Below are 144179 nucleotides of genomic sequence, written 5' to 3'. Positions count from 1 at the left end.
TTTTGTTCTTAATTAGTGATTAAAAATCAAATGTTAAAATATCATTTTGAAATGTGTATCGAGGCTCTCATTGCTGAGATCAGCTCTACACAAGCAGCTATCTGTGTATCTGAAAGTCAGTCAGGAGCTCTTACTGATCTGACCGAGTGCTTAAACAAAGAAACTGTCTTAAACTGCTAAATTGTCGTCTAGTGTCCCCCTGACGATCATCTCCTCCTGCTGTGATTCTCTCTCTGACTCCCTTTCTGAGTCTCCATCTCAGTGTTTCTATCTCTCTCTCCTTTTCGTCCATCCTACAATCAAAATCTTTCTGTTTCTTTGTCATGACTTCCCACATTCTCTGCTGGAGTTCAGGCAGGATGATCTTCATGAGGTTCCTCTCGGCCTCCATTCTGGCTTCTCCTTCATACGTCTCCCTGATCTCCTCCATCTCCTGTCTGTGTCTCTCCTCCATCTCTCTCCTCTCCTTTTCAGTCTCTTCTTTCAGTCTCTCCAGCTCCAACTGAACCTCATTCCTTTGCTGATTCTCTCTCTCCACCTCTCTCTTCAGCTCTACCTTTCTCTTCTCATCTTTTTCCTCTTTTAACATTCCCTCTAGTTTAGTTATTCGCTCTTCATGCTGATTTATTTTTGTATGAAAGTCGGCAGTTGATTCTGTAAACTTTATGAACGTCTCCTGTACACATCTCTCCAGTTTCTCTATAGTTTCTCTTTCTTGTCTCTCTCTCATCTCCTCTCTTTCTCTCACAATTTTTTTCTCCATGTCTCTGATCTGAGATTCTGTCTCCAGGTAGATCTCACTACTGTAGAATTTCTCTCTGTTTCCTTCCACCATCTTCTCTATCTTCCCCAGCAGCTCTGAGATTTGAGAACCATCTCCACTCTCCTTAATGCTGAGACAGTGAAACCTGTTCTCACATTTCTCTACAAGTCTCTGGACCTCCTGGTTTCCTGACTGGATAAACTCATCAATGTTCTTCTCTTGGACTTCATCAGTAACAGTGAATAGGATGATGGTGTTCCTCCAACATCTCTCTCCAAAAATCTCCTCCATTTTCTCCAGCATGCCTCTCTCCTCTCCTGTAGACTGCTTCACTGGTATGACTAGGAGGAAGGCGTGAAGTCCTGGGGCAGACAGACGGACACAGAGTCCCACGTCCTGTCTCAGCTCCGCCAGAGAGAGTCCAGGACAGAACCAGTCAGGAGTGTCCACCACAGTCACCTGCCTCCCAGCCACCTCCCCCTGTCTGCTCTCACTCTGCTGCCTCACTGTAGACGCTCCAGCCTGGCTCCTCTCCTCTCTGCCCAGGATGGTGTTTCCTGCTTCTCTCTTCCCACATCCAGTCCTCCCAAACAGCACCAGCCTGAGCTCTGATACAGGAACTGACTCTAGAGAGGCTGAACTAGAGGATCCTCCACTGACTGTAAAGCAACAAAAATAAAGAAATGACGTCAATGTAAGTAAATATTTATATTTATATTTATAAAATAAATATATGAAAGTGTATTTATTTACTCTTTGGAGGAAGTAGTTCTCTACTGTTTCTTCTCCTTTGTGGTGCTGCTGAGTCTGGAGTCTTTGCACTGACTATGAAACAGAAGAATCAGAAATAATGGAGATTAGATATAGTTTGTAGATATACTTTGTATGTATTTATTTTCAAATTCCCATACAGGTTATACTGTTGCTGTTTAATGTTTTCATTAAATTACTATAAAACAAAACATCATGAAAAAATTATGACTTTTGTTGAAATTCACATTAAAACATCAATTTTCTAAAGTCGAATTATACGTTGTAATGTAACACCTCCAGTGTGTGTGGTTACTGTTTCAGAGTGATATATGTTGTAAATTTATACGGTTACTTACAGCTTGGAGGATCAAGCCTTTTGCTCTTTTTCCTCCTGGCTGGAGCTGCTGAGTCTGGATCTGTTCTCTCCTGCAGCTGCTTGTTTCTCTCCTCTAGAAGTCTGTCTTTCTCCTCAACCTGCTTGTCTCTTTCCATTAGCTGTGTGTTTCTCTCACTTAGAAGTCTCTCCTTCTCTTCAAGCTGTTTGTCTTTTTCACTCACTTCAGTTTTCTGTTGTTCCAGTAGGATCATCATCTCCTGTAGTTTGCTGCTCTCATCCTGCAGTTCCTTTCTCAGGGTCTCCAGTTGTGAGTCTTTATCTTTAAGCTGTATCTGAGTCTCTTTGGTCATTTGTTCTAATTTTTCTTGTTCTTCTCCCAGATGTTTTTCTTTCTCTTTCAGCATCTTGTTCTTCATCTGAAGTGTCTCTGTGTTTATTGTCATAAAGTTTTCTTTCTCTTGAATTTGTTTGTCTTTCTCCATCAGCTCTACATTTCTCTCCATTAACATTCTCTCTTTATCTTCATATTGCTTGGCCTCTTCTGAGGACTCTGTGAGAAATACATTCATTTAACTCTGAAGAACCAAACTGAGCAGCACATACATATATACATATATATATATATATATATATATATATATATATATATATATATATATATATATATATATATATATAAAATGTACACAATATATATATATATATATATATATATATATATATATATATATATATATATATATATATATGAGATCATATGTCCTTATTTCAGATTATCACTATAGTCAAAAAAGAAATTGGTCTGTTCATTGCAGATCACAAGGTCTAAACAGTGTGAAGTTTTGATTCATTCATATAAATATTTCATTATATATAAATATATTTTTGTTGAAGCTCATTGATTTTTGTGAAGCTGCTTCTGTATTTATAACACTCATATTTATCTTTAAAACATGTTCTGTTTTTTCTTTCTTGTCTAATTTCACTCTTTAACTTGATTTGCAACTTTGTTCTTTAAATAAACGTGTATAAATCTACTGGAAGTTAGTGTATAATTCTCATACTAAATCTAGTGGTACAAACATTTAGTGTGACAAAATCAGTTTACTAAACAGCATGATGGGATAAAAGAACAGAGCAGTCAGAGCAGCTGCTACACTGAAAAAACTCAGGATCCATTCAGAAAAGCTGCTGATATATGTTAGAAATCCTGCTACTGCAGAAACTCACACCAGCCTGCACACTCTCAGAACTGTCACTGGGGCAGAACCCCTCTTATCACTTGGGTGGGACCCTCAAGGGTCCATCTCAGTACCTTTAGTCAGGGAACAAAATTGTACCATAATCCTGAAAGGCTCAGACATTCACAAGCAAGGATGGGGCGAGGTTCACCACTTTGTGAACAACTGCATGAGCAAATAGTCCAACAGTTTAAGAACAATGTTTCTCAACCTGCAATCGCAAGGAATTTAGGGATTTCATCATCTACAGTCCATAATATCATCAAAAGATTCAGAGAATCTGGAGAAATCTCTGCAAGTAAGCAGCAAGGCAGAGGACCAACTTTGAATGCCTGTGACCTTCGATCCCTCAGGTGGCACTGCATTAAAAACCCACATCATTCTGTAACAGATATTCCCACATGGGCTCAGGAACACTTCAGAAAACCACTGTCAGTGAACACAGTTCGTCGCTCCATCTACAAGTGCAAGTTAAAACTCTGCCATGCAAAGCCAAAGCCACATATCAACAACACCCAGAAACGCCGCCGGCTTCTCTGGGCCCGAGCTCATCTGAGATGGACTGACGCAAAATGGAAAAGTGTCCTGTGGTCTGATGAGTCCACATTTCAGATTGTTTTTGGAAATCATGGATGTCGTGTCCTCTGGGCCAAAGAGTTAGTTAGGTGTTAGTGTCCATGGCATGGGTAACTTGCCCATCTGTGAAGGCACCATTAATGCTGAAAGGTACATACAGGTTTTGGAGCAACATATGCTGCCATCCAAGCAACGTCCTTTTCAGGGACGTCCTGCTTATTTCAGCAAGACGATGCCAAGCCACATTCTGCATGTGTTACAACAGCGTGGCTTCGTAGTAAACGAGTGCGGGTACTAGACTGGCCTGCCTACAGTCCAGACCTATCTCCCATTGAAAATGTGTGGCGCATTATGAAGCGCAAAAAAAAAAAAAAAAAAAGAGACCCCGGACTGTTGAGCAACAAGTTGTACATCAAGTAAGAATGGGAAAGAATTCCACCTACAAAGCTTCAACAATTAGTGTCCTAATATTTGGAAAAAAAAAAAAAGTTTATCTGTTTGAACATTAAATATCTTTGTAGTGTATTCAATTGAATATAGGTTGCAAAGGATTTCAAATCACCGTATTCTGTTTTTATCTATGTTTTAGACAATGTCCCAACTTCATTGGAATTTGGGTTGTAATTAGGTTATGAAAATATACAAAAAAATGTACTTTTCATCTTTTCACCAAAACGTATTTGAGGTCCATATTTGGACTTTAACTTTGAATGAGAAATGCACCTGCACAGTAACTTTATTTCTAACAGTGCACAGCTGCACTGATTTCTACTGAGACTTTAGTGATCTGAGCAAAGCTGACAGCAGTAGAATGTGTTTTAGTTAAAGTTGGTTATTCTACTCTCTGTTCCACTGTTCATCAAATACCTGCATTTAATGAGAAGATTCCTAAATACAGCTTCCTCCTTCAAACCTATCAAACACCGCCCTCACCACCTGACCCCATCTGCTCTCTTACAGCAGCTACACAGAGTCACACAGAGATCAGTTAAGATCACATCAAGGATAAAAATGCTGGAGATCAGAGTGAAGAACCAACAGAAGAAGCTGAATAACCAGAATTCTACAGTTTAATATCCAGTAGTAATCAGGTCTGTCAAATTTTTAAGAACTCAGACCGTCTTTAGTGGCTCTACAGTATCGGCCGCAGCTCTTTAACAAATATTTACAGTGTTTACAATTTTTAACCCTTTAAAACCCTGCTGTGAGCTCGACTGGCCTGCCTGCAGTCCAGATCTGTCTCTATTGAAAATGTATAATGCATCATTAAGAAGAGAATCAGACAACGGCTGCATGGCACGCATACTCCCACAAGACCGTGCGCGAACAAAAAGACGGCGGCCTACAGACACAGCTTATAGATTGCAAGTAATCTTTTCCAAAATATCTTCCTCTTATCGCATAAAAACCCTACTTTTCACCCTAATGACCTGGAAGCAATAGAGGAATTCATCAATCAGTACTACCATCAATTGATAATCATGACTCAGAACAAAGAAAACGGGGAAATAAAACCAAGATGTTTGGCATGTCATGAAGAAGAGAATCAGACACAGACAACCACAGTAAATTACAGCAAACAGGATCCTCAGTTCCTGAAAGATTAAGCAGTTTAAAGGAAAGGTGATGTAACACAGTGGTGAACAGGCCTCTGTCCCAATATTTTCAGAGATTCTTGTTTTTACTGCATTTTACAAAATGTCCCAACATTTCCTGAAATGGCCTAATAATATTCTTCATTAGTAAAAAAGGATGGTTACAACATTACAACACTGGAATCTAACAGGTTTTACTGTCACTGGGTTTTATTTTGTATAAAAACTTACCCATAAGCTGAAGAGATTCCTTCATTTTCTTTCTCTCCTCTTCTGTCCATTCTCTGTCACTCTGTAGAAGAGAATAAAACAGTGTGAAGGTGTGATGATGGCTGGTGTGTCAGGATGAAGCACTGAGAGCTGATATTACTAACAGTAGAGACTCTGCTGATTGTAGCTGATTGAAATATTTAAACTCTGGTGAAGAAGAGATTAAAGGAGAGAGTTAGAGCAGGATTTTCTAACAGGAGTAAAACTGAACATCTGACAACAAATCAGCAGCTGTTACAGTGATGATGAGGGAGTTAGGACAGTTATAAGAAACAACACTGATATCAATATGATGTAATACAGAATATAGAACATTAAGTACTTTATTATTATTTTATTACAAATAAAACTATTTTTTAATTGTATTTAAAAATCAGTGAACTCACCTGCATGATGAGGAAATCCTGGAGAGGAGAACCTGATTAGTGAATGAATTTGACCTCCAGAACTTTAATCAGATGAGATTTCTGTTTGTTTGAGTCTGATTATAATAAACTGAGCAGCAGTGAAAAACATTCATCACCTCAGAGCTCATTGTGTGTGTTTTATAATTACCAACTAAACATTAAACATTAAAGGACAGTAAATCTGTGCTGAGAGACTCTGCAGACTGAATAAGAGAAGCTGATCATTCTTAAATGAAGTGAATGGAAGTGAAGGAGATGAGAGGATCTCAGTAATCAAGTCTTTCAGAGCTGCTGACTCTTCATTATTAGCTGCTTGTTGTGAGTCACTGATATAGAGACTCATCAAACAGACAGATAGTGTGTGTGTGAGTGTCAGAAGCTCCTGCTGTGTGTGTTCTGGGCTGTTTTCAGTGATGGAGGAGAGGAAAACTACAGTAATGAGAGACGCTCTAATGATAATGATGTACTGATGATGGAACGACTCAAATATTCCATCATCATATCAGAACAGTGAAGTCACTCCCAGAGCCAGACACACAGGAGCACAGGAGCATTGTGGGAAGGAAGGAGGGAGATGAAGTCAAAAGCTTTCATTCTGAGATCAGAGACATTGTTCATCACGTGAAATTTACCTGAATCTCAATATTATGTAGCTGCTTGATGTCTGTATTGAATGTAGTTCATGTGATAAGAGTATAAAATCAGTCACTACCAGCAGAGAAAGAAGTAAACACAGTTATTTACTTACCCATCGTACTGTGGAACAAAAACAGAAGGAAACACAAAGTTAGTCAAATCTCCATGAGAAACACTTTACAGTTATAATATTTCAGTCTTTTTAACTCTTTATCTCCTGATCAGAATCTCCTTTTCTCATCTGTACTGTAGTTCTTCATCCTTCACTACTGAACTGTCACTCAGTGCTTTCAGTGCAGCTCCATGACTATTATTAACTAATAGAGAGTCAATCAGGAACAGATCATGAAGGAGCATGTGAAATAAATCATTAAGAAACGGTAAATAGAAGAAGAGAGTTTTGTGTTGTGGAGCTTCATGAATGAATGAGGATCATGAGCTGAAGGAAAATTAATGAATAAACTGAATGAAAGACTAAAAGATGAATCTCTATTGAAACAGTCAGGAGTCGGAGCTTCAGGACAGCCTAATACTCAAACACTATCAACCATCAGTTACTCATACAGAGCTTCTTTATTTGAGTTTTACCTGCAGCTCTGAAAGATAAATAAATAAGGGTTTAAATGTAAGATAACAATACTTATGATTACGCTAATACTGATAAAGAAAATAATAATGCATATCTGCTACTACAACAACTATTACTATTACTACTACTACTACTACTAATAAGTTTCTTCACCATCATCATCGTTAACCGCTTAGTCCAGATAGGGTCGCAATAGCAGTTGGGAGAGTAGAGAATCCCAGACCACCCTGTCCCCTGTAACTTCCTGTAGCTCATTCCCGGGGACCCCAATATAATATAATGCCTCCAGCATGTCCTAGAATGACACTAGTGTCTTGTCCCGGTAGGCTGTGCCTGGTACACCCCCACCAGTAGGCGTCCAGAGGGCATCTGGATCAGATGCCAGAACCACCTCAGCGGGCTCCTCTCAATGTGGAGGAGTAGCGGCTCTAATCCGAGCTCCTGCCAGATGACCAAGCTCTTCACCCTATCAAGTAAAGTGTAGCCCGCCACCCTGCGAAGAAAGCTCATTTCCTCTGCTTCGCGATCTCATTTGTTCGGGCATTACCCACAGCTCATGACCATAGGTGAAGGTCAGATGTAGACCAACCAGTAAACAGAGAGATTCACCTTATGCCTCAGCTCCCTCTTCACCACTATATTCTGGTACAGTGATCGCATTACTGCTGCCGCCTGTCCCAGCCTGCAGGTAGTCTCAGAATCCCTCTTCCCATTAGTTGTGAACATGACCCCAAAATACTTAAACTCCTTCACCTGGGGCAAGTCCTTTCCCCTTATCTGGAATGGGCATGCCATCCTTTTCCGGGCTAAGACCATGGACTTGGAGGTGCTGATCTGCATACCAACCACTTCATGCTCAGCTGCAAACCACTCCAGTGAGCGCTGGAGGCATCCATGTGATCCAGCCAAAAGAACAACATCGTCTGCATATAGCAGAGATTCCACCTTCCAGCCTTCACACATAATATCCTCCTGACCCCGGATATGCCTTGACACCCTGTTCATGAATAACACGAACAGGAGTGGAGACATGACACAACCCTGGCGGAGTCCAACACTGAAAGAGTCCAACTTCTTGGCGAGTATACGAACACAGCTCTCACTCCGAGAGTACAGAGAATGAATGGCTGAGAGTAGTAGCCCTGGCACCCCATACTCCCAGAGGACCTCTCACAAGATATCTTGGGGAACATGGTCATAAGCCGTCTCCAAGTCCACAAAACACATGCAGACTGGGTTGGCAAACTCCACAACAATCTGTGAGTGGGTAAAAAGCTGGTCCATTTTCCACAGCCAGGACGGAATCCGCATTGTTCCTCCTCAATCTGAGGTTCAGCTATCAGTCAAAGTCTGCTTTCCAGCACCTTGGCACAGACTTTCCCAGGGAGGCTGAGCAGTGTGATAACCCAAAAGTTGGCACACACCCTCCAGTCCCCTTTCTTAAAAATAGGGACCACCACCCCAGTTTGCCAGTCCAAGGGTACTGTTCCTGAGGTCCATGCAATATTCCAGAAGCGTGTCAGCCCCACAAAATCCAGAGTCTTAAGTATCTCTGGACGAAACTCTTCCACGACTGGTGTCTTGCCACTGAAGAGCTTGCCAACTACCTCAGTGACCTCCACCAGAGAAATGGAGCTTGACATGCCAGAAGCCTCTGGCCTTGACTCCCCTGAGGTAGGCATCTCTCCCGGATTAAGGAGTACCTTAAAACGCTCCTTCCACCGACTGACAATATCCTCATTTGAAGTCAGTGTTTCTCCACTCCTGCCGAAAACAGCTTGGGCAAAGCCACCCTGACCGTTCCTGAGTTGCGAGTTGTCCAGAACCTCTTTGAGGATGACTGAAAGTCTTTTTCCATGGCCTCACCAAACTCCTCCTATGCCCTGTTCAGGAGATGGCTCCTCAAAGTCCTGGTCAGTACTCTGTAATCTCTGTCATCCTCATCTGTAATGAGTCCCGTGATTGCTGAGTCATGTCAAAACATGTCAAACACACCCATGCCCTCTCATAATGTGGTCAGTTGGTGTGATAGTCCAGAATCCAGTCTGATAGGTAGTGATCCACCCCTGTGTTCTCCAGCTTGTCCCTCAGGGGCCTAGGCTGTATAGTGTTAAAAGCCCAGAAGAAATCACAGAACATGATTCTCACAATGCTCCCAGGCTTCTCCAGGTGAGAAAGAGCTCTGTGTAGCAGGTAGATGACCGTGCCATCCACGCCAATGCCAGGTTTATAGGGAAACTGGAGTGTGTCCATAGATGAGCTAATCAGAGGGTGGAGATATATAAGGACCAGCCTCCCTAGCATCTTCAGAGGGATGTGACATCAGGGCCACAGGCCTGTAGCTGCTGAGGTCCTTTGATTGCTGCGTAACATAAGGTATTTTCCACAGTTATGGTACCTTCCCGAGCTTCAGGCTCATGTTGAACATGTGTTCAACTATCCCACACAGTTGATCTACGCAGGACTTAAGGAGCCTGGCGCTGATACCATCCAGACCTGTAGCTTTCTTCACTTTGATATTTCTGAGCTTCTTTCTCACCTGGGCTGTTGCAAAGCACAGATTGAAGCAGTGGAGCTGTGCATTGGAGAGTGCAGGTAAGGAGGTTGAGCTGACAGTAGAAAGAACAGTGGTAGGTGGCTGTGAGGTGAGAGTTTTGAATAGGAGGCTAATTAAGGAAGAGGGGTCACGGCAGTGCCCTGAGGGTCCAGAAGAGGGGAGCTGCAACAGGGGAAAATGTGTAGCTGGCTTTTCTCTCCCTTATTTTCCTTCTCAGTTTCCTCTGCACAGCTTTCAGTTCCTCCTTGTCACCTGATCTAAAGGCCCTCTTTTTCTCCTTCCAGAGAGCTTTTATATCAGGGATAATCCTACGTTACTCTTAAAACTACTTCAGACAAACAAAACAATTCTTATAAATCAAATCTCAAAAACTGCCTGTTTGACTTTTACATTGTCTGTAGTTCATATTTCAGCTCAGTTCAGTGATTCTGAGAGAAGAGCTCAGTATTTAAGATGATTTAGAACTGAACTAAACTGATTTAGAGTCTAAACTAAAACTCTGCTTGAGTTCATTAAATAAATGAAGCTTTTTTCTTGAATGTTTGTTGATGGAAATTCATGATGTGTCCTGTCAGGCTGAAGGTGAGCTGGCTTGAAATGATTCAGCTGTAAAACTGCAGTATTGCTGTGATTTTACAGATGTAGAGAATCTTCACCATGATCACTAGATTTACAGGCTAGAGATCACATTCACTCATTATTTACCTTAAACTCTTTACAAGATCATAAGATTAAGATAAGATTTAATCTTCTATTTATACTTTGTTTTATATACCATGTTTTATCATGTTTGCATTCATTTATATGATATTTATATTACATTTGGTCTTGATTAGTTTGTATTTTACAGTCAAGGCATGAATTTCAGTTTGAAATACTGTGGTTTCATCAAATGTTCATTTGGTGGCGCTGGACATAATACAGCTCCTGGCAGCAGTGGACATTGCTAAAGAGAAATGAGCTTATGTTATTGGTTACTGGCATGCACAACAAATCTGAACAGCGTGCGAGTCCACAGAGACTGAAGTGTGAATAAAGATGCGCAGTGTTGGTTTTATCTCCTCACCACACGCAGCTCAACTCTGAACATGCCCCTTTTAGTGTCTTTACTTTGTGGCAGCTTTAATTAGGACTTTTTGTGAGAGTCAGCAGCCTGTAGTGATGTCACATATCACATGTAATATATAGTTTTTAACTTTTAATCAAAATTTTTTATTTTGTTCATATAAAAATTTTTTTAGTAAGCTGCAGTTGTAAGTTTTCCACTGTTCAGTCATGATGTGGAGGTTTAGAGTCAGAGTGAGAAACTGGTCACTGGTTTTTCCACTGAAATGCTCCATCTGTCCTTCACTCCACATTAACATCATTTATCCTCTGTGTGTTTTACCTCCTTTATCTGAACACAACACCATTCTGAATATCTGTGTTTCTCATTTCTGTCTTTTCAGCTTTCATTCTGAGACGCTGATGATGATGATGATGTGTTTATGTAGAGTGAGCTTCAGGAATACTTACCCCACATTCCTACTGTACACTCCTCTGTTGTGTCTCCATTGGTGACCTGACAAAAATAAACCCCTCTATCTGACCCTCTACATTCTCTGATCTGTAAGGAGACGTTTCCTCTCTGCAGCTCCTGAGTGAACAGACTCACTCTGCCCTCGTAGCCCCGCCCCTCTGTCACCTGCCTGTTCTTATAGAGACAAACACAGTCTGTCTCCTTAAACCACCTGATCTCCATGGCAACAGCACTGATTTCAGGAGACAGGTGACAGGAGAGAGTGACTGCAGAGGGAGACTGATACTCTTCATCACGGGGTCCAAAGAGTTTAAACTCATCTGTGTAGAAACACAAACACACACACACACACACACACACACACACACACACATACACACACACATTAATAGTTGTGTCTCGTGTGTCTCCACAATAAAAATCAACTCTGGTTGAATATTATTTAATGAAGTTCACAGTAAAACATTTTGTAGCTTCTGGAAGTTTAACTTACTGTTTCTTGCAGCCGCCATTTTTATCTCTTTACCTCCTCCTACAGATTCACACTAATACAATCCTACAGAGAGAGAGAGAGAGAGAGAGAGAGAGAGAGAGAGAGAGAGAGAGAGACAGAGAGAGGGAGAGAGAGAGAGAGAGAGAGAGAGAGAGAGAGAGAGAGAGAGAGAGAGAGAGAGACAGAGAGAGAGAGAGAGAGAGAGAGAGACAGAGAGAGAGAGAGAGAGAGAGAGAGAGAGAGAGAGAGAGAGAGAGAGAGAGAGACAGAGAGAGAGAGAGAGAGAGACAGAGAGAGAGAGAGAGAGAGAGAGAGAGAGAGAGAGAGAGAGAGAGAGAGAGAGAGAGAGAGAGAGAGAGAGTGTTTTTCAGTGGTCTTTCTCCTGATTATCCTGATTAGCATGATGCTAACTGCTCTCACCTCCGCTGGTCTTCATACAGTCATTTCGCTGCTGGAGGTGAAATATGTCCACATTTTAAATCAGTTCATATCAGGTTTTTATCAATAACAGCAGATCCATAATAATAAGACCGAGTTTAAACTCTCCACTAACCTCACACACGACTCTCCACTTTAGTGTCCAGAGAGGAAGAAGCAGCGACTGCTTTCACTTCCATCTTCATTCCGGTCATTGCACTTGATCCAGTCTTGGTTGCCAGATTGGTTTGAGAATTTTCAGCACAGCAACTTTTAAAAATCTGCTGTTATACACAAAAACCTATAAACATCTGGCAACTCTTTCTCAACTCAGTCCATCTGAACGAGGCCATTTATTGACTTTCTAAGCTGAATAACAGTAACAGGCAGAAATCTGTTCTCATATGAAGAAACTGAATGATCTGCTTCAGACGGCAGACGGTTTTTCTCACAAGCTAAAGCTCCATATGTGCTCGCTAGACAATCATCCATCATATTAATACTAATAAAAGGGAATGAAGTTCACTGATGGAGCCTCTTTTAGACTAAACTCAGTGTTACAGCAGGAACATTCAGAGAGAGAGACTCACATTTTCATCATCATCATGAAGGACATTGGACAAGTACCTCAAACCAACCCTGGCATGACACTGAGGAAAGATAATGTCCAGTTCTAGAATTAAACAGCATTCCATTCATAGACAGAAAGAAAAAAACTAAATTTTATAAATACAGTACAATAAGCACCACCCTAAATGCGTGGTGGAATTCAAACTAAATTCTTAACTATAGCCACTCTCCCTCCGGTCATACTCCTCTATGGAATAATCCCATGTTTTTAATAAATAACAAACCTTTTATATTCTCATCCGGGAAGCAGATAGGAATAACCAGCCTGGCACAGCTGTCCTCTGACAGCTTGCTCATGACCTTTGATGACATCAAAGAAAAATACAATTTACCAGCTAGCTGTCACTTTCAGTATATACAACTCAAAGATGTTCTAAGGAAAACAGTTAATAGCAGAAATTTCTGCAGTCACACTCCCTTAAACCTCAGAAAATGTTATCACAAATATATAAACTTTTAGCCTCAAAGGACAACACTGTCTCACTCCCAATTGAAAAATGGACCTCAGATATAAAAGAAACATGCAATGTCAACTGGCAAAATGTATGCAGTCTCATCTTCTCTAAGTCCAGCAATTCAAACCTCCAACTAATTCAATATAAAACCCTTCACAGAATATATATTACAGCCTCTAAACTACACCGTATGGGATTCAGTCACAGTGATAAATGCCAACATTGTCCAGTATTAAAAGACAACTGCTATCATGCCTTCTGGAATTGTCCCCTGACCCAGCAGTTTTGGTCAGAGGTCATGGACAGGCTATGAGTGATTTTTGACCTTGTCATCCTTTTATGTACCATTGCAGCACTACTTAATGACCTTTCCTCACTTTCATCACCCAATCACCTCAAATCCTTTATATTCATATCACTTACCATTGCTAAAAAAGCTATAGTGCTGAACTGGAAGGACAGAACCAAAATTTCTTTGAGAACAGATCACTGTAACCTGGAGAGACTTACAGCAAATTTAAAAAACACAAAATCGTTCAAGGAAACCTCACAATTTATACAATATATTCAGAGCTGACTTCTCTCTCCAAACTCATCAGGAAAGGGTTAAAACCCCTACATAAGATTTGATAACTACCCAGGTTATGATTACATATAAAAAAAGGGAAGGGGGCATTACTGCTTTTTATTGTTTTGTTAAGTGTTTGCATTTGTCTGTCCAGTTTGTCCATTGTTATCGTTCTTCTTATTATTATTACTATTATTGTTATTTCATAATTTCTCTTTACTTCTGTTTTGCCTCTATTATTTTTGTTTTTTGTTTTACTCAAAGCAGAGGGTGGATGGGGGGGGGGGGGGGGGGGGGGGTGTTTGGAGGGATGTTGGGTGGTTGTGGTGCCACATCACTTAATACCTTGATAAACGATGAGTTGTGACATTAAAAACGAAGTCATCATTAATAATAATAATAATAATGTCATCTGGAAAGGGGGGGGGGGTTGTGTGGCCAAGGAATATTGGCCCGGGGAAAAAAATCATCATGAAGGAGGTTCTTCATCAGGCAGCCGTGTTCTTCACACAGTGTTTTGGGGAGAAGAGCATTAATGAGTGTTAAACACGGCTCAGCTAACATCACTACTGTTATCACTCTGATCAACACTTTCAGGCTCACAATAAAGCTCTGAGATGTTTATTTGATGTTCAGCAAAGTGATAGAAGTAAATGTGGAATCAGAAGCAGAGCATCAGTGAACATCACACTGTAGTTACTGATAACATTATAAAAGCTCTTTCAGTGTCTTATCAGTGTTTGTTTCTAATGCAGAGACTCTGCTGACACTAATGCAGGAACATTTTATTCACTTTTCCAGTAACATCTACAGGCCTTCAGAGCACTGTGTATTTCTCATGATATAAAATCTTTACACTTCTATTAAACTGAGAGCTGTTCTACACTGAGATGTTAAAGACTGAAGAAAAAGCTCTTTATGAATGAGGTTTTGTATTAAACTACATCTGGAGACATTTGGAACATTTAAAATATTCAATCTGTTCTGTCACCACAAGAGGGCAGCAGCAACTACATGGTCTGAACCTGCTTTCATTTGTTTACTCCTCTTAAACTGAGAGCTTTTATGGCTTTAATGGCTGTTTCTCCTCCTTTTTCTTTTCTGTTTGTTCACCATAATCTATCAGCTCAGCAGTTTCCATGTTATTTATTCAGCTGTGGACAGGGGTTAGCATAAGTTCGCTCACCGTTCTGCGGCACCACAACTCCATATGCAGCAGGGTGTGATTCCTCCTGGAACCATCTTCAACAATTTCTGTGACTTGTGCCACAGTAGCCATTCTGTCAGTTTTGAGAATGACATCCTGTCGCTGGTTTGTGGTTAGGGTCTGAGCTAATACACTTGATGGACAAGACCCTGACCATAAAACAAATGTTTAGCTGAGCTGCAGTTCTGATCTAAAAACAATCAACCCAAGCCACCATAGAGGAAAGTCTAGAGGACATCAGGCGCAGCCATCAAATAAATACCCCATGCAATCGCAGCCAGCCTATCAGGTGCAAGCAATGTTATGAGACTCCAGCCAATCACACTCAGAAGTGATAGAGAGATAGAGAGAGAGAGAGAGAGAGAGAGAGAGAGAGAGAGAGAGAGAGAGAGAGAGAGATGCAAAACAAAACATCATAGGGACGAAACAGCATCCCAGACCTTGACATGAACCAACTGATTGGCTAATAATTTCTTCTGGTCTCTGCAAAATCAAGCACCAAATAACAGACACACATCTCTAAACATCTACAGTATATGTAGTTATATGGTTAATCCAGTAGGTAAACACTGCATGCTGGCATATAAACAACATCACATCAGTGCATGAGGAAAATGAGCCTTGGCGCCACCTGCAGGCTAATTCACTTTCTCTACTTTCACTCTGAACCACCAACTACAAGACAAAATCAACTGCTTAGCTGAGCTGAGGATGTTCAGACCTTTGACTTAATTCCACTGACAAGTCTAATTCAGTACCACTTTTCATATTAATTACCATAGAGATGTCAGAGGTTGTTCATGTCAGGACACTTCAGGGCAGGACGACCTTAAAGCTGCACTGTGTAAGACTGTTTGTGTGTGAGCTGCTATGAGTCGCCCTGTAAAGCCTAAATGAGTCATTTATAAGTCTGGGGTCTCAGGTCAGATTTTGCAGTTTTTTTCAGAGATTTTTAGACATGCAGCTTTTGATCACTGTTTCTGTAGTGTGTAAACCTTTGCTAGGATTACTAGCTTCAACAGTAATTTCATGGAAGAATCGATTTTCCATGTTTTTGGGGAAAAATAAATGAATAATTTAAAAACAATTTAAACAGTTTTAAAATGTAATGTCCACACTGCAGTTCATACAGTCCATATATGCAAACTCAGTTGTGTTTTCAGTGGTAAAAATAAGACCTTATGGGCCCCAGAGCAAAACAATTAATGGGCCCCCTCCACACAACATTACTTTGTATTAATAAAAAATCAGTGATCTGCATGTTATTCAACATTGTTATGTCTCAAATGTTTTGATGCTCTCAAAGCACACCACTCCACTCACTAGCATCTAATGTGCTAAAACAAATAAATACACATACAGTAAAAATAATGTGTTATTTGTCAGTGAAGTTTATTATGTAGGTTAGAACACAGGCTTGTTCCTGTCTTCTTGCTGCTCTCCAGCCATCACATAGATTTGTTCAATTCCATCAGCAGCACCTGATTTAATCAATGAAGGATTGGTTAGATAAACTAGATATTGACTGTAAATACTGGACTTCATCCAGGAGAGATTTTGGAAATGGGTCAGTTTACACATCAAATCACAATGGACTTTGTTTTATTTATTGTTTTTGTTCTGATGTTAGTGTTTCTGGATCAAATAAATGCTTACTGCCCAAATAAATAAATAACTTACAACTAACAGACAACCTAAATTAAAAAAACTTAAAGCTGTGTAAAATGTAAATAAATATAAATAAAAACAGAATACAATGATTTGCAAATCTCATAGACCCATATTTTATTCATAATAGAACTCAGAACATATATCAGATGTTGAAAGTGAGACATTTTACATTTAGTGGCTTTACATTTATGGCATTTGGCTGACGCTCTTATCCAGAGCGACTTACAATTTAATCATTTTACACAGGTAGGCCAAGGCAGTGTTAGGAGTCTTATAAGGCTGAATGATGAAGGCATATAAGGCAGAGGTGTTAACCACTACACTATACAACCACACATTACTATTTCATTTTTTTTCATTTTAAAATTAACTCATTTAGAACTATTGGCAGCATCGCATCTCAAAATAGTTGAGGCAGGGCCGTGTCTACCATTGTGTAGCATCCCCTCTTCTTTTAACACCAGTCTGTAAACATCTGAGAAGTGAGGAGACCAGTTGCTGGAGTTTTGGGAGAGGAATGTTGTCCCATTCTTGTCTGATGTAGGATTCTAGCTGCTCAACAATCCTGGGTTTTCTTTACCACATTTTAGTTTCATGATGTGCCAAATGTTTTCTATCAGTGAAAGGTCTGGATGGAAGGTCTATGCTGTTGTGATGGCTGTAGTATGTGGTTTAGGATTGTCTTGCTGAAATATGCAAGGCCTTCCCTGAAAGAGCTTCCTGTCCAGCATTGATTGTGTCTTTCCAAATATGTAAGCTACCCATGCCATGAGTACTAATGCAACCCCACACCATCAGAGATGCAGGCCTTTAAACTGTGTGCTCATAATAAGAACTATTATTTCCAATAATAGTTCAACTTCTTTGGAACGTGTCGCAGGCATCAAATTCAAAATGAGCAAATATTTGCAAAAAACAATAAAGTTTATCCGTTTGAACATTAAATATCTTGTCTTTGTAGTGTATTCAATTGAATATAAGTTGAAAAGGATTTGCAAATCATCGTATTCTGTTTTTATTTATGTTTTACACAATGTCCCAACTTCATTGGAATTGGGGTTGTACTTCATGAAGTATTTTTCTCTGTTAATAGTCAAAAGTCATATGAGCAACTCATATGTGTGATATATTCTAGTTCTGGAGGAAAAGTCAGTTACAGAAACACAAAGATACAAAAACCCCACAATCACTTGAGAGATGTGAAAGTGTGTGAATAAGCAGCTCTTGGGCTTCTATTGTGTAGAAATGCCTTCACCTGTATGAACTAAATGTGTGGGGTTTAGGTGAGTGTTTACAGATGCACACAGATGTTGGTCACAGTAGTTAAGTCTGCATCTGCATCTACATCAGCATCCATGCATCTATAATAGACTGTAGATGCAGAATGTTCATAAGAGCACAACTAAGGATAATTGCTCACATTTATCTTGTGGATACAGTTTGTCTCCATGTAGGCTTATTTAGTTTAGCCCAGAGTCGGCAGCCTATAGCATCACTTAATAAACATAGGATTTATGCAGATTGTGTACTGTAAGTGGTAAGTGAAGGACCTCTATTTTCAGTCTGTTTCTATCAACAGCACCATGGCACTGAGTTTCATTCTGGTTAATAAGACTTCACCGTTTTTACTCAGTAAACCAGCTGGAATCATGATTTCTGTCCTGATATTTAAACATCTCCTGTTTTACTACGGTATGTTCTACAGAAAGATGACCACAGAATTGTTTTCCTTCTTACTGGAAGCACTTGAACAGAGGAGTACGGTTGTACGTATTTCAAATACATAAAATATGTCTATATTTTTCTATATGGGGCAGCTAGTCTCTGAAGGCTAAAAGAGCCGTCTCCATGGAAACATGTAGATCATTTTAAGTACCTTTCAGAAAGCAGTCACCAAAAATGTTATTTTAGTAGATCTGATTAAGCGGCTGGTAACTCGAGAACGAGAGAGCAGTGTGTGCAGTGAAGGCTTTTTATTCAGACTCTTTCGTCTGTACTCATGCACTGAAATGTTAAGCTCCACTCCTACCATTTCTCTAAAATGTAGAGTACATCACATCACTTCTATGCACTTCTTTGGTGTTTAGATTTTTTGGGATGTATAACCTGTCCATCTTTTTAAAATCTACTCAACATGATTTGGTGTACAATATCTTTGTTGTTCTTAAAGAAGGTTCTGTATTCTTCAAGTACAGCTGATTTTCACTGCAGTGGAGGTTTAGTGTCAGAGTCACTGATGATGATGAGTTTATGTAGAGTGAACTTCTGGAACACTTACCTATCACTCTTACTGTACACTCCTCTGTCCTAAATCTGACTCTCTACAGTCTCTGATCTGTAAGGAGACGTTTCCTCTCTGCAGCTCCTGAGTGAACAGACTCACTCTGCCCTCGTAGCCCCGCCCCTCTGTCACCTGCCTGTTCTTATAGAGACAAACACAGTCCGTCTCCTTAAACCACCTGATCTCCATGGCAACAGCACTGATTTCAGGAGACAGGTGACTGCAGAGCCAGATTGATACTCATCAACACGAGGTCCGATGAGCTTGAACTCAGCTGTGCGTGAAAAAACACACATACAGTTCCTCATGTGTCCACTCGATAAACATTAAGTCTCTGATAGCACAAAGTAAAACTAACTGCAGCTTAAGATAGCAAACATAATGACATATGAAGCATGAAACAATAATTACAAATAAGATCAACCTACTCACTGTTGCTCACACTTGCCATTTTTATGTGTTTGTCTCGTCCTACAGATTCACACTAATACACTCCTAGAGAGAGAGAGAGAGAGAGAGAGAGAGAGAGAGAGAGAGAGAGAGAGAGAGAGAGAGAGAGAGAGACACAGAGAGAGAGAGAGAGAGAGAGACACAGAGAGAGAGAGAGAGAGAGAGAGAGAGAGAGAGAGAGAGACACACAGAGAGAGACACAGAGAGAGAGAGACACAGAGAGAGACACAGAGAGAGAGAGAGAGAGAGAGAGAGAGAGAGAGACACAGAGAGAGAGAGAGAGAGAGAGACACACAGAGAGAGAGAGAGAGAGAGACACACACAGAGAGAGAGAGAGAGAGAGAGAGAGAGAGAGAGAGAGAGAGAGAGAGAGAGAGAGAGAGAGAGAGAGAGAGAGAGAGAGAGAGAGAGAGATTCATACTTAGTTGGTCTTTTTAATATTCTCAAACAGATACGATGTTCACATTGAGCATTAGCATGACGCTAACTGCTCTCACCTCTGCTGGTCTTCATACAGTCATTTCGCTGCTGGAGGTGAAATATGTCCACATTTTAAATCAGTTCATATCAGGTTTTTATCAATAACATCAGATCCATAATAATAAGACCGAGTTTAAACTCTCCACTAACCTCACACATGACTCTCCACTTTAGCGTCCAGAGCGGAAGAAGCACCCAGCTGGCATTTTAACGGTGAATCAACGTTGAATCAACGTCAAATGTTATGGTTGAAATCAACGTTGGATTTGGTGTTGATTTTGAAAAGTGAATCAACGTTGATATGCCAACGTTGTTTCAACGTCATACATTCAACCTTGAATAAACCACAAAACTCACATTCATGATGCTCAAAATTGCATGGGAGAGAGGAAAAAAACAACTGTATGCCATAATGAAAAAAGAACTATTTCATTTTTTTTTATTCTCTCTGTAAATTTCTTCTCTGAGAACATCAGGACTACAAACAAAATGCCCAGCAATTACAGGGTATCGAAGAACTTGCATCAGGCTGAGTATAAAGAATGTCAAAGATAAATCTTCTTTCTTGCGGCCACCACCACCCAACCTCTCCGGTGCATACTTGAGGTATTTAGCCATCGTGTCCATTGCCTCCTGTTGTGTGATTTTGTGTGTGCTGAGAACAGTGTCTCAAGAGGAAAAGCAAACCGCAGGTTAGTTTATAGTCAAATACTGTACATCCTGTGTACAGTGCCAACAATTTTTTAAAAACTGTACATTGTTATTCCATTAGGATCTTTTTTTAGATCATAAGTTGCACGTCAAAAGTGTGTTTCTAAAACCAGAAAATTACTTTTGTTCTCTGCTCATATTTTAATATCACACTCGAGTCATATTCTGGCACCGGGTGCAACCTGTGCCTTTTACGTGACTTAAGAAGGGCTGGAGGATTAAAAGGAAGCCGGCAGCTATGAGGCTAACTTCATACCCCTGGCGCGCTGTCCATGGTGCGGAACGTATACATACATAAATGCACTCACAGCTTCAGTGTTTAAAAATATCTGTTTAATAAATAAATACATTCCTCATGATACAAATTAAAATTTAAGTGACTTGAAAGATAAAAATATAATTGTTCTGTGGAGCTTTAAGCTGCACGCTCCTCTCTGTTATGTGCGCAGTAAATAATAAATTATCTTCACAACACCTGGCCAGGATAGCTAACCAGCTAACGTTACTGGGCTAACGTGTAATTAATAAAATTATGCCCCTCAGGTAACTGACTTACCTTAACTTAAAATTAACTCTTCCGACGTACTCCACTCACTCCGTACAGTCGCGCGAGATTCTCACCGCCGGGTCTGGTGAAACAGAAAAAAATGCCTTGATATTAATAGATGATATACCGCACATATATGCAAGAAGAAAAATTAAAAAGGACATACATATACATTTATATTTCACGCACACACAAAAGAGCAGCACTTACCAGTTTAACTCATTTCAGTCAACAGAACAAATGTTATGCTATAAAATATTTGCATACACCTCAGAAAGTATGTAGCTGCACTCCTGTACATACACACACACACACACACACACACACACACACACATATACATATATATATATATATATATATATATATATATATATATATATATATTCCAGGGTAGTTAATTTTGCAATGTGGTGCAGCCTATTATAAAGGCTACAATAACCGACATTATTGTTCAGTCTTCTTGTGAAAGGTAATCCCACGCGATCTGCTTTCGACACTGCGCAGATTATAGTAACCATAAACTGCACAAAATACTGGCATTATTGCTCTCTCTGAGTTAGGTCTGGTGGAGCCTTCAGTGAGGAGACCCATCCAATAATGCAGTGCCACGCATTTAAAACACGGCGGCATCGGCTATAATACTACCATTATATGCTTTGTAATTCTACACACATGGACTACAAAAAAACATGAAAAAAAACAATTTAGTGGTCCACTTTGGCTTCCTATGAGAAACTACATTAGCAGCCAAACCTAAAATACAACGTTACTGACGTCAGCGCTACAGGTCTTTGGTCCAGGGAACGCATTAGCAGCTAAAGTTAGCTTAAACTAAATCTCATACATAAACTAGCCTCATAACACACTAGTAACGTTAAATGAGCAGCACACACTTAGGAAACCGCAGTAGCAACCGCAAAAAGGCAAACGAACATCTAAACTTTTTAAAATATTGAATTTTCATCCACTCGTTTCTAATTTTTGCTCATGCTAGCTACTCAGGCATCCTCACAACACCTAGCCAGGATAGCTAACCAGCTAGCGTTACTGGGGTCGCCTGTTTAATAACTCTGTGTGTAATTAATAATATTATGCTCTTGGGTTTTGACTAAACTTTGACTCTGCTTACCTTAGCTAAACTTTAAAAGATGCCAAGTGAGCAAAAAGCCGAACTTCTCCCAGCGACGTCACACCAACGGTTATAAAACGGCGCCAAGCAGCCCGGGCGTCACTGTATAAAGTCTCGCGAGATTATCTCGCCGCCGGGTCTGGTGGAACAGAAAAATGCCTTGATATTAATATATGATGCGCTATAATACCGCGAATATTATGTAGGAAGAAAAATAAAAAGGGACATACATAAACCTTTACATTTCACGCCCTCCGCCTGCATCACTGATGACTCCCAGAAGCCCTCGAGTGATCACGTGACACACGCCGTTGCTATGCCTGATTTCACTCCTGCTCTATTTAAACTTGATCATTTGTCAAACAGTTTTGTTTCTGCCTCAAAACATTCCGAGCTGTTTCATTGCCTGATGTTATCTTCCTGGTTAGTACCTGCCTGTTTTTGACGACGTTTTGGACGAATGAATGAATGAATAATAATAATAATAATAATAATAATAATAAAAATAAATACCTCTTTCAAATTCCAACGCCAAAGAGTTGTTTGTACATTTTTCATCCTTGCATCCAACCGTTTTTTATTGTGTTTTTTTAACTTGAAATGGCAATACAAAGGCAGGTTGAAGATATTATGTTGATTCAACGTTAATAGTTCAACGTTTGCACAATCATTTAACATTAAATGTTGTTTTAACATTGTTTCAACATTGAAACAATAACAGAGATTATTTCAACCACATTTTAACGTTGAAGGTCGGTTGTGTGCCAGCTGGGCAGCGGCTGATTTCACTTTAACTTTCCAGTTACAGTGTTTATGTGCCAAAGTTGCTGCCACATTGGTTTGAGGGTTTTCAGTCAAACAACATTTCCCCAAAAGACAGTAATCTGATACAAATCAAACACTAAACTCAAAAAATGTATCTGAGTGGGAAAGTTCTTGAACCATTTCACACAGATCATTCGGAATGACTTTGTTTATATCTGTCACGATTGGCTCCTCCCACTCCTCCACGTGCTTTTCTGTTTACTTTCTGATCGTCCTCATGCCCCTTTGTTTTGATTCTTTGTCCTGCCCCCTTGTTTCACTACTCTGCCCCTGATTGTTTCCACCTGTTTCCCACCTGTCCTTCGTCATCCCTATGACATACAAGCCCCGTGTTTGCCCCGGTCTTTCTTTGATGTTTGATGTGCTGATTATATTGGATGTATTGTTTGTGCTGTTTGGAATTCTGTGTTTCTGTTCACTATGTCTGTCCCTCCTGTTCTTCGTGTTGGCTATATGAACCTGGACTGTTTCAACCATGACCCTGGATTTGCCCAGAATAAATCTCACTTTACTCAGCACATGGGTCCACCTCATCGCTCCACATCACAATATCTCAGTGACTGAATTATTCTGAATCACAATATCTCAGTGACTGAATTATTCTGAAGTTTTGAAAAATTGGTGGAAAAATTTTAAAAGGCTGTTCATACACGGAGATACATGCTTCTGTGAATGTGCTCTGTTAGCGGAGATTTCTCCTCCAGCATTAGAAAAGAAGTAGTGCAGCAGACAGTATTTACTCTTTTATTCATTATTTATTGAATCATTCAGTCAACATTGATCAAGCTGTTCCACTGGACCAAAATATTTATTCTGTCTTCACAATTAATTGAATTAATTAAATCAATAAAACCATTTATAAAAAAGTTATAAATTCGATTACACATATTGTTATTGATTATAAGTAGATTACAACTGAAAGCTTGCAAACAACACATGCATGCTAATGATCAAGTCTCCTCAGTAGCTACATTACGTGACCTCTGCCTGTACAGCAATAAGCTAAACTAGGGGCCATTACAAATACAAGATCGTCATGAATATAATCCAATATACTAAACACAACAACAACTGGGAGGCTGGAAAACCTGATTTAATTCAGGAAATTTGTTTTTATATGCAGACTATTGCCTGGGTTTCCTATTACCTATCACTGACACAGCACATGCAGAAATGACAATTACATAATCGATAAAAAGAAATTGCAATGCTAACATATCATTAAAGGTTATGCTATAATTATGTGCCTTATGAGGATCATACAACTTAAAATACAAGGTAAAATATAAAAAGCTATCAAAATGATATAAAAGGCCACTTTAAATCTGATTTCTCTGATACGACTTCCAACTCAAACTAAAGAACGTGCTCAGCAACATTATTTATATTTGCTAACAACATAACCTAAACAGCCCAATTACCAATACATGTTAATTTGCTTAGTGTCAAGTGTAAAACATTTGAATATGTTGATATATAGGCAGTAATACAGATTTGGCAAAATATACACAAATTGGACTTCATATTGAGGTGGCTTAGTCACGATGCAGCAATGGTCTGTTTAAAAAAAAATCAGTAGAGCTCACAGCCTCCCTTGAAGTGGCCTGTGGGTGAAGAATCTTCTCAGTGTCCACTGGCCAGAATTTCCTTCCTACTTCTTTCTTTAAGATCCTTTAAAAACTCATGGCTGACTTAATAATGGAGTCTTCTTTAGAAGTCAGCTAAAGTGAGTTCTAAAAGTAAATTCAAAATGTCAGTCTCATTAATATTTACAATTACAACAAGCCCATGTGAGATTCAGCAAAATTACTCAACGCTCTATTTTTAGCCAATTTGTTATAGTGAGGAATGTAAATGACATTAATTAATATGATGCGTTTACATTTACTTAAGTAATATTACAATGCACATCTGTAATTATTATAATGAACTTATGTCAGTGTAGCAAAGGAGGTACTGCAACAATATTTACTATAATAGCAATAATGCAGCAAATAGAGATACACAGATAGGCCTATTTTGGTGTGTTATATTAAACATACATACCTCAGATTTGATCCAGTTTGAAACCTCTTTTAAAGCGTCATCATTCTTTCTGCACTGCAGCAGTCCTCTATCCTCATGGAACAGACAGTCCACTGTGAGTGTTTTCTTTCTGGACACAGTTCTGCTGCTGTCTGGTACAATGAGGTCTGGGTTGAATGTGTGATGGAGCACCACTAGAACTGCAGGTTTATCTGTGGAAAAAGATATTTGACATATATGGTCAAATATTTCTCGCATTAACAGGTGGTCGGTCTAATGAACGGTTTAATGAATATCTGGTAATGTCTTGAGCAAAATATTTTAATATGTACTTTAAAATAATGATCCACTGAAAAATAAAATGTACATACTAACCCCTTACCCCAAACATATTTAATCAGCCAAGACACGTTTGTGGTATGAAGTTACAGTAAAGTAAATGAGGTACAAGCAAAGTATAATATAAGCTTATTACTTCCAAAACTTATTATTTTCATTATTTCTATAAGTACCTGGGTGTGCACCTTAACTGTAAACTGGACTGGTCAGACAACACAGCTGCACTTTACAGGAAAGGACAGAGCAGACTCTACCTGCTCAGGAGACTGAGGTCATTTGGAGTGCAGGGCGCCACTCCTGAGGACCTTTTTCGACACAGTGGTGGCATCAGCCATCTTCTATGTAGTGGTCTGCTGGGGCGGCAGCATCTCCACTGCAGACAGGAAGAAACTGGACAAACTGATCAGGAGGGCCGGCTCGGTCCTGGGAACTCCTCTAGACCCAGTGCAGGCGGTGGGAGAAAGGAGGATGCTGAACAAGCTAGCATCCATGCTGGAGAACGACTCTCACCCCATGCATGAGACTCTGGCAGCACTGGGCAGTTCCTTCAGTGACCGGCTCCTTCACCCCAAGTGTGTGAAGGAGCGCTATCGCAGGGCCTTCCTTCCTGCTGCTGTGAGACTGTACAACCAGCACTGCTCCCAGTAGACCACACACAATATACACTTACATTCAGAATACAAACATTTTTCATTTTTCATTGTGCAATATGCTAAGTGCAATACAGATTCCTATGCAACTCTTATTTTATTTTATTTTATTATCATCCTTATTTTGTTGTAAATAGTTTAGAGATTTAGCTTTAATTTTTATTATTTATAATGTTGATAATGTTTACACTGTTTCCCATTTCTATTACTGCCTTACTCCTGTTACTCTGCTGCTACTGTAATACTGTGAATTTCCCTGCTGTGGGACTAATAAAGGATTATCTTATCTTATCTTATCTTATCTTATCTTATCTTATCTTAGTGTAAAACAAATAAAGAAAACTTCAGACATCAAACATGTTTTGGCCAATCAAATACATGGGTAAGGGGTAAGTTGTGCAAACTGCATTTTCTTATGAAATGTTGTAGTGATCAAGGTTTCTGCATAATTATATGGTTAAAATATGAACAAAGTCTTTCAGAGTGATTTGATATGAAATGCTCTGTTCTAGAGAAACTCAGAGAGTCAGAAGTGTTCAGAGTAGCGGTGATAGGAACCAGACATCTGAAGAGTTTAATGCTTCTAAAAGGTCCCTAACAGAGAGTTATTACATGAAATTTGAGAAGATTTTGGACTAAAGCGTTGTTGTTTTCATACAGTACATTCATGGCAAAATGGTACATGCAGGAGACTATAAGGCAAGCATTCGCTTCAAAAGACTGAATTGTGCAGAAATGTTGAAATAAAGCTGGATTTCCCCTTTAAGCAAGCATTCTTTTTTTTGAGGGTTTTAATGTATGAATTACCTGATAAACGATTAAGTTGAAGCAGTGCTGCTTCAATGTCAGTTCCAGGTTGTGAAACAATTGGACAGAAAACCAAAATTACATCACACTTCCCCACATCAGACACACTCCTTAGACGTCTTCTTTCATGGAGATTTTCCAGGAACTGCTCATGGGACTTCAGAGTATTTCCCACTACAATAGTAAAATATAGTGTACCCAAATCTGGAGAAAAAAATTAAAATGCTATTTAAGAGTAGGAAAAATAAATAAAATATCATTTTATGTCACACTAGACAACATTTACAGGTTTTGGTCTATAAAATGACGAAAAAAAGAAAGGAAATTGGCCACATGATATTATGCATTTATTATGATAAATAACAAAGAAAATCATAAATATGTATAATGGGCATAAACAAATGCAGTTAATAAGAGGAGATTTGTACAGGTGCCCTATAAACTCTTGTCTTTTTTTGTACCAAAATAAACATACAATCATTTTGTCATTTTATCTGTAAATAACCAGAGGAAAGAGAAATAAAGTACCTCTATTTCTGATGTTCTGCCCTGTCAGATTAAAAGAGAAAACAGTATATAAATGTACAGTTCTCAAAATGCTACAACATTAGCTAGAATGCAGCTAATGCAGTGAATAAGAGGAGATTTGTACAGGTGCCCTATAAACTCTTGTCTTTTTTTATACCAAAATAAAGATACAATGATTTTGTCACTTTATCTGTAAATAACCAGAGGAAAGAGAAATAAAGTACTTCTCTTTCTGATGTTCTGCCCTGTCAGATTAAAAGTGAAAACAGTATATAAATGTACAGTTCTCAAAATGCTACAGCATTAGCTAGAATGCAGCTGTAATACAGATGTTTGTACAGGTGTCCTCTAACACGATTCTTATGTTTCTACCTAAAAACAGCACAATACAGAAGTTTAATTTTATCACTTACTTGCGCTTTCTGATGAAGCCTGATGAAGGAAAAAATGCTTGAATTACTGACATGACAATCCAAGATTATTTGCTTACACACATGTATAGAGTTCAGAATTCAGATATTCAAAGTATTCAAATTACGTCATACAATTGCACTGCCACCATTTTGGTGGGTAACTTCAAATTTATTTGGCAGTGCAGTGGAAATTTTTATTACACAAAAAACTTATAATTCACTTAGTAAAGATATAATCAATTTAGCAAAGGCACAGCCAATCAAGCAAAGCCATAACTAATCCAGCAAAGACATAACTGACCCAACAAAAACAGGACCAATCCAGCAAAACAATAACTGATCCGTCCAAAGTATAACCAATCCAGCAAAACAATAACTGATCCATCAAAAGTATAACCAATCCATTGGCTGAACCAGCAAAGGTATAACTGGGAAACTAAATATTCAGTAAATAAACAACTGCATCATTAATTCCACTCATTAGTGTAGAAGGTGAAGTATAGAAGCGCAAAGTTTGGGACACAGAATTAGATCAGCCAACATCTTCAAGAAAAAGTTTAGTGGTAGGTTTTCTATAAAAGGTATTTCCAAATTAAAGGTGCATTTATTGAAATAAATTGTATAATTGTTCTTGCAAAATATTCCTTAGCCGTGTGTGTGTGTGTGTGTGTGTGTGTGTGTGTGTGTGTGTGTATATATATATATATAATTATGTGGCTGTCGGCTTCTTATTTAAAGTTTCCATAAGATGAAGCCTGAATGTACTGCTGCACCTTTCGAGACAGAATGGAAATTTGCAATTATTTATTTTGCTTGGACTTTGTCAGCCTGCAGGGTTGTGGCTGCAGGAACTGTGACGAGGCAATGGCAGAGTTGCAACTTGTCTCCCAAAGTTACAGTAACTTCTCAATGACATAATCGAATACTATGAATAAACAGAATTAGAACATGTAAAAGTAGTTCATTGTATTTAAGTAGGATATTTTTAACATATTCTGCAAAAAAAGAAAAACATACCACAGATTGGAGAAATTCGTCGACTTCCTTCCAGACCTTGCGCTTCTTATGGTATTCCTCTAATGTTTTAACCTCACTATTAAACACACAGTGCACTATGAACGTATTATCTCTGGTCTCAGATCTGCCGCTGTCTTTTACCACTGTGTCTGGTTCTGATGTTTCATGGAGCACCACCAGAACTGCAGGCTTGTTTTCTAGAAGTGAAGCACATTTAACTGGATGGTGAAAAGCTCATGATGTGTAGGTGTTTAGGAATTAGTACCTGCATTGGAGTTTCTTACCAGGAATGCTTGTCAGTGCTGCTTCAAGGTCACTTTCACCCTTAAAATTGCAGAACTTCATAACAGCCTTAATCTTCTCGTTACTTTCCTCTGCGGAAACTTTGTGCAGCTTTTGTTTGACTTTTTTTTTAAACTGTTTCCAAACTTTCTTGTGTATTTCATTCTCTTCCAGGATTAACAGAACTGTTTAGGTAGGGAAATGTCACACGTTAGACAGGGCAAAATCACGGCCTGTATTATAGATCACTTTATGTGCTGGTTCTGTCTTATAAGTAGATCAGCTACAGTTTAATGTGCACACTACTCATTTAAACTTTGTTTGTGAAGATGTGATTTCTCCTTCATCTCCTCTGCTGTTTAGCTCTGTTCAGGCCAGCTGCTGTTTGGTTTATAACAGAAGGAGCGGTAGAGGAAGGGCGAGTTCTGGACCAGACTCAGGTCAGTATGATTGGGTTCACTGTGGTTCTACAAAAGGGTTTTCCCTCTCTGGATAACAGGATTTTACACCTTGGTTTGGCCTGCATGTTTGATCAGTGGAGCATTTAGTGTCGTAAACTGTAAACATTACAAATCACTTACTTTTCATCTTCCTGTCCTGAGAAGAGAAACAACAATGGCGGTTAATGTCTTCATAAAAAGCTACAAGGAAAAATCCGTCATTCAGAGTTTAAACTTACCGATGTTAGTCAACCTGAACACGGAGTGAAGTTCAGAAGCAGATCTGCGAAGCAGTTTCTGGGAAATCTTTGATGAAACTGTGTTTTTAGCTGGTGAAAGATCGTCTAAAGCGACAGGAAGAGCGCGAGAGCGTGAAACCGAAAGCATGAAGGTTACTTTCACTTTGGCAGCGCGTGGAGCCGCAGACGTCACCAAACACAGAAATAAACCGATATAATAAATGAATTAGAGACAGAAAACATGAATAAGACCGGAAATCCACACGAAGCAAATGTATTACATCAACACAGTTACGGTTGATGAAAAAGAGAGAGAGAGAGAGAGAGAGAGAGAGGATGAGAGAGAGAGAGAGAGAGAGGGAGAGAGGGAGAGAGAGAGGATGAGAGAGAGAGAGAGAGAGAGAGAGAGGGAGAGAGAGCATGAGAGAGAGAGAGGGAGAGAGAGAGAGAGAGAGAGAGAGAGAGAGAGAGAGAGAGAGAGAGAGAGAGAGAGAGAGAAACGTTTTAAATACCATTTTTAATTGATCTTCTGGATCTAGGACTCGGTCTCACAATGCAGTATTTCTTCCCTACCCAGCTAACATTGGTGGTCGTGGTGATAGTGCTGCTTTTTCACCATTATAAATGCTTTACTTTCCACATATTTGGATAATAAGCGGCTCCTTCTCACGTTTCCAGCGATTCACTGTTTGATGTGAATGTCACAGAGGGTGATTAGTACAACTCAGCTTTCTTATTGGAGCGAATCCTCATCGAGGACATCTGATCCTATGTGACAGGTCAGACAAAGTGTGATCCATGATTACCCCTATGAAAATAAAAATAAAACAGGACTTGTGTACCCTGCCCGGATCAGGGTTACCGGGGCCCAAACCTAGAGCCAGCCCTGGGGAGGGGCTCGCCAGCGAGCATCTGGTGGCTGGGCATTTACTCATGCTGTCCGGCCGGGCCCAGCCCGAAGGAGTTACATGAGTGGCCTCTCCCATTGACCCATCACCAATGGGAGGGGCAGTAGTAGGGGTTCGGTGCTTTGTGGATCGGGCAGTGTCCGAAGGTGGGCCTTGGCGTTCTGATCCTTGGTTGCTGAAACTGGCTTTTGGAACTTGAAATGTTACCTCACTGGCGGGGAAGGAGCCTGAGTTGGTGCGCGAGGTTGAGAGATACCGGCTAGATATAGTCGGGCTCACCTCAACACACAGCTTGGGCTCTGGGTCCAATCTCCTTGAGAGGGGCTGGGCTTTATTCTTTTCTGGAGTTGGTGAGAGGCGGAGGGCAGGTGTGGGCTTTCTCGGGGTTTTCTCCGGTGGACGAGAGGGTAGCTTCCCTATGCCTTCGGGTTGGGGAACAGGTCCTGATTGTTGTCTGTGTTTATGCACCGAACAGCAGTTCAGAGTACCCAGCCTTCTTAGAGTCCTTGGGAAGGGTGCTTGAAAGTGCTCCTCCTGGAGACTCTATTGTCCTACTGGGGGACTTCAACGCTCACGTGGGCAATGACAGTGAGACCTGGAGGGGTGTGATTGGGAGGAATGGCCTCTCTGATCTGTTTAGGAGCTCTCTGATCTCTCATCGGTTTAGGAGCTGATCTGTTCAGTCTGATGTCGCATGCTGGTCGGTTCAGAAGCTGATCTGTTCAGACTGATGTCGCATGCTGGTCCCATGACTTTCTAAGCCGCAATCTCGTTCCCACGCCTTACTAAATCATGGCTACGACTTAATCATCTCATCCCAAGTCGTGGCCACACATTATTTTTATTTATACAGGATGTCACCAGCTGTGCTCCTTAGAAAGTAGAGTAAAATCTGCTATCATCATCTAAATCTGTTCTTCTCGAAAAGCAGTTGCCCATTTTAGAGAAAGTTGGCCGCCTCTCTCCAGTTGTGTGACCACAGACAGCGCTATTTTGCAGTTACTGTCCATACACACGAGCACTTTACGCAGATTACGTAAGCTACACCGACGTGCTTGCGTTTCTCGTCCTGCTGCATTCAGCAAGCCTAATGATGACAAATGCATGTTTACATTTTTATTGAGGAAAGCAAAACACCAGGCACAATAAAAACTGTAAAATGTAAATACACACACTACGCCTTTCTTTCATTTACATGTACTTTTGCCTCGACCCCACACACACCCAATTCACATTCTGATTGTTGTGGAATTCTGTCAACTGTGGAAAGCTGCTGTAGTCAGAATAAATAATCATGACCATCTCAAATAATCACAATTAGGTTATTACATAATAATTGTCACTCAGTTAACATCACTGTTATAAACTGTCAAAATAAATCTGAAATATTTTGTGATGTTGAGCAAAGTGGTAGAAGTAAATATGAAATCAGAAACAGAGCATCAGCAGATATCACAATATTGATAACATAAAAACTAGTAGTCTTATCAATGTTTCAAATGCAGAGACACTGATGTACGAAATGAAGAAATATTTGTTTATTCAACATTAAGCAACCATATACAACAGAATATGTAGCAACAAACAGTTATTGTGATATAAAATCTTTACACTTCTATTAAACTGAGAGCTGTTCTACACTGAGATGTTAAAGACTGAAGGAAAAGCTCTTTATGAATGAGGTTTTGTATTAAACTACATCTGGAGACATTTAGAACATTTAAAATATTCAGTCTGTTCTCTGACCACAAGAGGGCAGCAGCATCTAAATGGACTGAACCTGCTCTTATTCCTTTACTCCTCTTAAACTGAGAGCTTTTCTTTCTGTTTGTTCTTTTATGTGTGTGTGTGTGTGTGTGTGTGTTTGTGTGTGTGTATGAATATATATATATATATATATATATATATATATATATATATATATATATACACACACACACACACACACACACACACACACACACACACACACACACACACACACACACACACCTGATTCAATATAACAAAGTCCTGATCCAATAAACTGGATCATTACTACAAGTAATACTGGGCTTCCCTGAGGAGAGATTTGATAACACATTATCAAACATAAAATCAAAACTTACTGTATTAATGTTATTTGTATTTATTCTAACATTAGTATTTTTCTGAGCAAATAAACGTTTACTGCCCAGGTGAACAGCTTTTTAAATATAATTCTCACAGGTGCCTTACACAAAAATGCAGAACTAAACAGTACACACTGATATTGATTTATATAAAACATAATTGTGTTAATAAGCATTTGACAGTGAAATTAAAGTGCTGATTCAGTGAGTACCAGCAACAACAGACTGAGCTCTGAGTCTCCTGCATTTCTGCCGCAGGACTGTAGCAGTGACCGCCTTAAAGACTGCACTGAAGAGTCTCAGTTCAGACCTTCATCATCATCTGATGAAAGTGTAGACGCAAATTTTCAGCCATAATCTCATCACTTCTCATATGAATCAAAGGTATGCTTGTGCAATGCACTGTTACACCGATTGGTACCGTTGAATGTAAATATGATGATTGTTCCTTTTCTCTCCACACCAAGTGAACAGACTTTCTCCCAGAAGAAGCCATGCCAGCAGCAGAGTCACCAATTTCCAGTGAAACAAGCATAAGCAGCATGAGCCCCACCTCTGTTTATATCCACCATCCACTCAATTGCTATGAGTGATGGGAACTGGAGAATATGGCTCAATTTTATGTTTGCTAGCTTCTTGAATCTTGGTGTAATCTACAGCATCATTCAGTTGCCGCGGCTGTGTCCATGAGGCTGAAGCTGGCTTCCTGTTTACCAGCTTCTTATTTCCATTTCACCTTAAAGTGTGCAGCTGTGGTTACATTCATTTGTTTAAGGTGAAAAGGAACATTTGAATAAGAAGCTGACCAAAAAAGTTTTGAGCTTAATCTTTCTTGGATTATTTTTTCTGTACAACCCCCCATTGCTCCATATCTGCGATTTCCATCTCATTCACACATATGCTAGCATTTGTGCTGCAGAGCGGAGCAGTAAGACAGTTATACAGATGTATAGAAGGTCAATAGAAATGTTATTTAGAAAAGTGCATGGTATATTTGTTTATCCTCAGAAGCATTCTGACTTACGATTAGGCCAAAGTGTCAAGCCTAGTAGACCAAGCAGGAAATCTGTTTGCAAAGCAGAATGTTTAAGTAGTGTTTTGTCTTCAAGCAAATTAAATCGAAAAAATGTAATTGATTTCATGATATTTGATCATTAATTTCATGGTATTTCATCATTAATTTCATGGTATTTCATTGTTAATTTCATGGTATTTGGTCATTGATTTTCACTTATTTCTGTGTATTTTGCTGTGTGACGTGCACGGCACAGGGCAAAAATCGGTGCCTGGTCTATTTTATAAAATCTTGTGCTCTGGGATGCTCTGCCGCTTCGCTCGTGCAGCCTGTGTGTAAGCGTTGACCTGTTAACATGAGCAGAATGAAAATCAAGCTGTTCCACGTTGCTCACGCCACGTGGAGGTAGCATGTGGAACCAGTCCAACAACAATGACACATTAAAACTTCTTAAAGTGACAGTAGAGCATTACATAGAATATAAGCTTAACATTTAGCTGTTCTACTTCGTTTAAAACCCTAAGTTATATAAGCTGCATACATAGCTTACTGTATAGGGTAGCAGATCCAGTACTGTGCTGCCTAACTCCATAACGTCTACATGTGCTACATCTATTTACACATAAACAATAGTTTTGATACATTTTAAAGCACTGTAAATGTTTTTAAAATGCATTTATACTTAAGTAACAACAATAAAAAATATGATGTCAAGCCTGTAATAACAGAAGAACCCTTTGTGCTGCTATACAGAACCCTTTTCATCTACAGCAATCTGTTTTCCATCAATCTGAAGAGCACTTTCACAATGTAATGAATCCTGTAATCAAAGGGTTCTTTAAGTGTTCATGGTTCTATACAGAAGCATCTTCTTTACTAAAGTGATACTTTAATCCCACAAACGGGGAAATTCCACCTCTGCATTTAACCCATCCGTGAAGTGAAACACCACATACGCACTAGTGAATACACACACACTAGGGGGCAGTGAGCACACTTGCCTGGAGCGGTGGGCAGCCCTATCCACAGCGCCCGGGGAGCAGTTGGGGGTTAGGTGTCTTGCTCAAGGACACCTCAGTCATGGACTATCAGCACGGGGGATCGAACCGGCAACCTTCCGGTCACAGGGCCAGTGAGATTTTGTAAACAAAATGAAAACTGCTACATAAACACAATTATTATTATATGATGATCACATACCGTGACAGAGAAGGCAGCCAAGGGAAAAGTCATTAGTCATTCTGAGCTCACTTCTCAAATCAGTGCTTCTGCTATGACTGAAAGTCAGTCAGGAGCTCTCACTGATCTGACCGAGTGATTATAACTGGATCACTGAGTGTTCCCCAAAGGAGCCGCTGTGTTAACCTGCTAAACAGTCCTCTAGTGTCCTCCTGATGATCATCTCCTCCTGCTGTGATTCCCTCTCTGACTCCTTCTCTGAGCCTCCGTCTTAGTGTTTCTATCTCTCTCTCCTTTTCGTCCATCCTACAATCAAAATCTTTCAGTTTCTTTGTCATGACTTCCCACATTCTCTGCTGGAGTTCAGGCAGGATGATCTTCATGAGGTTCCTCTCTGCCTCCTTCTTGGCTTCTCCTTCATACATCTCCCTGATCTCCTCCATCTCCTGTATGTGTCTCTCCTCCATCTCCTTCCTCTCCTTTTCAGTCTCTTCTCTCAGTCTCTCCAGCTCCAACTGAACCTTATTCCTCTGCTGAATCTCTCTCTCCAGTTTTCTCTCTAGTTCTACCTTTCTCTTCTCATCTCTTTCTTCTTCTAGCAGTTTTTCAAGTTTAGCTATTCGTTCCTCATGCTGAGTAATTTGTGTTTGAAAGCCAGCAGTTGATTCTTGATACTTCATTGTAATCTCTTGTACATGCCTCTCCAGTTTCTCTCTAGTTTCTCTTTCTTGTCTTTCTCTCATCTCCTCTCTTTCCCTCACAATTCTTTTCTCCATCTCTCTGATCTGAGATTCTGTCTCCAGGTAGGTCTCACTGCTGTAGAATTTCTCTCTGTTTCCTTCCACCATCTTCTCTATCTTCTCCAGCAGCTCTGAGGTTTGAGAACCATCTCCACTCTCCTTAATGATGAGACAGTGAAACCTGTTCCCACATTTCTCTACAAGTCTCTGGACTTCCTGGGTTCCTGACTGGATAAACTCTTCAATGTTCTTCTCTTGGACTCCATCAGTAATGGTGAAAAGGATCATGGTGTTCCTCCAACATCTCTCTCCAAAAATCTCGTCTATTTTCTCCAGCATGCCTCTCTCCTCTCCTGTAGACTGCTTCACTGGTATGACTAGGAGGAAGGCGTGGGGTCCTGGGGCAGACAGACGGACACAGAGTCCCACGTCCTGTCTCAGCTCCTCCAGAGAGAGTCCAGGACAGAACCAGTCAAGAGTGTCCACCACAGTCACCTGCCTCCCAGTTACCTCCCCCTGTCTGCTCTCACTCTGCTGCCTCACTGTAGACGGTCCAGCCTGGCTCCTCTCCTCTCTGCCCAGGATGATGTTTCCTGCTGCTCTCTTCCCACATCCAGTCCTCCCCAGCAGCACCAGCCTGAGCTCTGATACAGGAACTGACTCTGGAGAGGCTGAACTAGAGGATTCTCCACTCACTGTGAATGAAAAAAATGATTTATTGGTAACAATAACGGGGCCTTATGACTACCAAATATAATAGTTATCTTGTTTACAACTACATAAATGTTAAATATAGATTTATTAATGCTTCTGTTTTAATTATTAACAATTTCATTAAGCAACATACAAATAATTAAGCATTCATTTAAATGATAGATAACTTATTATAAATAAAAGCTTGATAATAATTATTTATTTGATCATCATTATTCATATGTACTTAGTTACATACAACCATTTCATATTAGAACACCATCAGAACTGCCCAACTCTATGTCTATATGTGCAATGCAATGTAAAAAAAAAGTTTTTATATTTAAATAATAACAATAACAACAACATTAACAACAACAATAATAATAATAATTAACCAATTATATCATTATTTACATTATACACTAATAATAATTATATTTATATATTTATAACTATAGAAAATACACTATATACAATATATGTAATATATAACTATACATAAAAACTGAAAGTTTATCATTTTACTGTTTCACTTAATCTAATATCACACTCTATATCTAGATACACTTTATACATCTACGTAGTATAACTGACATTTTATTTCTGAAATGCACATCATTTATATTATGAAAAATCCATACAAATTCATAGAAAATACATGAAATACTTAGACTATAATTGAAAAGGCCTTTAGATAAACTGATATGAAAAATATTTACTTTGTGGATGAAAAATGTTGTTACTGTTTGTTCGTGTCAGCGGTGCTGCTGAAGTCTTTCCACTCACTGTGAAACAGCAAAGAGAACGGAGAACGTTAAACAGTCCAGGACAAGTTTACATTGTCACGTTTAGGTTTCCCTTGACCTTCCCTTGTTTTAATACAGGGGGGATAGTCGTGCTCAACTTTAATGCTGTTGAAAGTTGACAGTATTTGTAAGTTAGATCTTTAATACAAACTATGAAAGGACAGATCTTCTCCCCTATTTGTCTGATCAACAGTTTTTTGTTTGCCTATCGTAAGATACAGGACCCCCAACAGCCCCCCCCCCCCCCACCTGCCCTCAACAAATTTCTAGTGACCCATCTTTAACCTTTTAAGATACTTAATACTTACAGTCATAAGGATTCTCCTTACTGAATCTTCTCCTGACTGCTTCTAATGAGTCTGGTCTTTCTTGCAGCTGCTTGATTCTCCCACTTAGAAGTCTCTCCTTCTCTTCGAGCTGTTTGTCTTTTTCACTCACTTCAGTTTTCTGTTGTTCCAATAGGATCATCATCTCCTGTAGTTTGCTGCTCATATCCTGCAGTTCCTTTGCCAGAGTCTCCAGCTGCTTTTTACTGCTTTTAATTTGGTTGTTTTTCTCCTCTAAAGTCTTATTCCTCTCCTCTAATTCCTTTTCTCTTTGTTTATCCATCTCTGAGAGGCTTTTTTTCAGTATTTCTAACTCTTTGTTTTTTTCACTCATCTTACTATCAAACTCTTTCTGTTTGTTTGTTATAACAGCCTGAGTGACAAATTCAGGCAGGTTCCTGATGAAGTATCTGTCAGCTTTTACTGCATTCTTCTCTCTGATCTTCACCTCTAGTCTGTGACTCGTCACCATCATCCTCCTCTTCTCCTGCATCCTTTCTAGCTCTTGTTTAGCTTTCTTCACATGCTCATCTTGTCTCTTCACTTCTCTCTCCAGCTCTCTCCTCTTCCCCATGTGTTTTTCCTGTGTTAACTTTCGCTTACATTCATGTTTTTTGGTTTCATGCTGCTTTATAATTTCCTTCAGCGTTTCAGCTGGTTCTGCTGAGCTCCTCAAAGCATCCACAACAGCTCTCATCTTTCCTCCGATCTCCTGTTCCTCTCTTTGTCTCATCTCCACTCTTTCTCTCATTATTCTTTCCTGCATCTCTCTGATCTCCAGAATGACCTCTCTGATGCTCTCTCTCTCCTCTTGATGCTTTTCTAACTCTTTTAATTCTTCTTCACGGTCTGTTTGCTTGGCTGTGTTCTCCAATTCAGCCTCAGCTTCTTTCAGGTGTTCCCTCTCTGCCTTTTCTTCAATTAAGGCCATCAAATTCTTAAGTATAGGCCCAGGAAACCTCTCGTCTTTTAATTCTGAAATAATCAGTTAGTGTAGATTAAGATATAGTCTGTCTTTTTCAGCATAGAGAGAAAGAAAAAAGAAAAAACAAGAAATGTAGACAGGAAACTCTCACAGTGTTCAAGTTGCCCTCAATAACCACATCATTTACTGCAAAATTCACCTGCCACATGTTTCCAGTGAGACGGCATAAACAGCAGTGATAAACCCACACAGTCTTCATATCTGACATGACTGTATAGACCCAATTATACCTTGGAATACTTAAAATACATAAAATCTAAATTAGTACTGCAGGTTTTTTTAAATGTACTGACTGCAGTAAAGACTTTGGTGGCTTTCCTTACAGAGTCAGGTAAAGCCATAACTCTGCTTTGGAAAACATCTTTATTTTTAACAGGCAAGAAACCCACCCAGAACAAAGCTCCCTGCCCACCCACATCAACAACATGATCACACATCTTTTAAACTACTGAACAACAGAAATATGACCATCAATGTTCCTTTTGCTGGCTATCTGCATGGCCCAGCCTGAGAGGCAAGGAGCCCAGGGCAGATGCAACTTGGCCCCTGCCACCCTTCAATGGTCATCCACACATTCTAAACAAAGTCCTCGAACTATGTGGGAGTGTTAGGTTAAGTGATCCTTATTAGTCCGGCAATGGGGAAATTTCACCTCTACATTTTGGCCCATCTGTGCAGTGCAACACCACATACACACTACTGAACACTAGGGGGCAGTGAGCATTAAACAGCAGGAGCCCCTAAAGGTGCATTAAAGGTGCTCATGTAATTTGATGTCATTGTCAAGTGTTCAGTGAAAGTGTTCTCATTGGGAACACATCAAAATATGAATGGGCATTTATCTGTTAGAAGCAGATGCCGAACTGAACAGTGCCATCCTTGTTAAGTGTGCAATGATTTTCTTCTCACCAGTCTGCAGAGAAGATTCTTCCATTTTCATTCTCTCCTCTTCTGTCAGCTTTCTGTCACTCTGTAGAAGAGAATAAAACAGTCTCCATGTTGATGTTGTACTGTACGTTATATGCACAATAACACAAATGCAAAACACTCACTCCTTATAAAAAATAAATCGTTATTACGTTTTGGGCAGCATGAAATTCCTCAGAATTCAAGAGCAAATAAAAAGAAAGAGGAGGTCAAAGGTGCGTCTGATGACACCATTGTACATTCACATGTTTGGCTGATGCTCTAATTCAGATAACATATGATTTGTGAACATAGCATTAGGAGTCTTGCCCAAGGACTTCGGTTTTTCATGGTGCACTTGTCCAGGCAGGAGATTGAACCCCAAGCTAACATATGAGGGGCACCGAGGTTACCCTCTACACTATACCCCCCATTATGAAAAAGCATCATCATTATTTATGTTTATATAGCACTTTTCTCAGGTCCACTGGCATTTCTGTGTTTTTTCATGCATTTCATTTAATTGTGCAGTGACATATCATGCTCATTTACCACCCAGTGTTAGCAGCACATCAGCACTAGTAATAGCAAAACAACATCTAGCCTTTCTTCACAATAACCTGTACATTCCCTCAACTAGTGGAGCACTTTCTTTACAATATTGACAGATATTGGTCACTAACAAACATTAATCTGAACCATCAAAAAAGAAAGCTTAAACCTGAGTTCAAGATTAAGTATTTTATTACCAAAATTTTAACCATTAAAATCCTATAAAGTCTTTCGTCACTGAATTAATTTACATAAGTTTATTAACTGCCATACTCACCTGCTGGACAATGAAAACTCTTCTTCGCTGGAAAGGAGAAATCAGTTGAGAACAAATTTGACAACAGGAATCCTAAATATCAGTTAAATAAAGTTTCTATAGGGGTGATTATTAATTGGGGAACAGTGTAAATACAGTGCAAACTTTCATACTGTATGCTATTTTAATAAGAGTCAGCTGTACACTGCTTTGTATAGACAGTAAGCCCAAAAGTATGTAGTTCTGGGCATGAAGTGGGCACTTAAGTATTATCAATGCATCAAAAATCCAAGCTGTAATCTCTAGCAGCCAGTCTCCAGGTACCAGGTGGATGGTGGACTTATCAAAGCTTTTTAACAGATTAAGATATAATTTCTTTCTACAGTTGATTCCAGTTCTTTTGACTTTTTAATTGATAAAAAACGCATTTTAAATGAATACATTTATTTTTAAAAAACCTGTTTTAAAAATGTATTTAAAAATTATTGTGTATAATGGACCTCTGTGATCAACATATCATCTTAAATGAACTGTATGCCATAGTTACCGACATTTACTAATTACATGGCAAACGGCAGAATGGTCATTATTTATAACTAGAAAATCCTGAAGAAACTACAGAGTAATCACACAGCTGAAGCAGTTGCTAGGCAGTTGCTAGGTTGTTGCAAAAGTTACAATAGTTAGTAAATATGGTGTTTTAGGTGATTGCTATGGTATCCCAGGTGGTTCCTAGGGTGTTCCTGGGTGTTGCTGTGGTTTCACACAAGGTTCATAGAATGTTGCTAATGGACTTATATCAACATAGGCTGGGTGAACAAACCAGGTCAAAAATCATTTGACAGTAAATATATATGAAAACCATGCGTCCAGTCAAAAGTTGTACAAGAACACCACTCCTGATCAGACAGAACATTCTGGAGTTGGAACAGTGTTGATATCTCAAAAGCTGTGAGACGAGTTAGCAGACATAAAAAGAAAAAAAAAAGAAGAATATACCATCAGAGTCTAAAAAGAAGATGAGTAGCAAATTGACCTTTTGGCGATGGCTGTGACTGACACAGATATTATGACATATGCAAATGAGCAGATAGTGTGTGCAGTGTGTGTCTCAGAAGCTCCCTGCTGAGTGATTATGGACAAACATTTAATTTGAGATCAGATTTCATGTGACAGCTTGCGTTCGGGATTACAAGGTAATACATGAAATAAGTCTGGAAAAACGATACGTTGCCATCAGTGGGAGAAGAAATTATACTTACCAGCGGGGAAAGATCTGTATGAAAATATAGAAGGGAAAACATATAAGATACAGGTCCATGAGAAAATATTTTAAAAATTATTTATCATCACGCTTTTTTATCATCCGTACTTTATCATCTTCACTACTGCACGGTTGCTTAATATTTTCAATACAGTTCTAAATAGAATAATGTACACACAAAAGAACCTTTTGCATGCTTATATGGTTCTTTGCATGTTGCATGTTTGCATTGTTCTTCAAATTAATGGAGAATGTGTTGTATATATAGAACCTTTTTGAAAACGGTTGTATGTAGCATGAAAAAGGCTTCTGCTACTGTTAAAATGTCAAGCTTGTAACAACAGAAGAACCCTTTTTGGTGCTATACAGAACCATTTTCAAAAAGGTTCCATATACAACCACACACAGCTCATCGGCACAGTGATTGTGGAAAACGAGCTGCAGTCCTGGTTTGGTAGTGTCTGGAACACTCACCTCGCACTTTAACTGTAATCTCCTCTGTTGTGTCTCTATTTGTGACCTGACACAGGTACTGTCCTGCATCTGACTCTGTACAGTCTCTGATCTGTAAGGAGACGTTTCCTCTCTGCAGCTCCTGAGTGAACAGACTCACTCTGCCCTCGTAGCCCCGCCCCTCTGTCACCTGCCTGTTCTTATAGAGACAAACACAGTCCGTCCCCTTAAACCACCTGATCTCCATGGCAACAGCACTGATTTCAGGAGACAGGTGACAGGAGAGAGTGACTGCAGAGCCAGACTGATACTCATCAACACGAAGTCCGATGAGCTTGAACTCAGCTGTGCGTGAAAAAACACACATACAGTTTCTCATGTGTCCACTCGATAAACATTAAGTCTCTGATAGCACAAAGTAAAACCAACTGCAGCTTAAGATAGCAAACATAATGACATATGAAGCATGAAACAATAATTACAAATAAGATAAACCTACTCACTGTTGCTCACACTTGCCATTTTTATGTGTTTGTCTCGTCCTACAGATTCACACTAATACACTCCTACAGAGAGAGAGATTCTTACTCAGTTGGTCTTTTTAATTTTCTCAAACAGATACGATGGTTACATTGAGCATTAGCATGATGCTAACTGCTCTCACCTCCGCTGGTCTTCATACAGTCATTTCGCTGCTGGAGGTGAAATATGTCCACATTTTAAATCAGTTCATATCAGGTTTTTATCAATAACAGCAGATCCATAATAATAAGACCGAGTTTAAACTCTCCACTAACCTCACACACGACTCTCCACTTTAGCGCCCAGAGCGGAAGAAGCAGCGACTGATTTCACTTTAACTTTCCAGTTACAGTGTTTATGTGCCAAAGTTGCTGCCACACTGGTTTGACGGTTTTCAGTCAAACAACATTTCCACAAAAGACAGTAATCTGATACAAATCAAACACTAAAAACATGTATCGTACATCTGTGAAATACACACACGCACACGCACACACGCACATACACACACACACACACTAGTGAATGCTGTTGCCCTCTGCTCATCAGCTCAGCACACTACTATAAAACCTGTTTAATGCAATGAACAAAGAGCCTATTATTTCAACACAACCTCTGCATTTTGATCATACCACTGCAGTCTACATACATTATATGTGTGCTGGTAGTAAAAGAACAAAGTATCAAATTTCAAATGTATTCATTTCTGATTATAGACAGTTTCAAATTTGTTTGTAATAATAATTCAATATTCTGGCAATGGAAGTAAAGCATATTGCCACTGACGTCAATGTCATGTAAACAGTTGTTCAAGCTATTATTTGTCTGGTAAGGGCTTTATGAAATTTGAGAAAGTGATTAAATTCGGTAAAATAAACCTTTGCACAGCTAATAACAGCTATTATGATCATCACCTTTGAATTAGGTAAGTTATGTATACCATTGGTCTGTAGATATCTTTAACTGTTCTACACTTTATATTCTCTGTAACTGTTGTTGATGCTGTCCTCTGGAACAGACTGATAGCTTGGCAGATAACAGCTAACAGTTAACAGTTGGCAGATAACTTTGCTAACAGGAGCTGATTAGCCTGGCTAACTGGCTCCAACAATAATAAGACACAGGCTTTAAGTTCAAGTCTTAACTGAACTGGTAACTGTAAAACAACAGAGTGTAAAATAAAGTTTATTTGGCTGGTAAGAGCTTGAAATGTCCACACTAATGCTGCATCTACCATCATATTTAAGCATAAACCACTGGACTGGCGCTAACATAATTACAAACCTATAGAGACATTAACATCATTGCAATGTGGATACCAGGACTATTTATATGACAAATTACAAGGTTTTTACATGTAACATTCTGATGGGTTTGGGGGTCAGAGGGGGCCCTGGGACAACAAGCTTCTGTATTCTGTAAAGTTACTCCAGACATCCTCAAGCACAGTCATGTTTGAAAATGTACCCAAGGACTCTGATGGGAGACAAGAGGAGGAGCTTCAAGGTTGCCTGGTACAATGTCCACCCCTGACTTGAATATTCAAAAAAAAAAAAACTGTATGTTTTGCATGCAGACATTGTAGTCCTCCCAAAAGCTGACAGAATATAGTGAAAATGAAACTGAAAACTGCATAAATAAAATGTTGAATGATATGGAACACTTACTTTCGCCCTCTAATGCCTGCATTGCACAATGAGGTAAAAAGTAATTGGCCCCTCTAACACACCCACTGGCCCCAGCCTGGTCCCCACACTCCCCAGCAGGTGGCGTAGGTCAGTCCCTGATTGTTTCTGATGGATTTGAAATTTTCTTCAAATGATTGAATTTGAGATCACAGCCTTTTCTTTTATTATAAAATTAAAAACATTATAAAAAACAAAAAATTATAAAAACATTAGGAAGAAATCAGAGTCTCTGTGTATTTGCTAAGGACAGTCCGTCCAGTTAGACCTTCTTTTCAGCAAACTCTTTCACTTCTAAGAAAATCTCTTGCTAAATCGAGCCTGACAGCTCTGACTTTTGAATATTTTAGCATATTTATCTTCTGACTCATGAATTCCACTTATTTAATTTAAAAAACAGATACATAAGAAACAATGATGTAGTGAAAATGCACTCTCAGAAATAAAGGTAGTAAGCTGTCACTGGGGCAGTACCCCTCTCGTCACTGGGGTGGGACATTCAAGGGTACATCTCGGTGCCTTTAGTCAGGGAACATATCTGTACCATAATCCACATTCATTATATTTTCTAAGTTGTACTGACTCCACACACCCAGTCTCACTTCCAGGCTTTTTATTTTATTGTTCTGTTTTAAAACATTTGGTTATGAAAAGGTACAAATATGAACTTTCCACCTGGAAAAAACTCACAATCAGACCTTTAAACCACTGTTTTACCTTTAAGGGAAGATTTACATTGTTTGTACCTTGATGAACAAAAAATGCACCTGCACAGAACATTTATTTCTTATATTCCCTGTGGTGTCCCACAACCTCTTTACAGAAAAATAATTATTACAATAAAAAATGGATATTTTATTATTGGCAAACTGTTAAAAACAGAATGACTCTTGGTCTAATTAAAAATGGGCAAGGTAGAGGCCACAGATTTTTCAACGTAAAGTATGCATTTAAGGCTTAGTTTCTTTGAGATGTTCCTTCTGATTACAGATATTATTCCTTGACCTGTTTGTCAGTTGAAGTGAGACTCTCATACACTTTCATTAACAGTCAACAAGGGAACAATAGAAACCATACCGAGCCGACTACCACAGAATGTGATAAAAGCTGCTTTTCTACATTTTAGTGGAAGTAGCCATTGAAAACTGTGATTGTTTGATTACTGAACAATGAATGCAAGTGCATATTTTGCATTCCTGTTGCACAATGACAAACAAAAAAGATGAACACATTCAGTTCACCATAAGAAGACTGCCTCCGCTTCTATTTCTTTTTACATTAAACCCAGCAAATAAACAGAAAGTGTGCACTAAAAATTGCAGAAATCAGGTCTTCATTTTTTAGAGACAGGTTTTCTTCTCGTTTTTGGAGTACATACAAATGTGTGTTGTGCACAAATTTTACGCATTTCATTTATCAGCTCATCAGGGAAGAGAAGCACAAAGAAGGAAGTTCTGTTCTCTCCATGTTTATTTTCCACCCTCTCAAAAAAAAAAAGTCTCCCTCAAACTGTTGGTCTTTGGTTTTCCAGACATTCCTGCTTTTATCCTGTCCTGGACTTTCAGGTATCTCAAGAAAGAAATACAATAGTTTTGTTTTCAGGGATTTGCGTTTAGTTGTGCTTTAAATGAATTTATTTGTGCTTTTGTGTTTTTTTAAACAATTTAAGCAGATTTTGGTAGACATGCCCCATTTTACACTTAGATATATGATAAATATACTACTAAATGTACTCATACACCTCAGCGCTACTTATTGAGATACACTGCTGTTAAGATGCACTTCAATACATTTCAAATTATATATCACTATCACTAAATGAACTTGTGTACAATGTAACAAAGCATGCATGTAAGTGTACTTTGTAAAACATAATTAAGTTTACACTTTGATATTTTATTTTGGAAGAACTGTACTGAAGTGTGGAAATCCATATTTATGTTATATTTATATTTATGTCTACAAGTGCTTTTCTGTTCTAAACTGGAACAACTCATGTTGCAATGAAGTTAACCTAAGTATTTGTTAAGAACTAAATTCTGCTACAATCTTATTTATACCAATAAGCTTATTGTCGCTGTCCAATGAAAACCATGTATCTCCATTTTTGTTGATTTCTACATCTTTTCAACAAACCGGCTGTCCTTTACATTGCATAAAGAGTTAATGATGAAGACCAATAGAAATGCTCTAAAATCACTTGGAACATTTTTTTATATTGACTTACATTGAAATGTAAGGGTTTGCACCTTCTCCTGTAAAGTTAATATTTTGGAGATACTGTTTTTTCATTGGACAGCTATGATATGTTTGCTAGTTAGTTTGAGTTATACTGCAGAAGTATATGCACTTCTTATGGATTACACTTAAGTTCATGACAAATATGCTTTTGCTTAAGTTTGTTTCAATATGTTAAAAAATATATTTATTCAAGTGTATTTCCATACAGAATACTAAGTCAGATTTGTTCAGTGTGGTGCTGATAAGAACCAGACATCTAAAGTATTTATTTAAAAGCTACCTCACAGTAAGGTATTAGCCTAGTTTCTCCATCACTGTAAAGAAATCTGAGTGGGAAAGTTCTTGAACCATTTCACACAGATCATTCGGAATGACTTTGTTTATATCTGTCACGATTGGCTCCTCCCACTCCTCCATGTGCTTTTCTGTTTACTTTCTGGTCGTCCACGTGCCCCTTTGTTTTGATTCTTTGTCCTGCCCCCTTGTTTCACTACTCCACCCCTGATTGTTTCCACCTGTTTCCCACCTGTCCTTCGTCATCCCTGTGACATATAAACCCCATGTTTGCCCCGGTCTTTCTTTGATGTTTGATGTGCTGATTATATTGGATGTATTGTTTGTGCTGTTTGGAATTCTGTGTTTCTGTTCACTATGTCTGTCCCTCCTGTTCTTCGTGTTGGCTATATGAACCTGGACTGTTTCAACCCTGGATTTGACCAGAATAAATCTCACTTTACTCAGCACATGGGTCCGCCTCATCGCTCCACGTCACAAAATATCAGTGACTGAATTATTCTGAAGTTTTGAAAAATTGGTGGAAAAATTTTGAAAGGCTGTTCATACACAGAGATACATGCTTCTGTGAATGTGCTCTGTTAGCCGAGATTTCTCCTCCAGCATTAGAAAAGAAGTGGTGCAGCAGACAGTATTTACTTTTATTCGTTATTTATTGAATCATTCAATCAACATTGATCAAGCTGTTCCACTGAACCAAAATATTTATTCTGTCTTCACAATTAATTGAATTAATTAAATCAATAAAACAATTGCTAAAAAAGTTATAACTTCAATTACACATATTGTTATTGATTATAAGTAGATGCATGCTAATGATCAAGTCTCCTCAGTTGCTACATTTTGTGACATCTGCCTGTACAACAATAAGCTAATCTAGGGGCCATTACAAATACAAGCTCGTCATGAATATAATCCAAAATACTAAACACAACAACAACTGGGAGGATGGAAAACCTGATTTAATTCAGGAAATTTGTTTTTATATGCAGACTATTGCCTGGGTTTCCTATTACCTATCACTGACACAGCACATGCAGAAATGACCATTACATAATCGATAAAAAGAAATTGCAATGCTAACATATCATTAAAGGTTATACTATAATTATGTGCCTGATGAGGATCATACAACTGTTACAATATAAAAAAGCTATCAAAATGATATAAAAGGCCACTTTAAATCTGATTTCTCTGATACGACTTCCAACCCAAAACTAAAGAACATGCTCAGCATCATTATTTATATTTGCTAACAACATAACCTAAACAGCCCAATTACCAATACATGTTAATTTGGTTAATGTCAAGTGTAAAACATTTGAATATGTTGATATATAGGCAGTAATACAGATTTGGCTAAATATACACAAACTGGACTTCATATTGAGGTGGCTTAGTCACGATGCAGCAATGGTCTGTTTAAAAAAAAATCAGTAGAGCTCACAGCCTCCCTTGAAGTGGCCTGTGGGTGAAGAATCTTCTCAGTGTCCACTGGCCAGAATTTCCTTCCTACTTCTTTCTTTAAGATCCTTTAAAAACTCATGGCTGACTTAATAATGGAGTCTTCTTTAGAAGTCAGCTAAAGTGAGTTCTAAAAGTAAATTCAAAATGTCAGTCTCATTAATATTTACAATTACAACAAGCCCATGTGAGATTCAGCAAAATTACTCAACGCTCTATTTTTAGCCAATTTGTTATAGTGAGGATTGTAAATGACATTAATCAATATGATGCGTTTACATTTACTTAAGTAATATTACAATGCACATCTGTAATTATTATAATGAACTTATGTCAGTGTAGCAAAGGAGGTACTGCAACAACATTTACTATAATAGCAATAATGCAGCAAGTAGAGATACACAGATAGGCCTATTTTGGTGTGTTATATTAAACATACATACCGCAGATTTGATCCAGTTTGAAACGCCTTTTAAAGCGTCATCATTCTTCCTGCACTGCAGCAATCCTCTATCCTCATGGAACAGACAGTCCACTGTGAGTGTTTTCTTTCTGCTCACAGTTCTGCTGCTGTCTGGTAAAGTGCTTTCTGGATCAAACGTGTGATGGAGCACCACTAGAACAGCAGGTTTGTCTGTGGGAAAAGATATTTGATATAAATGGGCAGATTTTTCTTGCGCTAACAGGTGGTCGGTCTAATGAACGATTTAATGAATATCTGGTAATGTCTTGAGCAAAATATTTTAATATGTACTTTAAAATAATGATCCACTGAAAAATAAAATGTACATACTAACCCCTTACCCCAAACATATTTAATCAGCCAAGACATGTTTGGGGTATGAAGTTACAGTAAAGTAAATGAGGTACAAGCAAAGTATAATATAAGCTTATTACTTCCAAAACTTCATTAGTTCTAATGTAAAACAAATAAAGAAAACTTAAGACATCAAACGTGTTTTGGCCAATCAAATACATGGGTAAGTGGTAAGTTGTGCAAACTGCATTTTCTTATGAAATGTTGTAGTGATCAAGGTTTCTGCATAATTAAATGGTTAAAATATGAACAAAGTCTTTCAGAGTGATTTGATATGAAATGCTCTGTTCTAGAGAAACTCAGAGAGTCAGAAGTGTTCACAGTAGCGGTGATAGGAACCAGACATCTGAAGAGTTTAATGTTTCTAAAGGGTCCCTAACAGAGAGTTATTACATGAAATGTTTCTGAATATGTTCTCTGAAGTCTGAGACATTATTCTATGATAGTTTTGAGAAGATTTTGGACTAAAGCGTTGTTGTTTTCATACAGTACATTCATGGCAAAATGGTACATGCAGGACACTATAAGGCAAGCATTCGCTTCAAAAGACTGAACTGTGCAGAAATGTTGAAATAAAGCTGGATTTCCCCTTTAAGCAAGCATTCTTTTTTTTGAGGGTTTTAATGTATGAATTACCTGATAAACGATTAAGTTGGAGCAGTGCTGCTTCAATGTCAGTTCCAGCTCGTGAAACAATTGGACAGAAAACCAAAATTACATTACACTTCCCCACATCAGACACACTCCTTAGACGTCTTTTTTCATGGAGTTTTTCCAGGAACTGCTCATGGGACTTCAGAGTATTTCCCACTACAATAGTAAAATATGGTGTATCTGGAGAAAAAAATTTAAATGCTATTTAAGAGTAGGAAAAATAAATAAAATATCATTTTATGTCACAGTAGACAACATTTACAGGTTTTGGACTCTGAAATGATGAAAAAAAGAAAGGAAATTGCCCACATTATATTATGCATTTATTATGATAAATAACAAAGAAAATCATAAATATGTATAATGGGCATAAACAAATGCAGTTAATAAGAGGAGATTTGTACAGGTGCCCTATAAACTCTTGTCTTTTTTTGTACCAAAATAAACATACAATAATTGTGTCACTTTATCTGTAAATAACCAGAGGAAAGAGAAATAAAGTACTTCTATTTCTGATGTTCTGCCCTGTCAGATTAAAAGTGAAAACAGTATATAAATGTACAGTTCTCAAAATGCTACAGCATTAGCTAGAATGCAGCTGTAATACAGATGTTTGTACAGGTGTCCTCTAACACGATTCTTGTGTTTCTACCTAAAAACAGCACAATACAGTAGTTTAATTTTATCACTTACTCGTGCTTTCTGATGAAGCCTGATGAAGGAAAAAATGCTTGAATTACTGACATGACAATCCAAGATTATTTGCTTACACACCTGTATAGAGTTCAGAATTCAGATATTCAAAGTATTCAAATTACGTCATACAATTGCACTGCCACCATTTTGGTGGGTAACTTCAAATTTATTTGGCAGTGCAGTGGAAATTTTTATTAGATAAAAAACTTATAATTCACTTAGTAAAGATATAATCAATTTAGCAAAGGCACAGCCAATCAAGCAAAGCCATAACTGATTCAGCAAAGCCATAACTAATCCAACAAAAGCAGGACCAATCCAGCAAAACTACAACTGATCCAGCAAAACAATAACTGATCCAGCAAAACAATAACTGATCCATCAAAAGCATAACCAATCCACTGGCTGAGCCAGCAAAGGTATAACTGGGACACTAAATATTCAGTAAATAAACAACTGCATCATTATTCCACTCATTAGTGTAGAAGGTGAAGTACAGAAGCGCATAGTTTGGGACACAGAATTAGATCAGCCAACATCTTCAAGAAAAAGTTTAGTGGTAGATTTTCTATAAAAAGTATTTCCAAATTAAAGGTGCATTTATTGAAATAAATTGTATAATTGTTCTTGCAAAATATTCCTTAGCCATTCTATACATAAGATGCCTGAAAGCACTGCTGCACCTTTCGAGACAGAATGGAAATTTGCAATTATTTATTTTGCTTGGACTTTGTCAGCCTGCAGGGTTGTGGCTGCAGGAACTGTGACAAGGCAATGGCAGAGTTGCAACTTGTCTCCCAAAGTTACAGTAACTTCTCAATGACATAATCGAATACTATGAATAAACAGAATTAGAACATATAAAAGTAGTTCATTGTATTTAAGTAGGATATTTTTAACATATTCTGCAAAAAAAGAAAAACATACCACAGATTGGAGAAATTCGTCGACTTCCTTCCAGACCTTGCGCTTCTTATGGTATTCCTCTAATGTTTTAACCTCACTATTAAACACACAGTGCACTATGAACGTATTCTCTCTGGTCTCAGATCTGCCGCTGTCTTTTCCCACTGTGTCTGGTTCTGATGTTTCATGGAGCACCACCAGAACTGCAGGCTTGTTTTCTAGAAGTGAAGCACATTTAACTGGATGGTGAAAAGCTCATGATGTGTAGGTGTTTAGGAATTAGTACCTGCATTGGAGTTTCTTACCAGGAATGCTTGTCAGTGCTGCTTCAAGGTCACTTTCACCCTTAAAATTGCAGAACTTCATAACAGCCTTAATCTCCTTGTTACTTTCCTCTGCGGAAACTTTGTGCAGCTTTCGTTTGACTTTTTTTTTAAACTGTTTCCAAACTTTCTTGTGTTTTTCATTATCTTCCAGGATTAACAGAACTGTTTAGGTAGGGAAATGTCTCACGTTAGACAGGGCAAAATCACGGCCTGTATTATAGATCACTTTATGTGCTGGTTCTGTCTTATAAGTAGATCAGCTACAGTTTAATGTGCACACTACTCATTTAAACTTTGTTTGTGAAGATGTGATTTCTCCTTCATCTCCTCTGCTGTTTAGCTCTGTTCAGGCCAGCTGCTGTTTGGTTTATAACAGAAGGAGCGGTAGAGGAAGGGCGAGTTCTGGACCAGACTCAGGTCAGTATGATTGGGTTCACTGTGGTTCTACAAAAGGGTTTTCCCTCTCTGGATAACAGGATTTTACAACTTGGTTTGGCCTGCATGTTTGATCATTGGAGCATTTAGTGTCGTAAACTGTAAACATTACAAATCACTTACTTTTCATCTTCCTGTCCTGAGAAGAGAAACAACAATGGCGGTTAATGTCTTCATAAAAAGCTACAAGGAAAAATCCGTCATTCAGAGTTTAAACTTACCGATGTTAGTGAACACGGAGTGAAGTTCAGAAGCAGATCTGCGAAGCAGTTTCTGGGAAATCTTTGATGAAACTGTGTTTTTAGCTGGTGAAAGATCGTCTAAAGCGACAGGAAGAGCGCGAGAGCGTGAAACCGAAAGCATGAAGGTTACTTTCACTTTGGCAGCGCGTGGAGCCGCAGACGTCACCAAACACAGAAATAAACCGATATAATAAATGAATTAGAGACAGAAAACATGAATAAGACCGGAAATCCACACGAAGCAAAGGTATTACATCAACAAGAGAGAAACGTTTTAAATACCATTTTTAGGACTCGGTCTCACAATGCAGTATTCCTTCCCTACCCAGCTAACATTGGTGGTCGTGGTGATAGTGCTGCTTTTTCACCATTATAAATGCTTTACTTTCCACATATTTAGGTAATAAGCGGCTCCTTCTCACGTTTCCAGCGACTCACTGTTTGATGTGAATGTCGCTCTTTCACATTCATGCTCACAGTGTCTGTTGGTTCGGTTCAGTGAAGCAGTGCCAAATGAATTTGAAGACCCCACAACCCGCAGTTTATGTGCTTCACATAGTCCACACTTAAAACCATCTGGCAAGTGAAGGGTTAATCTTCCTGGGGGCTGGTTGCCAGTAGCAACCACTCCTGCTGGAGAGTTCGGCTTTATCCCGCCCAGCGGCTGCAGAGAGAAGGTGATTAGTACAACTCAGCCTTCTTATTGGAGCAAACGGCTGCAGCGAATCATCATCGAGGATTCAGCTGCCCCGCCTCCGCCGCCGAGCCCTTTGACTGAGACTCCCTCCCTCTCCTGTTCTCCTTTTCTCTCGTGCTGGAGGAGAGGTGAGGTGCAGCAGGAGCTTCTAGTGTAATCTATACACTAAGATCCGAATCAGAGCTTTCATCCTATAATATAGAATAAGCAGGTTTAAAATACTCACGCTGTGTAAAAGCTGCTGAAATTTCAACCAAAATTTTCAATCACAATAGCCAACATCTGCTTATGCTGTACAGTGTACATGTTACAACCTAACATTAGGTTATAATCGAGTTCATTAAACACGCATTTACATGCTTTAAGTGTTCTTTGCATGGTGAAATGGCAGTGTGAGGGTCTATACAGAACTAAATAGCACCAAAAAGGGTTCTTCTGTACTTATGGTGCCAAATGTAATAGCAGAACACATTTTCAAAAAGGTTCTATAGGACCATATACAACAATGATTTAAAACACTGGAGAAATTAACAATAAACTTCTCTAAACGTTTGTTCACTAAATCTGACCTGCAGCAGGACCCAGCGTTGAAACCCAAAGGTTAAGAAAAACATTTTGTTCTTTAGTCAGTTTATTTAGCTCATTTACAGCATGTAAGAATCACAAAGCACCTGCTCGAGGCTTACTCTTCTTCTTTGATGTTTCTGCCTCTTCACCATTGTCCTCATCATCACCTGCACACTGTTTAGTGAGTGTAAGATACCAGGGATGCAGTGGTACAATGGGGTCACGGTTTGATGTGTATCCCTGGTTTGGGCTACAGTAACAGTAAAGGTTCAGTATCTTTATATTTGAAAAAAAAATTACCCTTTAAACAATGAACTCCTACTTTTGTCTGTAGACAGTACCATGGTTCACATGTGAATATTGAACCATAGGGGGTGTACAAAACAGTTTGATTACAACCCCAATTCCAGTGAAGTTGTGAAGTTGTGTAGAACATAAATAAAAACAGAATACGATGATTTGCAAATCTTTTTCAACTTATATTCAATTGAATACACTACAAAGACAAGATATTTAATGTTCAAACAGATAAACTTTATTGTTTTTTGCAAATATTCACTCATTTTGAATTTGATGCCTGCACAACATTCCAAAGAAGTTGGGACAGGGGCAACAAAAGATTTTCACCACTTTGTGAACAACTGCATGAGCAAATAGTCCAACACCTCAGTCATGGGGACAAGGACATGTCAGCACTGGGGATTGAACCGGCAACCTTCCGGTCACAGGGCCAGATCCCTAACCTCCAGCCCACGATTGCCCCAAACTCCCGACTCTGGTGGGACTCGAACCCACAACCTTTGAATGGCCTCAAACCTATGTTTAGAAGTCCAATGCACTATCCATTGCGCCACAGAGCCCATAAAGCCATTAAAAACCGACATCATTCTGTAACGGATATTCCCACATGGGCTCAGGAACACTTCAGAAAACCACTGTCAGTGAACACAGTTCGTCGCTCCATCTACAAGTGCAAGTTAAAACTCTGCCATGCAAAGTGAAAGACACATATCAACAACACCCAGAAACGCCGCCGGCTTCTCTGGGCACAAGCTCATCTGAGATGGACTGACACACAGTGGAAAAGTGTCCTGTGGTCTGACGAGTCCACATTTCAAATTGTTTTTGGAAATCATGGACGTCGAGTCCTCCGGGCCAAAGAGGAAAAGGACTGTCCGGATTGTTATCAGCACAAAGTTCAAAAGCCAGCATCTCTGATGGTGTGGGGGTGTGTTAGAGCCCATGGCATGGGTAACTTGCACATCTGTGAAGGCACCATTAATGCTGAAAGGTACATACAGGTTTTGGAGCAACATCTGCTGCCATCCAAGCAACGTCTTTTTCAGGGACGTCCTGCTTATTTCAGCAAGACAATGCCAAGCCACATTCTACACGTGTTACAACAGCGTGGCTTCGTAGTAAAAGACTGCAGGTACTAGACTGGCCTGCCTGCAGTCCAGACCTGTCTCCCATGTGTGGCGCATTATAAGGCGCAAAATACGACAACGGAGACCCCGGACTGTTGAGTAACTGAAGTTGTACATCAAGCAAGAATGGGAAAGAATTCCACCTACAAAGCCTCAACGATTAGTGTCCTCAGTTCCCAAACGCTTATTGAGTGTTGCTAAAAGGAAAGGTGATGTAACACAGCAGTAAACATGCCCCTGTTCCAACTTCTTTGGAATGTGTTGCAGGCATCAAATTCAAAATGAGTGAATATTTGCAAAAAACAATAAAGTTTATCAGTTTGAATGTTAAATATCTTGTCTTTGTAGTGTATTCAATTGAATATAAGTTGAAAAAGATTTGTAAATCATCGTAATCTGTTTTTATTTATGTTCTACACAACTTCCCAACTTCATTGGAATTGGGGTTGTACATACCGTGTACCGCATCCCTACCTTTAACAAGTGCTAGCTAGATAGATCAGATTTCTAGGTCTTACTCCACTCTAAGAATTTGCAGTATGCTGCGTATTGACCTTTTGAAAAAATGCAGAAATCCAATTGAGCGCATGGAACCGCACTCAGTGTTGAGATTTCACTGATGGAAAATGACCTCAGTCTCAGTCCATGCTGAAACTCTTCTGAGAGCCTCATCATTCCTCCTACAGTGCAGCAGTCATTTATCCTCATAGAACAGACAGTCCACTGTGAGTGTTTTCTCTCTGTTTACTGATCTGCTGCTGTCTGGAACAATGAGCTCTGGGTCCACTGTGTGATAGAGCACCACAAGAACAGCAGGCTTAGAACCTGTAAAACAGACGTTTTAGTTGACTTACTGTAATATTTCAGTTTGAATAAAATATTTTGGAGTAAAGATTATGCTTTAAAAAATTGTAAAAAGTGTAGCACTTTTGCTATTTCTAACACAGACACCATAAGGAGTCTGACTACTGTAACAAAAAAAACAAAAAAAAAAGAAACAAAAATACTTTTGGACTCAAAAATGGCAGAGAAATATTTGTTTCTTACACTGCACAGTGATTTCAGAGCACTGCCACTACTAAATACATTTTTAATAACATTTAGGCTGCTATGCTTAATAACTAAGAAAAATTTGACACATTTGAGCCAGGCTGCTCCCACACTTAGAGCATCATCATTCTTCCTGCACTGCAGCAGTCTTCTATCCTCATGAAACAGACAGTCCACTGTGAGTGTATTTGGTCTGGCCACATCTCTGCTGCTGTCTGATACAGCATGCTCTGGATCAAATGTGTGATGGAGCACCACTAGAACAGCCGCTTTACCTGCAAGTCTAGCAAAAATGAACATCTGAAAAGTTTTGATTTCAAACATTTATAATGTTAATAAAATATATTAATTATAGAAATAAACCTGTGGCATCCGTGCCTTTATCTGTTTCTCTGAGTTTATCCAGTGCTGCAGCAACGTCCGTTTCAGCTCGTGAAACAACAGGACAGAAAACTAGAATGACTTTACACTTGTCCAGTGGAAACTCCTCAGGAAGCGTCTTCACTTCAGAAGTTCATTCTCAAACTGTTCCCAAGGTTGTCTGACATTTTCAGGTAAAATCTTGTAGCACTTCACTTTTTTAGGGAGACAAGATGTGATAGATTAGATAAAATACTGTACTCTTTGTATGTAGTGGTGGGCAATATGACAATATTTTATCATTATTGTGATGAATTATGTCACAGTATACTTTTCTGAGCATATCACGGATACTGTCAGCACTTCAAGAACTGACCAACTGCATGTTTCATTACAAAGGAAGCATAAAAGGTGTTGTTTAATTATATTTAATGCAGTGCAGTGTGTGAAATGTTTCATACAAACCATTGCATTTACTGTATAGTATTTTTGATAACATTATAGTTTTTATGTAGTATTATTGGTGCAGTTTGTCTATTGTTTAATGCATCACATAATCAAGTGTCACACATTGTGTGTTGTTATATATTCCTGCCATAAAGCCCACCCCTATTCTGTATCTCTTCTGTAATGACACTTAAACACACTCTGTCCTATATTGACACTTAAAAAGAGGGATCTAGATGCACAACACTGGAGTAGAAAATGCACAGTACATAGTTCATAACCCTTTACGACGCCATGTGAACTGTTAACAGCCATTGAAGTCTACATACAGTCTCACACTAGAGCAGGAGTCTTGTTGTAAGTGAGAAAGTCAGATGAAGCAGAGAAGGAGACTATACAGAACTGAACACTGACTCTTCTTTACAGAGTATTGGCAGAAAAAAATAATGGCCATAAAACTTACTGTTCAAGCCTTTACCAAGAAGTGAAAATGGTACTTTTATTTCTGCTATCCTTTTACTTTCTTGACCTATGACCTATTGATCACCTATATAAATATAAAATGACCTCAATAGAAGCACAATTGCCATTTGTGCAGTGGTTCTTTGTTAAGATCCAACAATCATCAGTTTTCTTTTGTATTCAGGATGCTTTCACATAATTCATGCAAATAAACCCTTTCCAGCATCATAGTCAGCAGCATAGTTTTCAAAGCTGATCTTCACACTCCCTGAATGCGCCGCATTTCTATAATTGTACTTATGCCCTGCATCTTTTCCTGATGTATTAGCTCCTCCCTTTGAGGACATGAGGACAAGTTGCAAGGATAAGATGTGAGGACGGAAGAGTCGACACAAAACTAATTTGCCAAATGTCTCTCTGGGAGATGTCTGTCTCAAACTGTAACGCCTAAATTTCCACTTGTGAAGATATTTACTTTTTTTGTTTTGTGTTTTCAAAAAGTTGAACTGAATTTTTAAATGAAAAAAAAAAACTTCATACAAAAACTTCTGTCCCACATTTTCATGTCGCTTCTGAAACACAGATTTTCATTCCATTGGCTGAGCCTTATTTTAGCCGCTCCCCTGCATTTTAGAGCAGGAAGCGAGACAGCATCCTTATCTCTCATGCTCACATGGTGAACAGTTAGACCCCATTGTTTTGAAGTAAATGTGTCATAAAATAATATTACACATTGCCATATTTTGTTATGTGTGCACAGCTGATGTGTTTGGTAGTCATGTATTGATGAATCTTTCGGAGTTATACTTAAAATAAGCTAAAAGTGTGACTACCAAACATTTCACTACCAAACATTTCACTACCAAACATTTCACTACAAAACATTTCGTGAAGTTCAGATGTGACATTAATCACATTAACTGAATTTTTTTTTATTGTGATGATCCACTGTAGATACTTTGTTGATGCTCAGTCTGTGTTTGAGTACATTTCAATGAAATATCTATTAAATCTAACTGAACTAGAAGTTGAGTGTGATAGCTTTTGTTAAACTGGGTTTACCTTCATCACAGTTCTATAGCAAATAGGCAAATTATGTACATTTAAAACTTACCGGCGGAATCAAATGAGTCAGATCTGCGATTATTAGCTCTAAATTTATAATATTCATAAATTTATCTCACAGTATTGCACTTTTTATGCAGAGGATCGCCGATAAAAACAGCTAAAATTGAAGAAACAACACAAAACCAAAAAGTACATTTTACTCTCTATCCACTGATCTGCGCGTCTCCACAAGCGTCCTTAAAACTTTCCTCGAGCAAAAGTCTCGGTACTTCAGTGAAATAAAGTTTGATGTATGTTATTTGCCAGATATTTGCCAACTTCGTTACACAAGCCTTTGGAGTTTGAATAAACTTCTCAGAATAAAATTAGGATTGACATCAGACAAGCAAATTCTTATTATGAACACCAGATCTCGCCATAGCATTCGTTTTAATCTAGTTTCGAGCGTTAGCACTGAGTAGTGTGAGCGGTAATAATCCTGCAAACCTGTTTTGAGTTCATACAGAGACATCAGCATTTATGAAGCTAGAATAGTGCATTTCCTGAGGAAAAAGCAGAGATCGTGCAGCTTAAGCTTATTGCTAGTAGGTGTATCTAGGTTGTTGCTATGACATGAGGTGTGTGCTCCCACTGGCTGTTAGAGGGTTGCCTAGTGGTTGCTAATCGTTGTTAAAAATGAATGGGAGTATATTTGAGGAATACATGCAGTTTGGTGACTGTCAGGCAAAGGGAATAATAGGGCTAGTGTTAGTGAACATGAATGAGAGAAACAAGGGATGGGGAAAAAAGACAAACAGATGAGTGCAGGTGAGAACAACACTGAATTCGTGTTTTGGAGGCTGCCCTGAAATAGTATGTGTAAAATTGTGTCTTTTGGCCAAGCAGAAGTGCAGCCAACTGTTGTGTACTTTTTCACCTCATTCATTCCTAGGGAAAAAAGTCATAATGTAACAATCAAACAAAAATCTGAAAAATAAGAAAAAAAGAGGAGGAGGAAGAAGAAGAAGAGCTAGAATAGTTCATTTCCTGAAGAAAATGCAGGGAGATGATATATGACAAATATGACTTACTTATCACGGTGATTTGCTGGAAAGAGAGACTGACGATGGCTGTTCTATATCACAGTTCTATAGCAAGTAGACACATCACACACATTTGAAACTTACAGGCGGAACCAAATGAACGAGATCTGTAATTAGTAGCCAGATAAAAATATCTTACAGTATTATTTTATTTAGGTCGTGGATCTGTGATAAAATGGCTGAAAATGAAAACCGACCACAAAAACAAACCAAAACTCAAGGATCACTTTGATCTCTCCACTACGGTGAGCGGCACCACAGGCGTCCAGACCTATAAAACCTTGAGTGGAAGTCTTGGTACTTCAGTGAAATAAAGTTAGCTTGATGTTCATTATTTGTCTGATATTTGCCCAACTTTGAACTTCAGTAGTTACTCAAAGGGTCAACCTGTTTGTTTGACTGCTTAATGGAATGCATAGGAACTAGATGAGCCTGTCTATTGTCCTCCTTCAAGAATTTAAAGAATGGGGAGGCTTTCCGGATAACCAGTGTTGCAAAACAGCTGCAGAAATTAATGAATTGCCATCCTCAAACCAAACCTAACGAGTTTGACTGAGTTCCAGAAACAAACAGCCTTTAGAGTGTTTATTAATGGTGGCTGTTACGAAGTTTTTTTGGAGCATCAACACAGCTGAACCAACTATATTTGAAAATGGTTCAGTGTTTTAAACACTGTTAAAAATAAAGGTACCTTGTAAGTACATAATTTCTTCATCAAGGCACAAACAGTGTAAGTGTTCCCGCAAAGATACAACAGTGGTTTTAAGGTCCAATTGTGTACCTTAAATAAGTTTTTCGCAGTGGAAAAGTACATTTTTATAAACTAATGTTTTTAAACAGAACCATTTAATAAAAAGCCTGGGGTGAGATGGGGTGTGTGGAGTCGATACAGCTTAGAAAATATAATTTACATGGATTATTATACGGTTATGTTCCCTGACTAAAGGTGTATTGCCCCAGTGACAGTGTCGTGCCTTTTATCCTGAGAGTGAAGCATCTGACACCTGGCTCAATGCTACCATCTACTGTCCAGTTCAGTTTCCTACAGATTGTCATATTTCCATTGAAGCTTATTGGCACAAATAAACCTTTATTGCAACACAAATGTGTGAATTTGATCATTTGAACATTTGGAAATACCACTGACATGTGATTTCCCATCTTATATAAACTATGGCCAAAGAAAATAATATTAAAAACAACTTTATTCAGCCATTACATTGGCTTCTTATCCTACATACATCATAAACCTCCCAAGTAACGAAGAGTCATATTGTAGTAGTTGTGGTATTATTATAATTATAATGCTGTCAGGATGCACTGAAGAGGTGTTATTGGAATATGATGGCGTTTGGTCCCATACAGCTCACTTTATTTTGGATGTCTAAATGAAAGTGATCCCATACTTGAGACCCTGGGTCTCTTTCCTGAGCCCTCCATGATAGATCAGTTCGATTAATGGAACAATCTCTGTGGTGATTGCTGTCCGGGTTCGTGTCATTCTTTCAGGGTTTCTCTGTCTCTCAGGATTTCCTTGAGAGAGAAAGTGGGCATAAATGGGTTCAGACACAAAAATAGGTTAAATATGGGTATGTCTTTTTCTGTATGGATCAGTGTTAAAACAAAGCACAAATAATGAATAAAATATCTAAAATACAATGACTGAATGGGCAGCACGGTGGCGCGGTGGTTCAATTCCCCAGCCGGGTGACCGCGGTGCTCTCTGTGTGGAGTTTGCATATTCTCTCCATGTCTGCGTGGGTTTCCTCCCACAGTCCAAAGACATGCAGTCAGGTCGATTGGACATGCTAAATTGCCCCTGAGTGTGAGTGTGTCTGTCTGTCTGCCCTGTGATGGACTGGTGGCCTGTCCAGGGTGTATCCTGGCTTCGGCCCGATGACCGTTGGGATAGGCTCCAGCATCCCCCACGACCCTGAGGGAGAAGCGGCTTAGAAAATGGATGGATGACTGAAAACAACAAATATTTTTTTGGAGTTCACCAGTTTGAACCCATAAAAGAAGCCCAGGGTAACTGTAACTTGTTCCAATGATATAACAAAGCTTAGTTGGCAGTTATCATGTGTCTCCAGCATTTAAAGCAAGGCACCAAATCATTCACAACATGAAGAGTTTACACTGATTGGATGCTCTGGTACTGAGCATAAAATCTTTAATGAAGAGAGTCCACTATTCCAGTCTATTGCTGGCAGCCAAGCAAGTTAGAAGTGGCGAAGCTTAGAGTGACGTGTTAGAACAACCTCTCCTTGTGTGAGGCAAGGCTGGAGCTAAATACTGCTGTAAAAAGAGTCAGACAATGTGGAAGAGATTCACTGATAGTAAGATCCCTGAGTCTCAATCCACTCTGAAACTCTGCTGAGAGCCTCATCATTCTCACTGCACTGCAGCAGTCCTTTATCCTCATGGAACAGACAGTCCACTGTCAGTGTTTCCTCTCTGTTTACTGATCTGCTGCTGTCTGGAACAATGAGCTCTGGGTCAAATGTGTTGGAGCACCGCCAGAACAACAGGCCTAGAACCTGTAAAACAAAGACGTTTTAGTTGAACTTTTAGTGTTTCAAAAACGTAGACATCACAGGGGAGTCTGAATAATTAAAAAAGAAACAAAAATACTTTTGGACTCAAACATGCCAGAGAAATATTTCAGAGCATGAGTTTCTTACACTACACAGTAACTTCAGAGCATCGCCACAATCATCAGCAAATCTGTTAGAGTAATGAGTATCAGTCTGTGCATTACTGGATACATCATTAAGTTGCTGCAGTGCGTTTTTAGTGTCAATACCAGCCGCTGATACAACAGGACAGAAAGCCAGAATGACATCACACTCCTCCACTGTAGGAACCTCCTGCAGTTCTGCTCTTCGTTTGCAGAGAAGTCTCACAAATTCCTTATGAGATCCCAGAGTTTTCCCAGTAACACGCGTGACAAAATTAAGCTTTGAAAGACGAAGTTTGACCTGTGGCAGATCTGGAAAAATATCATACATTGGTATGAACATTTAAAAAAATCAACAAAAAATATGACTGTATTCTACTCAGAGAAACATCAAAGATTTGACATGTATTACTGACATAGTAATCTGTCACACTGTGTTATGAAGAGATGCAGAGATCATTAAATATTTAATTCCTTGTCAAGCTACAAGAGAACTGCCAGTGTGGGAATATTCAGTGACTGCACTCTTATGTCTGATCTTTCTCAAACTTGACTTACATTCCCTGCATGTGCCACCCTTTCACTGCTGTTTGTGGTTATACTTTTAAATTGTCGCTCTTTTACTGTTCTTAACTTCCTAAACGCTGAGGTGTAGAGGTGGTCAAGACAGCTTGCTGAAGTGCAGACCGAGCATCAGAACGGGGAAGAAAGGGGATTTAAGTGGCTTTGAACGTGGCGTGGCTTTTGGTGCTAGACGGGCTGGTCTGAGTATTTCAGAAACTGCTGATCTACTGGAATTTTCACACATAATCACCTCTAGGGTTTACAGAGAACGGTCCGAAAAAGAGGAAATATCCAGTGAGCGGTCAGTTGTGTGGATGAAAATGCCTTGTTGATGTGAGAGGTCAGAGGAGAATGGGCAGACTGGTTCCAGATGATAGAAAGGCAACAGTAACTCATAACCAACCAAAATCTCTGAGGAACGTTTCCAACTCCTTGTTGAAAGTCTACCACGAAGAATTAAGACAGTTCTGAAGGCAAAAGGGGGTCCAGCCTTTTACTAGCCTTTTAAGTGGCCGGTGAGTGTATATTTATTGCAAAAAAGAGCACTGCATTGTTTAAAACTGGATGTGCATGATGATATTGGGATCACTGGCATCAGTATTGGTAATAGAGCTTGAGGTTTGACCTACATTTAAGAAAACTTTATTGTACTCTGCAACACTCTTAAAAGTGATTTATAATAACACTAAAAGTGATGTTACACATGTTCCATTTGTTTCTTCTATTTTTTACACCTTTTGTGTTAAACACTCCCTTAACAGCAGGTATCCTGAAGCCTGAATGTTCTCCATGTTTCCAGATAATGTTGTCGTAGTCAGAAACCGCATTATACCTCTATGATAAATGACTTAACACATCCATACAGATTAAGGCAAGCATGTTTTGATTTAGGCAGGCAGGCAAATGTCTTGGCTCATGAACTACAGTTATTTTAAGGGGAAAACTGTGTAAATTATTTTCACGAAATTACACCTTAAATAGAGTACAGCAATATTCAGCCAGTCTGCTAATGCACCTTCTGCTTAGTCCCTTCATTAATTACGATTATAATAACATTAAGATTACAACAATTCTCAAACTAACTGTACAGTCTGTCAAGCCATTGCAATGATGGTTCTTACCATACATTTGAGCCAGGCTGCAACTACACTTAGAGCATCATCATACGTCCTGCACTGCAGCAGTCCTCTATCCTCGTGGAACAGACAGTCCACTGTGAGTGTATTTGATCTGGTTACAGCTCTGCTGCTGTCTGATACGGCACGCTCTGGATCAAATGTGTGATGGAGCACCACTAGAACAGCCAGCTTACCTGCGACTTGATAGAAAATGATTTTTACGTTTTTTAGACATTTATTATATAAATAAAGGATATTAATTATAGAAATAAACTAGTAGAATCTGTGCCTGCATCTGTTTCGCTGAGGGTCTGCAGTGCTGCAGCAACGTCCATTCCAGCTTGTGAAACAGCAGGACAGACAACTGCAATGGGTTTACACTTGTCCAGTGGAGACTCCTTTAGGAAGCGTCTTGGCTTTTGTAGTTAATTCTCAAACTGTTTCCAAGGCTGTTTGACATTGTCAGGCACAATCTTGTAGCATTTAAGTTCGTTAGGGAGAAAAGATGTAATACATTAGATATTAGATAGCATACTGTACTCTGCAAACCATTATACACTGTTCCTTAATGACACTTCAGATGTAAGATAATGGGAGTAAAAGACACACAGTACATAGTCACCATCCTCTAGAATGGGGAAAATAAGAGAGCCCTATCATTGGCTGATAGGATGGACCAGGATGGACCGCAATAAATGAAGTGCCCTCTAGAGCAAGTAAATTCAATAACGTGTCTTAAAGAGTGCCCCTCTGGTGGAGAAAACATGATGCTGTGCCCTATAAGGTGCCCTTACAATGGCTTAAACCTGACATTCCCTGTTGTTGTTCTCTACGCTGTCCCAGTATGACTCCCAAATGATACAAACATGATACAGTGCCCAATTAGGTGCTCCTCTAATGGAGAAGTGCCTCTCCATTGGATGAAATGATGTGGTGATGTGATGCCACGTAGGTGCCCTCACAATAGCATGAAGTTGACATATTCCCTACAGATGCCTAGATAAAGTCTTCCCTACAGCCTGCCCTCCAGGACAGACTTTCATATAGTGGGTACTGTCAGGACAGTTAAGGGCCGCCGCCAAAGACTTTTCAAACTCTGCTTACACTCAAAACATATTGTCTGGCTGCCAACAAATCTTTTCTGCATTTGGTAGTAAAATACAAATTGTTGCCAACAATTACACAAAGTTTAAAATGATAATTCTTGTTGTTAAACTTCTATCTATTCCATCTGTTAACGTTTTGAGTTGTAGCCATACCCCCTCTAGAATGTTAAAATGTCAGAGGGGGCTTAAAACAGTCTGAGCTGTAACCCTGATGTCCTACTACAGTGTATGAGGGAGGCAATACAGCAAGCTTTACCCATGACGCATTAAGTCGCATTAAGATTCCGTGCTAACCTGTAGACTCAATCTGGAAATCAAGCAGAAGCGTAAAAGTCCGTCCCTAAGGGAATTATTTTAGGGTAATTTGCCCCAGAGGACTCATATCCATAAAGTGCCCATAGGACTTCAAAGTTGGCAAGAAGAAAGAAAACTAAACATGGAAAACCTGCATGAATGCTGTGAGAGGCTTCTCATTGATAGATATGGACTGGCTTGTCTTGCAGAGCCATAGATTGTATTATCAGAGTCTGGTGCAGGTGTATCAGTAACATGGTCAAGAATGCTCATGAAGTCTACTACAGTGTGCAGGTGTAAATATGACTTACTCATCATGGTGATTTCCAGAAAGAGAGATTGACGATGGTGATAAAAGGAGAAAACATGGTTTAGCCTCATTACAGTTCTGTAGCAAATAGACACATTATGTACATTTAAAACTTACTGGCGGAACCAAATGAGTCAGATCTGTGATTATTAGCTATTCATTTATAATATTCCTGAAAATATCTCACAGTATTACGCTTTTTAGTGGGTCACGGTTGAAAACACGGTTGAAAATGAAAACCGACCGCAAAAACAACGCAACACCAAAAACTTCATGTTACTTTCGCTTTCTCATGCAGCTGCTTCAGGTCACGTACTTACGAGTGTGTAGTTTTCATAAAATATCTTATGACAACATTGTTGTGAGGATTGGGTTGCATTCAGCCATAACAGCATTCGAAATGTTAGGTGCTCTTATGAGATGTAACTCATCCCAAAGGTAGGGCTCCATCACTCCAGAGAACACAGCTCCACTGCTACACAGCCTCCAATTGTGGAGGGCTTTATACCCACTAGCCGGTGCTTGGTACTGAGAATGGTGACTGTAGAAAGAATAAAGCTGTTGCAGAGTCTGGCAGTGGTGGCACGGATGCTCTGGTACCTTCTGCCAGACGGCAGCAGTGAAAAAAGTCAGTGTGAGGGATGGATGGGGTTGTCCACAATGCTAGTGGCTTTCCAGATACAACGTGTGGTGTAGATGTTCATGATGAAGGGAAGAGAGACCCCGATGATTTTCTCAGCTGTCCTCACTATATGCTGTAGGGTCTTGCGGTCTGAGGTGGTGCAATTCCCAAACCAAGCAATGATGTAGCTGCTCAGGATGCTCTCCACAGTCCCCCTGTAGAACATGGTGAGGATGGGAGGGGGGAGATGAGCCTTCTTCAGTCTCCGCAGGAAGTGGAGGGCTCTCTTGGCTATGGAGTTGGTGGTGATGGACCAGGTGAGGTTATCTGTGATGTGGACACAGCTCCTGATGATTTCCACAGCAGAGCCAGTGATGTACAGTGGGGGGTGGTCACCTTGCACTCTTCGGAAGTCAACAACCATCTCCTTAGTTTTGTCTACATTCAGAGACAGACTGTTGGCTCCGCACCAGTCTGTTAGCTGCTGCACCTCCTCTCTGTACAATGACTCGTCGATCTTGCTGATCAGACCCACCACAGTCGTGTCATCAGCAAACTTGATGATGTGGTTTGAACTGTACTTTGCACTACAGTTGTGAGTCAGCAGAGTAAACAGCAGTGGACTGAGCACACAGCCCTGAGGGGCATTGGTGCTCAGTGTGGTGGTTCTGGAGATGTTATTTCCTATCCTGACTAACTGAGGTCTCTCAGATAGGAAATCCAGGATCCAGTTACAGAGGGAAGTGTTCAGGCCCAGCAGGCTCGGTTTTCCAATCAGCTGCTGAGGAATGATGGTGTTGAACGCTGACCTGAAGACTAGCATTCTGACGTAGGTGTCTTTATTGTCTAGGTGAGAGAGAGCCAGGTGGAGTGTGGTGGAGATGGCGTCATCTGTTGAGCGGTTGGGGCGATATGCAAATCGCAGTGGGTCCAGTGAAGGAGGAAGCTGGTCTTTAATGTGCCTCATGACAAGCTTCTCGAAGCACTTCATGATGATGGGAATGAGTGCAACGGGACGGTAGTTATTGAGGCAGGACACTGGAGACTTCTTCGGCACAAGGATGATGATGGTGGACTTGAAGCACGTTTGAGTGACTGCAGTGCTCAGAGAGATGTTGAATATGTCCATGAGAACATCAGCCAGCTTTTTGGTGCATTCTCTGAGCACTCTACCTGGTATGCTGTCGGATCCTGGTGGCAATTTTCCAAGTAAATTATTTCAAATCTTGTATCCAAAATAATATTAATGCGTTGGGGGAAGTTTCAGGGGGTTTCCAAATGTTCAGAAACGGCCCTGACTTCAGGACCAGGACTGAGAACCACTGACTGATAGGGCACTGAACCAGAGCTAGAGATGGGCAGTTCTATGGTCAGAAGGGGTATTCTGCAGGGTTTATGCTCGTTTTGAACACCAGGTGGCGCCATAGCCTTAGTTTTATCCGATTTCTAGCGTCAGCACTGAGTGTGTGCAGCAATAATCGTGCATCACCTGCTTTGAATCATATTTAATATACACGGAGTTCATGCAGAGGCAGCAGTGCAGCTTTATTAAATGAGAATGAGCTTCATTTCGATCAACATCACCTCTGTTGTTGTTCTTCACTGCACATTGCTGTAGGATTTTAGTGACCAATGAAGCTCATGAAGGAAGTGAGGCTGGAAGAAAAAGGGAAGAAGGTACAGACAGAAATGATTCTGATCCCGGCACAACCACCTCACGACAGATATGGCTGAAATGCCTGCTTCCCGGGGGGACCACAGGCTGCCTGAGGAGCTCAATGGGTCTCTTTCCTTTGTGCCAGTGACAGCGTTCACACAGACGGTGTCTTCTAACTTCTCACTGGTTTCTCACCGGTTTTCTCTAAACCTTCTCTCAACAGCTTTTCACTATGTTCATGATCAAAAACCTCAGCTTATAGAACACCTGCAGTCAGGAGATTTTACATGACGATTCCTAATCCTCTTCGGAGGGATTTTACAGAAGGATTGCCTAGTAGTTAGATTTGTGCTAGATTCTGTACTAAAACTGACCTGGAGATTTACAGTAACAGTAAATTGTGTTTTCCTGATCAAACGATAAAATCTATAAAATCTGTAAAATCTAACGAGCGTCTTGACCACCAAAACATTTTGATGATAACATCATCCAAAGGATCGATTTTTGGCTTATGAGTATGCAAATTTATGCAAATATTAGTAGATGACGTGTCTTTACATGTCTGAATGCTGACTACAATTTCTCATTATACATTCATCTCTCTCTCTCTCTCTCTTTCTAAATATATATATATATATATATATATATATAGAGAGAGAGAGAGAGAGAGAGAGAGAGAGAGAGAGAGAGAGATTTAAGGTGCCATTTAAGGTGGAACGGAAATTTGGAGGCCGTGGGAAGTCGTGGCGTGGCTGGGAAGGCAAGTCTGCTTGTTTTCTTCACGTCTGAAAAATACCAATTAGGGTTTGCCTGTTTTTCCTCAGTCAAACCACACGGTGTCCTCAGGAGCAAAACCACACACACACACACACACACACACACACACACACACACACACACACACTGCGTGTAGAAGGTAATTGTGTGTGTGTACTGACAGTTTTGAAGAAAGAGTTACACACACACACACACTCACACACACACTCCGTCTGTCTATTACCGTCAGGACGCTCAGTAGGTGGCTTATCCCTGGACATCTAGAAGGGGGTCTCTGTCTAGACAGACAGACAGACAGACACACACACACACACACACACACACCTTCTTAAAGGGGAATTCCACTGATTTCCCAAAATGTCTGAGCAAATGAGTTGCTGAGGTGTAAAAAGGTCATCCAGGGTGGTTTGATGTGAAATGGTTCGTTGCGGAGAAACTCACCCATCGGATTGTCTCTACTGTGGGGGTGATAGGAACCAGAGGTTTCAGTGATCACAATGCAAATATAGTTTTTATATGAACAATTTTGAAATGACCTGTGAATCTACCCGTCTTTTTTCTAAGTGAAGTTGATAATGATGAATTTAGGGCTGAACGATTTGGGTAAAATATCTAGTTGTGATTTTTCTAACTGATTTTAACTCAAATTGAAATTGCCCTAAGTTTTGGTCCAAGCAGACCAGTATCTACATTGTTTGCTTCTGATTGATCTGGCTCATCTACAGACAATTCACCAGATCTGTCTTACATCTTCCCACTTAAAACTAATTAAGACAACCTTGTTTTTTACGTTGGGTATGATTAAAAATATAAATTGCAGTCTGTCAAATCTATAAGCTTTTCAACTAGTCTCAGCCATCTGGCACCATATAAGTAACCATTTCCTGTAGTAACATCCTGTGATTTAGCCTTTGAAGTCATTAAACGTTTGGGAAGTCTGGTTCCTACCATTTCCATTGTAAATAATTCTAGCTCTGCAGGTTTTCCAGAACGGTATTAAAAATCATTCAGCACGACTTTGTTTACATCATTGTTTACATCAATTTAATTACACAGAAATTTTGAAAAATCAGTGGGATTCCTGTTTAAGAAAAGAACTGTGGTGAAATAATACACGACACATATCCGTTTTTTTCCTTTCTTTTTCACCTTTTTTCCATAAAACAAAGTGACATTGTCTACATCACAGGCAATAATCATGAAGGAATTTCTGAATTGAACAGAAATTTCTACCATAGTCATTCCATACAAGCCCCATGCCCACCCAAATCCCAACCATTTCCCCCTTATACACAGAACTACACTTCCCAAACCCTTTAGTACTCTCTTTAGACTTCTTTATACATCATTGTCATTGAATTCTTCATATTACTACATATATATATATATATATATATATATATATATATATATATATATATATATATATATATATATATATATTAGTAGGATAAATCTCCATAAACAGTACCCTGATTGTACATATCAAACCCTTTTTCCAACAAATGGCAGGTGCTTTGAGAAAGCCAATGCTTTCTTTCTTTTCCTTTATTACTATTTTTTCATTTTCTTTGTTTTTCTGGAGTATACAGAGGCCTTAGCCATATTTCTACATCACTGCAGTTTTGCTCCACAGATCGAAGGCCAGAGACACGCAATTTTCTACACATAACCAGACTACGGAATCTTCAGACTCAAACTGTTCTAGAATGAAGACTCGGGCAGAATTCCAACCATTCCAACAGTTCTAGATTGACGAAGCAGGTAGAATTCCAACCATTCCAGAGTAAAAACTTCCAACTGCTCAAAAAATGAAGATCCAGATGAATTCCCAACTGTACAAACTGTTTCTTAAAAATTAAGGTTCTCAAATGGTTCTCGAATGTTTAGCATTATGAAAACCCGATTATAGGTGCAGAACTTCTTTTTATAAAAATATTTCTTTACATTACCATCAGTTGAAAGGTTCTTTAGGGCAACGGTTCTCAAACTACTCCTCAGAGCCTCCTAGACAGTCCCAATTCTTGCTCCTACCTGTCTGCATAGGGATACAGCAAAAAACGTGGGCCATTGTGGACCAGTTTGAGAGCCTCTGCTTTAGGGAACCAAAAGCGGTTCAGCATCCAAAGAACCCTTCTTGGCATCTTTATTTCTTAAGAAGGAGGAATCGCAACTGTTCCTGTTCAAATGTTCAATTCTGATCAAAATTCCGACCATTTGTAGAATAAGGACTCGGGTGGAATTCCAACTGCTCCAAACATTCCAGAATGAAGATTCAGCTGGAATCCCGACTGTTCCAACCAAAGGCTCAGGAGGAATTCCAAATGCTCTAGAATAAGGACTCTAACAGAATTCCGACTGTTCTAGAATGCAAAGCGTCATTTTTTACAGCTGCCGTGTATTACGTGAGAGCTAATACAGACAATAAGGCAATAAAAGAGAGATTAAAGTAATCAGACAGTGGCCACAACCTCACACACACACACACACACACACACACACATCGCAAGAGCACAGAGCACACACACTGAGGACCAGAGAGACAGACCGAGTCACTCACACCTCACACACACGTTCATTTAAGTTTGAGATGTTTTGGTGGCCAGCCCCCCTGATGGGTTTAAGAGGGCTTAAGTCTAGTTTTTGTAGTGAAGAAAAAGGCAATGGGGTTCTTTAAGTCCATCCCATGCAAAGCAGGACCACCTGGCTCTTCTTTTAATCCAGAACGGAAGGAAGAAGATGTTTGCCATCAGTAGAGACGCAAGATGACAAATGAAATGAATAAGCCGTGAGTGCAGAGTCTTCTTCAGGATTTGTAACCACTATAAGCTAGGACCATGTGCTTGTCCTAAGGCAGTCACAGTAAAGAGAAATTTCTGTATAAATGAATATTCAAGGTATAAACAAAATCATTCAGAGTGGTTGGATGTGAAGCACTTCACTGTAGATAAACCTGAAGTATCAGAATTCTTTACAGTGGTGGTGATAGGAACCAGAGGTCTAAAAATAGTATAATGCCTCTAAAAGCTCCCTCACAGAAAACTATTCCATTAAAAGGTTATCAATATCCTGCCTGATCTCATAGTAAAGAGTTACTTGCAGGGTGTTTTTAATGTATTTACCACTATTGTACCATTATCAACTTTACATATAAAAATGTGTGTAGGTTCGCTGGTCATTGTAGATGGTAAATAAAACGACTATACTTGTGTTGTAGACACTGTGACCCCTGGTTTCTATCACAACCCCTGTAAAGAAGTCCAAGTCAGTGAGTTTCTCTACATTAACCATTTCACATCAACCACTCTGAATGACTTTGTTTACATCTCAACATTTTAATTTTGCAGAAAGTTTTGCTCAATAAGTCAAAATCCCCTTCAAGTGTTTATAGCCGCTTATATCCTTCATGGCATCTGCTAGTTTGTTTCTAAGTCTAAGACATGAGCATTTGACCACTTACAGATAAAAAAATGCTTTTGAAAAATGACTGATCTTAGAAAGCGTTAATGCCTGGCTCTCTGAATCCAGTATGCACAAATTAGTGTTGATCTGTGAGTAAATACATAAAAAGGTATTGGCACTGAGATTGGCGCAACTTGTTCTTTGCAACTTATAACATGGGAGAACTGAAATACATCTGTTAGAAAAGTGCAAAGGCAGTCAAAAACCATTGAGTCGAAAGAAGCAGTTAAAAAAGCTAAGATCTAAGAAAAATATCCGTTAGGAAAAACGTACGGCCATGCTACAAAATGTCAGCAAAGTGGGGAAAGTGGAGCTAGAGGAGTTTCAGAGAGGCACCGCTGTCTCAGCTTCACAAAAAGACCCTGTTCCGATGTGAGCTCAACGTTTTAAAGCACTCCTTCGGACGCCCACAGGCTTAGCGTAAAAATTAGCATTCGAAAACAACGAGAGTAGCAGGATGAAGGAAACATGCACGTTAAAGAGGCCCGGTGTGTATAAACAAAGTGGAATATTGGTGTGTGCATGTATAGAGAGCTCTAAAGTCCAGAGACAGGACATAAAGCCATCAGTCAGTGGGACTGAAACAGATTTAACTTTAATCCCTCACTGTTTAGCATCTGTGGCCCAGCTGTGTGTGCATGGGGGGTGGGTGTGTAAGACCATCGTAAAGCTAGTGTATTTTTGTGCATGTAGAAAATATCTTATTCAGAACATCAGGCTATTTGATGTTCTGAAAAAAAATGTATGCTTCGAATCTGGTTTGGTTCTGAAAGTGTACATCAGTTTCACATGAATAATATATATGTAAATACAACCCTTGCCTTTAGGTCAGTTACAACTGTCCTATATTTTATTCGTATAGCTGTTTTTTCCGTGGATGTGCAGGACCACAGTCCGGCTGAGTGTGGGTGTGAGTGTGTAATTGTCAGTATTGGTCAGACTGGGGTGATTTGAACTGCAGCTGAGTAGAGGAGGCACTTGAACGTGTCACTGTCAGTTGAGAACTGCACGCCTGTCTGTAATGTGTTTATCTGAACACTGAAAGACGTGCGAGTGTGTGTGTGATATATAGAGTAAAACTGTAGAATATTACTCTATGTTGCGTATTAATACATTGTAGTTACCCTGGCTAATAAAAACTATGAGCTAATACACAGGCAGTCAAAAAACAATAGCTCTGATGTGCACCATAAAGACAAAAGATATAGAAAGTAGACAAGCACGGTTAGTGAATGGATTAGGTTTGTCAAATCAATGGCAGGTGAAGCTGCAGGTTTCCTTTCACGAAATTGGCCCATCTATGCTCCACCCACAAATGCGTTTTCTTGTAGTAACTGTAATCGTTGCTAGGTTGGACAAGATTTATAGATTGCTGTGAGAGATCCTGTTGAAATAAATGAGAAACAGGCCGAGACCACAATGGCTGAGTTTGACTGGGCCACAGGCCTAAGGATCGTACTGCGACAGTAGAATTTAACTGGGCCACGGGTCGAGATTTTGTATTGTGTCAGCACAGTTTGATTGCGACACTTCCTACTTGACTTGGCCACAGGTCGAGAACTTAATTTCACACTCCACATTGCCAAACCTTAACTGGGCCATGAGCAGAGATACTTCGTACCATAGCAGTAAAGTTTGACAGGACCATGGGCTGAAATAATTCACTCAACTTTGCCAAAGCTTGACTGGGTCACAGGTAGAGGGTCTTCACACTGTCACACTGTTGGCTGTCAGGAATGTAGTTTGGTTGTAGTTGTAAAGCGTCCTTTACTTTGAGAAAAGGCACTGTATAAATTCAATTAATTATTATTATTATTTTCACACTATTTATCAATTGGTAGAATGTGTTTTTGCTAATGTCCTGGAAAGCTTGTCCAACCTAGCAGTTGTTGCTATGAAAGAACACATTTGAATTATGGATAGGTCATCAGCTGGCTCACAAATGCTATTGCTTGACTGAAAGAAAAACCTGCCAGTCACTGGACCTTTACAGATAAGACTTTACCCCCTGGCTATTTAGTGCAACGTGCAACTGGGGCTGTCCAGCGTATTGTTTATTGATTTCAAAAGGTTTGCCTGTTGTGAAGATCTTGACTAATCCGTTCCAAATGTGCATTCCAACAAAATCCAATATAAGTAAATTATTTGGGTTAAAACAGCGCAGGACCGTGATTCAAGTCCTTTTTCAATAAATTGCAAGGTGTATCACAATACTCAGAAACATAATAGAAGTAGTAATATTTTGTCCCCACCATGCAGCCCTAATGTGATTCAATCTTTACACCAAGGTCTCATTGTTGATTCCAATGTATTTTAATATAGATTGCAATCTGTATTTCAGAATTGCGATATTTAGTAATATAACTGCAACATTAGTGTTTTATTCATATTGCACATCCCTATCTGAGCAATTCTTTTTGACTGCCCGTATATAAGTGGAGACTCACACACTCACATACGCACACATGCATGCATACACACACAAAATAATCTCTTATTCAGACTCTCAAGACATCTGAGTGCAGCCGGTCAGCTGATGCCGCCATGCTATTGAGGATAATGGTACTGTTCTCCAAGTGCTTATGAGTTAGAGTACTGCAATATAGGCAGACAGTTTGAGGTCTTGCTGTATGGTTGTTTTGTGTATGTGCGTATGTGTGTGTATGCGTGTGTGTGTCTGTCAGTGTCTGTTTGTGTATGATTTAAGGTTATTGAGTTTGAGTATAGAGGCACAGCATGGCTGAGGCTAAGATGATGCTCATCAAGCACACACACACACACACACACACAAACACACAATACTGTGCAAAAGGCAGAGACACCCTTTACTTTTTTAATTTCCAATCAAAACAGCCACTAAGTATAAATTGTTCATTTTTCAGGTGATATTTCTGAGAAGATTATATATAAGATAATCCACTTGCATGAAAATATGTAAAAAATCAATTTTCTGATCTGAAGTTCAAAAAAGTAATATGAAGAAGAAAATGGGATTCCTAGCAATCACCTGCAAGACCTGGCAAAGCATCAAAACTGTCCTCATCAGCACTTATAGCTTTCATCTTTGAGAGAGAGGAGAAAATCAAGCTCCACTCTTGACTGAGATCTCAAAAATTCCACAGGTGTTTCTGTGAGAGGGCAACACTATGAGTCTGAAAGGATGTGTAGCTGTCAAGAAGCATTCAAACCCCAGAAAGTGCAACCAACTTCTAAGACTGAACTTGAGGTGTGGAAAATTAATGCCTGCCGATTTCTTTGAAAAGCCTGAAAGCAAGACTCCTGAAAAGAATGGAAGCTGTGATAAATGCAAACAGTGCACACACTAAATACTGAAGTATCTGATATTATAATTAGTTGTTGAGGCTTCTGTGTAAATTTCTGTTAAATATATTTTTCCTGCTTTTTTACCTGAAGCAGAAACGTGAATAACGTGTGCTAAATGGCCATTTTGACTGGAAATTAAAGGAATGAAGCATGGTCTTTGACCTTTCTACAGTGCTATACACCTCATCAAACACAATAAGGCAATCAGATTATACAAACTAATACACTATTCGCGCTGAATTATCATTTCTACTCACTCTCTCTCTCTCTCTCTCTCTCTCTGCCTCTCTTCACTCTTTCTTTTCCACTCTCTCACTCTTTCTCAGGAACACAAAGTGACGGACAAAGCGAGACGGCAAACAGAAAGCTTTTTTTCCTCGAACAGAGCGCATCAGGACCTGTGTAAAAATGGCTACAATCAAAAATGAGGCACTTTTTAAAAAGTCATATATACTTCTCTCAGCAATATTATGTATACTATATATGTATCTCATCTATCATTAGACTATGTAACATCTGTATTACAATTTTTTTTTTCAATTTCATAATGAACGAAAGAAGAAAAAAGGAATATCATTGGCTCTTGGTTGGCAGTCAGAGTCGCTGTAGTCCTTCCTGATTGGCTGAAGGACTGTTCATCTCAGTGTTCACAGGGAGATATGACCACTAGTCTTTTGGCAAATTCTGTATCGATTGTAACCGATTGCGATGAAAATCTTACGGTGAGTCACATTGGGTAAGCCTCCATACCTGTGCGACTCACAGACACACACACACACATACGCACGCACGCACACTTACACACATACACACACACACACACAGATCAGTGGAGCAGACATGGACCAGCTTTTGGTTCTTCTCCAGCAAGAAGGGAGATCAACACTCTGTAAAGAGAAAGAGAAAACAAAAGGTCACCTTAAGAATAAAATGACAAGTGAAAACATCTAGAAACACAGTCCCATGCAAATGTTTGAGCAGCCCAGGTCAAATGGCTTGATTTTCTTAGTGAAAATAGGTCATCATACTCCTTGTCCACTTCATTAGAAATCCATCTTTTACTTATGCTCACTAGTCAGTTTATTAGAAACGCCAACCGTATAGCTTCACTATATTTGTGGACATTTACAGACTGTAACCCCCATTCGTCACTAAGCAGTTTCTGACTGCAGGACTGCTGTTGACCACATATGATTTGGGCAGCATAGAAGTGACATGGTATAAAGAACAAAGGAACCAAACTAAGTGTGAATATTAACAAGCTAGTAATATTCATGATATATGTGTACCACAAACATATAAACAGAAGCTGTGCCCAAAGGCAGTATCACAAGGCCTATCAGCATGTTCTAATGCTGTTAGGGGTAAATACAGCTCATGTTAGACTTAAACAGGTGATGCAGTCATGTTTGGGTATAAAAGTAGCATCTAGGAAAGGGAATCTGGAATAGCATCCAGGGAACCTGAAGACATCTCTATGTGAACAGCAAAAGGCCAAAAGCCACAAGTCAAAGCCTGTGACTCTTGGGCCCTCAGATGGCCCCACATTAAAAACCAACATGCCTTCGTGATGCCAAACACTGTCTGTCACTGCATCCACAAATGCAAATTAAGACTGTATTATGCACAGTGAAAGTCACTTCAACAATATCCAGAAACACTGCTGACTTCTCTGGGCTCAAGCTCATCTGAAATGAACTGACACCACAGTGGAAACGTGTATTATGGTCTGATGAATTGACATTTCAGATTGGTTATGGAAATAATGTACATTGTGTTCTCAGGGCCAAAGAAGTGAAGGACCATCCAGATTGTTACCAGTGTAAAGTTCAAAATCTGTCATGGTATTGGGGCAGTCTGTCATGGTATTGGGGCAGGGTGGGGGTATTACTGGGTAAATTGCACATCTGTAAATGCATCATTGATGCTAAACACATTTTGGAACAACATATGCTGCCTTCTGAACGTCCATGCTTACTTCAACATAACAATGCCAAGCCACACACGCACATTGCAACATGATGGCTGCACAATTAGAGTGAAGGTGCTTAACTGGCCTACCTGTCTCCTACTGAAAGCATGTGGCGCATTATGAAGTACGGTGTCTTCAGTCCTCAAACGATAATTAAGTGTTGTTAAAAGGAAAGGTGATATAACAGAGTGGTAAACTTTTTTGGAACGTGTTGCAGGCATCATACTTGGAATGAGTATGTATTTATGAAAAACAGTTCATAAGGTAACATCATTAAATGTTGCGTTTTTGTACTGTTTTCAATGTAATACAGGTCAATCAGAAATAACTAATCATTGCTTTCTGTTTTCATTAGCATTTAACTATCTCAACTACTGTGGCATTGGGTTTGTATAAATGTCATAGTATATTCACAATAGGGTCACAATTTACAAACCATTTTGTGAGTCAGGTGATTAAACAAAGCAATTTTCAGCATCCTTCTGCCCACAGTTTTGAAAGTGTACTCAAAAGTAGATTTTTGGCAGCACAGTCTCTGTTATGTCTATGTAAAAAAAAACAATGTATTCAATAGTAAGAAGTTCAGATCAAAGGTCAAGGACAGTGTTGGGTAAGTAGTATGCAGATGCTTTGCTACATCAGGAGCTGGCCAATCTGCCACTATTAGAGTAGAGTGATGCTGCTGTACATTATGCAGAAGCCCACCTAAGCAGCATCTAGCTTATGGTTCAAATCATACATATTCAAATGAACTAAAAACTGCTTTACTTTTAATCGCAATGTATTCAGACTTTTTTTCCAAGTTACTTTGGGCCATTTGGGTACATTCATCATGAAATTTACAACAAGCCCAAAACTGGAAAACAACAGAAATTGGCATTTTCCTGACATGGTTTTTCTGATATATACATATACGTATACATACATGTTAAACTAAAACCACATTAGAATGTGGTAACTTATTTTCCAAGGCACCTAAAGCTACACTTCTATGGGTTTGTGGGTTACAACATTGTTAAAACTGTTAATAAACAACTGTAATTAATTCAAGACTGTGACATTTTAACAACAGAAAAGGTAAGCGGGTGAATATGTCTGACTGCTGATTAGCTACTGATGTTTCCATGTCAAGCTAGTTGCTAAGATTCTAGGAATTGTGAAGATGTTAATGAGCTTATTATGTATTTAAGATGTCATTTTACTGTATAATTCAGTATCTGTATGGACAACATTAATAACGTGCTGTACGGTTGCTACCAATTTACACTATAGCATACATACCCACACCCACACCCTTGATGTTATGGCAAACCACATACCAGTGTGGATAAGACAACCTACATGACATCAACAGTTTTGTCCGCAAACACTGGAAAGCAGGAGAATACAAGGTAACATACTCACATTCTTAAAGCATCATGAAATCTCACATTTCACCAGTTTGATTCCATTATTTTGGTACACTGAATGAACAAATGAGTCTATATATATATATATATATATATATATATAGAGAGAGAGAGAGAGAGAGAGAGAGAGATAGATATGTATATATAACTAATTGATCAGAAACACGATTTTATTCACTCCCATGAACACCTTCACACAGATCATAGACAGTTTTGGGCTGACCCATAATAAGATGAGGAGCACAGTGCAGGTGGAGGAGGAAGTGACTGATCAGCTTTTGAGGAGTTTATTAATTTTTTCCTCCCTCCCTCTCTCTCTCTCCCTCTCTCTCTCTCTCTCAGTGCGTCTGTCTCTCAGTACACACAAACGTGTTTATTGAACAGCTCCCCTGGGATCTCCACAGGTCTGTCTGACACTCTGCGATTTCCTCCAGCAGGAGACTCTCTCTCTCTCTCTCTCTCTCTGTCTCTCTCTCTCACTCTCTCTCTCACTCCCTCTCTCCCTCTCTCTCTCTCTCTCTCTCTCTCTCTCTCTCTCGCTCTCTCTCTCACTCTCTCTCTCGCTCTCTCTCTCTCACTCTCTCTCTATCACTCTCTCTCTCTCTCGCGCTCTCTTTCTCATTCTTACTCTCTGTCTCCCTTTATCTATCTCTGTCTCTTTTGTCTCACTTTTTCTCTTTCTTACTCTCTTGCTTTCTTCTCTCATTGTCTTTACCTCCATCGTGCTCTTTTTCCGTCTTTATCTCTTACACGCTTTATCTCTCTACCCTTATCTCTGTCTTTATCTCTCTGTCTCTCTGTTTCTGTCTCTCTTTCTCTTTAACTCTCTCCTTGTCTTTCCCCTCTGTTACTCTCTCTTTCTCATCTGTTCTGTCTTTGTACCTCTGTCTGTCTCTTTCATTTACAGTCTCTCTCTCTCTCTCTCTCTCTCTCTCTCTCTCTCTGTCCTTCGTTTCTCCCTTTCTTTCTCCATTTCTGACATGTTTGTTAGGAAGCATCAAAGTATTCTATTTCTGTTCCTCCACCATCAATAATGCTGTGAACAAACCTGCGAGCACACACACACACACACACACACACACACACACACACACACACACACACACACACACGGTCCAGTCAGAGAGAGAGAAAAATGTACAGATGAGCCAAATACTCTGTCTGAAGACCTCACAGTGATTCTGTTCAATTCAAATGGATTCTGTACTGCAGATTTTACATGTTGGTGGTAGACAAACAGCAAACCCTATATTCTACTGTTTTCAGTGGCACAGTGACAAAACGTCTGCCATCAGCCGTATCAACAGCGTAAACCTGATGCTGATGATTGCAGAAAGGCACTGAACGTTCGTATTTAAAAGCCCTGCAAACCATTCATGAACACCAAAACCATTCATTTCAATGAAAAAAACTTTACTGGGCACAACTTTGGTGTATTCAAAACACTTTTAAGATAAAATAGCAGACAAGACATCATTATTAAAGCGATAAGAGGAGGATGCGGCTCAGTCCCACAACTGTATGTACATAATTTCTCTTGTATCCAGTTGTTGAGGTCAGACAGAATTCAGATGCTTGAAAGTGAAGTAACATTATTTACTTCCTTTTAACAAAAGGAGCATCCAAAATCAGGATCAACCAGTCCAAAGTAAAATGCCAGATTAGGAAAACAGTAACCATGAAGAAAGTCCAAAAAAGACATGGTCAAAAACAAACAAGCAATGGTCAAACACAGAAAAGCGAACTAGCAAACTGGAAGGCTCAATAAAGCTCTGTAAACAAAAGCAATACTGCACAAGGACCCTATGCTAAAGCCCGGGCTTATGTACTATGCTAAATCCACTCAGGTGTTGTACAGAACAGATGAGATGAATCAGTAATCAGGTGAAGCAGATCGATGGAGTCAGGTGGGGTGTTCTGGGAAATGGAGTCCGGAGGCTGGGATGTAGTGACAGTGGGACGTGAGTAATATAGAGAGCAAACATGAAAATAATAAAAAATTATATTTTTCAATTTTAGCATAGACCCCGCCACCCTGAGGGAGAAGCGACTTAGAAAATGTGTGCGTGTGTGTGTGTGTCTTAGCATAGACTGAAGTCTTAAGTATAGATAAAAATAATGCATGGCCACGACTTAGTAAGGCATGATGTCGTTCCGACGCTGTTTTAAGTCATTGCCACGACTTAATTATCTCATTCCCATGCCACAACTTAATTATCTCAAGTCGTGGCCATGCATTAGGATCTCATTCCCACACTCATAAAACTCAGTAAATAACAGTCGTTGTGTACCAAACTGGGCAGAAGTGTGTTCTGTAGTGGACGTTTCACTTTTTTTTTTAGCTAGAAAATCAGCAAGAAATGTTATTTGACTGGGGTGCCCAAACTTTTGCACACGACTGTTCTGATCATTTGTCAAGACAAAGTTCCGTTTAGATGAACATTAACTTTAAGCTGTGGTGGGCTAAATTAGCACTGGCTGTGCAGAAATATGAATTTTGACTAGTATTTGATTCAGTTGTTTTGGTGTGAATGCACAAATGTGACTGTAACTCAAACATAAACAATGAGAACAAAATATCAAGCTTTTTATTACATTATCATACAGTTATTTTCTGACTCTACACACTGCAGTCAATGCAGCTGAATCACCGACTTCCGATCACTGCACTTGTGCACCAGCAAACACAAACAACAGCTACTGACATCCATCCGTCAGAGTGTGAATATACATGCAGGCAGAACAGCAGAAAAACATCCACCCTCACGTCTCTCCCTCCCCCTCCATCCCTCGCTCTCTCCCTCCGTCACAGGAAGCTCTCACAAAAGAAAGGATGAATCAAGCTCAAGTCTGGAGTGGCTCTCCACCTCCACCCGTTCCCTCATCCTCCTCTCCATCTTTCCTTCTCTGTTTCTGTTCATTCTGCTCGAGCAGCCCTGACCTTGACTACCATACAGAGAGAGAGAGAGAGAGAGAGAGAGAGAGAGAGAGAGAGAGAGAGAGAGAGAGAGAGAGAGAGAGAGAGATGTAAAGAGGAGATGCATATATAGAGAGAGAGACAAGGAGAAAAACAGATTAAGAACTAAGAAAACAGACAATAAAGAGAGAGAGAGGGAGTGTGAGAGTAAGAAAGAGACCAAAAAAGAGAGCAAGAGAGAGAGAGAGAAGAGAGAGAAATAGAGGACAAATTTAGAGAGAGCGAGAGAAAGACAAGGGGAGAGAAAGAAAGTAAGACAAAGAAAGACAGAGAGAGAGAGAGAAAAGAAGAAAGAGAGAAGGGGGAGAGCAAGAAAGAGAGAAAATGTGAGAGACGAGGAGAGAGACGGAGTAAAAGACAGAAAGGAAAAGAGAGAGAGAGAGAAGGAAAGAGAGAGTGTGTGAGAGAGAGAGAGAGAGAGAGAGAGAAAGAGAAAAAGAGTGGCAGACAAAGAAAAAGAAATAGATAGAGAGAGAAAGAGGGAGAGAGAGGGAGAGAGGATGGATTGAGAGAGAGAGCAAAGTAAAGATGATGGAGAGTGATAGAGAGAGAAGGAGAGTGAGAAAAAGAGTGAGACAAAGACGAGAGAGACAGAGAGAGAGAGAGAGGGTAAAGGAGAAAGGGAGAGAGAAAGAGAAAATGTGAGAGAAGAGAGAAGGAGTGAAAGAGGGGACAGAGAGAAACAGAGGAGAGAGAAATGGGGAGAGAGAGAGAGAGAGAGAGGTAGTGTCTCAGACATGTGTGCTGAAGACTGAGTGTGTAAAGGTGCAACATGTAAAGGTGCAGCATGTAAAGGTGCAGTGTGTAAAGGTGTAGTGTGTAGAGGTGCAGTGTGTAAAGGTGTAGTGTGTAGAGGTGCAACATGTAAAGGTGTAGTGTGTAAAGGTGCAGTGTGTAAAGGTGTAGTGTGTAGAGGTACGATGTGTAAAGGTGCAGTGTGTTAAGGTGTAGTGTGTAAAGCTGCAGCGTGTAAAGGTGTAGTGTGTAAAGGTGCAGTGTGTAAAGCTGCAGCGTGTAAAGGTGTAGTGTGTAAAGGTGTAGTGTGTAAAGGTGCAGTGTGTAAAGGTGCAGTGTGTAAAGCTGCAGCGTGTAAAGGTGTAGTGTGTAAAGGTGCAGTGTGTAAAGCTGCAGCATGTAAAGGTGTAGTGTGTAAAGGTGCAGTGTGTAAAGCTGCAGCGTGTAAAGGTGTAGTGTGTAAAGGTGCAGTGTGTAAAGCTGCAGCGTGTAAAGGTGTAGTGTGTAAAGGTGCAGTGTGTAAAGGTGTAGTGTGTAAAGGTGCAGTGTGTAAAGGTGCAGTGTGTAAAGCTGCAGCGTGTAAAGGTGTAGTGTGTAAAGGTGCAGTGTGTAAAGCTGCAGCGTGTAAAGGTGTAGTGTGTAAAGGTGCAGTGTGTAAAGCTGCAGCGTGTAAAGGTGTAGTGTGTAAAGGTGCAGTGTGTAAAGCTGCAGCGTGTAAAGGTGTAGTGTGTAAAGGTGCAGTGTGTAAAGGTGTAGCGTGTAAAGGTGTAGCGTGGGAGTCTGACCGTCTGAAAGAGTCAACAGCTCTGTGTGAGAGAGAGACGGATCTGGACACACGCCAGGTTTACCTCACCGTACAAGGCGCCACACACATTCTTCAGAGCGCTGGAGTGTGTCCTCTCTGCTCCCAACCAACAACACACACAGTTTAACCATCTCAGCACTGAAAACGATCTCTTTCTCTACCTCCTCTATTACTTTACATTCATAGCTAAAGTGGTACTTCAGCTTCTCCTCCTCTATGTGTGTGTTTCAGGTCAGTTCCCCCTCAGGATGAACACTGTGTCATTGTGGGGACGTTTGGCTACTGTCCATGTGGAGGGATGCTTTCTTCCCTCAGAAACAGCCTCGTTTAACAGAAAAAGCAAAAGCTGTCAAAGCTGCTCTTTTTGTGGCAAAGGTTAAAGAGGAATCCCACCCAAATTTTTTAAATGTGTGCATGATTTAGCCACTGACATGTAAACAAGGTCACTCAGAATAGGTTCACGTAAAATGCTTCACTCTAGAAAAACGTACTAACCAGGGATGGTGATGACTGCAATGCAAATGTAGCCATTTAAATTTCGATCCCAAATGACCAGTGAACCTAAACGTGTCTCCTGAGGTTTTCTGTGTAACATTGATGAAGATAAAATAGAATTAAATAAGAAAAGATAAGTATGGTTCCTATCACTACCACTGTGTACAGTTCTCTGTAAGTTTCTCAAGGATGTAGCATTTCACATTAAACCACACTGAATGACTTTGTTTACATCTCAGTGATTGAACTTTATAGACATTTAAAAGAAACTGGTGGAATTCCCCTTTAATACAGACACTATTTTTGCACATAGAACAAACTGAATATATAAACATACTTTTGGCCAAAGAAATTAAACATTCCTTTGGCTGTACTAAACTGTACTTTCCTGAATCGATTCACTGTTTATCTCACAGTTTCTCATGAGTGTGGGCCTCATGGACATCAGAGCTGAGTAGATGTCTCCAGCGTGGCTGATTTAAAAATGATTTAAGGTACTGAAAGTAGTGAAGAATAAACTAAGAAGAGAAAATAAAAGCAAGGTAAACTCAGTTAAAGGGTCCATTTCATGGAAAATAGAATTTTCATGACCATTCTGAAATAAAAGCGTTTGATCTAGTATGACTGCAGTTAATGTATAACTGCTAATCCTTTCAACCCTGAGGACTGGAGTCACACAGCATCGCAGACAACGATCTCGCTAGCTAACAAAAAGGCAAAGAGGAAGATTTAAGACAGGCACTGATAATTTAGAGACAAATGGACTTGCATTTATAATCACTCCAGTTGGTCTCCTGATACATTCAATCTGCAGCAAGAACCTGCCAAACACAAAAAAGTTGCGAAGCCTCAGTCAACTTCTCATTCGAATTTTCCTGCTCCACCATAAATGGCATAGCAGTTACATTCTGGTGTTAAATTTAAGGTGGAATGTGAAAATTCAAACAAGAAGCCAATGAATGAAAAGCAGACTTTAGCCCCGTAAAACAGCTGAACGTCAAGAAACGCTAATTTTGCTAAAACGTTTCCTGCTGGAGATGCGAGAAAAGCAGCTATAGCTGATCTAAAGTTTAACGTAGAATAATGTATGCCTGTCTTTTCCTTGATTTTTGATTTTTTAGCCTATACTAAGACATTAGCACATACTGAGACATATTACAGCCAAGATGGTAAGATGGACGTAAAATGTTGCGGCTGCGGTTTGGTTTATATTGAAAGGACAAAATGGCTCTTCTTAACATTTATGTTACCAACTCCTGCACTTGTCCATATATGGAAACTCAGCTGAAAAAAACAACTCACTTTGAATTCATTTTAGTGATGTCACAAAAAACAACACATTTACATATATCTGTCTGTTCAGCCAACAGAAGCTTAGCCCCATTATTCACACTTAAGTCTTTCATTTCTGAATGCTTTTTCAATGAAGCACAATACAGGGCAGCCAATTAGAGCAGAACTCATTTACATATATCTGTCTCAAAGGTATAGTTACAAGGATGAAAAATGGTCACATAAAATTTAATTATGGCTTAAAAACGTACATTATAGGCCCTTTAAAATTGGGAGGCTGGCTGAGAGGACACACACACACACACACACACATTTACACAGCTTATTCTTCTGAGTCATAGGGGGTGCTGGAGCCTATCCCAGCGGTGGCTGCGAGGACCCGAATGCCAAATTAAAACCCGACGCAAATGAGAAATGACATCTGAACCGTCATAAGCAGTCGGGTCTGTCAGGTTCATAGAAACACGTCAAGCTCTACTGGAAATACTCCTGAAAGTGAGGAAAACAAGCGTGCATGTGTGTATGGCTCGTTACCAGCAGACAGATCAATTGGCTGTGCCCTCTGTCCACCCACTTAAGTTAACGATAATCTCTCTGCAGACAAGTCGAGCTTTTTCAGGACACCTACACACACATGCACAGTCACAGGCACATTCATATACAGTACAGTATATATATATATCACCCAGTGCTGAGGCTTTCATATAAAAAGCTTGGTAAAAAATATAGAAACTGGTATCAGAAGTAGTGAAAAAATAGGCACAGTAAGAAGACTCTAGGAAACAGACAGGGTGGGGGAGAGAAAGTGAGAGACAACCTCATTGGCATCACTAAGGAAACCAAACGGATGAAGCTTCCTTTGACGTACGACAAATCAAACGTTTAAAAAAAGTACACCTCAAGCCTTTTTTTCGAGCAGGCTGATGAAGAAAGCCATGAAGCTTCATCGCAAGAGGCTTTCAGCACAGACCTCACCGTGAGAATACAAGCTCATACACTTCAGACTGATACACTGCAAAGGTCAGGGCCGCATCTCAGTCTGACGGTACTGACGCAAAGACTCACAAGGAAACAATGTTCCAAAGCATATTTAGAAACGACCCAATCTATGCTACATAACTGAACTATTTAGCTGTATTGCTTTTCCATTTCTTTTATTGAAACAAGCCAGATCTTAAACTGTTGGCAGCCCAGCAGTCCTCATGGGTTGTGGGTTCAGTCATCCAATATCTTGCTGTCAATATAGCACATATTAAAAAGCCTTCATTAATGCTAAAGATATTTGACTTGATTTGACTAGTTTTCCTAAATTTCTACATAATTAAATGGTTAAGATGTAAATAAAACAATTTAGAGTGGTTTGGTGTGAAATGCTCTGTTCTATAAAAACGTGCTGAGTCAGAATAGTTAACAGTGGTGGTGATAGGAACCAAATGTCTGATATATATATATATATATAATGTACAACCTAATTTTTCTTGTATTTTTAATAGTTTAAAGCAGTACATAACATCGTCAAAATGTATGATTTACTGTCTATACAGTCCACATATGGAAATTAAGGTTCAAAAGCTACCTGCTTTAATTAAATCTTTGTGATGTCATTAAAACCATCACATATTCATGTATGTACCAAAACGGAAATTAAAAGTTGAGTTTTAAACTGCTCTTTGAACGAGGCACAATCAGGGCAGCCAATCCGAGAAGACTCCATTTGCATATATCAGCCTTAAAGGTACAGTACCAGAAACAAGTGGTTTCATTTGATAACCTGATTTAGCACTATTTCAGCAATATCAACATTACAATTAAAAATTCAGGACACGTGGAAGTTCAGTGGTCATTTTGGATCATTAATCAAATGGCTTTTTTTAGCTTCCACCATTGTAAACAAATCTAAGTAGGTATGTTTCTCTACAGCGCATCATTTTACATCAAACCACTCTGAATGGCTTTTTTACACCTCAGCATTTGAATTATACTAATATATATATATATTAAATATAGTCAAAAATAATTTAAAAACTTTAAAAAAAGAATCGTTTCAAAATGCAGTATTAAAGAGTAGCAATATCAATAAAATCTTAACTATACCAACTCAGGCTTCCACAGAGTAATTTAAGTCCACTACTGGCCCCAAACCCATAGTAATACCTGTTTCTGTGTATTGCTACTCAGCATCTGGTCGATCCAGCAGAGGCCCTTCAGCAATGCTGTGTGCATGTCTGTTTTTGCAACATGGTATTTCCTTATCCTGTAAATATGCCATTATCAGTTTCAGCAAGGTCTTTGGGTTACAGCTAGACGACCAAGTCCTTCTAATACGGCAAAGTATTCACATAATAACGCCGCCTGAGCGTTAAACCGGGAAACAAATTGACCCAAGACAAGTAGCTTACGAAGGGATAGCAAAGGTTCAACAATAAACAAAAACACAGGCCAGTAAACATGAAAACAAAGCTGAAATCTTACAGAATTAACACTTTCCTTGGGTTTCCCAATCCACATTATTTCACCTCACCTGCTAAGTACCCAAAAACCAAAACATTCTCATTTTATTTACTACTACACTTGGTATTATTGAGCTATTTCACTGTTCAGTTGAAAGTACAATATGTTTGCCCCTGATACAATAATTAAACATGCCAGACGTAAATATGACCGTGTTAAGTGCTGAAACCGTTTTCATTCATTTAATAAGCTTTTTTATTACTTTATTTATTTATTTATTTATTACAGTTTGTGGGAACAGTTAGCAAGCATTATGTCCCAGAGACATTGCTATAGTGATGACAACTAGCAACTAACTTATTTCATTATAGTGGAATTGTGAGAAAATTACTCATCCTTTACTGTAATCAGAGAGAAAAAAGAAAAATGAACACAACACATAATTGTTTACACTGAACTGTTGAATAGTAGCTGACAATGCGGCAACAATGCAATGTTCACATCGCTTTGTCACTGTTTTGAACTTTATTTGCTTCACAACGGTTAAGTACTATATATATATATATATATATATATATATATATATAGATAGATAGACAGATATAGATGCACTAAGGGCCACCTACTGCTGACACAGGAGTTCAGAGCATGCCTTGTATAATCAACATAAGAAGGCACTGTTAACTGAATGGGACATTTTAAAGCAGCCACACACAGGCTGAAAGTCACCATGCCCGTTGCCAAGCGTGGGCTAGAGGGGAATAAAGCCTCTCAGCTTTGGCCTGTAGAGCAGCGGAACTGCATATTGGAGTGATGAAGCACCATATAGTATCTTTGAGATGAGTTAGAATGATGTAGTATCATACAACATCAGTATCTGATCTCATTAATGCTCTTGAGTCTGAACACAATCAAATCCTCATTGCAATGTTCAAACATCTAGTGTTAAGCCTTCACAGAAGAGTAAAATCTGTTACCGCTGCAAAGGGTGAGCAGACTCCTTTTATTAATAATAATACATATTACATAGATCCACATAGATACTGACTTTCTCTCACTCTTTAACACAGAGTCACTTGCTAATATATACTGGTGTACACACACATGCTTGGGCTCAAATTCTCTCTCTCTCTCTCACACACACACACACACACCCACACACACCCACACGTCAATGATTGTGTGATATGAGGCATTACTGGTCCAATATAATGGAGAGCAGTGTTCTCTGAGCTACTGATGATCTGGCTTGATTATGGCTTCTCTGACCCAAAGCAACCTGGACGTCTAGACAGCTCTGGGCTGGTCCACCCTCCCCTTTCCTCTTCTCTCCTCCCTCCTACTCACCCTCACTTTATAGCAAACTATGGCTAGAGACTCTCCTACCTTTAAAACAGACGTTGCTGTTAATAGTGTGACAAGGAGACAGTGCCCTTCTTGAACACTGTTGTCCATAGAGGCAAAAAAATGACCACATATGCTTACTTGGTCAGTTGCAGATGTTTGTGCATTAATGCTATTTTAACTATTACCCATAGCTATATTACCTAACCTTGTAGGTTGCAATAAAATTTGCCCCGTCGTAAATATTAGCAGCAAAACTAAAGTGGAATTCCACCAATGTCTCAAAATGTTTGCTTAGTGAAACCATTAAAATGCAAAAACATTCAGAGTCATCTGATGTGAGACGCACCCGTCTAGAGTAATTTACACAGTCAGAATTGCCCACAGTGGTGATGATAAGGACCAGACACGTGAAGTGTTTATCGCCAGCTCAGAAAAGTATATCGCATCAAATAATGGCAAATCCAATGCCTGATGCCTGATACAGTATTTTAAGATATACTGCTGCTGTCGGAAATAAACCTTGTATCTCCAATGTGGTACTTTTACAGGAGAAGGAAAAAACTCTACTTTACTTTAAATGTAAGTCAATGGAACCAGAATTTAAATGTAAGTCAATGGAACCAGAATTTAAATGTAAGTCAATGGAACCAGAATTTTTCATTTTTGGACATTTCTTCTTTCATCATGAAATTTACAAAGTAAAGGGCGAGAGGTACTTTGAAATTATGCCAAAAACTGAAAAACGTCAAAATTGAGAATTCTTTTCTTCCGACAACAGAACCGACAAAAACTGTATTTATTGTAGTTACATTCATGAAGAAGCACATGCACAGTGTTATAAGGCAAATACTACCCAAAGGCCCAAAACGTACCTTTTCAGATTTTGCCATCATCCACACTACCTATAAAAACTCAGAAGTCGCTTGTGGGTAAATAATTTGCATTGTAGACATTGTGACCCCTGGTTCCTATCACTACCATTATAAAAAGTCAGGAAGCCTCTCTACAATGTACCATTTCACATTAAACCACTCTGAATGACTCAGACCATTAATCTCAACCATTCATTTTTTAATTAATTTAATTAAATTTAATTAATTAATTTTTAACCATTAATGCAGAAAGTTGGACATTTGGTGGAATTCCCCTACTGCATAACTACAGAAGCTGAGTTAGACACATGGCAAATCAAAAACGTTCCGTGTTTGAATTGAAGGTACATCATGAATTGGTGATTTATTTGTGTAGCTATCTAAGCGTTTTAGTTACACTGTGAGGTGCTAGTTAGGAAAGCATTGCTATCAGTCACCGTATACGTACCCTAGACTATATTACACCACTGGGGCACTGCATTTCTGGGCTCATTGGCTACGTCTCTCTCTGTCTATCTAGCGGTCTTCCTCCACTGAGCCACAGACTCCTCAGTAACCACATTCCTTTTCTCCACTTCGTACTCCTGTCTCCTGGCTGTTTTTCCTCTTCTATCACGCTCCTCAGTGTTTTTCGTCTCCATGCATTCCTTTCTCTTTTCTGTTTCAACATAACCATTATTCTCTCCTGAAATTGACTGATACCTCTACTGTACAGCCTGTACTATAGCAGCCCTGCTATTTCATAATGCAAGGCTTGTGTCAGCAATGTTATTGTATTGAAATTACATCATGAACCACTCAGAATTCATGGCGTTCTGTGCATAGTGTCAGGTGCATGCATAATGACAGATCAAAGCACTGCACTCTGCTCAGCTCAAGGCTAACCTTAACCTCTACCACAGACTAAAGTTGGGTCTATACTATAGCTTAGAAGGCTTTGTGAACAGTTCAACAAAGGACTGAACTTCAAACTGATGCTGATGTTCAAAGTCGGTGTACACTGTGTTAGCAATGAAAAGCTTCAGGACTCTCCAGGAGTCTTCACTTGCATGCATTAACAACATTCGCAGTTGAGACTCACGCATCTACCAAGTGATGTTAAGTTTACACACAGTCTCGTAACACAATGATAATCCAGTTAAGACAACAGTCTGTTCAGTAGTGTAAACTGCCGTAGGGAAGGAGTCTCAAAATTACTTGGGTCAGGCCACAAGTCTCAAAAGCATGTCATATTTTTTTGTAAAGCATGAAATGAAACGATCACTGATGTTTCTACACTCATTGTCCATTTTATCAGCTCCACTTAATATATAGGTGCACTTTGTAGTTCTACAATTACAGACTGTAGTCCATCTGTTTCTCTGATACTTTGTGAGCCCCCTTTTTACCCTGTTCTTCGGTGGCCAGGACCTCACAGAACAGGTACTATTTGGATGGTGGATGACTCTCAACACTGCAGTAACCCTGATGTGGTGGTCTGAGTGGATCAAGACACAGCAGTTTTTAAACACCTCAGTGTCACTGCTGGACTGAGAATAGTCCACCAACCAAAAATATCCAGCCAACAACGTCCTGTGACCACTGATGAAGGACTAGAGAATGACTAATACAAACTGTGCAGCAGCAGATGAGCTACTGTCTCTGACTTTACATCTACAATGTGCACTGACATGGTAGGAGTGTCTAAGATAGTGGACAGGGAGTATTTAAAAATGATCCACCACCCAAATAATACCTGCTCTGTGAGGGTCCATGGGGATCCTGACCACTGAAGAACAGGGTAAAAGAGGGCTAATAAAGCACAGAAACAAGAAGATGGTCATAATGTTATGCCTTATGCCTAAAACTTATACAAGCTGCTTTTACACACTGATAAGCAGCACAACCATAAACAAGACAAAAAGAAGATCACAGAAACGGTATCATAAGATAATTATGTTTCTAAAAAAATGCGATTATCACAGGAGTCAAAACAAACCCAGTGAGTCAGTGAGTCAGACACCAATCTTATTTAAATTAGTCTCAAGAGTTTCCGCCTCAGGTGAAACCAAAAACATGAGGAAATAAATCTGACTAGTTTTAAGCCTAGCAGACGTTTTCACAAACATCATAATTCCATTAGATTTAGATATTAGAGTTCCATTCAGCTTGGAATGCTTAGAACTCATGACCCAAGGCTGAGATTGTGTTTACATTGTTTGTGTTCAGTTGGCAAGACTAAGCGACTTCATGGTGCCATCAGAAAAAACTCCATATAGACACAGTTAGTGAAAGACTGACTGTTAGCAAGTACATCTATATACAGCTCTTCTTGGGGTGACCAAGCACTCAATTCACAGTCAAACACAGTAGAACAGTGGTTCTCAAACCTTTTACGGCCAGGGACCCCTACCTGTGAGAAAAATTCATTCTACAGAGCCCACAGATTTATTCTATTGATACAATCCAAAGATTCAAATGTTAAGCACATTAGGCAAATACATACTATCATATTTATTTGATGAAAGCAGGAACTCACAGGTGTTCTAACTATCTGGCCGTTTGAAATGCTTATCATGGTCCTGTAGAGTTAGAATGAGTTGCTAATTTAGCATTTAAGTTAAATGAAAAATGAGCGCAGTAATGTGGCATAAAGTAGGCTTCCACTGTTTTAAATGCACACTGTACGTAGTATTAACTGATATTATCGAATATCAGGGAAGACACAACCTATAGGGTAAGAGTTTCATTCGTAGGACTTTAGTAGTGAATCTGGATCACAATGATATTTATTATTTATCACATTGATTTTCTGCAAATTTACATTATTACTGTCTAAGGACATTTTGAGAGACGATAGTACTTGCAAAACCTGGAAAAAAACGACCCGCAGCCATGTTGTTGACTAGCATAATGTGTATAAGCAGCTGATGCTGGCTGTGGCTTCCAAATCAAAATATAGGTCAGTTTGTATCAAATCTGTATCAAATAAATGTTTGTCTGAGAACTGGTTATGATAACATATCGAGACATCTATATCACTGTTGTCGGAAGAAAACCTCGTATCTCCAAAATGGTAACGATACAGAAAACTTTACTTTTAATGTAAGTCAATAGAACCAGAATTTTTTATAAGTCATTTTGGGCCATTTCTTTTGGTCCGTTCATCGTGAAAATTACACACAATGTAAAGGTCAACAGGCATGTTCAAGTTATGATAAAAACTGAATAATGACAAAAATGGAGGGACGAGGTTTTCGTCTGAGAGCAGTGAGATGTATCTTGTAAATGCTCCATCGTACTACACATCACAGGAGCTAAAAGCTTACAACGCGCTAGAATTACGTAGGCCCAATCCCATTTCACCCCTTGCCCTACCACTTAGCCCTCACTTCTTCGTTTTGCGCATTCACAGCTAGTGGTAGCGAAGTGTTAGGACTACACGGGCCTCCAAATGGAGGTTTTCCAGAGGCACACTCCAAAAGGCGTGAAAAAAAGAAAAAACAGCAAGCTGGCTGCGTAAACGTCCAAAGAAACTCACAAATGTAAATATTTTCTCCATTAAAAATTCCCATATCCACTGTATTGTCTTTGTTTATGTATTGTGGTCCTTTTCTTCATAACAAGCAGGAAAAATCACGTATGGTATGCTGATGTCAGCTGAATTTCCTGTTCACCTTAAACAGTCCAGTGCCGACGGCTGAAACGCCAGAATGTAACTGCTTCTCCGTTTAAGGTGGAACAGGAAAATTCAAACAAGAAGCTGGCGAATAACTGAATTAACCTTTGCATCACCAAAATATTAGGGGTGGGTGATAATGAATAATGGATGCATCCCCCTCTTTAAAAGCATATGATGCCTTAAATTTATCTAAAGCCCAGCAGTGAGGTTGCTGAACTTAACCGTCCTCTGCTATCACTGCAGACTGGCAGGGTCGCCTACAGAGCAGCGCTAGTAGCCTGTTAATTAAGTCATTTTTATTTGAGGGAAGATTCCAAGGGGTTTGGATAAAAATAAGAAATGGGATTGGGCCATAATGATTTTGTCTGTGGAAGGGCCAGCAATGCTCTGTGTTTTGGACCATCAACTACACCACTAAACGTTGTAATAATAATAAAGTGAATAAGAACTGATGTCACGTATCTGTGTTTGGTGGGCATAATCAATGTGACCGTTACCTGAAGTTAAATAAACCCTGGAACATGTTGATGTTCTCTCAACTGCATTGTCTAGACAAAGCCAGAGAGATATAGACGTATCTGATTGATCAGTCAATGTCAGTTATCAACCAAGACCAACTCTCAACATGTAAATTCTTAAACTGATTAATGCCAAAACCGCAGAATTCATTCTTCACCAAACTGTCTACCTGTGACAGACTGCTGAGAGCAGGCTTTGGTATGGGAAGATGGCTGAAAGCTTTTCCTGCTTATTCCCGCTAGGCAAAGATTTCTCCTTCACTGGCTCAGCACTTCAGCCTCTCTCCCCTCAAGACGTCAGACGGCTGGGATGCTATAAAAGCTTACACTGTTTGTTTTGTTGCCGTTCTTACTACGACCATGTTACTACAACTGTATTTTATCTGTCAGGATGCTTTATTAATGGTGGCACTATAAGCACCATGGTCATCACTGCGCTGACCAGTAGTATGGTAGCAATAGGGAGGCACAACAAGTGTGACCTCAATCGAATGCTTTATCGTATCTTTATCAGAAGACGCATTAAACACAATTGTAACGTCCTTCATAATTGACGTATGAGAGGCACTGCATAATAAATATGAATAGCTGGGATGCCCTAAGTATGTTTTGGATGGAGATCATAATGAGGCTTTAAGGTCCATGGACAGCTTAGTCTGTGTTCCCACTGGCCTTTGCTTAAACCCTGAGCTCAGCTTCTGCATTTGAGCTCTGAAACACTGAGCTAAATACATTCCACAAATTCTAAGATTATAAATTTCAGGTTAAAAATTGCCTCGTTACCTAATCTGACCCCAGTGGTCGCATTGGTAATTTCAGCACTGTGTTATAGGAGATTTCTTGGGTTAATCCATGGGAACCTCGGCTAACCCAGGACCTGCTTAATGCAAATGCTAATCTGTAGTGAGCTCAGAACCAAAAAGTCTCCTTAACAAAGTCTGAAGTGAACAGAAGATGGACAGAAATAGAAAGCTACTAAGGTGAAAGAGATAAACAGTGAGAGACGAGAGGCAAGAGAAGAGGAAAGGAGACGGTAGAGAGAGAGAGAGAGAGAGAACACTAAAGCAATAATCAGACCCATTTTCAGCAGGATTGAGTCTAAATGGCCATAATTATCCACAATCACCATGTGTGTTAAATATATGCGTGCGGCTATAAGTCTGCACAGAGGAATCCCTTAGCAGCACATAAAACACTCAGCCCTAGCCTCATACACAGACGCACGGCGGCTTTGCGGCTTCAGCTGCCTTTACGCCCACTCGCAAGCATTATATTACACATGCATGCACACCCACACGCACGCTCTTACACTTGCTTAATTATCTATAATCACAGAGCGCGAGTTAAATAAGATAGTATACAGCCACACTAAGGAATCCCTTACAAACACACACCCATGTTCACTCCTTTCTCCTGCACACACGCCGTGGTTAACACTACTGTATGGGAGCTGTCAAGCCTGCGCTCCTCTTACACATCGTCTCTCTGAATTAATGGGAGCAGACACCAAGCAGTCCAGATACAGAACTAGGCCATTTTCCACGACTATACTATGAAGATCAAGAGAAAAACACTCCAATTCTCCACACTAAGCGCATCAACTGTAAACTATAATCAGGATTTCCGTGTCTATGTTACACACTGAAGTCCAAATTTGAATGTTATGTTAAACAGACATGCCAGCTCCATGAATTTACTTCTAAATTACATACGTGTCACTAAATATTCTATAAGATCAATATTACGCACAATACAATATTTTAGCTGTTGACTTGAAAATATATATTTATTATAAAAGAGAATGTGTCCCAGAAGCAAAAATAAATAAAACAATTAAAAAATCCAATGTTTCAAATCCAATATGTTAAATAAACAGCAAACGCACACTAACATGTACATAAAATGTTGTATTTGTGTGTGTTCTCTGCAGAGGCTGTATTAACATCAAGGTCAGAACAACTTTTTTTGTCCTTTTACAGAACTTGAAAATGACACCAACCGTTTATGTTGTGTTAATATTTCATGATGAACATAGCAATAAAAATTATCCAAAGTATGTTTGTTCCTTTTTCTGTAAAATTACCATTTTGGAGACTTAATTTTGTCTCTTCAGAGCACACTTAGATATATAACATTTTTCAACAACATTTTGTGCACAATTTCTATTTATTTGTTGAGGTTCACATCTGGACGGTTAACTTTGGGGCCAGAACTTTTGTACAGGCCACATTTATTATGTATTTATTATGCATTTATTTTTTTCCAACATGTTAAATTCAGCACATCAAAAAGAATTGGGTATTAAAATATGAAGAAGTGTGTCAACAAAGCATTTTGACCAGGGGCGCCCAAACTTTTGCAAACAATGGGGTGTACCATAATACCATATATATAATATAAATATACATATATATTAAAAAATATATATATATATATGTGTGTGTGTGTGTGTGTGTGTGTGTGTGTGTGTGTGTGTATGTGTGTGTGTGGTAATTCCATAGCCATGTCATCGGACAACTGAAAACAACTGGAGAATGCAAACCGCCGAATCTGTTGTATGTAGTAACAGACCCCAATGCTTTTTTCTTCATCTCTCTATGTTCTCTTGGACAGCCACTAACTGAAAATAAATATTTGAAGGATATTTTGTTCACGTGACACTAAATTCATAATCCAGAGCATTTGCACAGTCGACTTGCCACAATCTGACAAAGTACTATCTATATTTTAATATGCACAGTGAGTAGTGATATCTACACATATATTGGTAAGCATGATATCAATCCTTATTTCACAGATGCAATTATAGTGCAACATGTCTATGTGATGTAACAGAGTTGAGCAGTAAAAACAGCTAAAGCATTGTTGACAGCACCAACTATGTCAGAAACAGTTTGTATGGTCATAGAATGTATAAGATCATCTGAAAAGCGTGTGCATTATTATCCATTAATTTCAAGTAAAACACCCCTTTAAGCAAACAAATTACAAACCTTTGCTGTCCTTCCTGCTGCTCTGGTGGACTCGTAGTTCCTCTGACTTGAAGAAGTCGATGCTGGCATAGGTGTTGATGTTGGAGTTGGTGTTTCCCCCCACTGCTGTTCCAGCCAAACCTACCGTTGACCCTCCTCCCAGGACAGAGAAGTGCGAGCCAGAAGATCCATCCAGGCTGATCTGAGGGCTCTCCTTACTGGCCAAGTCAAGATCAATGTAGTTCAGACTTTGTTCTAGAGACGAGGATGCTGCCTGGGCTGTAGGTACAGCTGCCACTCCAGGACCAGCACACTGTGAGGTGGTTGGCTGTGCAGTTGCCCAAAGGGAACTATCTAAGCCATGGCGTCGAGGTGGGTTGGCCTGAGGGGTTTCAGGAAAAATGGAGGAGGAGGTAGAGGGAGAAAGAGGGAGAGGTGGAGGTGCCTTGAAGGTGTCAGAACGGTGCCTTCGCCTTGCTGATGATTCTGCTCTGACCACTCGAGCACCTTGATCTGACTTGGGGAAAGCCTTGGGCGAGGGGAACTCCATGCTTTGTTCTCTCTCCATAGAGGACGGCTCAGTTGTTTGACTAGGTTTAGGGCAATGTGAAGCGCCTTCTGCTGCAACTAGTCCAAAGGCCATTTCTGTGTAGTCTGTAAAAGGAGCAGCAGTTATGTCTATAGATGCCAAAGTAATCTTATTACTCTTTCTGTGTCCCATTTCGGCTTCCTGTCCCACCTTAGGAGCTCTGGTGAGCTTCTCTCTGGCCTTTGGGGCTATTGCTGGAGCAGGGTTGAAAGAAGAAAGGGGTGTGCAAGACAGTGGAGAGTTGCCTAAATCCATGTTAACATACTCTGAGGATGTGGAGATGGTTGTGGAGAGGGGTGCTGAGAAACTGCGGGGGAGACTGGTACTGCCAACCTGGCATTGAGATGGTCCATATAAGGTCTTTGGATGCCTTTGCACCACAGAGCACCCCTGATCTACTGCTGTTACCCCTTTGTTGCAACTTCCTTGCTCACCCTGATAAACAATGCTAACATACTCACCAGAGCTCTGGGGTACTGTGGGTTGCAAGGTCTCCCTAACTCTAGGCAGGGTGTTAGCTTTGGACATGTCCACAAAGAGGCTGAAGGGTCTGCCTTTCCGTTGCTGTGGATGACCCTGTTTCAGGACCCCTGGCCCTCGTCTCTGCTGGTGATATTGGTGAGCTGAGTCTTTGGGGTGAGCACCCCCTACCCTGTGTCCTGTGCTCGACCTGGTGGTCTTCCCTACTATCCCAGCAGGCAAGGACAGTGGTTTGTCCTCCAAACTCTCCGTGCTTGCTGAACTAGATGAGAAAGATGAGGAGGACAAGGACAGGTGACCACCTCCATTTGGGCCTACAGAGGAGTCACCACTATTAGGGTAACCACTACGCCTAACTCTTCCCCCAGCACCACTGCCACTCCCACAAACTCCTTCTGGCCTCCTACCCTTACCCAAATCATCCTCAAAACGAGTGGAGAGGGTGGTGTGTTTGTAGGAGCGTGGCAGGGAGAAGTAAGAGTACACTGTCTTGGGCTGCAATGGGTGCTGTTCAGGATGTGAAGGGGGCGTGCTGCAGGCTGATCTGGCACTGATGGGCGACATGTTCATGTAGTCACTTCCTGTACGACTCTCCATGCTGCTCCTGCTCCCCCACAAGCAACCGCTCATACCATGCAGATCTGGTGAACAGCTACTGTTAGGGGACATGATCATGTAGCCCTCAGAAACAGGAACACGAATGTGCTGTGGTGGAGAAACGCTGCTGTTTGGGGTCATAGCCATATACTCATCACCTCCCTTAGATTCAGCTTCAGACACTGAAAGAGAAAGACTTGCAGGAGGAGCTGTAACTCCTGGCAACATGGACATGTAGCCACTCTCAATCGATGCATCCTCCGGAACCTCCCTGGTATTGACACCTTTATCTGCTGAATTTTCCAGCTGCCCACTTGAAGTTGTCACTGAGCTTCCTGAGCCCCGTCGAGAGGTGAATGACTCCCTGCTGGCACTGCGAGACATAACAGCATAGTCTTCATCCTCCTCTTCCTCCTCCTCCCTGCGACGAGGCACAAGGCGCTCCTGAGCAGAAGAAGGTGGAAGGGAGGCACGCTTGCTCAGTAACCTGCGTTCAGCTTCACACTCTCTGCTGGAGGAGCGACGAAGAACCCTGCGCCCATGTGCTCGCTTGTGAGAGCTGTTACGGTGTCCCACTAAAACACAGCCAGTAGAGGTGTCCACTAAGGGAGCAGGGAGTCCCGCAGCCAGAAGAGAGTGTTCACCAGGGCTGGAGCCATACTCATCAGATGAGCCGTAGTCACTGGGTGAGCCTGACATGGACACTCTCTGGGGAATCCGAGCATAGGTGCAGATGGGCACTGTTCCCATTGGAGCTCCACCCAAACCACATTCTGAGCCATGGCCAGAGCTAGAGGAGAGACTGGGGGCTGGCGAGGGTGCCGGGTTGGGAGTGTATCGTGCCAGACTGAGTGTAATTTTGGCAGGGGTGGGTGCTCGCGTGGGTTTGGGTCGCAAGGTAGGAGTGGTAGAGCAAGAAGAACCATTAAGGCTTGGACTAGTGCTGAGCGCCGTCATTCTGCCACTCCCGTCTTCTGTCCGAGCCCCAATACTGGCTGTCCGTGACCTGGAGAAACCGTGTCGTGGGGTGGGGGATGTGTTGGTGCTGTGAGGCACTCCAGGAGTCTCTGTTCTAGCTCGCCTGGAGAAACCAACCTGGGAAGGTGGCAGATTTGGGTGGTGGCGTCGGGATGGTACGCTAATAGGATTCGAAGCAGTGCCCCCTCCACAAGACGCACCCGCTGCTTGGGTCTTGCTTCGCTGTCGGAACTCCTCACTCAAGGCTTTCATGGCCTCTAACAGAGTCTCATGCATGTTCTGCGCTACTACAGAATCTTCTACCTGCATCCAAAACTCTCCAGGCCCTGTCATGGCAGAGCGACCCACCTCGATGAAGAAAAAGTTCTCCGAATGGCCACAACGCCGCACGTTCATCAGTTGGAGCACCACGGCAGCTACATCCGAGTTCAGCTTAACAAAATTGACAGTCTTATCAGTAAGGCAGAGCCGGTAGATGCCAATCAGGTTCCTTGCCTGGCCCAAGCCCTTGGGCCAAAGTTTCACCTGCCAAACCTCCTTAAAGGCAGGGCCAGGGGACAGCAACCCACACTCTCCTCCACTGCCGTAGTCATCAGGTGTCTTACCTACAGAGTGACGAAGAAACGGAGAGTGGTGATTGAATCTACAGAACGGCATGCTGCAAACAAAATCTTGAAATGACTGTATGTTATGGACACGTAGGCTTAACCGTGGTTTAGGAGTCTGCTTCACTCAACCGTGTTGGGGCAAAGAACATCATGAGCGTTTTAATTTGACATGACACACATACCACTGCATCAACATATTCCACTGTTTACTGTGTATAACGTTCACGCCCCGTGAACAGAATATGGCAGAATATTACATACTCAACACTGCCTAGAAAAGATTTGCAGTGATCTTAAATCAGATGTTCACCAGCAGCAAAAAACAGCTGAAAATGCACACGATAGATAAATAAATAAATAAATAAATAAATAAATAAATAAATAAATATTCTGACTGTGACTGAATAATGCAGAATGATTTTTCCACACACAGATCAAAACGCAACATTAATTATTCAAAGGAATTGTTTTTCCAGTGCATATTCGGTCGATTCCGGTTGTGGTTTATGGGTCTGATGATTTTGTGCTGCGGTTGAGAATTTGAAAAACACCGACTGCGCACAGTAGATGTGCACGTAAGGAGTAGCGGCGAGTCAGCAGTGTGATAAGGGCGTTCACGGACGAGCAGACAGTGCGAGGTCTTGAGCGGGCGATCGCGTACAAGGACACGGCTCTGGCTGTGCAGCGCGATCGCTTTATTAGGCTACACCGCGTCGATCTAACGTCCCTCGTTCAGCTCGGTGGTCGATACACACGGTGGTGGGGTGGGGGACCACGGCAACCAAAACACTGGGGATACGGGGCTGGAAGAATCCCCTTTCCCAATGAAAACACGCCGCCGCTGCGGACGCCCTCCCCGCCAGCAGTGCTCGAGCACAGAAATGTAGGTTACGCGCACAAGGCGCATCAATGTGTTGGGAGGGAAAAAAACAATAACAGACGGGCGTGCGCGCTGCCGCTGTTGCTGCCTGCCTGCTGCTGCTGCTGCAGCCTCCGCTGCACAATGCGCCACCCTCTCACTACACTACACACCGTAGTAATTCCCGTCTGCTGAGGACAGCGTCAAAACATTGCCCCGTGTTGACATTCGCACCCCGCTCGCACGCAAGCATTCGCACCAAAAAAGAGCCATGAATCACAATTTGAGCGCTGCTCGCGGACGCGCTGCGTCCATTTAGCGCACTTACGCGCACGCGGTCAGCAAAATGCATGTGCAGAGGCGTGAATGGAGGGCAAAGCTGGGCAGTGCACGAGCTGGCATTGTGGAGTGGGGCACATCTGCACATTTGGCCAAGAATGTGGATATGAGGGGGGGGGTCTTTTAGAGGGGGGGGGTTCAGAGAGACAGAGCTAGCAGAGATGCAGTGATGTTTATCTCGCGCTTACTTCTGCACTGGAGGTCCAGCATGGCCTGGTACCACTCGTTCTGAGCCTGCTCGGTGTCCGCGGCGATGGCGAAGCTCTCCCCGCGCGTGTACAGCACGATCATGTGCTTGTTCTTGGAATCCGCCCGCTTGTTGATGTTGAAGCACGAGTCCAGGTGCACCACCTTCTTGGGCACCGGCGACTTGCTGCGGAATTTCTTCTCGTTCTCGTAGTACTCGAGGCGCGCGGGGCCGTGCTCCGACGCGGCCCGGAGCACGAAGAAGCGCCGGTGCATGGACTTCTGCTTGCGGAGGTAGCCGCTCTTGCGCACGTCCTCGTAGCTCTGCGGCTCCGGCGCCGCCAGCGTCTCCATCGCGTGCCTCGTCCCTTTCTCTACGCGTCGTGTGTCGTTTTCCTTTCAGAAATCCGCGCTCACGCGGTGCATCGCCTCCCCGCTCCTCTTCTGTCTCCTCTCATCGTGAATTCGCGTGCAGTGCCGCCCCCCCCACTCCTTCCCAACCACTACCACTACCAAAGCCCACCGCCCCCCACTCCCCTCCCCTCCCCTCCCCTCCGTCCCCGAGGATGATAATATGTTGGGGTTTTTTTTGTTTCCACCGTCCCGTCCCAAGAACGACACGCACGCGGACGGCCGTGTGCACGTTCACTGCTCGGCTCTGCTCCGCCGACTGCACATCAGCCCTCCGTGCAAGTGCAAGGAGTCAGTCAGTTGCCATAGCGTGTGCGCGCGCGCGCGCGTGTATGTGTGCGCGTGAAGGGGGCTGATAATGGTGGGCACGAGGGCTTGCCGTTTGGTGAGCAAAGAAGCTGACGGCAAATATGCACGCGCGCGCATAAGGCTGAGACCACTGCGCGTTTCGTGCGACCCTCGCTCCAGATGTTTAAGAGCTGGTTGCTTTTTTTCTGCCACGAGATGAGCGCGCGCAGTTGTGCCAAAGCAGCAGATTTTTTTTTCTTCTTCTTCTTCTTTTTTTAATTATTAAATGCGGAATCCCCCCTTTTCCATGGTCACCGCCAGGTCTGTGTGTCTCTCGACCGCAGAGCCCGAACCAGAGCGGCTGCGGCGACACCTGCTGGTCGGCGTTTGGCTCAGATCGGCGCTGACTGACAGCGGGCCTGGGTTAGAGGGGCAGGTGCTGAGAGATACCCTCTCGAGCAGATTCGATTTGGAGTCGATTGCTGTGATTCTAATGATTGATTTCCATTCAGAACTGCAGCTCCAAGCTCTCAGCTCACCCCCTCCTACAGGCATAAAACCAGGGCTCGGCTGAGGGGGATGCAAAGAGGGGCTGCCATCTGCCAGCCCCCCTTTACATCCACTTTAGATCAACATAGATATTATAGTTGGCCGCTCCTTCCAGAGGAGGAACTCTGGGTCTTAGCCGGTTGTTAGATGAATAAATCACTGCTGTGATAATAAAAAGAGTTTTGCCGCGGCCCCCCCCCCCACCCACCACCCCACCCCCCCTCCCCCCAATGTACAATTTTCTTCCAAAATGTGACGGAATCTCTGAATTATGGGGATGTTACAGAGCAAATTCACTGAATTTTTCAATGAAAATAAATAAATAAATCCGCGCAATAATCATTTAGATGCAAACAAAGCCATTCTGAGCGGCGTGACGAGAAATACTCAATTCTAGAGAAAAGTAGAGGTGGTAGGAACGAGACGTCTTAATGCCCGTGAAAGCTCGCTCACTGGAAGCTGTTACATGGAAACAAATAGCTGTGCTTACACTGCGACCTCTGCCTCCTGTCACCACCACTGTAAATACATTTCAGCTGTCAGGTTTCCCTAGAGCGCCACGTTTACCACCAAAACACTTTGAATGACGCTTGTTTACATTTCAGCCTTTGAAATATTCCCCCTTCACGTATATGAATATCCCGCTGAAATATTAATGTTGCTACGTACTGCACACTACAAGCAAGCTGACACTCACGCCCATTAAACTGACACGAAAGTTCACTTCAGCTCAGCTCAGCCAGCACCAGCTCCTCAAATTGTAGTGCTTACTGCTGGAGCCACTTGCTTACCACACTGCAGAAATGTCTTGTAGTGGAATCTTGTAGTAAATTACTGTAGATACTGTAGATGCTAGATACACCACACATAGTACAGACAGTAGGGTGGGCAATTTATATTGGACAAAAATATTATATCACAGCTCTTCAAGACGATTTCATGATACACAGTATGCAGCAAACGTTTGGAACAGACAAAATAGAACCTGTGGTGCCACATATAAAACGCCATAGTGATGATAATATATGCTCATCTGCAATGATTTCAGTGTTTTACAGATTGTATTGCACTAAATCCATTAAACAGGACTGATGTAATGATACATGCAGTTAGTCAGTGTTCTTCAAGCACTGACCAGTGGATATCCAAGATATGCTCAGAACTTATCATGATAATGATATCGTGCCATTGCCCCCTATATAATGGTACAATATAAGTACAAAGTACTATAGAAGTGAAAATATAATTTATTACAGAAATATTACACAGCATATGGTTTCTTATTGTATTACTATGTTTTCCCCAAATTTTCCCAGAATTTTTCACTGAGATGTCAACAAAGTCATATAGAGTGGTTTGATGGGAAACGGTGCCTTTAGGATTTAGATTTCAAATTTGGAAACTTGGATTTCTTTAGAGTGGTGGTGATAGGACCCAGGTCAAAAACCAACAGGGAACCTGTGTCTTCTGTCTTCATTTCTCAGTCACTGAAATTTTGAGAAATTGGTGGAGTTCCACTTTAAGAAGTCAAAATACAAACATTTCTGCATACTGTGCAAGCAAGCTGACACTACGACGCATTGAACTGGCATGAAAGTAAGTCTACGATTAAACTAAAACTATTATCTACCAACACCAGCTCCTTTGCGTGGGGTGTTTTGGTGAGGCTGAAAAGTCTCATGATGTCAGTTCACTGTGCATTATAGCTTGTATATACTGACATTCATATTCTGAAATATCAGCATTTTTGTTTAGCGCAGGGAACCAGGGCCGTGACTTTTGATTACAAAATGACAGCACGTCCTCAGAGGCCTATAACATCGCTTAAGATGTACACACCAATATATTAATTTCATCCAAATGTAAGATTTCCATACCAAGACCCCTTTGATGTACAAAATGTATTTATGATTATTTTTCCGAGTTTTGTCACATAATGTTTTGTAACATACTGAATGTGTATTATCGACAGTGATAAACCAGTGAAATCGGAAAAATCTGTAAAATGGGCTCTATTTCGCCATGCCATGCCCTGCATGTACCGCTCCACCATGAATATAAGGTCAAAACTACTGTCAAACAAAGCGTGAGGTATCAGGTAGCATATTCATAACCACATTCATTTTGTGCATAAACTTTCTGTGAGGGAGCTTTCAAAAGATATTAAACTCATTTCTCTTGAACAGCGTATTTCATATCAACCGGTCTGAATGGCTTCACCTCCTGTTTGAAGTATGCAGAAATTGGAGAAATTGAAGAAAAGTTGGTGAAAATGTCCTTTAACAAAGCAAACCGTTAACCACTTAATGCACTAGAACAGCACTAGACTGGTAAAGTGTGCTTAGTGTGCCCAGCAAGACATTGTATTTCTTTAAAAGAGTGCTTCCAATTATTTTTTCATTTTGAGACTATTTAATGTCAAAAACGATCTCCTTATGGATGCACTGTATCTGTAAAGAAATGGTTATGTTCAAGGTTAAGAAATCAAAAACGGATGAAATAAAGCAACAAAACATTTGGATTTGGATTTGAGTGTCTGGATCGCTTCAGTCCTCCAGGGGTTAAAGCTGTACTTTAGCTGCAAACTGAACATAAAATGAACACAACAAAGAACATTTACATCACACTTCCATTAAATATGGTCTCTGAGGGTGTTTTCACATGTGAAATCCACAAATGGCCACAAATAAATAACAATAGATAGTGCTACACCTCAAAGTTATTAAATAATACAGGTAATGAATACATTGCCAGATGCTGGAGACATATTTTACAATAGTTTTAAGATCATTTCTTGGCCTAAAACTCTTTCAATACACTATATTGCCAAAAGTATTTGCTTGTCTGCCTTCACACACATATGAAACTGAGTGACATCCCATTCTTAATCAATAGGGTTTAATATGTATCAGCCCACCCTTTGCAGCTATAACAGCTTCAACTTTTCTGGGAAAGCTTTCAACAAGGTTTAGGAGTGTGTTTATGGGAATTCTTCCAGAAGCGCATTTGTGAGGTCAGACATTGATGTTGGACAAGAAGGCCTGGCTCACAGTCTCTGCTCTAATTCATCCCAAAGGTGTTCTATCAGGTTGAGGTCAAGACTCTGCACAGGACAATCAAGTTCTTCCTCACCAAACTAACTCATCCATGTCTTTATAGACCTTGCTTTGTGCACTGATGCGTGGTCATGTTGGAACAGGAAGAGGGCACAGAGAAGTGTGATTTGTCACTACAGAGAACACGTCTCCACTGCTCTGGACTCCAGTGGTCCACCACTGCATTTGATGCTTTGCATTGTGCTTGGTGATGTAAGGCTTAGATGCAGCTGCTCGACCATGGAAACCCATTCCATGCAGCTCTCTATGCTGTTTTTCAGCTAATCTGATGGCCAGATGTTTGGAGGTCTGTAGTGACTGACTGCAGAAAGTTGGTGACCTCTGCGCTCTGACTTTGCTGTCATTTTATGTGGCCGACCACTTCATGGCTGAACCGCTGTCATTCCCAATCACTTCCACTTTGTCATAATATCGCTACAGTTGACTGTGGAATATTTAGTAGTGAGGAAATTTCACGACTGAACTTGTTGCACAGGTGGCGTCCGATCATGGTACCACGCTGGAATTCACTGAGCTCCTGAGCGCGACCCATTCTTTCAGTAATGTCTGTAGAAGCAGTCTGCAGGCCGCAGTGCTTGGTTTTATACGCCTGTGGCCATGGAAGTGACTGGAACACCTGAATTCATTTGGATGAGTGAGTGAATACCTTTGGCACTATAGTGTACATGCAGGGTGTTTTTAAGATTTATTTGATTCCAGTGTTATACAAATAATAAACATAAACTACATAAAACTTTAAAAGCTTTTTCAACTCTAAAAAACCCAGTGCTAGACTTGCAACATCACTCCAGACTTTAATGTGAGACAAATAGGGGACAAACTAGGCTAAAATCAGCAGTGACTTAATTTGGTTCAATCAAAGCTGCAGGAGAGATATTATTATAGAGCTTAAGCATAAATAACACATGTGACATGGCGTTAGAAGCACTCGCACCTCTTTTTCATAAGTGACACCAGTTCAGAACAGGAAGTAAAAAAGAGTGATTGCTGAGACGCATACTAAGCACAACAGTCTACACCAAAGTTCACGTCTATGTTTAATTTGTATTGTGGAAAACTGTTGAATTCAACTCACACAGGATACAGGAATCATCTGGAGAAAAGCTCCTGCTGAACTTGCCAGCATCCATTGTAAAATCCACATCATTCACATTAGGCATTCCTTGGATTTATGAAAGCAGGAGGATAAGGCCTGAGGCTTGGGATAAGGCACAGGCCAGTCATCTCTGCCTGATGATGTAGGTGTAAAAGATTGAACAATATCTTCAGTATCCTGATCAATGCACTGTGTTGGAGGTCAGTTCCATCCAGGAGGATGAAAAGTTCCATCTTCATAGCATGATACTGTTGATTGTCCAAAAAAAGGTAAAGCTTGGTTTAAAAGTGTATGTGACTCAGTGTCCATAGTCATATTCATCCTCAGTGATTCATCAGGTTGTCCATTCAACCTGGTACACTGGAGGTGGTACACTTGACCATCACAGACAGGGTTTCTCTCATCTCAACCACCATTTCGACATCATCTATCCACTTGTCCAACAAGCCAGGAGCCTGGGTTACACTGTGCTTGGTTGAAATTCCTTTATTTCCCTCTGAACTGTAAGCATACTTCCCATTGGTGATGTTACATGTTATTTTTTGTGCATCGAAGTGCCAGTTCTGGCCACTTGTTTCCAGAGCAGGTATTAGATGATGGAAGCACTTGGATCTACGAACTTGTAACCTAATAAACATTGGAATGTCGCAATGCCTCCATCTGAGTAAGTCTGTTTGACTGATTCAGGAGTCAAAGCTCTGTTATCCCCTACGCTGGGTTCCTCACACTGAGCTCTGATGTTTACAGCATTCAGGAGACACATGAGAAGGATGATCACACTGCGGCAGTCAGCCTTCAATGTGATTTTGGAACTTTATATAACCAGCTTCTAAAACCCATTCTCTCCGCTGGGTCAGTGGTATTAATGTGTCACTTTTTCAGCTTCTCTCGTCTTTGTAGTTCTGCAGAAGCTGTGTTGTTAGCAAGGCCTTAAAGTCGGGGAGGCGTTCTACAAAGCGAGCTTATAAAAGCCACGCTCATTTGAATCAGCCGTGCTTAATTTAGCCAAACAGTTCACTCAAGGATCAGTGGGTTCTATCAAATTCCTTATAGGAAAGTCAGTTCACTCAGTGGCCGTCTTGGCAACATATAAGACCAGACTCCTATGACTTTGAAAGGGGAGAGGCCTAAATACTCAAAACTGAGGGCCAACTTGCTGATTTTAAAACATATTTGAAATCACTGACAAAATCGGACAAAAATGCACAAAAAACATGTTTCTTCAGGTTGTTCTAGTACCGCGCTTGTGCAGATCTCCACTACGAGGGGGGCTTTCCCCACTGGCAGCGTAACTAGCAAAGTGATTGGATATTTATACTGAAAGTTGGGACTTGTTGAGTGTTACAAGCTTTCACTTTCATACGTATTTCAAGCAGTCAAAAGTCTCCTCTTCTATAACATCTCTGGTTTCATTTGTTTTAGGCAAGCCAAAAACATTTAATACAAATAATACTTAATATTTGAACAGAAGACTTTAACCTTACAATATAAAGCACTATAACATACTGTAGATTAAAGTAACTGCATTCACTGTCTGTCCTAATACTCTCCCGTCTTGACTGAACTTCAGAAATAATGAAGAAATACCATATAATTGAGAACTGATGTATGATTAGATTAAATGCAGTATTTCATATAAACCTATTGTATTCATTGCTCCATTGAAACAATGACATTTAGAAGGAACATGTGTAACACACGCATGGCAGCAGGTGAAGGAGAAAAACCCCAAAATGGTGTAAATCTAGATGATCCTTTTGTGCAGAATATGAATCAATATGTATAGAAACCACATAAATATTACATTATTACATCTAACCACAAGGAAGGCTCCTGTTACTGCCTCTGATTGGGTGGGGGATCCTGTAATGGACCAGCAAAGGAGCAGCACTGGGTCAGAAATGGAGGAGGTGCCTCATCATTTTACAAACATCATACAGATCTTCAGAAATTATTCTCCCCTTTTTTCTGAAGAGTCTCTTGGTCCTCCTGGAGATACATACTGAGAGTAAATGCTGTAATTATCAAAAAAAAAGGATGATAGTGTCAACGTTCCCAGGATAACTTGCATGTCCAGCAGTACTGATTATCTTTTTTTAATGCAGGAGCATCCAGGACCAGTGAGAGGAAGCACATGTTTACAACAAAATATCTGCTCCAAGAAATTAAAGTATACCTGAACATTTGTAAAATAGCCACATGAATATTAGATAATACAAGATCGCTAATAAACGCTTATTTTTCCTCTTGTTGATAAAAATGCACTTTCATTTTCGGGAGTGAATCGATGTCTCTCACAGATCTTTCTACTCTCCAGCCTGCAGTATGAACATCCACACTTGGTACAAATGCACAGGCTGTGTCACCAGCTCTCTGCGGGGTGACTGAGATGCTGTATTTGGCTAAATCTGGACTTCAAGTGATTAAATACTGATTCTGAACGGGGATGCTGAAAAACATCTTCACAGTAGGCTACAAAATATGCAGTTTCACTTTCGTATTTTTATGCCAAGAACTAATAAGAATTAAACCAGACCTTTTCGTCTTATGATTTTTTTTTTAAATATGTAAATATATTCCTATGTCAAATCCTATTAGTCCCCTCGGTATATTCATAATTCAGTATTAAATATAATATGGTCAGTTTGCAGCCAGTATATTGGGGGCAGTTGTGGACTGGAGGTCAGGGACCTGGCCCTGTGACCGCAAGGTTCCTGGTTCGAGCCCCAGCGCTGACAGTGCATGACTGAGATGTCCTTGAGCAAGACACCTAACTCCCAACGGCTCCCTGTGCAGTGTGTGTGTGTGTGTGTGTGTGTGTGTGTGTGTGTGTGTGTGTGTGTGTGTCTTCACAGATGGGTTAAATGCGGAGGTGAAATTTCCCCACTGTGGGACTAATAAGTATCACTCATATTGGACAGTACTGAGGCACCGTTTCAACCCAGCGAGCCCTTGATGTCGCATGACTGGTCCAACAGAATTACACACAGAGTTACACCTGGCCTCAACTTCAGCCAAACCAAAGACACTCTGCTTGACTCTGAACTCAGAGTAACTCCGCTTGCATCTCAAGTACTGAATTTCTTTTAGAAATTTTAGAAATTTGGTGGAATTTCCCTTTACGTCCCAGCGCGATGCGCCTTTAATGGGCGGGGCTCCGGTTAGTCAACCGGAAGACGAGAAGGATGAAAGCTAAGTGGCTAACTGCATCTTAGCAAACAGAAGCTAACGGCTCTAAATGACTTTAATACCGAGGCTCGTAGGGAAAACACGACCTGCCTGTGGCTACTGGGCAAAAATGGGCTTCAGGCCAACTTAGTACATCTGCGCTTTTCTCTGTTCCGGTGAAACGCGCTGCGTTCCCGTCCGTTAACCGGCTGGCTGACCGAGTCCTGTGAGCGGAGTTAGCGCCGAGGAGGAAGAGGGGCAGAAACAAGTCACTGAGGCAGAAATCAGAGTCTCGGCGCCTCTAGAGGACGGAACGGTGACATATGTCGTCTTTGGGGGGAGACTGTGTGTAATTCGGCTCCAGGCGCGTCGTTTCGAGTTTTAAGAGGCAGCTCGGTGAACCGTTAGAAGGCCGTGATGTCCGGCGACCAAGCCTCGCCCGGCGGCAGCGGCGGCTCCGCTCTGGTGGCCGAGCTCTCGCTGTCGTTCCGGGAGGAGCTGACGGCGAGCATTCAGAGCGCGCTCGGCGTGGCCGTGGAAATCGCGGTGGTCGAGGTGTCCAAACTGGTCGGCCACGCGCTGAGGGACGTGCGCGACCAGATGCACGAGACCCTCCGGGACAATAAGGTGCTCGAGTCCCGTCTGCGCGCCGCCGAGACCGAGCTGCGCGCCGTGCGCGAGCGCCTGGCGGAGGCGCAGCGTCAAGCCCAGGTGATGATCGCCGTCGATGCGAGTCTCTCCGCCGGTAGTCGGCTTCAGCCGGTTCACGACCAGGCAAGTGCGCCTGCCGACGTGGATCTGAGTCCCGAGCGGATGGCCGAGTGCTTGGCAGACGTTAAACGAAAATATGAAGTGGGTGCGTCCCGTGAAGCGAACGGATATGAGGGGAGCTCTTTCTGCGAGATCCGAGAGGACGGACGCGTCTGCACGCAGGACCTGAAGCCAGATTTACTGACCAAGGAGGAGTCCAGCGCACATCTGGAGTCCAGCGCACACCAGGAGGCTAAAAGTGAGTTGGCAGGTGAGCCTTTTTACCTGAACCGGTGATATAATAACGGTCAGTAGGCTCGACACAGCCTGGATTACGACCCTGGGTGTTGGTAAAGAGCAGGTTCACAGTCCTGAGCCTGAGTCCTCCTCACACAAACCTCACACAAAACAGAGCAGCATAAACACTGATCTACAGAATCCAGACACACTGAGAGCCGTCGCTGATTTTCTGGATTTATCTTGACGAAACAAGAGAAGTAACTCACTATTTCCAGATAACAGTTGTGTTATCTCCAGACAACGAGATAAGTAACTTGTTTAGATTATGAGAACTTGTTATTTCAAGATAGTTATCTTGAGATAGCGAGAGAAGTTAACAAGAAGTTAATATTAACTTGTTATCTAAAGATAACAACTTTGTTATCTCGAGAGAACAAGATAATTACATTTACAGCATTTAGCAGACTTAAAAGAAGCGCTTTGTCTGTCTAGAGAAAGTATCTTTGCTAGTTACCAGTAGGTTAGAGAGAAAGCCAGTCCTGAGTTCAGATACTGCTAGAAACAAAAACTAATTAACTCGTTATCTCAAAATAACAAAAAATAGTCACATAATATAATAATAGTAGTAATAATAATAATGGTAATATCTCATGGCCTCTCTGGTCTTTCGTACTGATCCTCTGTTCTGCACAAAGAGTAGTGTAGAATAAAGGCTCCCAAGTCGTGTAGCCATCTAAACGTTGGGCCTGTTATTGACCTGGACAGGGTGAATTGGCGATGACCAGCCGGAACTGGTAAAGACTAAATTGGAGGAAAAAAGACTGAGTGGTTGGATTGGGGCGGGAGTCTTAAACTGCTGATCTGTTTCTGTCAGGAGTGTCATTGATTAACCACGAGTTCAGTCCCTCGTCAATCAGAACTTCAAGAGAACATTCTAGCCTTGCTCTCTCTGGATGTGTCAGATGGTCATGTGGCCATTCCTCTCCCGCCGCTCAGCGTGATGTTGGCCAGAGTGCGTGTCTGTTAGCTGGCATAACAGAACGGGCAGCGTTCTCCTCCAGGCGCCTTTAGCTGTCCAGTGAAGGATGTGGTGGCGCTTCCATTCGCCCAGCTTGGTGGCATCGTGATGCGGCAGACCTAACTGGCAGGTGTAATTAGCAAAGACTACACTGGGGAAAACTGTGTAGTAAGTAAGGTGCTCCAGGACCAGAGCGGGAAGTGCTGCTGTCGGGTTAAATGCAGAACGTGAACTTAAACAGCTCCCATTGTGTTTACACAGGCACAAAAGATGACCATCGCAGCATGCAAGAAAACTCCCATTTTGAGCAGACATGTGTGAGACTAGCCAGTGATCCTGCAGCATCAGCTCTGATGGAGGAGACTGCGATGCTCGACGCTGGCACTGCAGTGTCTGAGGTCCCGGTGAAGGTGGAGAAGACTGAGCAGTGCAATGGCCCCGACTCTGCTGAGCAAGAGAGCTTTGGCTCAGACTGCCTCTCACTGGCCCAGTCAAGATTACTTGACGACTGGAGGCCTGAGCAGCTGCAGCTTCAGGCGAACTCATTCACTTCCTCTGTCAGCAACACTCTGGGTAAGTGTGGCGCAACATGCGTCTTACCAAGAACATTTTCCTGTCTCAGGTTATGTTACACGAAACCATGTCTAATCCAAATGATGGGAAACTCGTGACTTGTCTGCTTGTTTAGGTGATAGTTTCAGTTCTATGGGTTATAGGACTGCAAACAAACTAATCTTTTGATATTCGGTTATTTGTGTGAATGAATCCTCTGATGATCAGTTATTAGGCATAAAGGTGGCCTGTAAATCTGACCAAGTGTAACAATAAAAGGTTTGACAGTCGAAGCTACTGCTTAATTTTGAGCTCCAGTAGTTTACAGTGACTTACTGTAGTACTTACATTTAGTAATAAGCAATTGCTAGAAAGCAGTGAGGTAGTAAATATGCAGATTAACATGTTTGCTCTCTAGGCTGCAGTTTCATTAACCCATGTTTAATGTTTTTGCTATTTTTGCTCATTTACTAGACAAATGATGTGTGAATGTTTTTAGAGAGAGCAGATCGTCTTTATTTTACTTGATAATTGTTTACAAAATGAGTCGTAGTTGAAGTTAACCAGTACATGGTGAGCTAGCCAGCGAATGTAATGCTGTGAGGGGACCTTCTGCCAAACATTCAATAGTTTTTGAAGTAGCTGCTAAATACTTGTTAGTATTGTAATTTTTGGATTTTATTTATTTATTTTTTCCCCCCTGATTTTTGTAACAGTAACTCTGGTTCGTGCTGGTGAATCCCTTACAGTATGAACTGCGCGTCCTCTGGGAGCAGGGAAAGCTACCATTTACTGACCATTCTGCTGATTTAGAAGCAACACCAGGATCTTTTTCTTTTTCAGTGGTTGAAAATATTGTTGAATCGATAAGATAAGCATAAGCTATTCTTTATTTATATTTATTTTTTATATTTATATTCTTCCTTTTTACATTTTTGCCATAATTATTATTTATCTTTCTCAATTGTCTCACGTTGGTACAGCACTATATCTGTATTGCTGCCCATTTCAGGTAAAGTCCTTAAATCAATCTAGGTTAGATGAAAATATGAACAATAAAATCAACAGCTTTTGGCAGTTGACAGTATTTCTTGATTGTTTTAATACCTAATAATTGTTTCAGGACCAGTGGGTTATATTCATGGCATTTTTTGTTTTGCCGTTGTGTGGTGTTTACCAAAACCTCAGATTCCTCGGCCTTTGCTCATTTTCCGTGAAGATCATATAAAATAACAGTGTATTCAGTGAATTCAGTGACCTCACACCGTACACCCCCCCCCTACACACACACACACACACATAGTGGGGGTGCGAACCCATGGGGAATAAAAGTGTGGAGGTGCTGTGTCCTTCACTCTGTTCTCCTACATGGCCTGCTGTGTGAGTGTGAGTGTGTGTGTGTGTGTGTCTGCATTGTACTAATAAGGACCAATAAGGATATATATATATGCGTGTGTGTGTGTGAGGGTGGAGAACATGGACGGGCTGCTGACTGACTACAGTTGCCAAAGGAAAACACTACACTGGCCACTTGGGACATTTTAAACATGGTATTTTTACATACATTTTTATGGCTGATTTAAAATGGTTGATATAGTTGATTTAAAAAACAATGTGGTGTGTCAGTGAGAAATGGTAATCATTCAGTAAATTTGTATGTGCTTAATGTGTCTCGTTCTCCATCAGCTGATCCCTCCATCTTCCCAGGAGAGATCCCAGATCTAGACTTCCTCACTTCTGCTGCTCCCAGCCAGTCAGACCCGTTCCCCGCCCCACCACATTCGCACAGAGACGCCTCTTCCCTCTCCAGTCAGGCTCCTCATCAGCTCTACCCTGCTCACGGCTCAGCCCCCTCGCATGTCTGTAAGGTCTGCGGTCAGTCTTTCAGTCGGCAGGAGGATCTGCGCCGGCACCGCGGCCTCATGCACCCGAAACAGACCGGCCATCACCACAGGGGGCCCAAGCGCAGCCTGTTCCCCCCGGGACGGAGCCCCTACCACTGCTCACAGTGCGGCAGAGACTTCAACCGCATGGAGCACCTGAAGATTCACCAGAGGATCCACACTGGCGAGCGGCCATATGTGTGCACCGTCTGCAGCGCCCGCTTCCGCCACTCATGGGCACTAAAGCGTCACTTCCGCATCCACACAGGGGAGATGCCGTACCAGTGTGGGCAGTGCGGGAAAACCTTCCGCAACTGTGGGGGGCTGAAGTTTCATCAGAGGTCACATGCCAGGGGACAGATGTGAATGTTTAGGGATTGTGTAAAGGCAGAAAAACACCAGTTACAGCCTCGCCTCTAATTTCTGAAACTATTTGTGTGTCAAAAGTTTGTATCAAGAAATACAGTCAGTTTTTCCTCAAATCTGCTGTAATAATCTTACATACAGTTGAAGATTTAGTTTAGTATTTTCCTTGTAAGACACATTACTGTCAGGAAGGCAGTCACATGGCTGGCCATTTGTGTATTATATAGCATATACAGTCATATGCAAAAGTTTGTGCACCCCTGGTCAGACATGTAGATTTTCTCAGTGAAAATAAGTAAGTATCCTCTACAGAGAACATGTCTGCACATTTTAATGCACAATTACTGTTTATTCACTGAATATAACATGGGGGGGGGGGGATAAGATGGAACATGTGCCCTGTGCAAAAGTAAAGGCACATTTCATATGTTATGCTTATCCAATATGTTAAAATCAGCAATTAAATAGAAATTGTGCACTAAAAATACCACATTAAAGCTGTTCCCTGTAGATGCGTTTGTGTGTTTTACTTATTTTCACTTGAAAATCGGCAAAATGTTAAAAACTTAACAGGCATACATTTGCATACAACTGTATATGAACAGGGCAAGACACAGTTTCATACTGAAAAGTATTCAAGCTTTCTTTTTACTTTATTTCTAGTTAAGTCATGTCTGGGGGAGGACTGCTGGACAAAAGGACCCTGACTTCTTTTCCCTCCCAGTGACGGCACTCTCAGGGCTCAGTGGTACTGTTGCTAATTCAGATGTATGCAAGTGCCTGGTAACAAGAATTTGACTCTGAACATGTTGACCTCCAGTGTTTATTAATGTCTTATACCAGATCTTAATACAAATGTTTGAACTGAACTGGCTCCAGTGTGTTGGTCTCAGCACATACCAAACATTGAGTTTCATTTGGAACGAATTCAAAAGGTGCTCCGGCTGCCCTCTAGTGGGATTGATCTCATACTGCAGTTTAAGGTTAGCTTGAGAAGTTTGTCAAGCCAGATGTGGATTTCTGCAGTTTTTTTTTTTCTTTTCTCAGATCAGGAAGATCTTTAATGCAGGGCTGCCCATATCTGGTCCTGGAGAGCTTTGGCCTGGATTAGAGCTGTAAATTAAGTAGCCTTCTCTAAGGATGATTACTAAGAAGTGTATTATGAGGAAGTGTCTTGTTAATTTGACTTTATACTAAGTGTAATTTGATTTTGGATTTTCTGAATGGAGTTAATCTGATGCCGTTATTGTTAATAGTAATTTTGAATCCTCGTGTCGATTTGTGCATTACAAGCTCATCTGCACTACTTATTTTGGAAATCCGGAGGATTTCGATTTTTCCTTTTACTATCTTTGTAAGTTTAAAGCACAACATGTCAAAATCATCTACACATCATGCAGCTTTTAAGTTTCCAGATGTTCAAAATTACATCATTTCTGCTCTACTTGATTTGTCAGTCTAAGGCTTTAGAGACCAATACATAGTTTGTGAATCACTTTACAGAGAAGAAACACATCGTGGGCGTTTATTGGAATATTTTGGAGTGAATTCAAAACCAGTTTGCAGTGATGTTTTTGGAATTCTTTCCAGCCAGACTCACTACAATCTGTAGTGTTGCCAAAGGGTCATCAGAGCTAAAATCACCTCAGAAATTTCCCTCATTTCAGATGTTCTTTCATGGTGAATTCAAAATTCCCATTAAAAGCGGTTGATTTGAAACTTTTTTGGGGGCAAACCGAAGGCCCTCGTGCTGAGAGGTGCAGCTCCTCATGTTTGGAATCTCTGCCTGGCTGCTCTTGGTTTGGAGCAGGTCAGTAACCAGTACTTGCCTACATCCTTTCTACACTCCTTTGTGCTCTCTAGGCAGATAAAACAGTATCTGTGCTGGCAGTTCACACAAGCAACATACTTGCACCCCCCCTCGTGCATCATCAGACTGTGACACTTGGGGCAGGCACGGAACAGCGGGCAGCCCATTACTCTGCTCGAGGGGTCTGTGACCTCAGCGCAGGTGAGCAACACCGAGACAAGCTGGCAGGAGCTGTTGGTGCAGGTGGGGGTGCTCTTGTCTGGGTTGTTCGAGCATGGGTACAGACATTGTTCACAGAGGGGCTGGCCCACTGGACACTGCAGACACTGCAGCAGTGGCATGCGAATTCCTGCTGTATCCAGTACAGGCTTCAATGGATATGCACAGTCTGGACACTGTAAAGGAGATGGACACTGGTTAGGGAGAAGGCTAAAATGTGCAGAACAGGGGAGCTCTAGAAAGAGAGTTTTGAACCAGTAATTTTTCATATGAATCTTTATATTCATCTCTATATTAAGGACATAACAATACACAAAATGTAAAATTTGATTCAGTGTGGTGTCTTGAGACAATATAATAAGGAGTGCATGAATATCTCAATGTTATTTTTAATATGGTAACGCTTACGCCATGTACGCTGCATACATGCTTGTGCACTAGGAGCGTAACAATGCACATATTTTCAGGTTCAATACTGTTTTCAGTGGTGAGGTGAAGATTCGATTAGATTTCAATATTTGATGTGTTAATGTCTTGACTCTATTCACTAGTAGGGGGTGGGAATCTCTTGGCACTTCGTGATTCGATTCGATTACGATTCACAGAGCCACGGTGCGATTATAAAACGATTATCGATGCGTCTTTTTTCTGTACAGGATTTCTTTTTTCTCACTGTGTGACGACTTGGCACTTTGTAGTATGTGTAATGATCCATCATGAATTTACTTCCAATATCTTTTATTAATAAACCCATTGGAAGTAGTGTGGTTAGTGAACTGGAAGACTCTCATGCTCATGTTTGGAGCTCATTAAACGCTTCTGCCACTCATCTGTGATAAAATGCACTGTTAGGGTGAAATAAGATCCTGTGATAATGGACGTCCTCGCAGCATGTTACAGCCGTCCTGCCCGTTTTCTTTAGTGATTTTATAACTCCGGATTTAGTCGTGATGGAGAGAGTCGGGGGTCACTGTGTCAGTAAAATATCTGTGAGACGGGACGCGAGCAGCACAGTGCGAAAGCCCCGTTTCTCAACGAGACTGCAGGTCACTTAGCAACACGGTCTCTCCTGGCTAGTAGAGAGAGATTTAGCTCAGACGAACATTTGGAGACTTATTTGCATTTATAAGCAGCGCATTTGGTTTCCTGGAATGTTAAATCTACAGTGAGAGACTGTCAAACACTAAAAGTTGTGAAGCTGAAGTCGCTTCTCTTTCGTATTTTCCCATTCCGCCTTAAATGGTGCTGCATTTAACGCTACATTTGGTGCCTCCAGCCTCGTAAAACAGCCAAACGATGAGAGACATTTTACAACAAGCTGCTCTACTTCTGAGGAAGTTTCCTGGCGGAGACGGGAGGAAAGCGGCTATAGCTGAGCTGAAGCAGAGCAAGGTAAGTCTGTGTTTCCGTTCATCATCTTTAGCTTATACTAGGACATTCGCACACACTGAGACATAGTGGGCATTAAATGATCTGGTTCCCAAGGTGGTTTGACTTTTGTTGAAAGGACAAAATGGCTTTTCTGAACATTGTGACTCCTGACCTAACCTGGCTTTTAATGCAGAGGTACCAGTCGGACAGACTGTCCGGGCGTTGCATTTACCCACTTCCAACTTCCTTTGCGTTCCGTCAATTTCCGTCGTTACGGTATAAATTAAAATTCTGAAAATCGATTTTTGACGTTTGTGAATCGATTCAGAATCGTCCGCATCGCGATGCATCTAAGAATCGATTTTTCCCGCACCCGCAACTCTAGGTTTAGCTCCAAATAAATAAAAGATAGGATTTTTCCAAAGCCTGCCGGGCCATCCTCCTCCAAAAATCACATCTTTTAGATTTAGAATTGATTTATTAAAAGTAATTTTGTGTGTGTACAAGCATAACCTCAGCCTTTACTAATGGGATGCACCTAGGGGCCTAGGTTTGATCCACTGACTGTGGTTTCCACAAAGGACAGTGAATAAAGAGATGCTTGGAAAATCAAAGGGTTGATACAGTTGCAGATATTTTTCAATGCCTATTGACACGGAGTGTGTTTACATGCACTTAATAATCTGATCATAATCAGATTATTCAAATGGTCATTAAACAGCATAATCCACTTTCTTAGATTTAAGTGAGTAATATTAAGAAATCCGATAAAGAGCTGGATTTTAGCTCAGTAATCAATTTCCCAGTGCATGTGTACTCTTACTTGGATTTCTTTCACATTTCTTAGATTTAAATATGCTTAATCTTTTAGATGATGTTTTTATTTTCAGGTAAAGTGGCGCAATATTTTTAAAGAGCCACTGCATGAAGAGTTTTTCTGCATGTTTGTCACATCATCTTTTGTGACTTTATTGGCCGGTTGGAATGCAAATATCCGATTACTGCCTTACTCATGTAGTCCTGGAGTTTCCCATTATCTGATTACTCAAGAGCACGTAAACGTGTTGACCGAATTACTGATAAAATCTGATTTTCTACAGTAATCACATTATGAAGTGCAGGTAAACGCACTCATTGTTACAGCCTTGGCTTACGTCTGACAGTAGGCTCCTGCTAAACAGGCACATGCATTTGCACATTGACTGTGAAAGCTGCAGTGATCAGTTCTCCAGAACAGGGAAGACTCACCTTTAGTAACGTGATAGTTTCCTGGATGGGAGGATAAGTCACAATAACTGATGATGATTTACCTGAAAGAAATGGAGGTGTTCAGATGTTACTATTACATATTAATAAATTATTAAGTATTATGCAGTCAGAATACGGTCACTGCTACATCAACATTTACATGGTATTTAAAGGACTGACTCCCTAGACTCTGATGTGACTGCTACAGCAGGACTTGAGAATCCTGGAGACCCATTTCACATTTTCCCTTCCTATGTAACACACCTGCTTTAACTTATATAGGCTTTGATAAAATATCATGAATCAGGTGCACTCTCAGAAAAAAGGTACTGAACCGTCACTGGGGTGGTACCCTAGGGGGTAGATCTTCAGTACCTTTAGTTAGGGAGAACAGCTGCACCATAATCTACTGCAGCTATATTTTTTAAGTTGTATTGACTCCACACACCCACGTTTGTCCCCAAGCCTTCGGTTTTATTGTTTTGGTTTAAGGAAATAGGTTATGACAAGGTGCAAATATGTATTTTTCTCCTGGATAAGACACAGTTACACAGTTGGAGCTCAAAACCATTGCTCTACTTCTGAGGGTACATTTACGTTGTTGGTACCTTGACGAATGAAAAATGTACCTCTACAGAACCTTTGTTCCAAACGGTGTGTGTTAGAACAGTGTAAACTCTGAGCTGTGAAGCCAAATAGTTTAAGTAGGAGTTCTTAAACTGCAGGGTTAGGCAATAAGTGGCGTATTAAACTGCAAGCGAAAGTGAAACCTGTTTTGATGAAGAACTATTTCAATAGAGATCAATTCTTTTCAAGAAGGTTTTTTGGATCCGTTTTAAGAACTATGTCTTAAACTATTTTATATTCTATATTCTTTCTTAATCTGTTCAGTTCATGAACTCATTTGGTAGCAACACGTTAGATCCGTAAGAAGGTTTACACGACTAACAGAAAGTACCTGTTCCCATTCCTGTTTCCTCTGTGTTGTTCTTTTTACCTCTTGATTTACCCACTCTGCTCTGGCAGGTCCTCTTTGCTCTGCCGCCGCCGTCCACAGCAGTGTTCTCAATACTGGCTGTCTTCTTCGTGGTAGCTCGCCGAGGCATCCGGGCACACAAGGAAGAGCTGTTTACGAGTGAATATCACAGCTGACCTGGCTGCAGGGAGCTACTGAACTGTAGGAATGTGACTGCACCACAGAGGTTTTAGTCTCTAAGGAAAAACCCTGGGCAGCTGGAAAGTCCCAAGCTTACGCTGACTGGTAAGTGTTCTAAAACTATCTGAAATGTACTAATAATTCAATTTAACATTCATTTCATTTCATTTCAGGATGCTGCGGTATGTTGACTTGTATATTTATATGTTTTTGATAAAGAAGTACATGCTCTGGCTTGCATAAAGTCCAGACCAGTCAAACAGGTTCATATGCAAATATTGAGAAAGAACAAAGACATGTGTCTGTGTGTGTCTGTGTGTGTGTGTCTGTGTGTGTGTGTGTGTGTGTGTGTGTGTGTGTGTGTGTGTGTGTGTGTGTGTGTCAGAAACAAACAGAACTTATCTCTGTACAAAAAAACCTTTAATGCACACAAACAAGAAAACATTTTGAAAACCGGTTTAATAAGTCTTAAGTTAAATCTATCAATTCTAAGCAACCATACATTAATCACTTTAAAAAAAGACATCAGAAATACAAAGATTAAAAAGATCAGGTAACAAACGACAAGCCTATGTTTGTTGCAGCATATGCAATAGCCACTTTTTGATAGGCACCCGAAGCTAGATAATCACCCCGAGATACTATACTTATAACCCCCAGTGTCCCCAGCACAAATGCCTCTGTGTCCTGTTCTGGGCCTGGCTTCCCAAATGTAGGATCATCTTAACTCACAGAGAGAAAGTCTTGTTTACACTAGGTTCCCAAATCCAGTTCTGGAATTCCCAAGACATCTGGACCAGGTAAGCAGGTGCTGCTGGCCTTGTGGGGTCCCATAGGATGGGCTGAGGACCTCTACTATTTTATGACGATTCTTGTGCCTGCGGCACTGTTGAGGCATCAGACTCTGAGTTTCATGAATGTTGGCTAGGTAATAAGGTATCTTTCACTGCAAAGCCCATAAATGGGAAACCCTGGCATCTTTGTCAGATCTTAAAGCTAGTTTCACCAGATATCCTCCCACCCCAGAGTTAATTTACACTACTTAAGCCCATAGGCCAACAGTGTTGCATCAACTGGTCATAAAGGACAGCAAATATTACCTTTGCCTGGGACATGTATGTATGCGTGTCTGTCCATTTTTTCACAACCAGTCATTGGGCCTGTTAACATCTCACGTTCAGTTAACCGCTGTTTGTACTTGCCCAAGGTTCTAAAGGTTGTTATATGTTTAATATGTCTTCAGTCTTTTGGTCTCCCCAATGCTAACACTGTAACAGACAGAATGACCATTCTTAGCAGAGAAGTCCTTGCCAGTCAGGAGCTTCCTGTAGATGTGGAATAAGCTGATAGGTCAAGGCCAGACTGTCACTGAACAGGTGACCAATGATATCTTCGATGAGTTTCTGAGTCATCAGTGTGGTCTCTGTAAATGTCAAACAGGACTGCATTAGATTAAATTTAATCAGTTCTTTCCCCAAAAAAGTGTCTGCAGCACGTCATACAGAGTAAACTGCAAACACCAGTGGTAACACGGTCACATACAGTATGTTGGAGATAAAGAACTTAACCAGATGTGTTCACCTTGTCTTTGTGGCTGCGCTGGTGAGTCCAGAGCTCCTCAGGATCTGTGAACATCTGCTGGCAGAAAGGACACACTGACTCTGGAACTGTTTTCTGCTCTATGTGTTCTACAGAATCCGGACATTTTTCCCGCTTTGACCATCCCTCTGGTTCTAGGTGACGTTTCTGGCGTTGTGTGCGCACCATACTAATAACCGATGGCCTGACATCCCTCTCGTTCCTTGTTGCCACTCTGTCCACTTCTAATCTGGAACCAGAGGGTTTCTGGGACAGGTCATCTGGATCTGTATGATGGTTCTTTCCTGACTCTGAAGATAGGTCTGGCAAAATGTGTCTTGGGTGCTGCAAGGCTGCTAGTTCTGGGTATGCTACTCTGGAACCGGGACCCTTGGACACCTGCTGCTTTGTTCCAGTCCCCCTCTCCTCTTGATGGTTCTCACTGCTGTGTCCAGGCATCTGAGAGGTGTTCTGCCCTGCCATGCCCCTCTCCGACTCTCCAGAGCCAGGCCTTGTCAAGCCCGAGCTCCAGATCTCCAATGGAGGTACGGACAGCTGCTGAATGCAATGGTAGAGTGAAGGGTAGTCAACATACTTAAACTTGGGCACCTTTTCCTTGGGGCTGCTGGGCTGGCAGGATGGTACTCTTCCCAGAGGGCATGAGGCCAGCCAGCCCTCCAGGGGTGGCACAGATAGTTGCTTGATGCACTGGTGCAGCGAGGGGAAGTCCACATATTTGAAGCGAGGCACCTTGCGCGGCACATCCGAGATATCTTCCTTACGGACATGCGTGGACGTCACCGGGTCACCTGGTTCCCTCCGTACCTGCCTGACCTCGTGGTCAGGTTTCAGTTGGATAGCCGAGGTTGGGAGTTTGGGCTCACCACCCCCACCTGGAGGGAGGCGCCCTCTGTCATCCATTTGTAGAACTGCAGAGTGATGCTTCTGTCTCCTATCAGCCACAAAAACAACAAAAGGACTGTAGATACACTTTGATCATCAACATTTCTTGGGTAACTTACATGTATTTCATTTCTCTCAGTTAATTTGAAATAATGAAACATGTTTCAAATGTACTGTGCGCTGCAAACATACAGTCCTACTTTATTTTCAGCAAAAGTTTTTTGTTTGTTGTTCTATTTAACAGGTAACTTTTACAGACACTTAAATTTTAAGATAAGTCAAAATAAACATCTCTAGTTGAAGCTACTGTAGTGTACCCTGTCACATATTTTACCAGAACAAAAAAAATGGTTTTGGAAAGTGGGTTGGGGCGAGAGAAAACCTGCTCACAGGCAGGATTTGGCCTGCAGGCTGCTATTTGATGATCCCTGCTCTACAACTATCAGAGCCGCTTGCTCCATTTAAGCCATACAGCTCTGCCTTCTTTTTTTCAAACTTGTGTGAACCAGCCTGCGCACAACAAGCCGACTGTCGTGCTGATGTCAAGACAAATGGGATCTGAGAAGAGAAAAGGGGGCTACAGAAACTTCCGGTGTCTGGGAAGGCGAGGGTAAAGAGGAGTATCGAATGACAATTCACTGTTCACTGCCCCCAAAACTCCTTTTACAGTGTATTTAGAGAGAGGGGGCCTCCGAGGGTTGGGCTTTGGGCTTTGAGAGCGTGGGTGGCTGGGTGGGTTCGGTCTCCCTAGGGCCAGACTGGCAGCATAATAACACCACTGAGGGAGGGAGAGAGTCTGTGTGTCTGTGTGTGTGTGTGTGTGTGTGTGTGTGTGTGTGTGTGTGTGTGTGTGTGTGTGTGTGTGTGCGTGCATGTGTGTCCTGGGTATAAATAGCTCTGCAGGTATGAAGTGAAGAAGAAAAGTAGGTCAGCCTCAGACTGATCGCCTTCGCCAGGGGGCCCAAAACAAAATATCTGTCACACACACACACAATCTCCTCTTCTGAGCACACTGGCTAAAGCCAGAACCAAGAACACCCGATACTCCTCCACAAAAGCCTGGGAGCGGCCTGGCGAGTACGCTGTGATCAAACGTGTCAGATACCTGCAAAACACGCTCCCCTTTCTTTGCGGGTACAGAAAGTAGCCAGAGTGAAGCTTTCCCAGCACTTAAAAATGATACGGTGCTTTTCTGTCCCAAGTTTTGATTTCAGCTCAACTAGACTTCTCCAAGTTTAACCACTAACTTGTAGTAATTAGGTCTAGAGTCCGTACAGCGGCCTCAAAAATATCTGAAGACTTCAACCACTGGTAAACTTCAATAAAGTTCTTTCGGTTACTTCACGAATAGGTTAAAAAGGCTCACTGCTCAAATGGAAAAAATGTACTGTTCAGCCTCAGCCCATTTTGAGTCAACATTCACACTTTCATAAGAGGTGTTTGTGGCTGAACTGCTTTTCAAACAAGGGCTGCCAATACAGTGTGGCTCATTTACATATATCCTTCTAAAAGGCAGTTAGAAAGCAGCCCGTTTCATCACAAGGAATAACGAGAGGGTCGGCAGGTCGTAAGTTGACCTCAAGGGGAAGAGAAGTCTCAGATATGGGCCTGTTAACAAAATGCTATTGCAGAGAAACTCTTTCAGCACAGCTGATGGTGGACTGTGGCCATTCTGCTCTAAGACTACTCAGGCTGTTTCGTTGGGGAGCTTGTGCTCCCTGAACGTACTGAAAGAAGCATTCAGATGGATTCCGACTGCAAACCTGTAGCAGTCTGTAAAGAAGCTGATCACACAGTATCGCCACGCGACCTCTGACTAAACACTATGCCAAAAAGAAAACTGGAGTCCTGTTTAAAATGTGACATTGGCATTTTCCCGACACACTGAGCTTAAGATCAATCTTAAGCATGAAGCAAACGTCCATTTAGTCTGAACAGATGGGGCCACTGACAGAGGGAAGGTGGCTGTTCTTACTCCGTAAACCAAGTGGAAGCTTTCCTAAAACCTAAGCACATGACGACCCCCCACCCAAACCCCCCTGAAGCTGATCAGAGCTCAGGTTCTGGGTTTGTGCAGTTGAGACGAGCGCCTGGTTTTGAGTGACACAAACGTGACGTGACTAGCAGTTTGAACCGTTTCCTGTTCGTAGTGGGCTGTGGTGCCGCTGAGGCGAAAAACGAGGTCACCTGACATCTTTTACTGGCACACTGTGGTTTGCCGGAGGAGGAGGAGTGAGATGGTGGGTGAGGGGGGCGCTGTGGTAGCCGCTCAAACTGTTGCTTGCTGTGCTGCTAACTTAACGGGCGCGTTAAATGGCAGCAAAAGCGCGAGGATGACGTCAGTTCGCCTGCTTCTTGTTCGAATGGTGGCGGCCGCGCCATTTAAGGTGGAACGGAAAATTCGCAGAAGACGCTAACTTGGTTCTGTTTTTCCCCCTTTACTCGCACAAACCCCGCCACATCGCTGTGGCGCACAGAGAGAAGAAAAAACACGAGAACTGGATCCGCGCCTGGGCGCGAGGAGGGGGGAGGGAGGAGGGAAGGGAGGGGGGGTGGAGGGAGGAGCGGGGGGGGGGGCGCTGTGCTCCACATTCACACTCGCTATGTGTGTGCGCGTGAGGAATTGGGTCACGCGCGGTGGCCTACATTTCGAGGGTTTGTTGTGTTCTTCTTCTACCCCCCCCCCCCCTTCACCACCCCCCCCCCTTCCCTGCGTTTATTATTTGGGCTGGCCCCGCCTTCGCTGCCAGACCCGTGCGCGTGAAGCTCGAGCCGCCCCGGTGAACGAGACACGAGCACCGGGGTTTGCTGTTGAAGCGCTCGCGTGACCGTGGAAGAGGCCCGGTAGCGTCATCACGTGAAAAGCGACAGGAGACGAGCGCAGTGGCGATTTACACATGAATGAGTGTCAGGAAGTTTTTTAGGAACGGTGCGCAAAAAAAACACACATGCACAAATAATAATAATAATAATGATAATAATAATAATAATGACAGCTGTAACGACATATGTGAGCATTATCAATCATCACCGACATTTCTGACACCTCCCTCGTTTTGATGTACACTATTCATCTGGAGTTTTTTACCTTCGGTTATCGTGATCCCGGGAAGTCCGAGCATATGTTCAGCCCTGTCTTGGCTTTAACCGAGAAGAGTCATATCTGCACATCAGCCGGACGCCCGACTGCAGGCAGCCGAATTCATCGCTCTGGCGCCTTCAGCTCCTTGAGTTTTCAGCCTGAGAGGTTCAGAGCGAGCAGCGCTGTTTGTTCTCTCGCTGACTCGGGCTGCGTTTTCCCACCATCACTTGCTTTAATGTGTTGACTGTGGTTTGGCTTGTTGAAGCCGCTACTCGCGCTCTGACAGATCAAAGCGAAGGCCAATCGCAGATTGCTCACGTTTTGGTCTCCCACCAATGAGAACCCGCCCCCGTCCAATCAGCGGGCTCGTTTAGGGCGAGGGGCGGGGCCATCCTGCCCTACTTCTAGGCAAATTACAATTCAGCTCAGACTCGGGTTTGGCCCACTAGCAGTTGCTCACGTGAGGCTGGAGTTATGAAGAAGAAGTTAGCTTGCGTTTAAAACCATGTACTGCAGACCCGTGTGAGCAGTTAGCGGGTCCTAGGAGTAGAAACAGAAGTAGAAACTCGTTTCTGTCTGATGTGGAGTCCTTACCTGACGCTGAATCCGAGAATTAGCTTGAATGGCTAATGAGAAAGTGAAATTTGACCCCTCTCTCTCTCTCTCTCTCTCTCTCTCTGTCTGTGTCTCTGTCTCTCTCTTTGTGTCTCTCTCTGTGTCGCTGTGTCTCTCTCTCTCTCTCTCTCTCTCTCTCTCTCTCTCTCTCTCTCTCTCATTGCTGTGCTTGCCTTTTAGGAGCCTTCTGCTGGTCCTCACTTAATCTTTGACACAGATACTGATTTAAAGTCTCTCAGCTTTGGCCTAGACCTCTTTTGTCCTGGCACAAGTGAAGTCACACATAAGCAGTAATACATAATAATAAGTGTATAATGCACCCACATACTGCTGTAAATATACTTAAGTGATATGTACCAGGACTTTTCCAGAGCGTGGACATTTGATATGGCCCCACCAGAACCCCCACCCACTCACCCCAAAGTTTTTGTACTACAATTATATGCAAACGTTTGAGTGCCCCAGGTAAATGACATGTTTTGTTGATTTGCTGAGTGAAGAGTTAACACACACACACACACACACACACACACATCTGCACATCTTTACAGAGCCCTGCTGGTGACATCCATACAAATTAAAATAATGCTAATGCGTGGCTACAACTCATTAAGACATATGGATGAGAAAAAGTCATGGCCACAACCTAGTAAGGTGTCAGAATGAGATCACGCCTTACTAAGTCGTGGCCACACATTATTTTTATTTATATAGGGTGTCACCAGCAGGGCTCCGTACTTCTTAGTGCACAATTATGATATGTTAGCTGAATTTAACATGCTGGATGAAATAAAACGGTGCAAAAGTTGTGACACATTTCATTTTTGTTTTAATAGATGAAACTGCAACAAAGTTGGCAAGAAAAAATGCACATTTAAGTTTGTTCCCTGCAGAAGATGTCTGAACTTTTTTTTTTTTCATTTCAAAATGAACAAGATGTATAATTTGACCTGGAGATTTCAATCTTTTCAACGACTTTTTTTGGTAGGTTTTGGTAGCCAAATATAACGTAATGTTATATTTACAAGCTTTATTTGAAACCTACCTATATTTTTTGTGTTTCTGGATCACTTTGTACCCCCAAGACAAAACGTTTAAGTACCCCTGCTGTTATACAGTGACATTAAATGGCAAATGTAACTCTTCTGAAAGTATCTTTGTTGTCACTCGACTCATCAGATGTCCACACAGTCCACACAGAGTGCAAACTGTGTATGTGTATTTCGGATCATTTCTGACTTTAAACCAGTGATATTTACAACACATCAAGCTTCCCATTAACATGTGAGGGACCGATTCACTATAATTCTCAGAAGACACATTCTATGCTTTAGAACATGTAGGAAGTCAAAGCAGTCTACTTCACTAAAACCCATTTTATTTACACAATTGCATCAGGTGTACAGTTTGAACAGCAGCTATATTCTACAGCAACATAGCTCAGTTTTTTGTAATACAAAACAATGCCTGCTCAAGGACCTGAAGGATTAGTGAGTGTACGTCACTGCACAGGAGCACAGACAGGTGGCAGGAGATGCTGCCTGTATAGTTTCACCAGCTCCTTTGAACCCATATTGTGCCTCATCATTGTAGAGGGGATGTACAATACAGTGGTTCTTTCCTCATGATAAGAAAAAGTGACTACGTCGCAGTTCGTTTACATACATTGTCTTAAAAAAACATGGTTAGTCAATAAAAACATCTTCGGTGAACCCATCAAACAACACTGGATTTTCTTCAGCAATACAACGAGACTGTAATTTTACTGGGCAAAATGACAAAGAGTCATTTTTGGATAGTGTGCTGCATGTCCCAGCACTAAAGCAGCATTTAGAGAGCTAAAAGAAGAACCTGAATCTTTCCTTGCTTGCTTGGTCTTCTGACAAATGTATGTTATCCAGAACATAGGTGACCAAACCTAGCTCCAGCCGGAGGACTTCAGCCAGACTGTGTAATGCTAAATCTCCATAAAGAACAAAACATTTAGAAAACGAGTACGAATGAGAGAAACTCCTACTATTTTTTTTTTATTCTAAGTGATTTAAAGAACCATTTAAATATGTTTTTCAGTAGCTGTAATATTTGTATTAAATCCTTTGGGAATCATAATTATACATAATGAGTTGTGGATGCCTAACAAATAAGCACCTTTTTATTATTTTCTGTTGGTTATCTGTATTTTTTTTGCTTGTCTTTATTATTATTATCATTTTTTTTACAAAAAGAGACTTTAAACATCTACAGAGCGAATAAACCTCCATGGCAAACTGCATGTTGTATTTTGCAAGTAAACAGGATCGAATCTTTCTGTTTCCTTCGTCCTCTTGACTCTGACTTTAAACACTGACTACAGCGTTAGGTAGGGTTTAAGAGTATTTGACAGGTGTTAAATATCATATTGGCTACGTTGCAGTATAATCTCTAGCCGGTGTGTAACGTCTGTGGTGGTCATCCATGGCAGACTGCGGCTGGTTCACACTGAGAGACTTGCTCAGACACTGAAGGAGGATCTTGATGACCTTGTGAGGTGAACCCTTAACTCCTTTTTGCACATTTTTGAGGAGGATGTTGAGGATAGTAGAGGTATTGGTAAAAATACCTCTAAGGCCACCCGTCTTACCTCTCAACACTCTCTAAATTGCCCTAAATCGTTCACTGACTGCTGACAGTCTGATAGAGGCCAGTGGGGGAATGTGGGCATCACCACCTGGAGGGCAACAAAGAAACATGGAGGCACATTAGAACGGAGGGGTCAAACTATTCGTGGAGGCAGCAGGCCTGCACAGATCAGTAGTTCCACTCCTGGAGGCTTTGATAATGAGCTGTTGAGCTGAAAGGGACATTCTAGTCTAAAACTGGAGCTTACTATGTTACGCAGTATTATCAGAGCAGTGTCTTGTAGCCTTTTTAAGAGCTCAATTTGATATCATATTTTCATTAATCAACGTTCTGCCACAATACCCAGTATGTATTATGCAAATACAGCCACTGGGAATCCCTGTGGTGTCAACCAATCCTGACTGCTATCCTGATTAATAGGCAAATCAATACAGCCAAGCTAGCACTAGAATGACTCCTACTTCAGCTTACATCAATAAAACAATGACATATTTATTTAGCACAAAACAGACAATAGAGAGGAAGTTTTTACCCAGTCCTCCAGAGAAAAGAAGGCGAATGGACATAAGGTATCTAGCTGTCAAGGTAGCTATGCATTGTAATGAGGATTTTAAGATGGTTACCATAGTATTAGTGTTACAGTAAGATGATCAGTTTGAAAGGCAGGTGTTGTCTTAATTTTTGAATGTAAACTTTTGAATGTAAAACCTTTGCATGAATTGATTTGGGGATAATTCTTTGGTGTATCAGTTTGCATGGCATTTCTGAAAAAAGAGCATTGGAATCTCTATGTCTCCCTAACGAATGTTACACTTTTTAAAAGGCAGTATTTTTACTTGTATTATCATAATGCTCTTTTGCCAGTTAGACATTGGTCAGACTGATTCTGATTTATGAACTGCTATAAAGTGGCTACGCAAAAGATTAATGAGTAATTAATTAAATATCAAATACCTAAAGTTTTACTTTTAACCCATCCTCTTTTGCCGGTCCAGGAACTTCTGCTTTCTGTCTTCGGGAATTTCCTCCAGGCTGATTCCGTGGTTACTTGCCCTGCACGACATCACAGTGAGTTATGAGCATGGTGATGCAGGAGGTTGTTTGGTAACATGTTGTCCTTTATTGATAAAGAGTGAACTGATGATAACAGAAGGGGGGGGGGGGGGGGTGCACTGGTCTCTTACCCTGCTGTAAGGTCTGGGGGGATAGGCAGAGGCTTATTAAATCCGTCTTTACCGACCAACCAGAATGTCTCCTCTACTCCCTTACCCTGGACATGAGAGAGATTGTGGTCATATTATTTGTATAACAGTCTTTCTGCTGATATACCTTTGAAAATGTGTAGATGAATGTTTTGCGTGGGTCTGTATTTATGTTTTACCTTAAGTTCCGTCTTGCCCCTTGAGTCTATTTTATATCCAAGCTTTAGATCTCGGAGAATCTGGACTGTGCTGATGTTGACATGTATTCTGTAAGCTGCAGGTGAAGCAAACAAAAAAAAACAAATACAAATTTACAAAGACTCCATCGGATTAGGAACTTAATGCTTTCATACAAGCATCATATTCTTAGCCCTCTATTGCATGCAAGTCTTAGATTCATGCATTATATGGACATGATGACCAAAATCAAAAACAAACTTTCAGAAGTAATACATGCAGGGGTCATTTTGGGGTACGCTGCTTTGAGGCAACCAATGGAAAGAAATTATATATATATATATATATATATATATATATATATATATATATTTATATATGATACAATTATATACAAAACTAAATAGGATTCTCTAACTGAATATTTGGAATGAAACTAACTACATAATGTGTTGATCTATAAAAGCTATGATAAAACTTTTTGGAGTAAAAATAAATAAATAAATAAAATCAAGTCATTTTTAACTATTAAGAATTTCCTTTCATTTCCTAAACAAATCTAATGATGCTTGTTAACATGGATGCTGACTGCTACAAGACGTCATTTACTGCATGTATAATATATATTTTATAAGCTAGATTTCCAAAATAAGGAAAAACATTAGAAAGCAAAATTATTCTGAAATGAAAAACTACACAGTAACTACAATGTTCTCTGAGACAGCTGCACAAGTAACACCTCACTTGCTACAAGCAATCCTCTCCACTGTCGCACAATGTTGCTTCAAGGCTACAAACCTATTTCAGAAATTTCTGATAATATAACAATGTATACCTCAATTTTACCATCATCTCCATTACATATAAAGGCTGACAAGATTTGTAGGTTCACTGGTTGTTTTAGATGGTAAATAAAATGGTTGTATTTGTGCTGTGGACACTATTTGTCCACTAGGAGGCATCACTGTCTTTATATGTACTGCCTACAGGATCCATTCTGGCTCAGACATGTTTAGCTGGCAGAACCAACAATGGACAGTCTGTAGTCTGCATAACTGCATAACCTGCCTTTACAAACAAATACGAACAAACCCACCCTGAACCAGTCCCAGTCTACACCTGCACATATCTGTAATCATAACCACCATTCCCTGAGGGAATCAGTAATCAGAACTGACCTCTTTTACCTTGATATTTACCTTGATTATATGTAATCATCATATCATATCATATCATGTATCATAGAATGTGCAACGGTTTTTATATCCCTGGTCAAATTTGATGATTATTAAGTTAAAATAAGTTAGTTTATCCTCTGTACTTAAATATGAACTCTTTCTTTTTGCATTTTTTTTCACGTTCTGTTGCAAATTTTCTGATAATTAACATATTGGAAAAAATAAAACATAAAATAAAAATGTGCCATATTTTTTTGTTCATTTATGTTTACTTTTACAACTGAGTAACCTATAAAACTGCAGTAGAACTTCTTAGTACATCCAGCATCTGTCGGTATAGGAACTGTCTGCAATTCACTGTTCTTCCTTTCGTCTAAAATAAGAAGTAATAAGGACTCAAATTTCAATTTTGACTTTTCCTCATCATTTGAACACAGGTGCCAGGTGTCCTTTACATTGTGTGGACATTTCATGATGAATGGGCCAATAAAAATGTTCCAAAATAGCTTGGAGTAAAACCTCTTTGCATTAACTTACATACAACTGAACATTTTTGTCCTCTCCTGTAAAGTTATAGTTTTTGGAGATACTTATTTTTCTTTGTACAGTGATGATGTATACATATACCTCTTTTAAAATAACCCTGTTTAGTAACTATTTTAAAATCAGCACAGTGTTTAGATTTACTCTAAAGAATAACTCAAGCACAGCTTCTTTACAAACACTGGAGTTTTGCTAAAGCCTGAGTAGACTGATAAATCACTATGATGAGTCAGTTATACTGAGCGTTAGTGACTGAACTGAACTGAACAGTCTCCTCAGTTCTGGACATGTTCACAAGTGTTAAGTTCATACTGAGCGTTATATTGAGTGAGTCAGTTATACTGAGTGTTAGTAAACTCTTTTGAGGGATGACTGAACTGAACAGTCTCCTCAGTTCTGGACATGTTCACAAGTGATAAGTTTATCTTTGGCATTGTTGATAAGTTTATCTTTGGCATTGTTGATAAGTTTATCTTTGGCATTGTTGATAAGTTTATTTTTGGCATTGTACTGGACTAGCACATATGTTCCCTGGCAAGTTACACGTTATTAAGTGAGAATCACACAGCTACACACTTTATCGTCAAATTAGCAAAAATGTGTTATTGAGATATGGCAAATTGTTGACTTAGGTCATGACAGGGCAGTGGGATTATGGGAGCAGCAGTGGACTGAACTTTTATCTCCATTTGAATGTAAGAATTTTTGACAAAACATAATAAGAGAATTATTACATGAAGAAAACTGCCAACCAGACATATCGAGGCACAGTGTGAATCCAATACATACAGAATTTCCTCTGTAGGTTTATAGGTTTTGTAATGGAATATGCTACTGAATACATTTAGGGCAATGTATTCTGTGCTCAGCCATCACTGACTCTTTCAGTATTTTGCCCAACCCTGTGTGTCTGTTACTATCATTGCAATCATACTAAAAAATAATAATGCTGCTGAATGAATATCATGTAAATAATACAATCACCAGTGATTAGTGCTTAATTCATGAACAAAACTGAAATTTCAAATGAAAATTTGTCATAGATTATAGCATAGCATAAATTAGCATAAATTAGACTGGTGTTTAATGTGAGGTGGTTGTATTGGACAATAAAGCTGAACAGTGTAATCCAAATACACTGACATGTCTGGTTTGGGATGCTGCTATAGTGATGTTTGTAGAGCACCTGAATTCTGTGAAACGAGCGTTTATTTTGACGATATAAGGTTTACATTCGCTGCCGTGACACTGCAACAAAGGCAAAAAAGTCCCGCAGGTAAACTTTTGAGACTTGACAGTTATGCTAAGCAAAAGTGATTTCATATAGTCAATCAGCTGATAATTTGCCAGAGACAGTGTACTGAACAGTTCAGGGCCAATATAGCAATTTGTCAGGGCAATAATAATAATTGTGTTTGAATATTTTAAACAAAGAAAGTATTTTAATGAACTGTAATTGTTAAGGTGGCTTGCTGAGGAGCTTTTTGAGTGTGTGTGTGTGTGTCTCTGTGACCCTGGGCCTGATTAAAGGTTAGAGAGAAACAGTTCTGGGAGGACACTACCATTAAAGCAGAATTTTCTTTCTAATTCGGCTGATAGTCTTAAGAGCTTACAGAATACTCTGGAACTTAAGCTCTCTGAGCCTGTCGTCGCCAGCATGAACCTGCACAGCACACCTACCTTCACCAACACTCACCAACACATTTACAATATGTGCATGAAAAAGTTTGAACACCCTCAGCTGTGTATATCTTTCACTGATTTTCTAAGTTAAAATAAGTTGTAATAATACTATTTATTTGTAGAGGTCAACATATTGGCAAAAACTAAAACATAAAATTTAAAATGTGCCACATTTTATATTGATTTTTTTCAATATGTTAAATTCAGCAATCACTTAGAAAATCACTTAGAAAATCATTTGACCCGAGGTGCTCAAACGTTTGCATACAACTACATATACGTTCATAAATCCATCCATCCATCCATTTTCTAAGCCGCTTCTCCGTCAGGGTCATAAATCTAATAAGTTATATATAACTGTACAACTTAAAATATATATATTACTCTAATAATTTATGTATAACTTATTTATTTATATATAACAAGCCACCAATACCAATATCAGACTTCTCTGAGTCATATGCTGATCTTCAGCACTCAGTTTAAATTAAAAAGCCCATATCTTACAATCATCGTTTCATTAGGTCCATTTTTGTGGGATTATGCACAAAAAACACTCATAATTAATTTTTACTTGATAATGATTTCAACCTCTCTTTTCCCTTAACAGGCTGCCTTTAAGACTCATACAGTCTATAAAGTAAATCTTCATGGTTTGAGGTACTTACACAACCCTGTAGATTCCATTCGAGATGCTGTGTTTACTGTGTCCCCAAACAGACAATACCGAGGCATAGTCAAGCCCACCACTCCAGCTACTACTGGACCTGTTACATACACATACATCAAATCATCAGTCAGTACAGAATGGTAATAACTGCCAGTGTAAGGTTTACATTATGAAATGTACACGATGAAATAATATTGATAACATTTTGATTACAATATGACCACAGATTGGTCCATGGCAGTGCTCTGCTGCAGTACAGCATGCTCTGTGTTAATGGGTTTGTGCTAATGAGTGTAGGGGTGGGGGTGGGGGGGCTGGTGTGTAATTGGATGAGGCAGTTAATTGGATGTTGCCTGGGATTGGCATCGCACTTAGAATGCACAACCATCAGAGGATAAAGAGGGAAAAAAGAAGGGTTGGAATTTTTTGTTGTCGTATGTATTAGTATGTAGTAGTAAAAGTGTTGAGACAGTAAAGTAAAACAGGCTGTGCTGCATATTCTTCACATAGGTAGTTCAGTTTAAAAGATTAAACTAGATTTAGTCTTTACATGTAGTTTTTTTTTGTTTTTTGCAGTCCCATGATTTCACCTCAGAATAAATATTAGGAAAAATAATTAAGCAAATGTAACATAGTGAGGTTTTGCCAACTAGGAAGGAAAACGTATTTATTTGCATATTACTAAGTTGGCATGACATTAAATTAATTAAATTGGCCTTTTTTTACCCCATAGGAATGAAATGTTAAAACTTCAAATCCAGCTGCCACAAATTGTCATAAAGGGCATCCTCACCCTTTATACATACATACTGCATCACAATCCATTGTAACCAATACATATTCACATGCATACTAGCACATATATGTACACACGTTTTTGCATTGCTCTGTGATACCATAGCAGCGGCACAGCAACATCTAGGCAATCATCTGAGATGCCATAGCATTGGCCGAAACACCTTTCTAACCACTAATGATTATATATAGAAATGGCCTAGCAGCACCTTAGCAACCACCTGTGGTAGCACAGCAATGGTATAGCAAAACCTTAACAACCACCTGGGATAGCACAGCAATGGTACAGCAAAACCTTAACAACCACGTGTGGTAGCACAGCAATGGTACAGCAAAACCTTAACAACGACCTGGGATAGCACAGCAATGGTACAGCAAAACCTTAACAACCACCCAGGATACCATAGGAATGGTATTGCAAAACCTTAACAACCACCTGGGATAGCACAGCAATGGTATAGCATAATCTTAACAACCAAATAAAATGCTAATAAGCTTCTTATGGATCGCTGCAATTTGCAAAAACAACATCCAGGCACCAAAATGTGGATTTGCAGTTGCCATTTTTTGTGCCAGGTATGCTGGATTTGGGGTAAAATCACACCACACGTTATATACTGTTATATACCGTGTTGATGACTCATCAGTTAAATATTTAGCATCTTTCATTTTCATTTATATTCTGTGTAACCTTAGTTTTTGTCAGCATTGATTTCAACTGCCTTTAATTTATGCACAAAATCACGTTTCATTCCCAGTTTTGCCATTTCCCCTAATAAACGCAGAATGTTTTGTCACTCAGTCTGACTGAGGGGGTTTATTCTGGCGGGACAGTGACGTCAAGGTACACCCTCTATTTTTGGGATTTACTTTACATATTACTTAATCAAGTACCTAATAAGCTACAACCCCTTAACATCTCAGACTTATTACATACTAAGGTTTATTATTTAGTAACTACAGGGACTTTAGTGTGAACTGGTTGAGCTATTCTTAGGTTATAGACGTGTGTAATAAAACTTTGGGCCCACCCTGCCCATTTATGGGGGTGCTTTTTGTTTTTGCATGAAAGTTTTATCAGCCTGATTGACAGGCTTGGGCATTCCTTTTATCATGTCATGTGAGGCTTCAGGTCATTTTTTTTGATACTGTGTGTCTGAGAGAAAGAGAGATAGCGACTAACCGGAGTGGAGTCCGATGCGGATTCTGACTTTAACGGTGGGCATGTGTCTCATCCTGAATGTCCCGATGCAGGACAAGATGTCCAGAGACATGTTGGCCATCTCCGCAGCGTGCCGGTTGCCATTGCGGCTGGGGACTCCAGAGGCGACCATGTACGCATCACCAATGGTCTCCACCTGTCAGCCCAAACACAGGTGACAGGTGAAAAACACACAATAAGGCATATTTAAATGGATCGCTAAGTCCAATCAAATTCTGATTCTTTGTTAAGGACTTTTTAAAACTACTGCCCTCTATTTACGTGACATAAAGGGAGATTATCCACAACTTGCTATTGCTATAGATGCAAAGTAATACAACAGAATTTTATTGTAAGCCATTTCGGGCCATTTCTATTGGTCCGTTCATCTTGAAATTTTAACACAACATACACCAACCAACCACTTCGATAAGTGCCACTACTTGTTTCTACACTTTTTGTCCATTTTATCAGCTTTGTAGCTCTATAATTACAGGCTGCAGTTCATCTGTTTCTCTGCATACTTTGTTATCCCAATTTTACTTTGTTCCCCGATGGTCTGGACCCCCACAGAGCTGGTATTATTTGGGTTGTGGACGTGGTGGTGGACATGATGTTAGCATGTAAGTGTGTGAGCCTATCCACTCACTGTCCACTCTATTAGACACTCTTACTTTGTGGGTCAACCTTCTAGATGTAAAGTCAGACAATTGCTATTTTGTTGCTGCACAATTTGTGTTGATCATCCTCCAGTCCTTCATCAGTGGTCACAAGACGCTGCCCACAGTACACTGCTGGTTGGACTTTTTTGTTTGGTGGACTTTTCTTAGTCCAGCAGAGGCACTGAGGTGCTTAAAAACTCCAGCAGCATTGCTGTGTATGATCTACTTATACCAGCATAACACACACTAACACAACACCACCACATCACTGCAGTGCTGAGAATGATCCACCACCCAAATAATACCTGTGCTGTTGTGGCCCTGTTAGCACCTGAAGCATTAACATTTTCTGTGTAGTAACAATCCGGTCCTGTTTAAAGGGCTTTGCCGATGAAATGTGTTTAGGACACAGAGGGCCAGCTCTGATTAGGTGACTGGGACGTACCTTGTAGACGTCGTGCATGCCAATGATGGAGTCGAACAGTGTGTAGAGGTCATTGAGCAGGTCCACTACTTCGATAGGATCACTCAGGGCTGAAATGGTGGTAAAGCCCACGATGTCACTAAAGTAAAGCGTGGCCTCAGAGAAATGCTCCGGCACCACAGGCTTGCCTGTCTTTAGAGCCAGAGCCACTGACCTGGGTGAATACATGAGTGTCAATGAATGTAATCAAACAAGAATCAACAAAACAGGTTATTTCACTAGGGGCACTTTTTGCATGTGACTGCGTGTCTGTTGCTCTCAGGATGTGTGTGTATGTGGGTGAGACTCACTTGGGCAGCATCTGGGCCACCAGGGCATCAGTTTTCTGCCTCTCCACTTCCAACTCTTCCGTCCTCTCTCGGATCAGATCCTCCAGGTTAGTGGAGTACTGCTCCAGCATGCGCAGCATGGAGTCTATGATGTTTGTCTTTTTTCCTTTACTTATGGTCTTAAACTACACAGAGATGCCCAGAGGCCCAAGAGGAAGAGAGAGTTGGAGTTAGGATGGCACAGAAACAATAATGGAACATGTTATTATCACATCATTTTCACACATTGTAAAGAACAGCTGCTCTGTTAAAAATGACATACAAAAATACTGTGATCATATATCATATGTGTGAAATTATTGTTTCATAGAGACATTTGTGTGCAATACATATGGGGCATTATTCTTACATGTAGATACCTACATATACACTATATTGCCAAAAGTATTCGCTCGTCTGCCTTCACACACATATGTACTTGAATGACATCCCACTCTTAATCCACAGGATTTAATATGATGTTGGCCCACCCTTTGCAGCTATAACAGCTTCAACTCTTCTGGGAAGATTTAGGAGTTTTAGGAGTGTGTTTAACAGCTGCTCTGTTAAAAATGACATACAAAAATACCGTGATCATATATCATATGTGTGAAATTATTCTTTCATAGAGACATTTGTGTGCAATACAAATACTGTGATTAGAAATGAGCAGAGCAGAGGGACAGTGATTAGAAATGAGCAGATCAGAGGGACAGTGAAGGTGGAGCAGTTTGGAGATAAAGCCAGAGAGGCCAGGTTGAGATGGTTTGGACATGTGTTGAGGAGGAATAGTGGATATATTGGTCAAAGAATGTTGGAGATGGAGCTGCCAGGTAGAAGGAGAAGAGGTAGACAACAGAGAAGGTTTATGGATGTAGTGAAGGTGGACATGGAGATGGTAGATGTAAAAGTAGAGGAGGCAGTGGATAGGGCAAGATGGAGGCAGATGATCCGCTGTGGCGACCCTTAAAGGGAACAGCCGAAAGAAGAAGAAGGAGTGTGTTTATGGGAATTTTTGACCATTCTTTCAGAAGCGCATTTGTGAGGTCTTGAGCTGATCTGAAGGCCACATGACGTTTGGAGCTCTGTAGTAATTAACTCTGCAGAAATTTGGTGACCTCTGTGCACTATGCGCCTCAGCATCCGCTGACCCTGCGCTGTCATTTTACGTGGCCTACCACTTTGTGGCTGAGCTGCCATCATTCCCAATCGCTTCCACCCAATCGCTTTATAATACCACTGACAGTTGACTGGAATATTTAGTAGCAAGGAAATTTCACGACTGGACTTGTTGCACAGGTGGCATCCTATCACGGTACCACACTTGAATTCACTGAGCTCCTGAGAGCAACCCATGCTTCCACAAATGTTTGTAGAGGCATTCTGCAGGCCTAGGTGCTGGGTTTATTCATCTGTGGCCGTGGAAGTGATAGGAACACCTAAATTCAATAATTTGGATGGGTGAGTGAATACTTTTGGCAGTCTAGTGTATATCGTATTATTTTACTTATAGATTCTTACATATGGGACATGGGTTAAAAAAAATTACAAAAAAACAATGTATAAAGAAAAATTGTCTGTATGTACCTGTCTAAAAATCTCCTCAAATGTGGGCCTGAGGTCAGGGTCTTCACTCCAGGACTGCTTCATTAACTGGATCACTTCTAGTGGAGCCTCATCCACTGATACACTTGGTCGGCACAGAGGAGGAGGAGAGCGCACCTTATCTACAATCTCTGCTCACACACAGAAACATACACACAGATGCACACACAGATAAAGAATTACAGCTCTTACAGACACCACCACAGTGTGTTGAATGGTTATTGTCTGTAGGCTTATAACTCCATTCCAGTCCATGATGGCTTAAATACACACAAGTAGTGTTTTTGTGTGTTTGTATGGGCATGTTAGTGTGTACAGTTCTATGGAAAAGTACAGAATCCTGTACATTAGCAAATAAATTGAAACTGTGCAGTACAGAAAATGCCATATTTAATTGTGTTAGGAGGTTAACATTATTTGACTGGGTTTAAAGTTTTACATACTCTATGTTGTATGTACCCCTCCCATCGACCCACCACCAATGGGAGGGGCAGTAGTAGGGGTTCGGTGCTTTGTGGATCGGGCAGTGTCTGAAGGCGTGGGCCTTGGCGTTCTGATCCTCGGTTGCTGAAACTGGCTTTTGGAACTTGGAACGTTACCTCACTGGCGGGGAAGGAGCCTGAGTTGGTGCGCGAGGTTGAGAGATACCGGCTAGATATAGTCGGGCTCACCTCAACACACAGCTTGGGCTCTGGGTCCAATCTCCTTGAGAGGGGCTGGACTTTATTCTTTTCTGGAGTTGCCCATGGTGAGAGGCGACGGGCAGGTGTGGGCTTTCTCATAGCCCCTCGACTCGGTGCCTGTATGTTGGGGTTTTCTCCGGTGGACGAGAGGGTAGCTTCCCTACGCCTTCGGGTTGGGGAACGGGTCCTGACTGCTGTCTGTGCTTATGCACCGAACAGCAGTTCAGAGTACCCAGCCTTCTTAGAGTCCTTGGAAAGGGTGCTTGAAAGTGCTCCTCCTGGAGACTCTATTGTCCTACTGGGGGACTTTAACGCTCACGTGGGCAATGACAGTGAGACCTGGAGGGGTGAGATTGGGAGGAATGGCCTCTCTGATCTGAACCCGAGTGGTGTTCAGTTTTTGGACTTCTGTGCAAACCACAGTTTGTCCATCACGAACACCATGTTTGAACACAAGGATGTCCATAAGTGCACATGGCACCAGGACACCCTAGGCCGCAGTTCATTGATTGACTTTGTAGTCGTGTCATCGGACTTGCGGTCATGTATTTTGGACACTCGGGTAAAGAGAGGAGCTGAGCTGTCAACTGATCACCACCTGGTGGTGAGTTGGTTCAGGTGGTGGGGGAAGATGCCGGTCAGACCAGGCAAGCCCAAACGTATAGTGAGGGTTTGCTGGGAACGTCTGGCAGAAGAACCTGTCAGATTGATCTTCAACTCACACCTCCATCAGAACTTTGACCAGATATCGGGGGAGGTGGGGGACATAGACTCAGAATGGGCCATGTTCCGTTCCTCCATTGTTGAAGCGGCTGACTGTAGCTGTGGCCGTAAGGTAGTTGGTGCCTGTCGGGGCGGTAATCCTCGAACCCGGTGGTGGACACCCCAGGTGAGAGATGCCGTCAAGCTGAAGAAGGAGTCCTACCGGGTATGGTTGGCCTGTAGGACACCAGAGGCAGCTGGCAGGTATCGACAGGCAAAGCGATCTGCGGCTTCAGTCGTCGCCAAGGCAAAAACCCGTGTATGGGAGGAGTTTGGTGAGGCCTTGGAAAGTGACTTTAAGTCGGCTCCGAAAAGATTCTGGCAAACCGTCAGGCAACTCAGAAGGGGAAAGCAGTGTGCCACTAGCACTGTATATAGTGGAGATGGTGTGCTGCTGACTTCGACTGAAGACGTCATTGGGCGGTGGAAGGAATACTTTGAGGACCTTCTCAATCCCACCGACACATTCTCCAGTGAGGAGGCAGAGTCTGGGGACATGGGAATAGGCTTGTCCATTACTGAGGCCGAAGTCGCTAAGGTAGTTAAGAAGCTCCTTGGTGGCAAGGCTCCAGGGGTGGATGAGATCCGCCCTGAGTTCCTCAAGGCTCTGGATGTTGTGGGGCTGTCTTGGCTGACACGCCTTTTCAACATTGTGTGGACATCGGGGGCGGTGCCACTGGATTGGCAGACTGGGGTGGTGGTGCCTCTTTTTAAAAAAGGGGACCGGAGGGTGTGTTCCAACTACAGGGGAATCACACTCCTCAGCCTCCCTGGCAAGGTCTATGCAGGGGTACTGGAGAAGAGAGTCCGGCTTATAGTTGAACTTCGGATCCAGGAGGAGCAGTGCGGGTTCCGTCCTGGTCGTGGAACACTGGACCAACTTTTCACCCTCTCCAGGATTCTGGAGGGTTCATGGGAGTTTGCCCAACCAGTCCACATGTGCTTTGTGGATCTGGAGAAGGCATTCGACTGTGTTCCCCGGAGTATTCTGTGGGAGGTGCTTCGGGAGTACGGGGTACATGGCTCTTTGCTACGAGCCATTCAGGCCCTGTACAAACAGAGCAGGAGTTTGGTTCGCATGGCCGGCAGTAAGTCAGACTTGTTCCCAGTGAGAGTTGGACTCCGTCAGGGCTGCCCTTTGTCACCGATTCTATTCATAATTTTTATGGATAGAATTTCTAGGCGCAGTCAAGGGATGGAGGGTGTCCGGTTTGGTGACCTCAGGGTCACATCGCTGCTGTTTGCAGATGATGTGGTCCTATTGGGGACATCAGGCCTGAGGTGGAGAGCCCTCTCTGGGTCGGGGATAGGCTCTTGCCTCAAGTGGAGGAGTTCAAGTATCTCGGGGTCTTGTTCATGAGTGATGGTACAAGGGAGCGGGAGATTGACAGGCGGATTGGTGCTGGGTCAGCAGTGATGCGGGCTCTTTACCGGTCTGTTGTGGTAAAGAAAGAGCTGAGCCATAAGGCAAGGCTCTCGATTTACCGGTCGATCTACGTTCCCACCCTCACCTATGGTCATGAGCTTTGGGTAATGACCGAAAGAATAAGATCGCGAATACAAGCGGCCGAAATGAGTTTCCTACGCAGGGTGTCTGGGCTCTCCCTTAGAGATAGGGTGAGAAGTTCGGTCATCCGGGAGGGACTCGGAGTAGAGCCGCTGCTTCTTCACATCGAGAGGAGTCAGCTGAGGTGGTTCGGGCATCTGGTTAGGATGCCTCCTGAACGCCTCCCTCGGGAGGTGTCACAGGCAAGTCCACCTGGGAGGAGACCCCGGGGAAGACCCAGGACACGCTGGCGTGACTATATTGCCCAGCTGGCCTGGGAGCGCCTTGGAATCCCCCTTGGAGAGCTAGTGGAAGTGGCTGGGGAAAGGGAGGTCTGGGCCTCATTGCTTAGGATGCTTCCCCCGCGACCCGAACCCCGGAGAAGCGGAAGCTAATGGATGGATGGATGGATGGATGTTGTATGTATGTGTGCTTGAGACTGACTGGGACTGGATGCCATTATTATTATTTTTCTAAGGCAATACCTATGACCTTAATTTTAATTAGATTCCTGAGCAATACTTTCTCGATGCCTTCTTTAAAAAGACCAACTGAAAGTGGGTGTGGCTTAAATTAGAAATTAGTGAAAAGTGCTGGACATTGGTGTATTTACTATGGATGGAATTAGCCAGACTAATCAAGTAGCGCTGACAGTAATAACATGATGCAAAACACAATTTAGATAGCCAATCAAACATCTTGATTTTGGAACAAGCATGCTCATTGGCTCACAGATGCTAAGACTCACTACTTAGGTATTCAAACTTACAGAATGTTTTGATACCCAGTAGTATGTAATCATTCATCTGGTATCATAAAACTGTTGATTTTTTAAAAAATGGGCAAAAGACATTAATTCATCGCTATAAATGACAATTACACTACAACAATGGTGAGCAAACTGATATGAGGTGCAGTACTAAAACCTGTGAGGAGAACATTTGACTAAACTTAACTCAAAAAAGCTGTGAAGGCAGTTAAATTTAAGTTGACACATTTTTTGTTCTGTTTTTCTAAACGTGTTAAAAGCACATGCTGAAAATCATCTGTCCTAAAGATGGTTTGAACCCAAAGGTTTAAACGTCAGTTTTTTGCAAAC

At 40.9% G+C, this 144179-nt stretch overlaps 8 protein-coding genes, 2 long non-coding RNA genes and 1 other non-coding gene across 15 annotated transcripts in view; 2 read left to right on the top strand and 9 right to left on the bottom strand.

Moving 5' to 3' along the window:
- The window catches only part of LOC108429070 (trichohyalin-like), a 38207-nt gene extending 25854 nt beyond the window's left edge, over positions 1-12353 (bottom strand). The window contains exons 1-8 of the mRNA XM_037533364.1: positions 12290-12353; positions 12157-12187; positions 11737-11799; positions 11240-11563; positions 6691-6698; positions 5922-5939; positions 5497-5557; positions 2075-2403 (exon numbers count right to left, since the gene is read on the bottom strand). Coding sequence (XP_037389261.1) covers positions 2075-2403; positions 5497-5557; positions 5922-5939; positions 6691-6698; positions 11240-11563; positions 11737-11755 — 759 coding nt within the window. The 5' untranslated portion in view covers positions 11756-11799; positions 12157-12187; positions 12290-12353. The remainder of the gene's footprint in view (positions 1-2074; positions 2404-5496; positions 5558-5921; positions 5940-6690; positions 6699-11239; positions 11564-11736; positions 11800-12156; positions 12188-12289) is intronic.
- An 11487-nt stretch (positions 12354-23840) lies between these two features.
- Positions 23841-27484, bottom strand: LOC119262237. Its single transcript, XR_005129504.1, has 4 exons — positions 27460-27484; positions 26932-27135; positions 25157-25347; positions 23841-24843 (listed from the first exon to the last, which is right to left on the bottom strand). It is a non-coding gene; the product is annotated as an uncharacterized LOC119262237 (long non-coding RNA).
- A 7521-nt stretch (positions 27485-35005) lies between these two features.
- Positions 35006-42913, bottom strand: LOC108429055 (golgin subfamily A member 6-like protein 22). 2 transcript variants are annotated; one of them, XM_017700541.2, is made up of 10 exons: positions 42845-42913; positions 42712-42742; positions 42551-42613; positions 42069-42392; positions 41593-41606; positions 40352-40378; positions 39526-39586; positions 37614-38606; positions 37219-37284; positions 35006-36498 (listed from the first exon to the last, which is right to left on the bottom strand). In XM_017700541.2, the coding sequence occupies exons 3-10, from the start codon at positions 42567-42569 to the stop codon at positions 35183-35185; spliced, it is 2820 nt and encodes a 939-aa protein (XP_017556030.2). In that variant the 5' UTR covers positions 42570-42613; positions 42712-42742; positions 42845-42913; the 3' UTR covers positions 35006-35182. The 2 variants fall into 2 exon arrangements, with proteins under 2 accessions (XP_017556030.2, XP_017556023.2); XM_017700534.2 differs by lacking the exons at positions 42712-42742; positions 42845-42913 and having other exon boundaries at positions 42069-42552.
- Positions 42914-47423: 4510 nt separating this feature from the next.
- On the bottom strand, positions 47424-52316 carry LOC108429077. Its single transcript, XM_037533702.1, has 8 exons — positions 52309-52316; positions 52211-52226; positions 51632-51814; positions 51348-51544; positions 50418-50436; positions 49707-49904; positions 48697-48887; positions 47424-48383 (listed from the first exon to the last, which is right to left on the bottom strand). Exons 2-8 carry the CDS (start codon positions 52215-52217, stop codon positions 48372-48374), a joined length of 807 nt encoding a protein of 268 aa, XP_037389599.1. The 5' UTR covers positions 52218-52226; positions 52309-52316; the 3' UTR covers positions 47424-48371.
- A 2047-nt stretch (positions 52317-54363) lies between these two features.
- Positions 54364-54453, bottom strand: trnar-ucu. The gene is given in 2 exon segments: positions 54364-54399; positions 54417-54453. It is a non-coding gene; the product is annotated as a tRNA-Arg (tRNA).
- Positions 54454-70161: 15708 nt separating this feature from the next.
- si:ch211-284e13.4 (insulin receptor substrate 1-B) lies at positions 70162-102006 on the bottom strand. The gene is made up of 3 exons (XM_017697672.2): positions 101546-102006; positions 96929-100156; positions 70162-76287 (listed from the first exon to the last, which is right to left on the bottom strand). Exons 1-3 carry the CDS (start codon positions 101895-101897, stop codon positions 76280-76282), a joined length of 3588 nt encoding a protein of 1195 aa, XP_017553161.2. The 5' UTR covers positions 101898-102006; the 3' UTR covers positions 70162-76279.
- An 8176-nt stretch (positions 102007-110182) lies between these two features.
- On the top strand, positions 110183-115332 carry si:ch211-284e13.5 (uncharacterized protein LOC793850 homolog). Of its 2 annotated transcripts, none has more exons than XM_017700523.2 (3): positions 110183-111180; positions 112441-112752; positions 114418-115332. In XM_017700523.2, the coding sequence occupies exons 1-3, from the start codon at positions 110589-110591 to the stop codon at positions 114978-114980; spliced, it is 1467 nt and encodes a 488-aa protein (XP_017556012.1). In that variant the 5' UTR covers positions 110183-110588; the 3' UTR covers positions 114981-115332. The 2 variants fall into 2 exon arrangements, with proteins under 2 accessions (XP_017556012.1, XP_017556004.1); XM_017700515.2 differs by having other exon boundaries at positions 110183-111192.
- Positions 115333-115789: 457 nt separating this feature from the next.
- On the bottom strand, positions 115790-120768 carry LOC108429036 (cullin-9). 2 transcript variants are annotated; one of them, XM_017700501.2, is made up of 3 exons: positions 120587-120768; positions 119629-119690; positions 115790-117185 (listed from the first exon to the last, which is right to left on the bottom strand). In XM_017700501.2, exons 1-3 carry the CDS (start codon positions 120732-120734, stop codon positions 116748-116750), a joined length of 648 nt encoding a protein of 215 aa, XP_017555990.1. In that variant the 5' UTR covers positions 120735-120768; the 3' UTR covers positions 115790-116747. The 2 variants fall into 2 exon arrangements, with proteins under 2 accessions (XP_017555990.1, XP_037389256.1); XM_037533359.1 differs by having other exon boundaries at positions 120626-120752.
- Positions 120769-120788: 20 nt separating this feature from the next.
- LOC119262238 lies at positions 120789-123571 on the top strand. The gene is made up of 2 exons (XR_005129505.1): positions 120789-120889; positions 122479-123571. It is a non-coding gene; the product is annotated as an uncharacterized LOC119262238 (long non-coding RNA).
- si:ch211-284e13.6 lies at positions 121186-123307 on the bottom strand. The gene is made up of 2 exons (XM_017700488.2): positions 122366-123307; positions 121186-122207 (listed from the first exon to the last, which is right to left on the bottom strand). The coding sequence occupies exons 1-2, from the start codon at positions 123281-123283 to the stop codon at positions 122196-122198; spliced, it is 930 nt and encodes a 309-aa protein (XP_017555977.1). The 5' UTR covers positions 123284-123307; the 3' UTR covers positions 121186-122195.
- A 4747-nt stretch (positions 123572-128318) lies between the features above and the next one.
- Positions 128319-144179, bottom strand: part of gucy2d (guanylate cyclase 2D, retinal) — a 41464-nt gene continuing 25603 nt past the window's right edge. For both annotated transcript variants that reach the window (XM_017700467.2, XM_017700476.2), the window contains 9 exons: positions 140072-140220; positions 138467-138630; positions 138138-138330; positions 137013-137187; positions 135033-135131; positions 130963-131057; positions 130766-130851; positions 130536-130634; positions 128319-129669 (listed from right to left, as the gene is read on the bottom strand). In XM_017700467.2, coding sequence (XP_017555956.1) covers positions 130550-130634; positions 130766-130851; positions 130963-131057; positions 135033-135131; positions 137013-137187; positions 138138-138330; positions 138467-138630; positions 140072-140220 — 1046 coding nt within the window. In that variant the 3' untranslated portion in view covers positions 128319-129669; positions 130536-130549. The remainder of the gene's footprint in view (positions 129670-130535; positions 130635-130765; positions 130852-130962; positions 131058-135032; positions 135132-137012; positions 137188-138137; positions 138331-138466; positions 138631-140071; positions 140221-144179) is intronic.

This window comes from Pygocentrus nattereri, chromosome 23, assembly GCF_015220715.1.
Source record: "Pygocentrus nattereri isolate fPygNat1 chromosome 23, fPygNat1.pri, whole genome shotgun sequence".
In the NCBI taxonomy this organism is placed as follows: domain Eukaryota; kingdom Metazoa; phylum Chordata; class Actinopteri; order Characiformes; family Serrasalmidae; genus Pygocentrus; species Pygocentrus nattereri.
This window is presented reverse-complemented; position numbering and strand designations above follow the sequence as displayed.

What these genes read in the sequence shown, in the direction of transcription:
- LOC108429055 (XM_017700534.2), bottom strand. Translation starts at nt 42,426, where the DNA reads ATGAGAAACTGTATGTGTGTTTTTTCACGCACAGCTGAGTTCAAGCTC. An exon ending in AGAATCTTCTCTGCAGACTG is followed by an intron (nt 38,607 to 39,525) that starts GTGAGAAGAAAA and finishes TGATTATTTCAG; the next exon opens with AATTAAAAGACGAGAGGTTT. An exon ending in TAAGGAGAATCCTTATGACT is followed by an intron (nt 37,285 to 37,613) that starts GTAAGTATTAAG and finishes GCTGTTTCACAG; the next exon opens with TGAGTGGAAAGACTTCAGCA.
- LOC108429077 (XM_037533702.1), bottom strand. An exon ending in AGCACTGACAAGCATTCCTG is followed by an intron (nt 51,545 to 51,631) that starts GTAAGAAACTCC and finishes CTTCACTTCTAG; the next exon opens with AAAACAAGCCTGCAGTTCTG. An exon ending in CCAACTTAATCGTTTATCAG is followed by an intron (nt 48,888 to 49,706) that starts GTAATTCATACA and finishes CTTTTCCCACAG; the next exon opens with ACAAACCTGCTGTTCTAGTG.
- si:ch211-284e13.4 (XM_017697672.2), bottom strand. Translation starts at nt 101,897, where the DNA reads ATGGAGACGCTGGCGGCGCCGGAGCCGCAGAGCTACGAGGACGTGCGC. An exon ending in GCTGGACCTCCAGTGCAGAA is followed by an intron (nt 100,157 to 101,545) that starts GTAAGCGCGAGA and finishes GTCACTCTGTAG; the next exon opens with GTAAGACACCTGATGACTAC.
- si:ch211-284e13.5 (XM_017700515.2), top strand. Translation starts at nt 110,589, where the DNA reads ATGTCCGGCGACCAAGCCTCGCCCGGCGGCAGCGGCGGCTCCGCTCTG. An exon ending in GGCTAAAAGTGAGTTGGCAG is followed by an intron (nt 111,193 to 112,440) that starts GTGAGCCTTTTT and finishes GTGTTTACACAG; the next exon opens with GCACAAAAGATGACCATCGC. An exon ending in CTCTGTCAGCAACACTCTGG is followed by an intron (nt 112,753 to 114,417) that starts GTAAGTGTGGCG and finishes GTTCTCCATCAG; the next exon opens with CTGATCCCTCCATCTTCCCA.
- LOC108429036 (XM_017700501.2), bottom strand. Translation starts at nt 120,734, where the DNA reads ATGCCTCGGCGAGCTACCACGAAGAAGACAGCCAGTATTGAGAACACT. An exon ending in GGAAACAGGAATGGGAACAG is followed by an intron (nt 119,691 to 120,586) that starts GTACTTTCTGTT and finishes CATTTCTTTCAG; the next exon opens with GTAAATCATCATCAGTTATT. An exon ending in AAACTATCACGTTACTAAAG is followed by an intron (nt 117,186 to 119,628) that starts GTGAGTCTTCCC and finishes TCTCCTTTACAG; the next exon opens with TGTCCAGACTGTGCATATCC.
- si:ch211-284e13.6 (XM_017700488.2), bottom strand. Translation starts at nt 123,283, where the DNA reads ATGGATGACAGAGGGCGCCTCCCTCCAGGTGGGGGTGGTGAGCCCAAA.